Consider the following 141,865-nt stretch of genomic DNA (forward strand, 5'->3'; position numbering starts at 1 on the left):
ACAAACGTTTTATATTTGGTAAAATTGGAGTAAGCCAATGCAAGCCAAATCACGGAAAGATTCATGTCATCTAAAAGTTTGTTTCTAGCGTCTGTTTCATATTTTTCGAGGCTACAGGAGAAGCTCAAAATGATAATGATCCATTACAAAATGTACGTAGTCTAACAAATTAAAGATCTTTCTATGGTACACAAAATACGAAGGGAGCTTCCGTGACAATGTTACTGTGCAAGTCATCTGTTATCGTCTACATTCAGACACCTTTGTATACTGTCATTGTAACAGTTTGTTTAATTATTTCTGAAAAACACATACGAAAATTTCGACCAATGATTAAAATGTATTTTTTGATCGTACGTAAAAGTGGTTTCTTGGAGATTGTACAAGACACACAAGTCAATAGCACCCTTTAATAAAAAAAATGGAGTTACTATGAACTGTAACATTAAAGACACACCCATAAATCCTTATACTTATAGTTTAAAGTTAGATACGGTAGAGCCAAAAACTGAATTAAAAAAAAGACTTGTCAGTGATGCTAAGGCAATAAATGTTAAAGTCTGGGAGGCGACCGAGGAACGTCAAAGTTATCGAACAAAAAAGTATGTTAACGTTAAAAGTCTTTGAAGTTTGGAAGGCACAATACTTTAATATATCCAGTCATTTTCACATCTATGATAATTTTAGAACAACTTCAAGTGCAAGACGGAAACAGGAATCCGAGGATACACCAAAACAAACTGAACGACGGAAACAGGAATCCGAGGATACACCAAAACAAACTGAACGACGGAAACAGGAATCCGAGGATACACCAAAACAAACTGAACGACTGAAACAGGAATCCGAGGATATACCAAAACAAACTGAACGACGGAAACAGGAATCCGAGGATACACCAAAACAAACTGAACGACTGAAACAGGAATCCGAGGATATACCAAAACAAACTGAACGACGGAAACAGGAATCCGAGGATACACCAAAACAAACTGAACGACGGAAACAGGAATCCGAGGATACACCAAAACAAACTGAACGACGGAAACAGGAATCCGAGGATATACCAAAACAAACTGAACGACGGAAACAGGAACTTTTACAATACGAAACAATCTTTTAAATTGGACGATCTAACCATTAACGATCGTTCTTCTGTCTTTTCTACGCGTAAAAATACATTTCTCGTCCTTTTTGTACCATATATATATTCTTATCTCCATCCCCACCTCTTCACTGTAGATTAGGCCTATTGATATACACGGACCATGTTTGCTGGGCATAAGTGATAATTTTATCTTCAAAATGAAAGGAATTTTTTCTCCCTTTTAAATCAAATATCTCGATTTATTCTAACACAGCGAGAGAGAATTTTCCGTTTGGTTTCTAACGGAAGGAAGTCCGCCAAAATGACTACCCTTTGTCCCGGGTTACATCCATGGGCCTGGGCAGGTTGACAGTCTGCCAACGTATGTGCTAATATGTTTGTTAGATCGAAAAGGATATGACTAATTTGTCCTCTTTCTGAGATTGAATGATCTCAATAAAATCTTCAATACATTAATGTGCAGCAATTTAATTAAAGATATAGGTCCTTTTTGTTTCCCTTGTTTAGCATCTGCTTTTCTGAAGTAATAAGTGATTATGAAAATGACGTTCATTCATTCTGGTTCACGAAACGTGATGAAAAGTATCGAAATGCGACGACTTTTAGACATGAACAGAAATTGGAAACTTGAACACTAATAGTCAAACAGGAAAGCACTTGAGTGCGAAATGAATGCACACACTTGGCTTGTTAGTGCTATTATGGAAAATGCAAACAAGTTAGAGGTAGAACCCTGTCAGAACTTTGTACAAACTTAGCATGACAGCATTGTCAATATTAACAAAAACAAACAAATACATGGAGCAGACGACACGCGGTTGACTCCCAATAGTGGGAATACTTGTGGCTGGCACCGACGTAAAGGCACAACAACCCTATGTGATACAGTTCTAGACACAAACGTTGTCCCGACGTCAACAACTATGTGATCTCCGTCACCAAGACTCTTTGATGTCATTTCCGCAGGTACCCGCTATGTACACTATGTGGGCGACCAACATTTCACGTTTTCGACGATGAAGTGCTCGAATAAAATTTGGTCTTCACAATCAATTGCATGGTCCTTAGTTGGAGGAAATAGATACCGTATATGCTTGATCAAGGTTGTTTGCTCTCATGTCGGGGGTAATTACGGCGCATATTTAGCCTCCCTCACCACGTAAAATACAGCTAGTTAGAACATAGGGTGGGGACATTTATACATACTCTACCAGACACATATGTAAATAGGTTACCTTTGTTTGAATATAAAATTGGCACATATTTTACCCCAATTCTGAAAATCTAATACTGACTTTAACATATCTATCTAGTGACACGGAACTTTACACCAGTTTTCCGCCATTAGAAATTTGTTTGATTCTTCAGTTATAATTTCAAGACATATAATGCGTTATCGATTTTCTTAAATATGCCATTGTCTACGGTATGATTAAGTCTTGACATAAAACGCGATTTTGGCTAATTCCCGGCAAATGTTGTTTGGCATTTAAAGTCTGTTGAATGATGACGTCAGCATCTTTATCCGGTGAGAAAAGTTCGAGTGAGCATTTGCACGAGAAAACGTATCATTTACACAACTACCGGAAATGCTTACCAGAACTTATTGATGGAAGTGCTTGCCGATTTCCGATTCAGTTACTTTCAGTTTTAGATTAGACTTCAAACAATACGAGCGACAATTGCACGCAATAGAAAATAAAATGTCATGATTTCTAATTGAAAAACTTCGAATGAATAGTAGTTTTATTTGTTTATAAACAGACGGAATTACGCTTAATAAGTGACGTCATTCGTGTGACGCTATAGTGTTAGTCAGTGTTCTTGAGATCAAAGAGAATTTAAGGAGTTTCTGTTTGTTCTCATTTTCAAATCATCACGTGACCAACAACTGTAAAATTTCTGAAGTCATTTCATTATTGAAATGCTTTTCAATAATATAAAACTATCGATGCAAATTTGATGAATATGTCTTTCGAGAATGTTTTCCACCGACTTCTTGCATGAATTTAAGATAAATTTCATATAAGAATATACATATTTGATTTTGAAATTACATTTAATCTGTTGGTATGAGAATGATATACTTACAATTATATAGATCGGATGTACTTTTAACATTTGTAAATGGTAATTTTAAAAACAGAAAATGAATTTGGATCGATAAATTTCGTTGTTTTATTACGTCAATGTACAACTTCCCCATCTCAATTCCTCGCGTGCGTGTTATTGCTTAAGCTGTGTATTCACACTACACACTGAGAGGGTCGCATCACATAACGATGAATTATTTCCAAACAAGCCGATAAACGATCCACATCCTTTCAGAGGGCATTTAATTTCTTCTCGAGACAAAGCAACTCATGAAGTGTAAAGACAGAGCCGAGGAGATAAATATGTTTCAATCACTTAGAACTATAATTATGTATGATGTGAGGGTGTGTCACCTTTTCGACCCCCTCGCCCTGCCTGCTCACGACAGAATAGGCGCTCGCTCACCGGTCTTGTGCAGAATCAAAGATTATCTTACAGTAAGGCACGGCAAATTCGACATTAACGCTATGTTAGAATGAATTATTTCACTGGAACACTTGTCTTTCGCTGAACGGTTGTGATATCATTCAAAAAGTAATAAAATTCAGACCAAAACGAACTGTAATTTGCACAGCAGCCTGCATAAGGGAAGATGACACGGCGAGATTGTCTTATCGCCTCGGCGCACGTTCTCGCGAGAAGCCGCGCGCGCGCTAACTGACGCTAAAATGCCAATCGGCGTGTGTGTGAAAACATACATTGGTTGTTAGTCTATCTACTACTGGTCATATCAGACGGTGCCCAGACTTGCTGCCGAATGACCGACCTTTCATACCAAAAATTATTTGTAATAAAACGGAAGCAAAAGCATAATGAAATTAAGCACAAACGTGATAATATCACAAGGTCTGTACTGTGATAATCCATGCTAATTATTTATCATGGGACAGTTCTCTAGGTCATTTTTTCATAGCGAATGCTGAATGGGACACGTGACGTGGTCAAGCGGTCATCTAGACAATTTCAAGTGGAGCGAGAATTGATGAGGAGTGTATATAATTGGAAGAAACCCGTAATTAGGGGACAAAGCACGAGTCTGGCCACTTACACTACAGAGTGAGTATATCACTCACCACAGACAAAACTCATGTCTAAACACGTGACGGACATTTTCCATGTAAATATCGGATGAGTAAAAGTTGTTATCCTGCTAAAGTCGAAGGTGTTACAGACATTTACTTTGTTACGGACGTTTCTCTGTAAAGAAAACCTCAAGGTGTTACGGACGTTTCTCCGTCATTACCAAAGGTGTTACGGACGTTTCTCTGTAAAGAAAACCTCAAGGTGTTACGGACGTTTCTCTGTAAAGAAACCAAAAGGTGTTACGGACATTTCTCTGTAAATACCAAAGGTGTTACGGACGTTTCTCCGTAAATACCAAAGGTGATACGGACGTTTCTCTGTAAAAAACCTAAAGGTGTTACGGACGTCTCTGTAAAGAAAACCTCAAGGTGTTACGGACGTTTCTCTGTAAAAAAACCAAAGGTGTTACGGACGTTACTCTGCGGCAGTTGACGGTATGCATTGTATATGCCAACATGTTAAAACAGACACCGATTTCGATTCCATACTCATTAGCAACAAGATCGAGTTATTACAAGACTATGCTAGTCCTTTCCAAAATAACAATTATAGTGTTTGGGAAAACAAAGAGGGCATGGATCTATTATTCAAACAGAGACCGTGATAGACGCCGAAATCCGTCTGTGACCGACGTTACCCTCCCAAAAATAGAAAAGTGACAGATTTTAATATTCCCAAGGGACTGCGTGACGGACGTTCAGACGGAGTTCGGTGGGGACGTCATGTCTGAGGCTTAAAAAGGGAATTTCGCATGGAGCGATATACACTAAACAAAACCTTGTTTCTATGTAAAGAATTACCGTTCTACCTAATCTAAAATCCACACATCTACACATCATCAATGTTTATCATGATTTCCAATATAGAGCAATGGAAACATCGACAAAAATGAAGAACGTAAGAGACAGGATAAAACACTCCGTTACAGATACAAATGTATATATCTCTCGATTTTCTTTTACGTTCTCAATTAGCAATTCCTGGTTCAAACATTAATTGATTTTAATCCAATCATATTTACACGAAACCAAAATTAATTACATCAATTATCCTATAGTCATATCGATCTGTATCTACCACAGTTTGATATGGCAACTTTCTAATCGAAGAAAACAATATTCTCCCCAAACTTTTCCCATCAAGTTTCATTAATACTAACAAGTCTCTGTCTCGTTGTCATCTGTGTATTACTTGTGATATTTTTTATGATATCAAAGTGAAATAACGCCATTAAAAATACATAGAAAATATGCGTACGCGGAAACACGCACAAACACGCATAACAATGTAAAAAGAAAACAATAACATAAGTAAACAAAACCAATGAACAATAAATAAATAAATAAGTAAATAAATAAATTTTTAAAACAAAAGAGAACGGGACTAACTGAAAAACGTATAAAACATGAGAGGACAAAGAGGCCGTGATATCAAGGACTTTTATCAGCCTTTCAGCATCATTAGTGTACAAGATTTACTCCGTGGAAGATACGTTAAAGATACTGTAAGTGCATACTTCAGTCAGTCTGTTGACACGATTTGTAGTACTGTTTCCTATACAGTCAACTCAAATGATAAAATTAGCTTCCCACATGTTCACCGACTTGGCTTCTCACCGGAAATAAACTCACAAATCTGCGTCAAAGGAAAATATTATGTGTATTACTGGAAATAAATTATTTTACGCTGAATATTCAGGCATTTTGGCTTCTCAGAAATAAAAGCAATTGAAAATATGGAGGTCCGGACTTACGTAATTTAAAGTTTACGTAGGATGTCACCCGATATGACCTTACGTGGAATATCTAACTTATTGTTACGAATTAAGTGTAGTTACGTCAATAGACTGCTGGGAATCTGATTACATCTTACGATAATTTATGTCTACTGCTTGGTTTTACTGTACCAATCATCGTAATATTTAAAACATTTCCAAGAAAAAAACCCTTTTCGTATTGAAATGAGTTGAATTGAGCATTGAGGGGAGAGAGAGAGAGAGAGAGAGAGAGAGAGAGAGAGAGAGAGAGAGAGAGAGAGAGAGAGAGAGAGAGAGAGAGAGAGAGATTTACTAAGATGCTTCAATATTGTAACTAAAAGAATCACATATATACCGTATTTTTGGCACAGAAAATGAGGGTTAGCTTGGAATCACGGAGGGTTTCCAAATATTGTCTTCCGTCTTGATTTAGATATTTATTTAAGTACTGGACACTTGACCTGGACATTGTGTTCGAAGAGTCTTGTGTGACTTATTCTTAACGTGTCGCCTAATAAACTCAGGCTAACAGCTACACCCTGTGCATTATGACACGATGGACACACCTTTCGACCGTCAGGCCCAGGTACCCGGGGTGACTGGCCCCACCCCCACGGGTTTAACATAAGGCTAAAGACAGATGGCTTTGCTCTCGACTTCTTAACAAGAAGGTCAGATGAATTTAGAGTCATCCGCAAGGTGTAGCTGGACACCACGCGGAAACTGAGCAGCAGATGTTGACTACCGTGAAAGGCTGGTCTGGTCATGTCATGCTCCGAGGGAATGGCCACCAAGATCTGACTTATTCTATAGGATTTAAATAGCTACAGAACATTGACCACACGTAGATCTCGTCTCATATTGATCGTTATTAGCCAGCGTGACGTCACACAACCCGTGTAACACGTGAACAAAAGAGACTGAAATGTGAATTAGGATTAACACAAATAGAGATGCATTTTTAATCACTGGTTCCAGAAAACTCGATACCTTTTCCTATTTTCTGTACATATGTTTAAATTTAATATATTTTATTGGTTGGTATGGTCAGTGTCTTAAACTGAAAGACGAAAGTGATGATCTTTTGGCAAGCCATTTTTATCTTACTGTCCCGAACCAAAATGCACAGAAATGTAGTTCAAAACTTCAACGTAGCAATAAACCTCTTTATTACAATAAATAAAAAAAAAAAAAAAAAAAAAAAAATTAAAAGAATATATTCTTAAAAGTCGTATTCAAGTGAATCAGAAAAGAATTCTGACGAACTAATGCACGTGCTAAGATATCGTTATTTTTTCTTCACAACCGAATACAATAAATTTATCTATGGCAGGCGTTTTGAGACAATGAAAAGAGTCTGTTACAGAATTTAGTTACATAAATCTTTATAACAAACATCCTATCATGTATTGTAGTAACACGACACAAACATCATATAACACATTGTAGTAACACGACACAAACATCATATCACATATTGTAGTAAAACGACACAAACATCTTATTACATATTGTAGTAACACGACACAAACATCCTATCACATATTGTAGTAACACGACACAAACATCCTATCATGTATTGTAGTAACACGACACAAACATCCTATCACATATTGTAGTAACACGACACAAACATCCTATCACATATTGTAGTAACACGACACAAACATCCTATCACATATTGTAGTAACACGACACAAACATCCTATCACATATTGTAGTAACACGACACAAACATCCTATCACGTATTGTAGTAACACGACACAAACATCCTATCACATATTGTAGTAACACGACACAAACATCCTATCACATATTGTAGTAACACGACACAAACATCCTATCACATATTGTAGTAACACGACACAAACATCCTATCACATATTGTAGTAACACGACACAAACATCCTATCACATATTGTAGTAACACGACACAAACAACCTATCACATATTGCAGTAACACGACACAAACATCCTACCACATATTGTAGTAATACCTAATGCGATCGACAAGGTCCCTGATATATTTGGTGCATCATCTTGAAATACGTTTTTTCCGTAATTTTATGGACAGCTGGATGTTCATGACATCGCCAGACAGCATTTTAAAAATGAATTATTATACATACGATACAAGAATAACAGAAAATAAGTCTATACAATTTGTATGTCCCCATGCCACGTCAGGAAGTCTGACTGATTTTTATATCGGGAGATTCTATAGTAAACAGGAAGTCAGTCAAATTCTTATGCCAGGACTTCCCCAGGTAAACCGGAAGTAAGCCTGTTTTTTTACCGACGATTTCTATGTTAAACAGGAAGTAAGTGTAAATCTTATGCCAGGACTGGCCCTGATATACAGGAAGTCATGTTAAAAAGGAAGTCAACCTGATTCTTACACCGAGAGATTCCCTTGTAAACAGGAGGCCAGCCTGATTCTTACACCGAGAGATTCCATGTTAAACAGGAAGTCAGCCTGATTCTTACACCGAGAGATTCCCTTGTAAACAGGAGGCCAGCCTGATTCTTACACCGAGAGATTCCATGTTAAACAGGAGGCCAGCCTGATTCTTACACCGAGAGATTCCCTTGTAAACAGGAGGCCAGCCTGATTCTGTCACCGAGAGATTCCCTTGTAAACAGGAAGCCAGCCTGATTCTTACATCGAGAGATTCCCTTGTAAACAGGAAGCCAGCCTGATTCTTACACCGAGAGATTCTATGTTAAACAGGAAGTCAGCCTGATTCTGTCACCGAGAGATTCCCTTGTAAACAGGAAGCCAGCCTGATTCTTACACCGAGAGATTCCATGTTAAACAGGAAGTCAGCCTGATTCTTACACCGAGAGATTCCATGTTAAACAGGAAGTCAGCCTGATTCTTACACCGAGAGATTCTATGTTAAACAGGAAGCAAACTTGATTCTTACACCGAGAGATTCTATGTTAAACAGGAAGTCAGCCTGATTCTTACACCGAGAGATTCCCTGTTAAACAGGAAGTCAGCCTGATTCTTACATCGAGAGATTCCATGTTAAACAGGAAGTCAGCCTGATTCTTACACCGAGAGATTCTATGTTAAACAGGAAGTCAACCTGATTCTTACACCGAGAGATTCCTTTGTAAACAGGAAGTCAACCTGATTCTTACACCGAGAGATTCCATGTTAAACAGGAAGCCAGCTTGATTCTTACACCGAGAGATTCCCTTGTAAACAGGAAACCAGGCTGGTTCAAATACCGTGAGATTCTTTGGTAAACAGGAAGTCAGCTTGATTCTTATATCGAAGGTACAATGAATGACATCGCATGTTTTGTAACAATTTCTAGTGGCGAATGCAGCTGACGAGGAAGAGAATGCGAACGAACAATCTTGATGCTCATTTCTGGCGACGAATGAAGGTTGTTGATGAAGAGAGTTCTATAAGACAACGAAAAAAGTATTGGTGGTGAAAAAGGGCACAGCATGGCGACGAAGGACGAAGAGGGGGTAGTGGGCGGCTATAAACACCTTCTCTGTTTACAGAAGATAGCAAGAAGAAAGAAGAAAACAGTCATTGTTATGGGAGGCGTAATGGAAAGGCATCGATTTAACGACATTTCCGTGGTCGTCTTAATGTGCTGGTTCGGGACTTCTCGGCAATGAAATTGTGCGAACTTCTGTGGTTTGCCATTGACAAGTTTTTACCGCCTTTTAAATAGTCTGAGCATATTGAGAAAGTGAACAGAGCAATATAAACACTTCTACTCGGTCGAGTCTCCTGTAAGACTTGGAACATGCGGGTTATCATGACTATAACGAGGTGCCATTATGTGACCACTGGAGGCGTGCGGTTGGTCTCCCCTTACTCCCCGTGTCGTCAGTCTCGTCGTTGCTATAGCAATAGCAATGTCATATACTGGTATTCAAATAAAACATGAGTATGAAAATATACCGCACTCCTCAGCCAGTGATAAATACATATTAAAATTTGACGTGATGTTATTCTAACAAATATTTCATTGACAATAGACACAGACTGTCTAGTAGCTGATGCCAGAGATCGCGGCGTTCTGCGATTCATCGCTGAATATGCCTACTTTCATTGGTTACAATCGCCATTTTTATGGCGTATAAATCTAAATATTATGTTTCGCGTATGTTAATACAGAAACCAGGGCGGGCCACGACACTATCAATAGAGATGTCACTCTTTGGACATGTATATGAGCCATTCAATAGAAAATATCGAAACTAAAGAATCAATATTTATAAAACTTGCCACCACAGACGTAAAGGTGTAAAAAATGAGGGAAGTGGTGAATTAACGACATTTTCCTTTTTACCTGTACAGAAGGGTCTACATAAGACAGGACTTGACACATATTTAGTATGCGGAATCACCTCCATCTGATAAAAAAAAAAACTAGCTATTTTGGATACACCTCTACATACATCCCCAGACACACAGTTTTCTGGACGTATTTATGAAGTATATACACAATCACGTTGTAAAAGCTAAGGAACTATTTTTTCGCTTAATGTCAAGTTTTGATTACAAAAAATAATCACGTTTATAAATTGAAAAACAGATATACACCTGTTTATTCTTGAACTCCAGACTATTTTTGTTTTGTCTTGTCACCTTGAGTTTCGGCCTTCATTAACTACAATACAATTATGTAGTCTACGCTACTGTCAGGTCACGCTGATCATCGCGGATTACGAGATTTGTGGTCAATATTGAGCTTTAGTTGTACATTGACCAAAGAAAGCGGCGCTCGAAGCCGGGATTGATCAATTAGGCGTGTGATTATATGAAGTCTCTTAATCCAAATCTCTCCTTTATATGATCACACTTTAAGGCCCCATATCGTACAAATGGTTAACAATGTGATACCGTCCTCCGGCGCTCACGGAGTTTTACGTGTTTTTGATGGCTCTAAGTTAGTATGACCGACGCCCCTCCCTCCCCTCCTCGGTCATTAGCGAACACAATGACCCCCACACTTTATTGTTAAAGCGCTTTTGTCTGTATCATACACGAAACAGCGTTCAATTCAAACGTACCGAAGATGTGTTTTTCTGTTGTGTCGTAATTGCGGCGGCATTCTTTGACGGGATTGGTTGTTTTTGTTATGTGATAACAGATCCATTCGGAAGGTGGTAAGGAAATACAAACAGTAGATGTTAGACGGTCTTTAAGTACAGCTATGTAACGGAATCCCAACATTCAATGGTAGCTGAAGACGAATTTCATTACTTACAAATGATCACTACTTCATTTTTATTTGAGATAATTTGTTTGACAAATAAAGATCAATATTGACGAAGACCTCGATCTTTTTGTTGTTGTTGTTGTGTGTAACTCCATCAATAGAACACTTTTGGTTAAGTGGCACTAGACACCTTAAATAGAAGTATCCCCTAATAATGTAAAAGTGACTTATCTTTGAAGGATTGAGTTAAACACGCGACGCTTACATGTTTAAGTATAGAGCCCTGTAAATTAACTACCTCCCACCACCCCACTCAACCCCCGACATTTTTTAATTTTTGAAATGGTTTTTCAGTCGATTAATTCGTTTGCCTCGGTAAAGATTTGAGGTGGGTTGGCACGTCTACAATACAAGAGACTAAGAAAAGGTCGGTCTGTATTAATGTTGTAGTGTCCTAGAGCAAGATACTTTACCCAAATTGTTGTTGACGGCAGGCGGAGTGCTTCCCGTATGTTGTTCAGTGAAGTACTAACCAGCTTTTTGTTTGTTTTTTTTAAAAATTGCCTTTGAATTATTTCAAATTTCTAATTCTAGTAGCCAATCGAAAGCGACATAGCAAACGTCACTTTTAAGTTTGGAACGATCCAATAAAATATGGCTAATATGAAAACTGTTTAATACAAGCTGAATGAAAATGTTTCATCTGTTTATCATGAGACGAATTTATAAACAAATATCAATCATTGGGTTTTTAAACTGTCTTACACTTGACCTCAGATATTTCCGCGCCAAATTTGGAATTCGAACTCTAGCCACTCTAGTAAAAGTTCAGAGCGCTATCCAGTACGACAATCCTGTTCTAAACAAAAAACACAATAAAGATTTTACCTGTGACTGATTACTGTCTGGATTTCGTTAGTAACCTTTTTTCTTGTTTAAATTGTCATTTAAGGAACCCATCATTTTTGGCGGGTTTCAATCTGCTATTTAATTTCAAGTCAAAAACTCTTTGCGATTTTTTTCGAATAAAACATTAAAACGAGATTTAAATATTAAAACTGTATTGTATTTTTCATCATGTATTATAGAACTATAATTTTTGTATGGACATGTCACGTTTTAATACCGAGTTCCAGAATTTATGAACATAGCTGTCTGTTGTATTACAGATTAAAATCAAGTGAATTTGTTTTTTTATATACAGGTTAATGTCACTCTTACGATGTAAATACGGTTAAGTATAAAAGTGCCAAAATGACCTTGAGATGGTCTGCGCTGGTCAGCAGTGGACAGTCCATTGTGGACAGCCTACTGCGCTACATATTGTCCAGCAAAGTATCCCTAACTATATATTTGAGTCGGAGGTCACTCAACAATAGATCTGATGCAGCAATTTCTAAATAATTAGGAGTTCGACCAATATGTTCCTTAGGTAAGGGACCCCGGGGGTCGGGTTACGTCAGGTACACTGGTAGGTAGTCAAGCCCGTGGGGATGCCGAAGCAAAGTAGGACTAGGACAGACTCTTTGCAATACCTCATCCCATCATAACGATTGGATAATACGACAGTCCTTTTGTACAAGATGACCATCTATTCTCGACCTCCTGCCGGACAATTATAGAGTTGGACAGTGGTCAGTGTGGCTAAAGTGTACGGCACGAACACCAGAAGCAGCACTCCTTTGACTAAAGAGTATGTATACGTCCTTGCTTTGCCTAATTATGGCCCACGCCGAATTGACCACGAAGAAAAACAAGTAGGGTGTGACAGGACATCCCTGTACCATGGCACCTACATGTACCATCGAGATATGTGTAACGGAGCCTTCAACATAATACATACAATATGCTATAAATAAGTTCAGTGATGGTGTTTGGTTATTAAAGCTATAAGTTAAAAAAATTACCAAAATTTTAAAGTACAGCGATTTTATTGCTTGACCCACATAAAAATTAAGTATTTTCTTATCAAAGATCATTTCTCTTGTTATCTAAAAAGTAAATTTTTTGAGAGAAAAACAAAAATCTTGGAATTTTATGATTTAGAAAACAAAACTGACGCTCATATTTAAAAATAAATCTGCTTTGTGTTTTCATCGTTAACCGATGTGGAAGCACAGAGGGAGAAAATTGTATTTATCACAATGTAAAAAGCTTTGCTAACACATATTGAGAACCAGACTTTCAATCAAAATGGTCACTTAGTTCTAGAACTGTTTCATTAACTTTTTATTTTCGTTACTTTCTCATAAAATTGTGGAATTGTATAATTTTCTTTTTTTTTCATCTACTTAACGAAAACATATGACATACTTTTTATTTTAATTTTTGGGAGGATGTTGAATAACGACGCCAATAATCATGCTATAACCGTCATGGGGATATGAATGCAAAGTAAATTTATCAGGATTAAATCATTGTCATACATACAAATTGGTAAGGACAATGTTTTGACATCATACCATTTTTCTTCATTAATTTCACACGATTTTAAAGAATTCCGTCGTTACATTTCAGTAACGTTCAGCAGGGAGACGTAACAACATTTAAGACTGGTATGTCTAGGCCGTGGAAGCGAAACCAAAAACTTTCCACACAGGGGCGGACGCTCGACTTAAGGTCGAAATCGAGGCATTGTCAAGGGAGACGTTATATGTTGTTTAGAAGAAAAAGAACAGATGAGATCCAAAAGAATAGATCAGATTCAACATAATAGACAAGATCCAACAGAATAGACAACATCCAACAGAATAGATCAGATCCAACAGAATAGATCGGATAAGACAGAATAGATCAGGTCCAAAGAATAGATAAGATCCAACAGAATAGACAAGATCCAACAGAATAGATCAGATCTACAGAATAGACAAGATCCAACAGAATAAATAAGATCCAACAGAATAGACCAGATCCAACAGAATAGACAAGATCCAACAGAATAGATCAGATCTACAGAATAGACAAGATCCAACAGAATAAATAAGATCCAACAGAATAGACCAGATCCAACAGAATAGACAGGATCCAGAATAATAGACAAGATCCAACAGAATAGACCAGATCCAACAGAAAAGACAGGATCCAAAATAATAGACGAGATCCAACAGAATAGATAAGATACAACAGAACAGATCAGATCCAACAGAATAGATCAGATAAAACAGAATAGATCAGATCCAACAGAACAGATCAGATCCAACAGAATAGACCAGATCCAACAGAATAGACAAGATCCAAGAGAATAGACCAGATCTACAGAATAGACAAGATCCAACAGAATAAATAAGATCAAACAGAATAGACCAGATCCAACAGAATAGACAGGATCCAAAATAATAGACAAGATCCAACAGAATAGACCAGATCCAACAGAAAAGACAGGATCCAAAATAATAGACGAGATCCAACAGAATAGATAAGATCCAACAGAACAGATCAGATCCAACAGAATAGATCAGATAAAACAGAATAGATCAGATCCAACAGAACAGATCAGATCCAAGAGAATAGACAAGATCCAACAGAATAGACAAGATCCAAGAGAAAAGACAAGTTCCAACATAATAGACCAGATCCAACAGAATAGATCAGATCCAACAGAATAGATCACATCCAACAGAATAGATCAGATCAAACAAAATAGACCAGATCAAACAGAATAGACAAGATCTAAAAGAATAGATCAGATCCAACAGAATAGAACAAATCCAACAGAATAGAAAAGATCTAAAAGAATAGACAGGATCCAACAAAAAAGACAAGTTCCAACAGAATAGATCAGATCCAACAGAATAGACCAGATCCAGCAGAAAAGACAGGATCCAAAATAATAGACAAGATCCAACAGAATAGATCAGATCCAACAGAACAGATCAGATCCAACAGAATAGATCAGATCCAACAGAATAGACAGGATCCAAAATAATAGACAAGATCCAACAGAATAGATCAGATCCAACAGAATAGATCAGATAAAACAGAATAGATCAGATCCAACAGAAAAGACAGGATCCAAAATAAAAGACAAGATCCAACAGAATAGATCAGATCCAACAGAATAGATCAGATCCAACATAATAGATCAGATCCAACATAATAGATCAGATCCAACAGAATAGATCAGATAAAACAGAATAGATCAGATCCAACATAATAGATCAGATCCAACAGAATAGATCAGATCCAGCAGAATAGATCAGATAAAACATAATAGATCAGATCCAACAGAATAGACCAGATAAAACAGAATAGATCAGATCCAACAGAAAAGACAGGATCCAAAATAAAAGACAAGATCCAACAGAATAGATCAGATCCAACAGGATCCAACAGAATAGACCAGATCCAACAGAATAGATCAGATCCAACAGAATAGATCAGATCCAACAGTATAGATCAGATCCAACAGAATAGATCAGATCCAACAGAATAGACCAGATCCAAAAGAATAGATCAGATCCAACAGAATAGACCAGATCCAACAGAATAGACCAGATCCAACAGAATAGATCAGATCCAACAGATCCAACAGTATAGATCAGATCCAACAGTATAGATCAGATCCAACAGAATAGATCAGATCCAACAGAATAGATCAGATCCAACAGAATAGATCAGATCCAACAGTATAGATCAGATCCAACAGAATAGAGCAGATCCAACAGAATAGACCAGATCCAAAAGAATAGACCAGATCCAACAGAATAGACCAGATCCAACAGAATAGATCAGATCCAACAGAATAGATCAGATCCAACAGTATAGATCAGATCCAACAGAATAGATCAGATCCAACAGTATAGATCAGATCCAACAGTATAGATCAGATCCAACAGAATAGATCAGATCCAACAGTATAGACCAGATCCAACAGTATAGATCAGATCCAACAGAATAGATCAGATCCAACAGAATAGATCAGATGAAACATAATAGATCAGATCCAACAGAATAGACCAGATAAAACAGAATAGATCAGATCCAACAGAAAAGACAGGATCCAAAATAAAAGACAAGATCCAACAGAATAGATCAGATCCAACAGAATAGACAGGATCCAACAGAATAGACCAGATCCAACAGAATAGATCAGATCCAACAGAATAGATCAGATCCAACAGTATAGATCAGATCCAACAGAATAGATCAGATCCAACAGTATAGATCAGATCCAACAGTATAGATCAGATAAAACAGAATAGATCAGATCCAACAGAATAGACCAGATCCAACAGTATAGATCAGATCCAACAGAATAGATCAGATCCAACAGAATAGATCAGATAAAACATAATAGATCAGATCCAGCAGAATAGACCAGATAAAACAGAATAGATCAGATCCAACAGAAAAGACAGGATCCAAAATAAAAGACAAGATCCAACAGAATAGATCAGATCCAACAGAATAGACAGGATCCAACAGAATAGACCAGATCCAACAGAATAGATCAGATCCAACAGAATAGATCAGATCCAACAGTATAGATCAGATCCAACAAAATAGATCAGATCCAACAGTATAGATCAGATCCAACAGAATAGACCAGATCCAACAGAATAGACCAGATCCAACAGTATAGATCAGATCCAACAAAATAGATCAGATCCAACAGTATAGATCAGATCCAACAGAATAGATCAGATCCAACAGTATAGATCAGATCCAACAGAATAGATCAGATCCAACAGAATAGATCAGATCCAACAGTATAGATCAGATCCAACAGTATAGATCAGTCGCCCGAAACTCTTACGAATCATGCAATGGTTTAGTAGGTACAATTCTTACGCCTTATCTGCAGGGTAGATGATCCTGAGGCAAACACAAGGTCACGCATTCCTTTTCCTGTGTTGATATCTGGGATGAGCAAACCACTCACGACCTACAATCGTGATACTTTGTTACCCCAGTCCCGCTCCTTGTAAAGGGATGGTCAACCTAACATGAATGCACGACCTTCGATATTTCACATGAGCGGGTGCGGAATGGTATGGTGTAGTGCTTGATGATTCAGGAAAATAGGAAAATATTAACGTTTGGTATTTAACTATGATTTGTGTAAACTAAGTTAATTGTGAGCTGTGTTTAATAACGCGTTGAGTAACAGTATCATTGACTCATTTGAAATATGAAAACTATGCCGTAAGTAAAAAAGATACCATTTTTTCTGTGAACCTGCAAAGCAAGAGTGGCAACAGTGCAACAGAACAGCGCAAACCTTTGTGCACAATGATCAAGGTAAGAGGACAACATCGCGATGATTTGCGGGCAAAATCGCGATGATTAGTGGGCAACCGCGATAATTAGCGGACAACATCGCGATGATTAGCGGACAACATCGCGATGATTAGCCGGCAACATCGCGATGATTAGAGGGTAAAATCGTGATGATTAGTGGGCAACATCGTGATGATTACCGGGCAATATCGTGATGATTAGTGGGCAAAACATCTTGAATAGAACCAAATGTTGGTAACAAGTGAGGCTACATGACGATGATAAGCAATGCGAGATGACGACGATAAGCAGGAGAAATGACGAGGAGCGGTCATACTCACGATTATTTGAGAGGAAATTTCGTGTTTTGGGTATTTTTCGTAAAAGGTAACTAGTTATTTTGCCTCAATTTTACACATATAAGCTACCAAATAATTACTTGCTATAATGTTAACTTTGTATCAGATTTCATATCAATCCTTTGTGAGAAACAAGCGCTTTGTCATGCGAAATTGGGTGCATACTAGATATTAGGATGTCAGTCTTCTTGAAATCTTCCTCCAGGATATCGTGTAAATCTTCCACGAAGTACGGATATGTGTATGAAACACATATACTTGGCCAAAATAGCTAGGTCAGGACATTATGATGAATGAGAAACACTCACAAGCGATATTGTGTAACTTCCGCTGTATAGAAAGGGGAGGGACGAGGCGTCAAGTGTTCTTTCAACAAAACATCAACTTCTACGGGGCGTGTTTCAAATAATTCACAAACCAATTCGAGTTTAATAAACAAAACGCCCGAGGGTGACCATTACTGGTGTATTGTTAAGTACCTGTAACGTACCAGCTTTGTTGACCAACATTTCGTCCGTTTAATTCTAAAATTTGTTTGAAATATAAAAACAAAAAGCTTGCTTGACCAGGCAGTAGAAACAAGTGCCTTGGCGATGAAATAAACAGTCGTATTTCCCGTGTTCCAATTGTAGGGTTTTGCTCCGTCCTTTGTCCAGTTTCCTTTTAACCATTGTCCTCTGTATCAACACGTGGTCTGGCTATACAAAACTGTGTCCATAATTAACTTGTATCCCTTTCGAAGTGACGGGTTGGAGAGTTCTACACGGGCCTAAGGGCGTCAACAGACGGTCAGCGGGTTTTCGCAAGCAATATGGCTGACATTTTAGGTCTATATCACCTATTACAGGAACGATGTTTTGTCGATCAACGCACAGACAAGTGACACAAAAGATGGCGGCGAGCTACCACAACAGGTTGGCACTATCAGCTGGGGCTATCATCACTTGTACAATTCACGCTTCAACCTCAGACAATGACGAGGTGAAATAATCCGCCATTGAAGTGAATTGATGTAAATTTACGAATTACAGGTGTTTGAGTTTATTGGCCAGTTTCGCCTTAAGTCATTACCTGTCGAGCTGGATATTAGGTCAAGGGCATTTCGATTTCACTGCGTGCATACATGTGATATCACCGTCCTATTTATCACATATAAGCATAACTAGGTAGACTATGTCAAGATGTCGTCAAACTAGGACCAGCGCCGTGTAATAAAGATTATAATACAACGGAGTCGAATCTCTAGCTTACAGTTAAAAACGGAGACAAAGTTTACAGTCAAACGGAGTCAAACATCTAAAGTTTACAGTTAAACAGAGTCAAATTACTCAAATTTACAGTCAAACAGAGACAAATATCTAAAGTTTACAGTCAAACAGAGTCAAATATCTAAAGTTTACAGTCAAACAGAGTCAAATTACTCAAATTTACAGTCAAACAGAGACAAATATCTAAAGTTTACAGTCAAACAGAGTCAAATTACTCAAATTTACAGTCAAACAGAGACAAATATCTAAAGTTTACAGTCAAACAGAGACAAATATCTAAAGTTTACAGTCAAACAGAGTCAAATTACTCAAATTTACAGTCAGAGACAAACATCTCAAGTTTACAGTCAAACAGAGTTTACAGTCAAACAGAGTCAAATTACTCAAATTTACAGTCAAACAGAGACAAATATCTAAAGTTTACAGTCAAACAGAGTCAAATTACTCAAATTTACAGTCAAACAGAGACAAATCAAATTATCAAGTTTACAGTCAAAAAGTTTACAGTCAAACAGAGACAAATATCTAAAGTTTACAGTCAAACAGAGTCAAATTACTCAAATTTACAGTCAAACAGAGACAAATATCTAAAGTTTACAGTCAAACAGAGACAAATATCTAAAGTTTACAGTCAAACAGAGTCAAATTACTCAAATTTACAGTCAAACAGAGACAAATATCTAAAGTTTACAGTCAAACAGAGTCAAAACTCAAATTTTACAGTCAAACAGAAGTCAAACAGAGTCAAATTACTCAAATTTACAGTCAAACAGAGACAAATATCTAAAGTTTACAGTCAAACAGAGTCAAATTACTCAAATTTACAGTCAGAGACAAACATCTCAAGTTTACAGTCAAACAGAGTCAAATTACTCAAATTTACAGTCAAACAGAGACAAATATCTAAAGTTTACAGTCAAACAGAGACAAATATCTAAAGTTTACAGTCAAACAGAGTCAAATTACTCAAATTTACAGTCAAACAGAGTCAAATTACTCAAATTTACAGTCAAACAGAGACAAATATCTAAAGTTTACAGTCAAACAGAGTCAAATTACTCAAATTTACAGTCAAACAGAGTCAAATTACTCAAATTTACAGTCAAACATCTCAAGACAGTCAAACAATCAAATCTAAAGTTTACAGTCAAACAGAGTCAAATATCAAAGTTTACAGTCAAAAAGTTTACAGTACAGTCAAACAGAGTCAAATTTACAGTTATAAAAAAATTTACAGTCAAACAGAGACAAATATCTAAAGTTTACAGTCAAACAGAGACAAACATCGAAAGTTTACAGTAAAACAGAGTCAAATTACTCAAATTTACAGTCAAACAGAGACAAATATCTAAAGTTTACAGTCAAACAGAGACAAATATCTAAAGTTTACAGTCAAACAGAGTCAAATTACTCAAATTTACAGTCAAACAAGTTTACAGTCAAACAGAGTCAAATACTAAAGTTTACAGTCAAACAGAGACAAATATCTAAAGTTTACAGTCAAACAGAGTCAAATTACTCACAGAGACAAATATCAAATCACTCAAATTTACAGTCAGAGACAAACATCTTAAGTTTACAGTCAAACAGAGTCAAAGTTTACAGTCAAACAGAGTCAAATATACTCAAGTTTACAGTCAAACAGACTCAAATTTACAGTCAAACAGAGACAAATATCTAAAGTTTACAGTCAAACAGAGTCAAATTACTCAAATTTACAGTGAAACAGAGTCAAATTACTCAAATTTACAGTCAAACAGAGTCAAATCACTCAAATTTACAGTCAAACAGAGACAAATATCTAAAGTTTACAGTCAAACAGAGTCAAATCACTCAAATTTACAGTCAAACAGAGTCAAATTTTTAATCAAACAGAGTCAAATTACTCAAAGTTTACAGTCAAACAGAGTCAAATTACAAAGTTTACAGTCAAACAGAGTCAAATTTACAGTCAAACAGAGACAAATATCTCAAAGTTTACAGTCAAACAGAGACAAATTATCTCAAGTTTACAGTCAAACAGAGTCAAATATCTAAAGTTTACAGTACTCAAATTTACAGTCAAACAGAGACAAATATCTAAAGTTTACAGTCAAACAGAGTCAAATATCTAAAGTTTACAGTCAAACAGAGACAAATTATCAAATTTACAGTCAAACAGAGACAAATATACTAAAGTTTACAGTCAAACAGAGACAAATATCAAATTTACAGTCAAACAGAGACAAATATCTAACGTTGACAGTCAAACAGAGTCAAATTACTCAAATTTACAGTCAAACAGAGACAAATATCTAAAGTTTACAGTCAAACAGAGTCAAATTACTCAAATTTACAGTCAAACAGAGACAAATATCTAAAGTTTACAGTCAAACAGAGTCAAATTACTCAAATTTACAGTCAAACAGAGACAAATATCTAAAGATTACAGTTAAACAGAGTCAACTTACTCAAATTTACAGTCAAACAGAGACAAACATCTTAAGTTTACAGTCAAACAGAGACAAATATCTAAAGTTTACAGTCAAACAGAGTCAAATTCAAATTACTCAAATTTACAGTCAAACAGAGACAAATATCTAAAGTTTACAGTCAAACAGAGACAAATATCTCAAAGTTTACAGTCAAACTCAAATTTACAGTCTCAAAACAGAGACAAATACTCAAATTTACAGTCAAACAGAGTTTACAGTCAAACAGAGACAAATATCTAAAGTTTACAGTCAAACAGAGACAAATATCTAAAGTTTACAGTCAAACAGAGACAAATATCTAAAGTTTACAGTCAAACAGATTTACAGTCAAACAGTTTACAGAGTCAAATATCTCAAAGTTTAACAAATACTAAAGTTTACAGTCAGAGTCAAATATCTAAAGTTTACAGTCAAACAGAGTCAAATCACTCAAATTTACAGTCAAACAGAGACAAATATCTAAAGTTTACAGTCAAACAGAGTCAAATTACTCAAATTTACAGTCAAACAGAGACAAATATCTAAAGTTTACAGTCAAACAGAGTCAAATCACTCAAATTTACAGTCAAACAGAGACAAATATCTAAAGTTTACAGTCAAACAGAGTCAAATCACTCAAATTTACAGTCAAACGGAGCCAATATCTCAAACGTTACAGTTAAAACAGAGACAAATATCTCAAGTTTACAGTCAAACAGAGACAAATCTAAAGTTTACAGTCAAACAGAGACAAATATCTAAAGTTTCAGTCAAACAGAGTTAAAGTTTACAGTCAAACAGAGTCAAATATCTAAAGTTTACAGTCAATCTCTCACGCTTACAGTTAACTGGAGTCGAATCTCTCACGCTTACAATTAACTGGAGTCAAATCTCTCACGTTTACAGTTAACTGGAGTCGAATCTCTCACGCTTACAATTAACTGGAATCGAATCTCTCACGCTTACAGTTAACTGGAGTCGAATCTCTCACGCTTAGAATTAACTGGAGTCGAATCTCTCACGCTTACAGTTAACTGGAGTCAAATCTCTCACGCTTACAGTTAACTGGAGTCGAATCTCTCACGCTTACAGTTAACTGGAGTCAAATCTCTCACGCTTACAGTTAACTGGAGTCAAATCTCTCACGCTTACAGTTAACGGGAGTCAAATCTCTCACGCTTACAGTTAACTGGAGTCAAATCTCAACCCAATTGTCGGAAACAAATATCTCAAGCTTACAGTCGACTGGAATCAAATATCTTAAGCTTACAGTCGACTGGAATAAAATATCTTAAGCTTACAGAAAAAGTGAATAAAATTTCTCAGATTAACAGCACATATCTCATACTTTCAGTTAACCGGCATAAGATCCCCCCATCCCCCCTCCCTCCCCCACAGCTTCAACGGTGTTAATTTTTTCAATGTTTTCATATACGTTACTGAGGTAATGTCGTCCACGCTATTCTCAGGTTTACTTACCTATTTCTTACCGTCATCACAAAAAACACACCTGTCTTGTCCAAGTCTGAATCCAGTTGTAGACAGTGGAAAGTTCTCTATAGACAGAAAGTACAAGACGTCCTGTGACACAGAATATATACCTGGTAAAGTGTTTGATGAAAATTTGAGTTCGTGTTCGAGTGAAAAACTGAAATTCTGGAACGATATATTTATGACCGTTATCATCTTTTTGTACGACGCCAAGTAGATGTTAGAACACCTGTGTGTATTTCAAAATTTTACCTGGTGTTAGTAGCATGCACGTGCATTCTGCAATAAATTGGTGTACAAACCCGCTGCATAGGTACTCATTACCAAATATATACACGAAAAACATGGTCACGTCTAAATACAAAAAAACGTGAAGAGTGAAACGAAAGTTGACTGAACATTTCTTGTCTTACCATAGAGACGATGGCTAGGTCTGTTAGGTAAAGTTTCTTACTATGGTTTTGGCGGGGTACGGATTTTAATGGGATAAAGGGTGGCGTGGGGTGGGGAAAGTTGTAGGGTTGGGAGATGGAGGGAGGGGGAGGTGGTTCGGCCGAATATATACCGCTATATCCAGTCTGTATATAGTTGTAGGGGTGGGAGATGGAGGGAGGGGGAGGTGGTTCGGCCGAATATATACCGCTATATACAGACTGTATATAGTTGTAGGGATGGGGGTGGGAGATGGAGGGAGGGGGAGGTGGCTCGGCCGAATATATACCGCTATATACAGTCTATATATAGTTGTAAGGGTGGGAGATGGAGGGAGGGGGAGGTGGTTCGGCCGAATATATACCGCTATATACAGTCTATATATAGTTGTAGGGGTGGGGGTGGGAGATGGAGGGAGGGGGTTCGGCTGAATATATACCGCTATATACAGTCTGTATATAGTTGTAGTGGTGGGGGTGCGAGATGGAGGGAGGGGGAGGTGGATCGGCCGAATATATACCGCTATATACAGTCTATATATAGTTGTAGGGGTGGGGGTGGGAGATGGAGGGAGGGGGTTCGGCTGAATATATACCGCTATATACAGTCTGTATATAGTTGTAGTGGTGGGGGTGCGAGATGGAGGGAGGGGGAGGTGGCTCGGCCGAATATATACCGCTATATACAGTCTATATATTGTAGTGGTGGGGGTGCGAGATGGAGGGAGGGGGAGGTGGCTCGGCCGAATATATACCGCTATATACAGTCTATATATAGTTGTAGGGGTGGGAGATGGAGGGAGGGGGAGGGGGTTCGGCCGAATATATACCGCTATATACAGTCTGTATATAGTTGTAGGGGTGGGGGTGGGAGATGGAGGGAGGGGGAGTGGGTTCGGCTGAATATAAACCGTTATATACAGTCTATATATAGTTGTAGGGGTGCGAGATGGAGGGAGGGGGAGGTGATTCGGCCGAATAGATACCGCTATATACAGTCTGTATATAGTTGTAGGGGTGGGGATGTGAGATGGAGGGAGGGGGTTCGGCTGAATGTATACCGCTATATACAATCTATATATAGTTGTAGGGGTGGGGGTGGGAGATGGAGGGAGGGGGAGGTGGTTCGGCCGAATATATACCGCTATATACAGTCTGTGTATAGTTGTAGGGGTGGGGGTGGGAAATGGAGGGAGGGGGAAGGGGTTCGGCTGAATATAAACCGCTATATACAGTCTGTATATAGTTGTAGTGGTGGGGGTGGGAGATGGAGGGAGGGGGAGGTTACTCGATCGAATATATACCGCTATATATAGTCTGTATATAGTTGTAGGGGTGAGGGTGGGAGTTGGAGGGAGGGAGAGGTGGTTCGGCCGAATATATACCGCTATATACAGTCTATATAAAGCTGTAGAGGTGGGGGTGGGAGTTGGAGTGAGGGGGGGGGGGTAGCGCCAGAAAAAATCACAAAAAAAAAAAAATATTGGAATGTGTAGGGGTGGGGGTGGGAGTTGGATTGAGGGGGAAGGGGTTCGGCTGAATATAAACCGCTATATACAGTCTATATATAGTTGTCGGGGTGGAGGTGGGAGATGGAGGAAGTGGGAGGTGGTTCGGCCGAATATATACCGCTATATACAGTCTGTATATAGTTGTAGGGGTGGGGGTGGGAGATGGAGGGAGGGGGAGGGGGTTCGGCTGAATATAAACCGCTATATACAGTCTGTATAAAGTTGTCGGGGTGGGGGTGGGAGTTGGAGGGAGGGGGAGGTGGTTCGGCCGAATATATACTGCTATATACAGTCTATATATAGTTGTAGGGGTGGGGGTGGGAGTTAGATTGAGGGGGAGGGGGTTCGGCTGAATATATACCGCTATATACAGTCTATATATAGCTGTAGGGATGGGGGTGGGAGTTGCATTGAGGGGGAGGTGGTTCGGCCGAATACATACCGCTATATACAGTCTATATATAGTTGAAGGGGTAAGAATGCGAGACGGAGGAAATGTTATTTTCTGTTGTTTTTTTTTTTTTGCATAAGTTTAAAATCTGATCATCACAACATAGGTATTTTGGCGCAATTTCAGATATGTTCTACATGTGACCACAAGTTTGTTGCTCTGGGGTGAGGAGTAATTCCACTGATCATCGGGTCTTCAGATCTCAGCTGGACATAGATCTTGTTAAGAACTTGAAACATGTACTTCCTAAACCTTTCAATAGTAGCCGTACTGACCAACATGATTAAACAAACTGACCCCTGTCCGCGCCGCTGAATGATCCTACTTATGTGTCAATACACCCGTTTATAGTATGTAATGATTAAGTTACCTTTTACACGGACTACAGTACCGTCAGTACAGCTAATTAGGTCCTAAATTCACGCCTCATTGCCACCTTAATGGTTGGTGGCGAACCACCCTCGGGCGAGTTCGACTCGCTCCACTACTGGAGATTATGTAAGTTTGGCCTTATTATCATACTCCGAAAAAAAATTTCAAATTTCAAATACTTTATCGAACACACCTTACTTAAAAACTGTCTTTATTACATTATGCACATTATATGTGTATAGTTTTTTCCCTCTCTAATGCCAAGAAACAGAAGCTGCTGACTGATGTCTCTGTCTTTGTGACGGTTGAATGACGTGATTTCATTAATTAAACGCGTCCCCATCGTTAAGAAGCTTACCCCAGTAATAGCATTAGCGGTAAATACAGAAAGAGTAATCGTGAACGAGATCTTCCAACCGACCAACGTTGTGGCTTCTAACGGAAAGCAGTGGTCGCTCTCTTTGTGAAGTTTTGCCGCGTATAAAACCGCCATTAGATTACAGGACGTTCGTGCAGGTGACGTCATTATGACGTCACCTTATCAAAGTGGTACGGCTGTAAGTAGGAAAGGTAACAAATTACAATTTTGACTTTTATTTTCCACATAGAAATTGTTGTCGATGAAGGAAAGAAGTGCGCCATATTTACACTGTGCAGAGTACTAACGTGCGGGTCTCGAATGAGTGTCGTCCTTAGTGACCTCTGGTGGTGATCTAAAGTGTGGATGTCGGCTGTCCCTTTTCAGGAAGGTTTGTGTTTTTCAAGAAACTGAGAAACAGATTTGTCTGTGCTGAACTTGTGTCCTTAAGAAAGAAACTTTACACAAATGGCTTTAGATGGCTTGCGACGGACCTCTTGTATGTTGTTCAGGAAGGCATCCACCAGATGCTACAACGAAACCCCCCTTCGAAATGATATCTGACTTTTGACTGAGAGATAAACCAATTAAACGAACAAACAAATGAATTCAATTCTAACTCTTCAGTTTCGTCATATTGAGAAAAATGACGTCATGTAATGAAGAATGACGTCATATCGAGAAGAATGAAGTCAGTTTTAAGCGTTATGTAGCGGCACTTGATTTTGATCGCGTCATTATACAATATGCGGAGTGTATCATGAATAAAATAAGACAAAATTAAGATTTAAACCGACTATTATAAATTAAATACATCTAATGCTTGATGTGAACGTAAAGTAAAGTACGAGATGATTCACAACATCAAAGTGAAAACTGACATTGTAAACATTGATACCAAAGAGAATATTCAACATGGTACTTTGTGAATGAGACCAAATTCGTTTAGAATTTGTTTTGTGATGTTATTAAAATTAGAAATATTTAATGGATTATTGATACTTAGGTGAATGTTAAATCCCAAAGTTCAACTTTCTTGTAATTTTGGAAATAAGTTACATCACTGAATGTGTCGTTATACGACAATGACCAATAATAATGACACGGTATACTCTGATCCGTGAAAAAAATACGTTCAAATAAAACTTTGAAACAAGTTGTGGCTGTGTATGTTAAGGGGTCAAGGTAAGAGCCCTTACTAGTACTGGAGTGTCCTTGTGATACACGCCTTCCCCTCTGTTTACAGGTGGTAAAATAACACCTGGGTACAAGTATGGGTTCTATTATACCTGTACGGTAGCTATACTGGGAATGGTTACATTTCTATAACAGAGACGATACAAGTACTCACAACAAGTACACAATATCTTATGGTGCTATACTTTATCACACAAAACAAATTCGAAAGTGCAAATAAATTGTTTCACTTAATTCTTTAAAAAAGAACCCAAGTAGGGTAATTTATTTTAGTAATTCATTCATGTTTTCTGATACATTTCAAATTAAATTCAAATTCTATTACTTAGACAATATCGCTCTCTTCTCACATTGGTAGTTTCCACTTTATAAAATAACATAAATATATAATTAAAATATATAAAGATTTTGTTTGTTTGTTTTTGTCTTTGTATTGTTTATTTAGTTTTTTTCATTTCTTTATCTACAATTTAACGATTTCACGGATTTCTTTACTTTTTCATTAAGAACTTGTTCTGAAGATTAGAGTTAATTGCATACCCTAATCACCCGTGGTTGATGCTCGTGTCCAGCTCTGGACGTGTGGGAGATGGTTCCAGGTGTCACCCGTGCCGTCTCAAACAGGTCACGTGTCGAAATGAACTCTTTCAGACAAAAAATACTTCAATAATTTGTACGTCTTTCTTATCACCTGAACACACCTCAGTAATACCTTAAAAACCCGGAGATGAATTAGATTGGGATTACAATTAGACCAGACTAATAATTTCGATAAAATTGATTAATTTTCTATATCTAGATATCCGGGATCGCAAGTGTCACGACAGAACAGGTCTGATGTTTAAATCTTAATTGAAGCGTGAACGTAGGTGTTGTCAGAGACACATCTTTTCTCTGGTGAATCTTTTTATCATAGCTATTTTTTTGTCAATTTTACCCGCCCACGAGAGTGTCGAGTAATCACGTGCCCTCAGACAACCCTCGGTTATCCACGTATATGTGAAGATTTTGACGCGATATGATGTATATGAGATTGTTCCGTTGATAAAATACCGCGGCATATGTCGGCTTAACATGTCTTTCCCGTGAAGGCACGTGCATAATGTTTTAAATAGCGATAACTGTTTGCCATTCTTCCTCGGGTAGCCTAAGGACACACGTGCAAGCGTGTGATAGCAAATCGATTTCATGATAAGAGATAAGAATGTATTGTTCTTGAACTATTCTTTTTAACTTTTTGAACGTACAAAAATCAAAGCTAATTGATGATAAGGACTTTCATCGAAGGCACTTTCCTAGATTGGGTTGCCGAAGCGTTTGGCAATTTTTCCTAAGTGCGATTACTAACTCCGTCTTTATGTGAATGAATACATGCACCACTTGCTTGCCAATACTACCAAAAGGACCACACGCCCCGAACGCGCCCGACCTATGGACCAGTGGCGCGACCTACAGGCAGTGTCTTGTTTCAAACTTACCAAAACGAGGTTCTTCCATCTGCCCGTCTTTGTACTGTTTTGTTGTCCCGTGTTATCATTTGGCATTAAGTGTTTAAAATATAATTGAACCATCTTGACCTGATGTACTGAATTCAAGCACGATACTGATGTTTCGGGGAAAATTGTAGAAAGAGAAATGGTTTACCATCAGATCCACCGTTCCGAACTAAAACCATATCTTGACATCTTCGTCCATTTTACATGCTTCGGGTCTGACACTTAGTTGAACTAAGCCTAATTTCGCACATTCCATTTTTCATTTGCAGTCTCTAATCTCACAGTAGGAATTATGTTTTTCCTTTCCGTCCGCCCTATTCTCTGTTTATCTCTCCACCACTCCCCCACCATCCCCACTACCACCTCTTGAGTACCACTCCGTCGCCAAAGTTTTGTATTTACCGCCGCTTGAAGTTTGATATGCTTATTCCCGCAACGTATCCACTAACTTTTCGGAAAAAATAAAGATAAAAAAAAAAATATATATATATTTGTTTCCGCTTTTATTATCTAGACCAGCTATCAGATATTCATTGTCTTACTTCCGTCAGTATTCCGAGCTCACTTCCGCCCAAATTTCTCATTATCTAGAATTTTTACATTTCTTTCAATCACATAGAATTTACCTTGTCGCCTCCTTGACTTCAAAATTTAGGACCTTAGCTTATGACTTCTAGAAGGACGAAACAGCTGTATGATGGAATGAAATTCATCATTTGTGATAAAAGGTGCTGGAAAAAATTCGTCAGTATCAAGTGCATAATTTTGCCCTAATTTTATGTTTACCTCCGTTAATATTGATTGCCAACTTGCACCCGATGTAATCCCACCGGAAGAACGGGGTGGGGGTGAGTGTGGGTGTGTGGGTGTGGTGTGGCTGTAAGTTCTAATAACAGCTGCAATTTGACGCCCAACACGATTACGTAAAACAATTGCGACGTTACCAAAGAAAGGCTTGAAGTGCATTTTGGGAACAAAACTGTTTGTGAGTGTTTACTGTGCGAATAGTTTGTGTATAACGAGGATAAACATTATTCAAGATGGAGAAATGTTGACCTTACAGAAGTTCAAGCAGTTAAGGCTCCATGCTATTGAAACATCCTCATATCTTTTTATAGTCTACGGTATTTAATGTTTTTTTTTAAAAAACATTATTGCACAAGAATGCTGTTTTGTTTTTTATTTGTTATTTTACAATTCACATTAATTTTGAAAAAAATCCGATTGTATTGATTCTCTGCTGGCAACTCTTAATAAAATAATTGTCACAAAGAAATATTCAGATCGCTCGACAGCTTTCGCTGGACAATGGCTGTGCGCGTGGGTGAGAGAGACTTTTCGATCTGTCATGATGATCAACCAGCGGTCAGTCTCCGCCCAAATGCGGCCGTCCAAGGGATGGGTGTTGTTGGCTGACGTGTGTCAGGGTCTGGTGTCGCACAACAGCGTAACGAAATGCGACAAACCTCTCAATTTGCCGCAACATGTAGGTTGAAACATGTCAGCACAAGACAACGGATTAAAATCACACACATGTTTCTGGATTAATTATTTACAATTAATACATGTCATTAGTAGTTATGTTTACTAAGAGCTAATATTCATTTTTTAAATTAACGTGTTATCGCCATATATATCATATCTAAGGAATTAACTTTATAATCTTAATTACTCACACAAAGCAGGGAGCTTATATACAAATGAAATCAAAATTTATTGTACTGTTCTACTATACTGTTTTACTATACTCTTTTACTATACTGTTTTACTCTACTGTTCTACTATACTGTTTTACTATACTGTTTTACTATACTGTTTAACTATACTGTTTCACTATACTGTTTAACTATACTCTTTTACTATACTGTTTCAATATACTGTTCTACTATACTGTTCTACTATACTGTTTCACTATACTCTTTTACTATACTGTTTTACTCTACTGTTCTACTATACTGTTTTACTATACTGTTTTACTATACTGTTTAACTATACTGTTTCACTATACTGTTTAACTATACTCTTTTACTATACTGTTTCAATATACTGTTCTACTATACTGTTCTACTATACTGTTTCACTATACTGTTTTACTATACTGTTTTACTATACTGTTTCACTATACTGTTCTACTATACTGTTTTACTATACTGTTTCACTATACTGTTTCATTATACTGTTTTACTATACTCTTTTACTATACTGTTTTACTATACTGTTTTACTATACTGTTTAACTATACTGTTTCACTATACTCTTTTACTCTACTGTTTTACTCTACTGTTTCACTATACTGTTTCAATATACTGTTCTACTATACTGTTTTACCCTACTGTTTTACTCTACTGTTCTACTATATTGTTTTACTATACTATTTTACTATACTGTTTTACTATACTATTTTACTATACTGTTTAACTATACTGTTTTTCTATACTGTTTTACTCTACTGTTTTACTATACTGTTCTACTATACTGTTTTTACTGTTTTCCTATACTGTTTTACTACACTGTTTTACTATACTGTTTTTCTATACTGTTTTACTCTACTGTTTTACTCTACTGTTTTACTATACTGTTTTTACTGTTTTCCTATACTGTTTTACTACACTGTTTTACTATACTGTTTTTCTATACTGTTTTACTCTACTGTTTTACTATACTGTTCTACTTTACTGTTTTTACTGTTTTACTATACTGTTTAACTATACTGTTTCACTATACTGTTTAACTATACTCTTTTACTCTACTGTTTTACTATACTGTTCTACTTTACTGTTTTTATTGTTTTACTATACTATTTTACTATACTGTTTTACTATACTGTTTAACTATACTGTTTCACTATACTCTTTTACACTACTGTTTTACTCTACTGTTTCACTATACTGTTTCAATATACTGTTCTACTATACTGTTTTACTATACTGTTTAACTATACTGTTTCAATATACTGTTCTACTATACTGTTTTACTATACTGTTCTACTATACTGTTTTTACTGTTTTCCTATACTGTTTTACTACACTGTTTACTATACTGTTTTTCTATACTGTTTTACTCTACTGTTTTACTCTACTGTTTAACTATACTGTTTTACTATACTGTTTAACTATACTGTTTTACTCTACTGTTTTTCTATACTGTTTTACTCTACTGTTTTACTATACTGTTTAACTATACTGTTTTACTCTACTGTTTTTTATACTGTTTTACTCTACTGTTTTACTCTACTGTTTAACTATACTGTTTTACTATACTGTTTTACTATACTGTTTTACTATACTATTTTACTATAATATTTTACTCTACTGTTTAACTATACTGTTTTACTATACTATTTTACTATACTGTTTTACTATACTGTTTAACTATACTGTTTTACTATACTGTTTCACTATACTGTTTCACTATACTGTTTAACTATACTCTTTTACTATACTGTTTCAATATACTGTTCTACTATACTGTTCTACTATACTGTTTCACTATACTGTTTTACTATACTGTTTTACTATACTGTTTCACTATACTGTTCTACTATACTGTTTTACTATACTGTTTTACTATACTGTTTCAATATACTGTTCTACTATACTGTTTTACTCTACTGTTTCACTATACTGTTTCAATATACTGTTCTACTATACTGTTTTACTATACTGTTCTACTATACTGTTTTTACTGTTTTCCTATACTGTTTTACTACACTGTTTTACTATACTGTTTTTCTATACTGTTTTACTCTACTGTTTTACTCTACTGTTTTAATATACTGTTCTACTTTACTGTTTTTACTGTTTTACTATACTGTTTAACTATACTGTTTCACTATACTGTTTAACTATACTCTTTTACTCTACTGTTTTACTATACTGTTCTACTTTACTGTTTTTATTGTTTTACTATACTATTTTACTATACTGTTTTACTATACTGTTTAACTATACTGTTTCACTATACTCTTTTACTCTACTGTTTTACTCTACTGTTTCACTATACTGTTTCAATATACTGTTCTACTATACTGTTTTACTATACTGTTTAACTATACTGTTTTACTATACTGTTTTTCTATACTGTTTTACTCTACTGTTTAACTATACTGTTTTACTATACTATTTTACTATACTATACTGTTCTACTATACTGTTTAACTATACTATTTTACTATACTGTTCTACTATACTGTTTACTATACTGTTTAACTATACTATTTTACTCTACTGTTCTACTATACTGTTTATACTATTTTACTATTTTACTACTACTGTTCTACTATACTGTTCTACTATACTGTTTAACTATACTGTTTTACTATACTATTTTACTATACTGTTCTACTATACTGTTTAACTATACTATTTTACTATTTTACTATACTGTTCTACTATACTGTTTAACTATACTGTTTTACTATACTGTTTTACTATACTGTTTTACTCTACTGTTTTACTCTACTGTTTAACTATACTGTTTTACTATACTGTTTAACTATACTGTTTTACTATATACTGTTTTACTATACTGTTTTACTCTACTACTATACTGTTTTACTATACTGTTTTACTATACTGTTTTACTATACTATTTTACTATAATATTTTACTACTGTTTAACTATACTGTTTTACTATACTCTTTTACTATACTGTTTTCTATAATATACTGTTCTACTATACTGTTTTACTATACTGTTTCACTATACTGTTTCACTATACTGTTTTACTATACTGTTTTACTATACTGTTTCAACTATACTGTTTTACTATACTGTTTCTACTATACTGTTTCACTATACTGTTTTACTATACTCTTTTACTATACTGTTTCACTATACTGTTTTACTATACTGTTTCTATACTATACTCTATACTCTTTTATATACTGTTTCAATATACTGTTCTACTATACTGTTTTACTATACTGTTTCAATATACTGTTTTACTATACTGTTTTACTATACTGTTTCACTATACTGTTCTACTATACTGTTTTACTATACTGTTTCACTATACTGTTCTACTATACTGTTTTACTATACTGTTTCACTATACTGTTTCATTATACTGTTTTACTATACTCTTTTACTATACTGTTTCACTATACTGTGTTACTATACTGTTCTACTATACTCTTTTACTATATTGTTTCACTATACTGTTTCACTATACTCTTTTACTCTACTGTTTTACTCTACTGTTTCACTATACTGTTTCAATATACTGTTCTACTATACTGTTTTACTCTACTGTTCTACTATACTGTTTCAATATACTGTTTTTCCATACTGTTTTACTCTACTGTTTTACTCTACTGTTCTAGTATATTGTTTTACTATACTATTTTACTATACTGTTTAACTATACTGTTTTTCTATACTGTTTTACTCTACTGTTTTACTATACTGTTCTACTATACTGTTTTTACTGTTTTCCTATACTGTTTAACTATACTGTTTTACTATACTATTTTTCTATACTGTTTTACTCTACTGTTTTACTACACTGTTTTACTATACTGTTTTTCTATACTGTTTTACTCTACTGTTTTACTCTACTGTTTTACTATACTGTTCTACTGTTTATACTGTTTTACTATACTGTTTAACTATACTGTTTTACTATACTATTTTTCTATACTGTTTTACTCTACTGTTTAACTATACTGTTTTACTATACTATTTTACTATACAGGTCTACTATACTGTTCTACTATACTGTTCAACTATACTATTTTACTATACTGTTCTACTATACTGTTCTACTATACTGTTTTACTATACTGTTTTACTATACTATTTTACTATACTGTTCTACTATACTGTTTAACTATACTATTTTACTATACTGTTCTACTATACTGTTTACTATACTGTTTTACTCTACTATACTGTTTTACTATACTGTTTTACTACTGTTTAACTATACTGTTTTACTATACTGTTCTACTATACTGTTTAACTATACTCTTTTACTATACAATATAGTTCTACTATACTGTTCTACTATACTGTTTAACTATACTATTTTACTCTACTGTTCTACTATACTGTTCTACTATACTGTTTAACTATACTATTTTACTATACTGTTCTACTATACTGTTCTACTATACTGTTCTACTATACTGTTCTACTATACTGTTCTACTATACTGTTTAACTATACTATTTTACTATACTGTTTTACTATACTGTTCTACTTTACTGTTCTACTATACTGTTCTACTATACTGTTTTACTATACTGTTTTACTATACTGTTCTACTATACTGTTTAACTATACTCTTTTACTCTACTGTTTTTACTGTTCTACTATACTGTTTAACTATACTGTTTTACTCTACTGTTTTACTATACTGTTTTACTATACTGTTTTACTATACTATATTTTACTATACTGTTTTACTCTACTGTTTTACTATACTGTTTTACTATACTGTTTTTACTATACTGTTTTACTATACTGTTTATACTATACTCTTTTACTCTACTGTTTTTACTGTTCTACTATACTGTTTAACTATACTGTTTTACTCTACTGTTTTACTATACTGTTTTACTCTACTGTTTTACTATACTGTTTTACTATAGTGTTTTACTATACTCTTTTACTCTACTGTTTTTACTGTTCTACTATACTGTTTAACTATACTGTTTTACTCTACTGTTTTACTATACTGTTTTACTATACTGTTTTTACTGTTTTACTATACTGTTCTACTATACTGTTTAACTATACTGTTTTACTCTACTGTTTTACTATACTGTTTCACTATACTGTTTTACTATACTGTTTTACTATACTGTTTTACTATACTGTCTACTATACTGTTTAACTATACTGTTTCACTATACTGTTTTACTATACTGTTTTACTATACTGTTTAACTATACTGTTTTACTATACTGTTTTACTATACTGTTCTACTATACTGTTTAACTATACTGTTTTACTATACTGTTTTACTATACTGTTTTTACTGTTTTACTATACTGTTTTACTATACTGTTCTACTCTATTGTTTTACTATAGTGTGATATCACAGTGGCTAATATGTGTTATTCCTTACGAATCAACATTTTCAGATGCTGACTTGAAAACTTAAATGGTATTATATCGATTCCGATAGTCTTTTAGATGTTTTCTATCATAGATTGTGGCATTAACAAGGGAGGTAATAGTTCATATCTTTATGGACTAACTTCTTTTAATATTTTTTAAATACAGGAACTTTCAGTGGAAATGTGAATATATAGCACAATTCATGGGTTTATAATTTAGATAGATTAGTCATATAGTATCACCTCATTATCGATGTACTAAAACAGCGGAAGGGATATTAGAGGGAGTGAAGGTTACGTCATCAACAGGTTTTCATATTTCTATGTTTCTTCTATTGAGATATGATACGACATCCTCACTACCAAACAACAACAACAACAACAACAACAGCAGCAGTAGCAACAACAACATTGAAGATAAACTATATTATTTACATACAGATAAATTACAATATACCTGTACCATTTTCTTACATTTTAATGTTTCCACATGTGTGTGATTTTGTAAAATTCGATATCTTACAGAAAAAATAACTTGTTTTTCCAACAGATTTTCTTTTAAGAAAAAGTCTCTATGGGACTAATACAGGGAATTAATTTTTCATTTGTATTTTACAGACATGTTATATGTATTTTGTTCTACAAACGCTCTCACAAAGAGGGGGATAACCTTCGATACGTAAAGACTGAGCGAGGTATATTTAAGCCTATTACTTGGATGAGAGCAGTGCTCTGTCTGACCTTATGATTCAACTTTGTGTAGGTTTCTTTACGTCACACACACCACCGCGCCACCTATAGGACATCACACAGAAATGTCATCAGCTGGGCACGATATCGGCATGATACGACAGCTGGTCGAATTACACTCTGACAAGTCTTTCTGGCAATGATCGGTGTGAATTTGAAAGAAGATATTTTCTGTTTGAAATTATATCTGCTTGTAGTATGACGTTATTCCTGGTTATAAATACACGTAATTGTTGAAAATATGAATTTTTGTTAGTATGAGACTAAAAGCGGTATTTCAGTGGGCAGAGATCGATCGCTGAAAAACGGATACTTAGGTCCGGAGATTAGTTAATGATGATGTCAACCTTAAACAAAATATTAACGAGCGAAATTATTTTTATCGGTGTCTCTATTTCGTGATTAACTGGTTACGATTGAAAGGGAAACGATATGTACAATTAAAGTAAATTAGAAAAGCTAGAGCACCATGACAATAGCAAAAGACCCCCCCCCAAAAAAAAAAAACAAACAAAAAAACAACAACAACAAACCCAGAACACAGCAACTAGATGCCCCACAAAAACCATAGCAACAGAAACACTGACTAATTTACTTATCTATTTATGAAGGATTCTTGCCTATTTCTGAAATGTCCATGACTTCAGGATATTCGTTAAGAATTAGGTGATGCTCGTTAGTTTGGTTTCGTTGTTGTTTACCTTGTACTCATTTGAGAGCGTGACATTATTTACTTGGATTGACCACGATCAACATGACGGGTGTCGTCGATGAAGAAGACGCTTACTCTTCCGGAACACCCGGTCTTATTCTCCTTGTCCTTTTTCATGAGTCTCCTTGTAAATCTTTCTTTTGTTCATATTTGCCTAGGTTTTATTGAATTTGAGTTTGGGCGAGTCCTAAAAGGACGAGATTGATGCAAATTGAAGGTACAGTAACTTATCCTTTTGTTGTGTAATTCATTGGCAAGTGCTAACCACTTGTATGTATCTTTGGCAAACTTCGTTGGAGAATTTCATCTATCGTTGGAATATACAACTGTTTAAATACTCCATTAAAAAAAAGAAACCTGTCCACTACTAAAATGAATTTTCTTTTAGCTTTTTTAAGTATCCTTTACTGTTTTGAAGTATTTTATTACGGCTGTTCAAACATCCTTAACTGCTACTGAATCGTCACTTTTATCGCTAAAGCATTTTGTATAGTTCAAGTATGATTAGCTGTCAGTCCAAGTTTTGAACTTTTCTGATTTTGAATTCCACTTGGAATCGCGATATAATTCAGATATACTGCCCAATGCTGAGGCTTATTCAATATTGACCTACAGTATGTATTCGAATCAAATGCAAAGTTTTATCCGATGAACGCATTTATACTGATACATTTGGACAACATTTATTTTTATTCTGTATCAAATTCGAAACTGGGACCATGAAATTATCAACACATTAATATCGGTCATTTATGAACTCTCCTTCTGTGGTATTAAGTTGGGCATATTTGGTGATCATTAGTTTGGTTGTTCGTTCCGTTGTTGTGAGCTTTGAATTTGGGAACGTGGCATTGCTGGGTGTCATCGACGAAGCAGAAAACACTTATTCTTCCAGAACACATGGACTTATTCTTGAATCTTCACGAATCTTTCCTTTATTTATAGTTTGCCCTGGTTTCATAGAATATGAGTTGGAATTAAGATTATGTTAAAATGTCGATATTTTCTTTGTTGTCTTGGTAAATCTCGTGCCCTTGCAGGATGTAACATTGTGTATTTTGACCAGGGATGACATTCCTTGTGATGGCCGGTAATCATGATCAGTCGGCGGTTGGAAACGCTTCATCAGTCTCATTTCGACGCTTCATTACGTCGCACAAGCTTGACTTGTCTGTGGCAGTCTGCTTCATTGGGCACTACCAAATTACATATTGTAGATTAGCTAACAGTCTAAATACAACAGATGAACAAACAAAATGTAATTAATTACAATGTGAAATGATTAAACAAGTTCACTTTGCCCCATGGAGCAGGTGTTCGTCGTCGTTTTTACTGATAATTGGACTTTAATACAGAAACTCGGATCACTCTTGAAAAAAGCTTTTGCTAACTGAAAAAAAAAAAAAAACAAAAACAAAAACATCACTCGAGACAGGAATTAATCGTATTGTTTTAAGAATAGGCAAACACAAATAGCCAGCGCTGAAATAATCCTAACACACTGTCAGGCCTACCAGACTTGTACCGATAATGAGATTCCCAATACATCAGGTTTACCTTAGTCAGAGTAATTTGACGACGGGTTTCGATACATGAAAAAAAAATACATAAAGAAAGGAAAGAAAGGGATTTTAAAAAATGTTTCTTTGGTAATCAAGACACGGAAAAAAACGTTTCCATAGACCCCGAGTCTGTTCTTGGGCTCTCCGATGTCCCCTACACAGAAGGCATCGGACCCCCACCCCATTCGCGCAGCAAACAATCGCAAACGATCTTGCTCCCAAAATGAACTTCATGCCTTTCTTTGATAACGTCACAATTGTTTTACGTAATAGTTAGTGTTTGGTTTCAAATTGGAACTGTTATCAGAATTTACAGCCACACTCCCAACACCCACCGCCACCCCTACCTCCGCCCCAAACTAGATCTTCAATGGGTACATAATATTTTGTATATATCATCATTGTTATATTATAAACATATTCGTAAGACAATTACACGTTTTACTGGGAAAGCCTTGGCGTGGTAATCGAGGGATAAGCTAATATTTTTGACCGAATTCTAACAGTCGATACCGTGGAAAGTATAGAATATCAAAATATAAAATTCCGCCATGCTTTCAGCAACCTGAAACTTGATATTCAAAATAAAACTCACACATGGTGAGATTATGATATAATTTCACCTAAAATAAATGATCCATTAGCCACTTCGGGAAATAAAAAGTCTTTGTCACTGGACGAATGCGACATGAAGATCTCATCGTTCACGTGACAGGGAGTCGAACGGGAGGGGCCTTTCCTGGTGGGCTGTTCCGTGTGTGGTCCGGGGTGGGAGGTCAAAGGTCAATCAACTGTATCACAAATGATATCAGCATCATTTCACGGCGACACTTTTGAAACAGCCGCATTTTCTTAACTGCCAAGTACACATCAAGCCGTGGCCGGCAGAACTTTATTAATTTTAATAAACGATTTTCTTCTGACTGAAAAGTTAAAAAGGGACCCCTTGAATTTCTCAATAGGTCCATTGAGGCCAAGAAATAGTCCCGGAGTGTCCCCACAATGGGCTGCGCTGACTTGCTCTCTTGGGTCTAGCTGAAAACTCTTCTCGGGGACAAATTTTAATTTGTTTCGTGTGGAAGTATTTCAGTAGTAAAACACACATGCCGTGTTACTATGAGTTGATTTTTGTATTTTCCATTGCAAAGGCCTGTCAAGTGTAGTTTGTATCACTGGAACTTCAGCTCGCGGTGAAGTGTTATGTGACCCCTACAGGTATTTATTAAGGCTGTATGTCACCCTGTCGTCCTGTACCGAGACGAGTTTCAGATGTCATTAAGTGCAGATAAACAGAAAACTTGTTAAATGTATATAATGATACTGGAAGATCAGAAAGTCCAAATCTATGATGACTAAGGTAAGACATCGTTCATAAAAGTCTCAATATTTGATTCTGAATGTTAAATATATTTAAATTATGAAGTACATCCACAAGTTTTTTAACTGTTATTAATCATTAAAGTTTCCGTGGGAGACGGATGACCCCTGAATTCACATTCACGCCGTTGTGTATATATTTAAACACATTATCATCAACCTAGACTAATATTCATAAGGTAAAGGTATATGTTATATACAATTTTTCAATATCTACTAATCATCAATACAACACAAAATTTTACAAAAACCTACAAAGCACAGAACAATAACTGCAAACCAAATTCAACACTCTTACTTGTCACGTCCATGTCGTCAATAGATGTGTTATATATCTGTAAATATTGGGTCTGGAGGGGTTGATGATGAGACGGGACGTATTCACAGGGGTTGAAATCTTATGTAATTATATACCATTCGTAAAGATCACATGAATATCTTTGGATGACGTCACAATGGTTTTACATAAAAGCGCCGGGCCACAGCTAACCAGTGAACAATGTAATACAGCTAACCAGTGTACAATGTGATACAGCAAACCAGTGTACAATGTGATACAGCCAACCGGTGTACAATGTGATACAGCCAACCGGTGTACAATGTGATATAGCTAACCAGTGTGCAATGTGATACAGCTAACCAGTGTACAATGTAATACAGTCAACCAGTGTACAATGTGATACAGCCAACCAGTGTACAATGTGATACAGCCAACCAGTGTACAATGTGATACAGCCAACCGGTGTACAATGTGATATAGCTAACCAGTGTGCAATGTGATACAGCTAACCAGTGTACAATGTAATACAGTCAACCAGTGTACAATGTGATACAGCCAACCAGTGTACAATGTGATACAGCCAACCAGTGTACAATGTAATACAGCCAACCAGTGTACAATGTGATACAGCCAACCAGTGTACAATGTAATACAGCTAACCAGTGTACAATGTGATACAGCCAACCAGTGTACAATGTGATACAGCTAACCAGTGTACAATGTAATACAGCCAACCAGTGTACAATGTGATACAGCTAACCAGTGTACAATGTGATACAGCCAACCAGTGTACAATGTGATACAGCCAACCAGTGTACAATGTAATACAGCCAACCAGTGTACAATGTCATACAGCCAACCAGTGTACAATGTGATACAGCCAACCAGTGTACAATGTAATACAGCCAACCAGTGTACAATGTGATATAGCCAACCAGTGTACAATGTGATACAGCTAACCAGTGTACAATGTAATACAGCCAACCAGTGTACAATGTGATACAGCTAACCAGTGTACAATGTGATACAGCTAACCAGTGTACAATGTGATACAGCTAACCAGTGTACAATGAGAGACAACTAGTTTAATATTTACATATACTTAAAATCCATAATAAAAAACACAATAAAAAGTGAAATAAAAATCAACTTGGAAAAAATATTTCAAATTTTAATATTTCATGATTAACTTTAAACAAATACAGACAACAGTACAAATATAAATACATCATGAGTGAGATAAACCATGAACTTTGACCCTTAAGGTCAAATCTTAAAAGAAACTCATGTCTGAAGAAGTCTGTTTCTGTGTAATGGATTATGGGAGAGGAAATATTGACCTCTGACCTCCAAAGCCTATAATTAATAAGCAAATTTTTCATAGGATGTTTATTCTCTGGTTTTTCTTGTTATTTTTTAATTCTGTCAAACTTATGACTTAAAAAAATGAAAATTCAAACCTAGTGAACTTCTTGCCCCTCAGAGTATAGATGATATTATATGTAGTACAGGATTAAAAAACATAATTGCAAAATTAAAGCACCATTATATATACACACAGCTAGCACAGTGATATTGTTCACCTCTGTGGTTCAACTCTATCTATAGATAAAAGTGTAAAGCTCTCATGAAATATCTACTTCAAAAGATTTTTAGATGAATTCAAAATATTGATAACTTAAAATGAAAATTTTGCAATAACAGTTTTAATGAATGTTCCAATTTCCTTCCTTTGATGAAACATTGATTATTTACATGACTTACAGACTTAATAAAACAATTTTATAAACATTAACAATCTTGTGTATATCTCTCAGATGAAAATGAAACTCTTCAGTGAAGAAGGTATGTTTTGTCATTGTAAGATAGCATGCACCCTTAACTCAAAGGTTAGAAAAAGCAAATGTTTATTGACAATGAACCTTGTAAATATAACATGAAACATATCTTAGATCTAAATAAAGCATGGCCCAACACTTACAGTACATAAAAGTTTATGCATCCTTATCCCAGTAAGTTTGGTTTACTGATGAAAAAAGAGCTATTTTCTTATTATATCATAATCAAATCCATTGCGTATAGTAATCCATAAAATCAAATAAGAAAACTGAGTACAAGGTTTGACTGAATCCAGAGACCCCTATTTATACTGTGATAAGTCTAGGGGGCTACACTAAGTCTGACGCAAGGTAAGGGGTGGACTTATTACCGGGCACTGGCTCATTACTGAATAAATATTTCTGATTACCGGTACACAAATATCAAACACTGCACATATCTATTATATAGGTCAGTGATAATTGACTAAAAACATGAAATAGATAAATACTGACTGGAGTGTGGAAGGCATTTTTAATATAAAGTATTTTCAGTCTCACCAAATGACTTTAGAGAATTATGAAGATAAATATGGAAGTTATTGATATGCCACAAACCAAGTTGTTTTCCAATAAATTGATTTAAACAAGTGTTTTATACAGTAAAAGTTAGCTATATATAACATTACTGTACAAACATCAGGTAACACCTGGAACAAACACCTGTATGTAATTACAGGTAAAGGTAATTTACACAGGTAAGCAAATCAAAGTAAATACTATGTATAACTGCCATGTATTTATGATCATTATACAAAATAAAAAGCACCAACATTGAAAACGGGATAAAATATTACAAACACAGAGAAAAAACTCAATATCAACAACTACACTGCTACAAGCAAAACAAGACTGTGTCAGTTCATTTATGATATCTTGCGTTACTAAATGCACATACACTCTTAAAAAAATCTCATTTTTGTACTACTTACAAAAACAAAAAAAAAAAAAAAACAAAACAAAAACACATGAAATAAAATGACCCTGAAAAAGTAACAAAAAGTTAATGATCAAATCCTTGATTCAGACGAAACCTTTTTTTCTATACCTGAGCTCAAATGTCAGGAAAAATTTGATTTGTTAATATGTTAACTTGATTTTAGTTGAACACTGTAGAGGGTGTAGTAAAGGTTAATAAAATCAATTTATCACTTTATCATGTAAAAAGTGACTTATTTCCGTTGTTTTTTTATAACGGTATTCAGAGAGTGATGTCAATCCTCTTAATTTAATCACGTTTTTTTTAACGGAGTAAGTGATGCTAATCTCTTAAATCATTGTTAGTCACTGTTATTAAGTCATTCACCTTTGTTTAGTACGTTGTTAATATTAATGATTAAATCAGGTGATTTAATGTATTAGTCAGTCCCAGGATAAATATTGTACTAAGTTTAGCCAGGTCCTAGGATAAATATTATACTAAGTTCAGTCAGGTCCCAGATAAATATTGTACTAAGTTTAGTCAGGTCCCAGGATAAATATTGTACTAAGTTTAGCCAGGTCCCAGGATAAATATTGTACTAAGTTTAGTCTGTCCCAAGATAAATATTGTACTAAGTTTAGCCAGGTCCCAGGATAAATATTGTACTAAGTTTAGCCAGGTCCCAGGATAAATATTGTACTCTGCCATTACAAACACGTCTATATGTAACAATTGAGCAAGAAAATCACGCAAATGACAGGACATAAAATCAACATAAATCAATTATCTTATTTTTATTAACATAAAATAATTATTTTACTTTTCAAAAACAATTAGTAACCTTAAGATGTGATTAAATACTAACTCATATAAGTAAATATATACTGGAGGGAGTGAGGGGATAGCAGCTGATAGATTGGTACACTTTCTCACCAACACAGATTTAAAAGTAAAACTCCTATGGGAATAGGAGAGAACCAACATCCTGATTGTCTTTCGTCGAAGATCGAGTGTCGCAGGAATCAGAGATAGATTCCTGACAGTATTTAATAGAGTCCCATCAAGGCAGATAGATACTGATGACATAGAAAATGGGGAATCAACATCTGGATTCCCAAGTTTAGTTACTTAATGGTGAGTGGAAGGTTAAATCTTAACAGACTGATCGCAAAAACCTTAAAGGAAGTTTGATGGTAATAATAGAGTAGAGTTTACTCAAAGGTGCTGCTTGGCTGTTAGGATAAATATGTTGTAGTTTAAGATAGAATGATATTTTATGCCATGTGAATAGTGACTACCTCAGATAACATAAGTAACAGACAGAAGGTTTATGTAGGACAATCCCTCATTCGTGTGTTTTAAAAAAAAAAATCCACAAAAAAAAAACAAAACAAAAAAGGTCAAGACAATATCAAAAGATTTCTTCAAAACAATCTAATGATCAGAACAGGAAGCCTTTTTATAAATTTATTACAAAATTTTATCACAATACCAGGCATAATTTATATCAACACAAGCAAAAAAAGCTTCATAAATTCGTATAAATATCAAACATGATTTTGATGGTATTGTTAATGACTGTGTTGACTTCTCCATTACTTCAATGTAAACGATGTACATCACACTTTGTACAAGTCTTAGAATTCACACCTGATAGCTATAATGATCATCAGGTATATTAAAAGACTGTCAGATCAAAGACAATGATGAATTACAAAGAGATTCTTGTTAATAATCCATAACATATATCACAAATGTAAGCAATACATGCCAAATAGCATACGAATGGCAACTTGGATCATAAAATACAAGGATATCCTTATAATAATGATGTTGAGCAATATTCTCCCTGATTTATGGGAGAAAGATTCTAATGCTAATAAGCTTTTCAGAGGCACAACATCATCAAAAAGCAAAGTCAATGTTTATCTCAAAATACAGTGCAGCCAAACACCTCATAATACAGCACAGCCAAATGTTTATCTTGTAATACAGTGCAGCCAAATGCTTATCTTGTAATACAGTGCAGCCAAATGTTTATCTTGTAATACAGTGCAGCCAAATGCTTATCTTGTAATACAGTGCAGCCAAATGTTTATCTTGTAGTACAGTGTAGCCAAATGCTTATCTTGTAGTACAGTGTAGCCAAATGCTTATCTTGTAATAAAGTGTTTATCTTGTAATACAGTGCAGTCAAATGTTTATCTTGTAGTACAGTGTAGCCAAATGTTTATCTTGTAATACAGTGTTTATCTTGTAGTACATTGTAGCCAAATGTTTATCTTGTAATACAGCACAGCCAAATGTTTATCTTGTAATACAGTGCAGTCAAATGATCATCTAGTAATACAGTGTTTATCTTGTAGTACATTGTAGCCAAATGTTTATCTTGTAATACAGCACAGCCAAATGTTTATCTTGTAATACAGTGCAGCCAAATGTTTATCTTGTAATACAGTACAGCCAAATGTTTATCTTGTAATACAGTACAGCCAAATGTTTATCTTGTAATACAGTGCAGCCAAATGTTTATCTTGTAATACAGTGCAGCCAAATGCTTATCTTGTAATACAGTACAGCCAAATGCTTATCTTGTAATACAGTGTTTATCTTGTAATACAGTGTAGCCAAATGTTTATTTTGTAATACAGTGCAGCCAAATGTTTATCTTGAAATACAGTACAGCCAAATGCTTATCTAGTAATACAGTGCAGCCAAATATTTATCTCATAATATAGCGGAGCCAAATGTTTATCTCAAAATAAAGTGTAGCCAAACACCTTGTCATACAGTGCAGTCAAAAGTTTATCGCATATTACAGTACAGCAAAATGTTCTTCATCTCATAATACAGTGCAGTCAAACATCTCGCACTGCAGCACAGCCATTATCTCATAATACAGTGTAGCAAAATGTTATTTCCTTATACAGCACAGTCAAACATTTATTTCATAATAGAGTGCAGCCAAATGTTTATCTCGCAATACTGTACAGCCAAACGTTTATCTCGCAATACTGTACAGCCAAATGTTTATATCACAATACTTTACAGCCAAATGTTTATCTTGCAATACTTTACAGCCAAATGTTTATCTTGCAATACTTTACAGCCAAATGTTTACAATACTGTACAGCCCAATGTTTATCTCACAATACTGTACCGCCAAATGTTTATCTTGCAATACTGTACAGCCAAATGTATGTTTATCTTGCAATACTTTACAGCCAAATGTTTATCTTGCAATACTTTACAGCCAAATGTTTACCTCACAATACTTTACAGCCAAATATTTATCTTGCAATACTTTACAGCCAAATGTTTATCTCACAATACTGTACAGCCAAATATTTATCTTGCAATACTGTACAGCCAAATGTTTACCTCACAATACTTTACAGCCAAATGTTTACCTCACAATACTTTACAGCCAAATGTTTATCTTGCAATACTTTACAGCCAAATATTTATCTCACAATACTGTACAGCCAAATGTTTATCTCGCAATATAGTGCAGCCAAATGTTTATCTTGCAATACATTGCAGCCAAACTATAATCTTATGGTACAATGCTGGCAAACATTTCTCTCATAGTACAGTGCAGTCCTTACATGATTTATAAAACAGTGAAGCCAAATGTTTATCTCACAATACTGTACAGCCAAATGTTTATCTCGCAATACTTTACAGCCAAATGTTTATCTCAAAAAGAGTAGTAAGTTAAAGTCTGAGTATTTTCTTTTTTTCATTTTAGTTTCAGGAAGCGGAAATTTTGAAATAAAATCCCAAACTTCCTGCAATTTTTATTACTGAGGTTTTTTTGGAAACAGATATACAGATTTGTGACAGATGTTACACATATATAAACATATATATATACCCAGTATCTCTCTAAATACCAGTTCTGTACAATGAGAGATTAAAAAACTCCCATACTTTATAACAGTTTAATACAAGCAGTCTGTAGATGATAACTAATCCTCACTGTGTCAAATTTTTGTCTGAATTAATCTTTTCCAACACGGCAAATATGAAATATAAAATGTACAAATTACTGCACAATTGTCCTTGTAGAGTTAAAATGATACAGAACGTAGAGTTAAGACAACATTACATGATAAAACAGACTTTAAGATTTAAACAATTTTCATATTACACATGGTTTAGAGAGGTATGTTCTAATATATGTCCTTATACAAATCACAGTTACTTCTAAAGATTATAATTATGGCACCATACAAACAACACTTTAATACTTAAGTTCCACTATCAGTTAAGGCTATATGATACATGTTGTATAGAAATCTTTAGTAAAGAAGATATATTACAATCAGCTAGCATTCATCATTAAGTCAATTTACTTATATCATTTACAGGTTTCATACTTTGTATACATAGAACACATAATGCAGGAGACAGTAGGTTTCTTAGGATCTCTTAAAAGGTATCAATACCTGGTCTTCTAAATAAATCAAAGTAAAATGAAAAATGGTAATCCACTTTTCTCCATGAAAATTTTCATAAAATCATTGAGAGACAGGTAAGAAAATTATTTGGAGGGAAAATTCCTCAAACAGGTTTATACTACCCTGAAAAAATATTCAAAATAACAAAGAAGCACAGGAAAGAGTGAAAATAGACAAGAATTTTACTCTGATAAAAAAAAAAGAAGAAAAACACAGACACATTGATGTTATTTTTGTTATTTAGAAGAAGGAAATATTAAGACAAAATATATCAGTAATTGACAGATTTATAATTTTGCTGGTACTTCACAAAAGATGAGAACAGCAAGGAGAGAACATGTTGACCACTTGGTGGGGCAAGCTCGCCTCTCACTTGGTCGGCCAAACTTGCCTCTCACCTGTCCGCGATGTTTGAACCAGTTGATCCAGGACATATCCAACACATACCTTCCAGTAGAAGCTGTCAGGCCCAATTTTCATGAAAATGTCTCATAAAAAGATGTTTTCTATTTATATCTATACATGTATTCATAATAACATAACAACATTATATGCCTCTTGTGTTACAGTCCGTACAGATTTATCACATCACCATGGTAACAGGATTTCATTCTATTTATAGATTGTAATTACGTTCTGAACTGTTTGTTATTGTTAAAAAATTTTAAAGAGGTAAATTTTCATTGATTATCATTCAATGCATGCTATAAATTATATTGCCACTTCTAATACCGGGTTTTAATGATATATCAATTTATGTTAAGTTTGTGAACATTTCATAAAAGTCAAAGTTAAAGTCTCTTCAAAACATGAATATTTATAGAGTTGAAATGGAATATGATGTATGTTTTAATGTAATATCACAGATGATGGAGCTTGACACAAGTGGTATATCAGCAAAACTGTCCACAGAGACAGAACCAGATATTACATATGGATCATGGGTTGGTATATAGCACTATAAATAAGGCTTGTTTTTCTATTGTAACATTTTTCTGTCCAATAATCCTGCTGGTTCATAATCTAGGTTAAACTAGACTGAAGAATGACAATAATTCATTACTATTGGTTGCAAATATTGTCAAGATCTGGGGTAGGAGTAAAAAGATAATTTCTGAACAAATTAGATCAGAGGATAAAACAACAGGATGATAGCAGTATGATGAGGATCTAGAAAAGTCTTAGCATAATCCTGATCTCAATTCTGACCTTTTTAATTATCAAAGTGATAGAATTATGTGTCCTTGTTACTTAAAATCAGGGGGTGGGCTTATTAAAGAACAATGATAAGTTTTGTTTTTTCTTGTTTTACATCCGATAAACAGCCTGGATCATTTAAGGACATGCCATATTAGGGTGGTAGAGGAAAGCTAGAGTTCCGGGAGAAAACCTCCAACCTATGGCCAGTACCTGGTGACTGAACCATGAAGGCATCGAACCCGTTACCCAGAGGTTGAGCACTAGAGATAAAGACAATATGGCACCTTAACCACTCAAAAACTACCGTCCCCTTATTACAGGACAAAGATGTAACACTGGTATACTGTTGGGTTTATTGATGGACAGTAATGTACATCATTATTATTGGAGTCAAGGTTGTGACTGTGTTGACTATATAACCTTGAGTACATCTAACTTGGATTTCCTGCACAATAATCTTAAAACACAAATTTAGCAATATAACAAGTTTTCCAATTCACATCCTAATGACTCCTACTTCATTACCCCAAAATCAAATTACCGTAAATTAGGCTGTCATTTTTTGAGGAATTCTATATTTCATTGATTTTGAAGCTGGAATAATATTGTGAAAAAACAATGCTTGTACTTTTTTCTAAGATGACTGTTTGAACTTTTTTTTTGTCCAATAAAAGACCATGTTTCCTGACATCCATGAAAAATATATTGTTTTGTTTCAAACTTTTGATATAAAATCACAAAAAGATAAACCATCATTAAAAAGTCTGCAGTTCTACAGTATCAGTTACAACTTGTAAATTTCTAATCTACAGGTAAAATCTATATTAAATAGATACTGTAAAAACATACATTTTTGTGGGGGATTTATTTTCAGTGTTTTCAGAGGTACTCTTAATCCATGGATGCATAAGTCCATCAACCTTCAAAACAAGTACAGGTAGATTAATTCAGCTTTGCTTATACACAAAATTAAATGTTGATAGAATATTAAAAAAAAAAATAAAAAAAAAATTTAAACACGAAAATTCCAGCCCCAGGAAAAATCTATGATTTTACAATAGATATGATAAGCTACCTTTAATACATTGTAACAAATCTCAGTTATACATGTATGATAAACCATCACTGTAATGTCGACAAAATATATTTCTCAAACAATAACACTATGGAATGATAGTTCACAACCGTTCATAGAGGCCAAATTTCTATCTAATAGCGATGAAAGAAAATCCAAGGAGCAAACTATCCCAGTGGAAAGTAAAATTAAAGTTCTTTATACTGTTCTAATTTTTTTAAATGATAAAAGAAATGAGACCATATTCTAATTATCTGGCTTTGCTGAAAATAAATAAAACGAAACAAGTATAAAGAATCAATGTATTTTCATCATAAAAACCCTAAAACATTTTCTACAAAGCAAAATAGGTATTACGTTATATATAAGAAGCAGATGGATAATACTGATAATGTGTTAAACATTTAAGGCGTATTTTGTAAAACTATTCATACGAAGACTAAGCTGAAACCATAGCTACGTCTCTCCCAGAGTTCTACACAGGAAGTTCCAGTGTCTGGTCATACTTTCAACAAACAAGTGTTCAGTGATTATTGTAAATCCAGAGACAAATATTCCTTGTTTTTATATTTATCAGACAATACAAGTTAATTTGTAACAAGTCCTGAACATGAAAAATTGTAATTCATCAAAGCCTAACAGAAAATTAAATTGAATTTATTTCTGAAATCCCAGATTGTTGTTGTGACATAATTCTGATACAGACACAACACATCCAGATAACTCAAACATGCTGGCACATTTAGTCTGACTAGAAGAATTGGTTTAGCAGAACTTATGTACAGCCATTAACTTTAGGGGTTTTTCTGATGGTAAACATTTAGTATGGATTAACGTGCTTCACCAACACATTCTCTTTCAAACCATCCAAAACATACCACAAATTGGTAACATTAAAAAGAAGAATTTGGGTTATTATTTCTTTAGGCCAAAATATTTGCAATCCTTCAGTAATTGAACAAGATTTTTTTCAGCGGAGTCAATTACACTATTTCCAAAATTTTAAAGAGTCCCAATACCAAGAAATGTAAAGGATCCTCAAAACTTTAAGAAAATCCTGAGTCCAAGACTCAAAATATCTTCATCTCAAAAATCACTTTCTTTGTTTCCTGCCTTTTAGATGTACAAATTCTAATTATAATAATATATCATTGTTACAGCATGAGAAAGGACAAGAAGCCATTTAATATATTATTATTTTTACTGGTCATAAACTTCCTCTATTTTTAGCCAACACAATCATAAGATTTGACACTGACATGACAGAATTGTAAAGTAGAGAAGACAAAGAGGAAATGCAAGTTATGATGCTAAGTTTTTACCCAGATTAATAGTAACCTCACCAAAGTAATTAACCAGTAATAAACACGTCATTGGCCGTTATTAATAGTTGAAAATCTTTTGACAATCGCATCTGATCTTTGAGTGATTTTGAAATTTCATTTTTCTCCCAAACTGAAATACCTGAAGATACATTTCAATACATGGTTTTATTTCTTCTCTAAATCTTTTCTTACAATGTATTTTATATGCAATGCCCAGTTGGACACTTATCTTAAAAAAATGATTTTCAAATAATTTTTCATATAATGTAATAAAATTTCCTTATTTACAACACAGAAAGATACACCATTATCTAGGAATTATAATCAAGGGAGATAATCCAGGGGCAGACAACTGTTGGTAACTGATGGTTTGGGGATCACAACATTCAATACAAAAGATGTGGTACTTTTATGTCACATTACAACTGCAAACTTCTTTCTATTCCAGCAGTTTTTACTGTTTTCTCCTTTGATCAAATGATGATTTCTATACGAGATATTTTGGACTTTTCAGAAATCTGAAGCAATAATAATGGAACAAAAGGACAATGTATCAGCATTTTTCCTTGTGATGGTGCAAATCTTTCAATGGTTCATCTTCTTAAATCACACAAAAAGTACATCACCTGTTTTACATACACTTATAACAGCTCTATATAAACCCCACTTGAACAAATAATGGCCGATGTTATCTTTTAATCCTGACAAAATTGATTTTTTTAAAAAAATATTTAACTGGTATCATTAAATAATTTCTTGTAACTATTCTTAGGATAAACATCCATCTACATGAAAACTTGACGTTATAATAAGAAATTCTCATTAAGATATTGTGTGGTCTTCCTGTAACTTATACACAAATATACATCCTGTTGGTGATATACACTTAACACATCCAACCAATGTCCCTATGACATGATAAATGTCTCCCTAATCTATTCAGACACCACTCTTTCTGCTGCACTTCTTTTTTTTCCCAGTAAGTTTGTCTAATCTATATTTCTTCAATTACATTTCTCCTTCATAGAATGGTAGTGCTCAACTTCCTGTATAAGTGGTGCCACATTCTAATACTTCCTATATAGGTGGTGCCACATTCTGAATCTTCCTGTGTAGGTGATACCACATTCTGAAACTTCCTGTATTGGTGATGCCACATTCTGAATCTTTCTGTATTGGTGATGCCACATTCTGAAACTTCCTGTGTAGCTGGTGCCACATTCTGAATTAACAGTGATCCATATCTAAGTGTGTTGACACCACATTTCGGATCACCGCTTCTTCCAATGGTGTCACACTTTTGATTAGTGTTGCTTCCTGTCTGGTTTGTGCAGGATTTACAAACCTTTTACTGCAGGAAATTTCACATGGGTAGCCAACAGATTCCTCATTTAATATGAAGGACATCCTTTCAAGGTGGTTCCAGCCTACTGAACACAGCATTGCTTTTCTTGTTGTAGAAACTTCCCCTCGGACACCACCTGGTCCAACTTCTCTTCATCCTCAATCCTGTTAACAAAAGGTTAAAGGTATTTATTTCTTCCTAACAGGATAATTTTTTTTTAAATTTGTGTACAAATTAGGTCTCAAGAAAATCAAACAATATTTCACTGCATTCATTTGTCCATTCTCGCCTGGTTGTACAGAAAATACCTTGTTTTTACCTGTATAATGTGTGTCAGGTATAGGTTATACACCAAAATGTTTGTAGACCCCAGTGACACCGTTGTTGCTCCAATGCTGAATATCAGACATGGTAGTGTTAAGCCATTATATACAAGTATTGAGAATATTTAATGAGGATGTTTCGTAGTCAAATCAGCTTCTTAGCCATGTAAGTAACTTGTCCTGGTGTTAGTAATAGCATTAGGGCAATCCGTTTGTGGAATTTTAAAGCTGTTTTGTAAATATTGCATGTACCAAGAACCAGGACTATATTTGAGTAGTGTGTGTTGTTAGAATCGATGGTTCTTTTTGTTGAAAATTTAAATATGTTAGAATTTCAGTTGAAGAAACATGGAATTCAATCACACTGGTGAATAATGCTGCATGATTTTTAGGCTGTTTCTGGCATAGTACCTTGCAAAACAGAGTGACACTGAATTTTGATACTGTAATTCTGTTTTAGTTTGAAGTTTATATATTCACCTGTAGGAATATAATTATCTAAATATCAGGAATAGATGGTGAAAATACTGAAGAAAATTTGATAAAAGCTGAGAAATTCATTTGATGTTACATGTTTTAATTGCTGGGTTCATTTAACTCTGTGTAATAACATGGATGTGTTAAATATGTGGAAAGTGAAAGTAAGAATTGGGCTAATTTGACAACAGCAGCAGGAGATAAATTGGCAATAAGGCCTAAGACCAGATGTCACAGAGCTGTGATCCAGTGTCACTGTTCGGTGAGGCAGACATACACAAATAGGACCAATGCTTGCCTGCTTCTGTATCCTCATTCACAGGTAATGAAGCGAAGCCTTACACCAACCCAGCCAGTTTAGAAGTCAAGAAACATTGAGACAGCCAGCAAAATACAAGGATGTGGAAATAACGAGAGAAAGGACAATTTTCCAGTCGTAGCTCTGGCAACATTACCTGTTTAGCTTTAGTATAGAACTGACCTATTACTTCCACCTGAATGACCGACGACTCTTACCTCTGATGCAGAGGACAAGTTAATGGAAGAATGAAAAGATGTGCAGAAAATTGCTTCAGTAACTGGTGAAACCATCAACTTAGAGTTTCAGATGAATGAGTTTGAATGGACGCCCAACATGAAGAAATTATCTTTTCATCACCGAACCATTACGCCTGTGCCAATACGCATTCAGATGTATGGACACTAGGGAAAACAGAAAGCCATTTACATTATCAAATATGGAAACACCAGTCTTATATAGAAGGCCAATTTGATGACTTCATCTAAAGACCATTAGCATACTTATTACCTGAAATTTGTGTAAATAGATAGATTATTGAAGCCGCAAGGCATGCACCAACTATCTACAACAGGTAGAACCAAGCCACTGAAGAAAGGTGGCACAAATTCAGAGTGGCATCAAAAGCATATCAGAACAAACCATAAATTACAATTCTTTCACCGATACACAGTGGTGGCCATTGTTCTCAGAGACAGGGACCTGTGGCCAATGTTCTCAGAGACAAGGACTGGTGGCAAATGTTTCCAGAGACAGGGACTAGTGGCTGTTGTTCTCAGAGACAGGAACTAGTAGCTGTTGGTCTTCAAGATGAATACCAGGGTCATTGTTTTTTGAGATACAGATTGGCAGCCATTTTCCTCTGAGATACAGGTTGGCAGCCATTTTCCTCTGAGATACAGATTGGCAGCCATTTTCCTCTGATATATAGATTGGCAGCCATTTTCCTCCGAGATATAGACTTGTGGCTTTTATTCTTTAGGTACATACTAGTAGTCATTCGTGTTAGAGATACAAACATGTGTGGTTCTTTGAGTTAGACTGGTGGCAATTGTTAGTCGAGTTACAGACTGGTGGCCTTTGTATTAAGGTACACACTGGTAGCCATTGTTTTAAGGTACACACTGGTGGCCTTTGTTTAAAGGTACACACTGGTGGCCTTTGTATTAAGGTACACACTGGTGACCATTGTTTAAGGTACACACTGGTAGCCATTGTTTAAAGGTACACTCTGGTGGCCATTGTTTTAAGGTACACACTGGTGACCATTGTTTAAGGTACACACTGGTGACCATTGTTTTAAGGTACACACTGGTGACCATTGTTTAAAGGTACACACTGGTGACCATTGTTTAAGGTACACACTGGTGACCATTGTTTTAAGGTACACACTGGTGACCATTGTTTAAAGGTACACACTGGTGACCATTGTTTAAAGGTACACACTGGTGACCATTGTTTAAGGTACACACTGGTGACCATTGTTTAAGGTACACACTGGTGACCATTGTTTAAAGGTACACTCTGGTGGCCATTGTTTTAAGGTACACACTGGTGGCCATTGTTTTAAGGTACACACTGGTGGTCTTTGTTTTAAGGTACATACTGGTGGCCATTGTTTTAAGGTACACACTGGTGACCATTGTTTTAAGGTACACACTGGTGGCCATTGTTTTAAGGTACACACTGGTGACCATTGTTTTAAGGTACACACTGGTGACCATTGTTTTAAGGTACACACTGGTGACCATTGTTTTAAGGTACACACTGGTGACCATTGTTTAAGGTACATACTGGTGACCATTGTTTTAAGGTACACACTGTACAATGAATAAATATCCACCATCAGGTGCCTGATCAATGTTTTGTTGTCTCTCACTATCCAAACTGTTCTTACCTACTCAAACAGAGAAGTACTTTTATTTACTTTATTCAGTAAATTCAGGAGAAAAAAGTATCAATCTCACTAAACAGCATCATGAATCCATTCTTATTTTAGTTTAAAGGCATTTCATATTCTTCTCATAAATAATTTCTAAATCAATTAAATATGATCTTGACTTCATCAGTAAGGAAAATTCTGGATTTCATAAGTAGAAATTCTTCAAAAATCTAGTGTATTTTTTCATTATAAGCTGCAATTTTTTTCAAATGAGTTAGGTTTTTTCTGTCTAATCGTATTTTGAATGATCAGAATAACTCTCAATAAATAAATGATTATATGCGCATAAATCATTTCCAAACGTTATTAAATGATTGACTGACGATTTTGATAAATGCCTTCCATTGTCTGTTATATCAACAAACTTTCGTCAACATGATGGTAGCCATATGGTAAGATAGGGTGCAGCTTATATTCCGGCACAGCTAATTTGTGAATCAATTAACCAAAAAATTGCTAAAAATTGGCCCTGTGGCCTCTTTACCTGTGCGACTTATAACCTAGAAAATACCGTACAACATTACATGTTCTAAACAAATCTAAACCAGACTGCTTTCTGGAACAAATAATTTTGGTAACGTAAACAATAATATTTAAAACAAATGTTTACTTTGTATTGAATAAACAAACAAATAAATAAATGAATTAATGAAGACTAGAATTGTGAGATACCTTCCTGAACTAAATCATGCACTTTCCTCGTTTATACAAGCCGCTCTCACTTTGCACTTAATGCTAAACTATAGCTTCCATCTGAATCCATAGTAGTACATGTAATGTACTTTGTAAAGAGTGCAATACAACCCAAAAGTCCAGCATCAAAATAAAAAAGTTTTTAATTGGCAATTTACATTTGAACAATCCCAATTACATGTATTTTGATGAAGATGCGAATTTGCTTTAAAATCAAATTGACAAATCTTTTAATCGATAACTAGTAAAAAAATTGTCAGATTAACAATTAAACACACAAATGTTCTCATACAGAAAACGTCTTTTTTCTTTTATTAATGTGATGATGATTTTGGCTATGAATTAACGTGATTTTGAGCTGTCATCTACAACAGCAGCTAACCATAATTATATTGTCATCAGGCCTGCCTTGAAGACAGGAGTTGAGTCCCTGGTGACTTCAAACTTGCCTGTTAAATCTAAGAAGTCTCTGATTCTCTATGACAGGCCTGTACAATGTTATTGGGTACCTAGCTGCGCATAAGAAGATTACATATTTAATTAGTCTCCCTTGAAAGGACAATAGAAGATTAGGTATTAAGCTTTAAAAAGGATTAAATATCAGAAAATTTACAGTTACTGAAAAGCTAGGCTTAAGTTTGATCATAAACCATACAATCTTGTTCGTTTATTTTCAGTTAAAGTAATAAACTTTTAAGAATTTATTTTCCCCATCATGTTAGCAGATAAGATAAATGTAAAAAACAAATTAACTAAATGGTTTTTCTCTTTAAAACAATGTAAAAAAATTCATTATTTTTTCTGTGTTTTTTTTTTGTTTTTGTTAAACAGAAACGAAGTGTTTACATTTGGAGTTGATGTTTGGTGGAATATGTTTAGGTCTGTTGGATGTTTGGTGTGCAATATTTATATCTTTTATGTGTCAGGTTCAACATATCTCTGACCTTTCTTATTCAACATCTTTGTTTAGTACATACAATCTAGGTCTGTTTGAGGTTTAAAACAAAACATCTTTTTTCTGTTAGATTTTTGGTACATAACATCAAGTTCTGTTGGAGGTTTGATACACATCATCTTTGTCTCTTTGATGTTTTGCACACAACATCTATCTGTTTGATGTTTGATGTTAAAAGCTATGTCTTAGATGTTTGGTACACAACATCAAGGTCTATTGGATGTTATAGAAACATTTGGACAAAGAACTTGACCAAGATGAGTCCACTTCCTCATCAACATAAACAATTTTCCCATTTTTTTCTAAAGGAAATATTCTTCAGAAAAGTTAATTTTTTTTTAAAAACTTTTGATTTTCTTAAGCAATATTTGGTAACTCCCTTGCAAAATAAAAGTGAACATCCCAAGGACCAACCCCGGACCAGTTGATCCAACCCCCGACCAGTTGATCCAAGTCTCCCATTTTGTTTTGTTCTTTTTATGGCCATTTTCCATTGAGATACAAAATGGATTCCACTTAGTGTGGTGATAGATTACAGATAGCTGAAACACGAACCAGGTATTTCATTTGTAAAGGAGCTTAGTGCAGTAATTACATAGAGGAAACTTGTGGTATGAAAATGAGCCGGGCAGCACGAGACTTAACTCGCACGGAAGCATCAATGGACAATATCACGAAACCCTGGCAGAAGTAACAAGATCACCTTGTCAGGCTGATAAGGTATGAGTGCACTGGAGCATACCAAGATTAAACAAAACAAAAAATAAAAAATGTTCTTCAAAATTAATCTTGTAAAAAACTTTTTTAAATATGAATCTTACACATGTAGAGAAGAAGAAAGGAAAGAGAAATGAAACTCAGATGGGAGTCAATAAATGACAAAGGTATGCATTAGCGAGTAAATAAATGATAAAGTTATGCATGACCGAGTCAATAAATGATAAAGTTATGCATGACCGAGTCAATAAATGATAAAGGTATGAATCAGTGAGTCAATAAATGATAAAGGTATGAATTAGTGAGTCAATAAATGATAGAGGTACATATTTAGTATTATTATAAATTGAGATATTTTGGATGTGGGTAAGTTTTCGCTTAATTTGCACCTGACTTGAGAGCGCCAAAATTAAACTCAATTTAATTAAAACAATTTTAGAACATTAATAGCACATTTTTCACATGGAATGTTCTCTGACTGAATGTTTAACTCCTAGGAGCTAAACAGCCCGTATCATAGATATGACATCAATGTTTTACTCCTAGGAGCTAAACAGCCTGTATCACAGATATAATATCAATATTTAACTCCTAGGAGTTAAACAGTCTGTATCATAGATATAATATCAATGTTTTACTCCTAGGAGCTAAACAGCCTGTATCATAGATATGACATCAATGTTTAACTCCTAGGAGCTAAACAGCCTGTATCATAGATATAACATCAATGTTTAACTCCTAGGAGTTAAACAGTCTGTATCATAGATATAATATCAATGTTTTACTCCTCAGAGTTAAACTGTCTGTATCATTGTTATAACAAAGTGGTTACTTTCTGTTATCAAAATGTGTTGTTTTGTTTAAATATCCTTCAATTAAGGTACAACTTTCTGCTTGAATGATTCCTACAAATGATATTTATTTTAGATATGAATGTACAAACAAGAACAACAATCATCACCTATGTGTGTAAGTCCACAAGACTTTGATCAATTCTATGACCAATCAGTCGATATGGTCAAAACACAGAATTGAACAAAATTGGTGATACCTTCTACAGGCATTAAAATATTCAATAGGGATTGCAAATTTTAAAACAGAATCATACTTGCAGTTGAAATAAATCAAGTTGTAGAAGGGGCTATCAATAAAATATGTATATATAAATTATATTCCGAAATCTGACATAAAGAAAAACATCATTTCCGAGGTCCCAAATTTGGACAAAAAAAAGCAAACAATTTTCCTGACCCCAAAATATCAACTTACAGTAGAGAAAGAGAGATAGGAAATAGACCTGCATAGGAAGTGGAGGAAATAGGTGACAGAAAAAGTGACAAAATTATAAAGATTTGGTGAAGAGAAAAGACAAGGAGAAAAAAAGATGACAGGAATGTGATTCTGTATTGGGAAAAAAAGAGAAGTAAGGAGGTAGAAAGAAAATGGCTGAGAGGAAGAAACAGACGACAGTAAGGTGAAAGAGTGAGGAGGGAGGTATAAGGATAGAAGACAGTAATGTGGAGGAGTGAGGAGGGAGGTATAAGGAGGATAATAGGGAAACTTACGCTCTTTCTTGTGTGTCAAGATGCTGAACAAGTTCATCCCGTTTGTTAACAATGGCGACCAGTTCCTCTAACAGTAACTTTTCTCTGTGTTTCTGTGCCTGGGTCTTCTGCCAATCTGAAATCACACAATAATATTCTGCTGATACCAACAAACTCCTTATCATGATATAAGTAGTATCATCAGTTTACGATTAAATGAAAATGATGATCAGATTTTAACTTACTGCCAGACAGCGTTACACAGATGTCTTTATCCCAACAAAATGAAATACAGAGATCATCATTAATCAGGATTGAAACAGTATCTGATAGAAGGGTCCGATAACCCTTTTTTATATAATATTGAGACAATAATGAATTATCAATGAATGAGAAATTTTACAGATGAGAGACAGATGAGAGACCAATATATTTTCCATAGTTATAATATCTATCAGCAGAGATATGTGTAATCATAATATTGTTTACATGTAATGTGCTTTTGCTAAGAAGAACCATTTTCTGCCTCAAAACTTAACTTCATACCAACACTTTAACATAGACATTCTTCATTATAGAGACCCTTTATCATAGTGACTCTTTATCATACTGACTCCTTATCATTGTGACTCTTTATCATACTGACTCTTAACCATACTGACCCTTTATCATACTGACTCCTTATCATTGTGACTCTTTATCATACTGACTCTTTACCATACTGACCCTTTATCATACTGACTCCTTATCATTGTGACTCTTTATCATACTGACTCTTTACCATACTGACCCTTTATCATAGTGACTCTTTATCATTGTGACTCTTTATAATAGAGACCCTTTATCATAGTGACCCTTTATCATAGTGACTCTTTATCATTGTGACTCTTTATAATAGAGACCCTTTATCATAGTGACTCTTTATCATACTGACTCTTTATAATAGAGACCCTTTATCATAGTGACTCTTTATCATTGTGACTCTTTATAATAGAGACCCTTTATCATAGTGACATAGTGACTCTTTATCATAGTGACTCTTTATCATTGTGACTCTTTATCATACTGACTCTTTATCATACTGACTCTTTATCATAGTGACTCTTAATAATAGAGACTCTTTATCACAGTGACTCTTTATAATAGAGACTTTTTATCATAGTGACTCTTTATCATAACCTCTCTTTAACATAGTGACAGTTTATCATAGTGACTCTTTTAACTCCATGTAGGTCGCCTTAACAAAAGGAAGGACATTTTTTTTATTGATTCATCATTAAAATTTAGGAATGTATATCAAATAGTGTTTTTAGAAGTCTAAGGAATAGAAATCTAAGATTGTACAAACTGACCACTCCACACAAAAGGACTGACCATAATGACCATAATGATTATTTTGGCCAAGAGAGAGACAACAGTAAATAGAGGTGGGTCAATTATAGGTGTAAGTTTAACACCACGTCAGTGTAGTGGGGAACTCTTACAAAAACATAAACAAATAACCCAGGTACCTACTCAAATACCTGTACAAATAACCGGATCAACACCAAAAACACCTGCTCTAATATAAATAGATAAACCAGGAAAAATATATCACCTTTCTCTGTCAAATAAATATTTATTTAACACCTCTAATTTATTTTTATCTTATTTACAAACAAAAACAAACTTGGCTTGACTAGGAGGGGTGATTAACACAGGCAGTGTCTTAGTACACAAACAATGGCCGTCGTCAAACACGACTCACAATACCCTTATACCATCAATATCAATTTAGGCAGCTAATAGTCTCATTAAACTCTCACCAAAACACATTTACACATGTCCTAAGTCCATAATCATACAATTTAGTTACGTCTAAAGAATCTGTCACATGGTCATGCATGAATGATTTTGAGTCCCGGAAACGTTTATTCCATCTTGATTTTTTTTCTGCTTTTATTTGTGCAATTTGTTTTGGAGACAATCACTGGATTGCCTTTTAGCAACCTCACCATCATAATGTTTTGTATCTCTAATACGTACATCAAATTAACTTCTTGTGTGTTTAAAGGCGAATAATACTTAATTGGATTTGTGGTACTTTCTGTGTAAGACGGTTTTAAGATGTCCACACATGGAAAGCGACAATTAAATAAGCTAGAAAGCCACACAGCCTATCAATCACACCCTAAATCTTGTAGATTATGTAAATACAGACTGATATCAATTCTATGTCGTCAGAATTCCCAACCCACCCAACCATACTGCCTCGTTCACATTTGACAGGGGGCAAAGACAAAAAAATGCACGTCCATTTCATAAACAGGCGTACAGTTTTTTAAGCATAAAATTTATTCAATAACATTCTAAATGAAACAACCATCGTCTTGGTATGAAACATTTCATATCCTGGATCTAACAATCCCCTAACAATAAACCGATGGTTGACGTGTCACATTGCAGTTTAATCAGTTAGAAAAAATAGCTTTTCATCTCTTGACAATAGAACTTTGGAGTACAGCCCTTTATACCCTTGCTGATTCTCCTCCCTCAAAGAAAATAAACTGGAATAAAATTGGATAAAAGAATAGATGTTTTCTCCTTTTAACTATTGGCATATCTGAATAATATGTAACAAGGGAACATCAATGAACAACACGTTCCCAGACATTGATACCGTCACCACAAAAGTTAGTGGTAACATGTTCCCTTAGAGAACAGGAACATTGAAGAGTAGCGCTAATTTTACAACACCAACCCAGACATTGATACCGTCACCACAAAAGTTAGTGGTAACATGTTCCCTTAGAGAACAGGAACATTGAAGAGTAGCGCTAATTTTACAACACCAACCCAGACATTGATACCGTCACCACACAAGTTAGTGGTAACATGTTCCCTTAGAGAACAGGAACATTGAAGAGTAGCGCTAATTTTACAACACCAACCCAGACATTGATACCGTCACCACAAAAGTTAGTGGTAACATGTTCCCTTAGAGAACAGGAACATTGAAGAGTAGCGCTAATTTTACAACACCAACCCAGACATTGATACCGTCACCACACAAGTTAGTGGTAACATGTTCCCTTAGAGAACAGGAACATTGAAGAGTAGCGCTAATTTTACAACACCAACCCAGACATTGATACCGTCACCACAAAAGTTAGTGGTAATATGTTCCCTTAGAGAACAGGAACATTGAAGAGTAGCACTAATTTTACCACACAAGTTCACCACACAAGTTAGTGGTAACATGTTCCCTTAGAGAACAGGAACATTGGCTAATTTTACAACACCAACCCAGACATTGATACCGTCACCACAAAAGTTAGTGGTAATATGTTCCCTTAGAGAACAGGAACATTGAAGAGTAGCGCTAATTTTACAACACCAACCCAGATATTGATACCATCACCACACAAGTTAGTGGTAACATGTTCCCTTTGAGAACAAGATTCTTGGTAAAAGTTGTTTATAAGCGACAAGGTTGATAGATATGATACACTGGTGTTGGTGATCAGATCCTTACAGTAAGTCTATTGAAATCACAATATTTTGATGTCTATTTCTAGCCATTCTGTAATACCAGAATGTTCAATGATGAATTTTTCTAAACTTGATTTTTTCTTTCCATGGAGTACATTAACAGAACTTCTTTTGATAATTAAATATTTGATTTAAATGTCTGTAATTGATTTTTTTTGTAGATCTCATAATTATCACTTGTTGCATGTAGAATGTTTTCAGCAAGTATAATTCATAATAATGTTTTTTTTAATTATTGTATTTCACTGTTGAAATAAATACTTATTTAGAGTTGATACTAATATCACATGTGAAAACCCAATACTTTTAAAACTGAATCTGTCCAGACAATTAGACCAAGAAAAAACATTACACAAAGACTTGTGATTTTATGGTCTAACAGAGCTATAAGTCTCTAACACAACACCACAAGTTGTATCATTTCAATTATAATCTATTAAATGTGTTTCTCGTTGTTCATTCAGCTTGAGGAGGTATCAACTAATTGATTTTCATAAAGAAAAATTGATATCAGTATGTCTTCGATTAATTTGTTGAAATTAACTTTGATGTAACATATCATTGTAAACCTGGGTCAATACTCATATTCTCTCTTTGGTAGTTTTAAAGTAAAAAAAAAAAAAAAGGAAAGAAAATTAAACATTTTTTTTCTTACTCAATGGAATTACAATTGAAGGAGCAGTATTGAATTTCGCTCTTCCTAAATCTGAAATAACTTTCTCATTTTTATTTATGATTGATAAAAATAGATATTTTCTAAATAAGGATGAAATGTTGATTTTTGCTCACTAAAAAATATAAAAGACACCAACATCGCATGTATACATGTGACAACTAAGTAATGAATATAAAGAACAAAATTGTGCTAATTTTCTCCGAATTCTTATCAAGGTATTTGATATTTGGCGTAAAATTAAATCAATTCTCAAATACCATGAATCATTAAAAAGATATAAACAAAAAGCTAGTTTATCGTGTCAGTATCCTCGACATCAGCAGGGAATACTACCAGTAATTTACAAAGTAAAATTTACTTTTATTTAAGGACTTAAAATCACATTTTGTAAACAATCAATTTAAGTTCAACGACTCTGTATGAATACATTATGTCTTCAGAACAGCTATCCATGGATCTGTGTTTCCTGAACGAGAAATTGAATGATTGGGTGTTTTGAGTTAGAGTTTCCTTGAATTAATAGGCGTTTAACCTCAGTGATAATTGCGGCAGAGGAGGGAACATGAAGTGTTGGACATTTCCGCAGTAACCAAACAGTGATGTGTGATCAGATGATGGATTAGTGTTAAGATTGTCACCTCTCTCCCTGCAGGTGTTAGACTCGGCATTAATCTGTGTACATATCCCCGGTGACAATTCCCCGAGAGAGGAGGTCTAGGAAGGGCTTGGTAGGCGGAACCATCCCTTGTTAATGGGCAAACACGTGCCATACTATCACGCCTCCCCTTCCCATTGTCTGATCAAAACTTTCCAGTGGATAGGTTTTCATGTTGATGGGTAAAGATGTAACTTGACTCGGTGGCTCACTGAGGTGGCCATTGTGATCAGGTGGCTGTGCCGCTCGTCGGACGGGTGGCGAGCACTCTCACACCTCATAATATCATGTCAATGCTGACTTCAGATATTTGAAGATTTGACTGTAAATCCTAAGAAGGCAAACAAAAAAGACATCAGGGAGGACTGGGACACACACCAAGACACATCACTAGTTCATGAACCGAGTTAAAGTCCATCAATTTGAATAATCCTTTTCAGTTATAAATGACCATACAATGGTACGGCGATGATAGCTACAATTATAGAGATATTTGTTTGGATTCTGACGTCCTTCATCTCTGATGGAGATGATCCCAGTTTCAGTACATACAGACACGAATATTATGTCCTGTCCTCGTTTGTGTGGGTCTCAGAACGTAACCTGATGCCACTGTCACATGTACATACTTCTCATGGGAGTTGTAAAAATGGTTTTAATGGTCAGCAGTAAAAGCTTTGGCTTCTCCCGAGACAAACTTTCACTTTATAGGCATTGTTTTTTATGGGCTTCCTTTAATTTTATTTGCTCATTTTTTACAAAGAAGATGTAAAAAAGCAGCAAATAAAACAGATGATATTGTACACAGAAATGACTTATGATGCGAGGAGTACACTCTAGTTTTTACTTTCATGATAAAAAACTCCTGGACCATTAGGTAATGACAGGACTGGTGAGGAAAGCAACGGAAGATTGACAGCCCCAACATGTCTCCGAATGTGTGATCTTCCCCCAAAGATATACCCCCTCAACTCTACATATTTATTAGGGTTTCCATTTCAAGCCACAGACATAACCACTTTTTCTGGAGAGTATAGACACCAGAATATATAATGCTGGCCATGAATATTTACATATAAACACTATTACATGTACAGGACTGTAGTAAGATACATCCATCCATTACCTAGTTATAAAATATAGCTATAAAAAAACTGATATCAGCCTTGAAAATATTTGGAAAGCATTGTTACCTAAAAAACAAGACCCACCATTAATACAAAACTGATTTCCCTTCAGCCAAGCATGCGTATGACTAATTTTAGACAAAATCCTGCAATTCCATAAGAACACGATAGATTTTAAAGAAATTGATAGATTTTCCCTATGGGGCCCTGCCCCTCTGGCCCCAGGGGACAGAGACCCAACATTAATAAAAAACTTATTTCCCTTCACCCAAATTTGCTTAACACCAATTTTGGACAAAAATACCTAGCAATTCTTAAAGACCAAGATTTTAAAGAAATTGATAGATTTTCCCTATTGAGCCTGCTCAGTCATTCATATCTAGTTGCAATTTATAGGAAAAGTTGACAGAAGACGGACCCTGTGGTATCCCTTTAGCTCACTTGGCCATCCGGCTTGTAGATATTTTATAGGGTAATTTTGCCGTAACTTGTGTACCTACAATGCACAAGAGAACAGCAAATGTCTGTACCCACAATGCACTACAGTACAGCAAATGTCTGTACCCACAATGCACTGCAATAAAGCAAATGTCTGTATCTACAATGCACCACAGTACAGCAAATGTCTGTACCCACAATGCACTGCAGTACAGCAAATGTATGTACCCACAATGCACCGCAGTACTGCAAATGTCTGTACCCACAATGCACTGCAGTACTGCAAATGTCTGTACCCACGATGCACCGCAGTACAGCAAATGTTTGTACCCACAATGCACCACAGTACAGCAATGTCTGTACCTACAATGTACCTCAGTACTGCAAATGTCTGTATCTACAATACACTGCACTATAGTAAATTTCTAAATCTAAAGTATAAACCTGTGCCACTTTATTGTTAGTTTTCAGCAATGATGTGGAAAAGAAAAGCTGTTTCACCTTGGTATCAATCCATTGCTTTTAAATATAGAGAGGCCGACGTTGGTTTTAATCGGTCAATGTGTAGCACCTCGAAGAGTCAGTGGTCATTTCACGGTCAATTTATCAACATATTGTCCACAGCTCCATATGGTCCCTTCATTCTTATACAATATTTCATATTCATGATAATTTTCTATTGAAACACAAATTGTTTGGGATTGTGCATGTACGATAATGGTGCTCCCCTAACAGGTAAGGCCGTAAAAATGTTTGCACACAGGCTGTTTCCATCAACAGCTGGGACGAGGGGACGTATGATTGATAGTATGGGATGAGGCCGAATGTTCCTACAATACCATACGTACACCAAGTTTTCCTGGAGACACTGGAGGGGCCACAACAGCATGACTATCAACTGGCCATTTACTTTTATTTTTACTGCAGGACATTGATTTTTACCAAGCTGAAATGTCTTAAGGTGTCACACCGCCATTGTGTAGAAATTTTATTGTTGTCTTGTGTTACAATAAACGTTTACCGAACTGTCTACACACATGGTGCTGGTGAGGCAGACTGCCAGCAATCTACAGCTTTACGTAATACAGTGCTTACCAATACCAAACAAAATGTCTCATTAAATTATGGTTAGTTTGTTGGAGACCACAACATAAAATTTCATTTCTATAGTTGATAGCTGATAGAGTGTAAAATAAAATTTATATTTTATTATGGGCTGTTTATGTATTCTTATAAAATCACCTCTTATGTAAACTTGATGTTAATACAACATGACATTAAACTTTAGAATCTCACTGTAATATCATTTTGTTACAGACGTTACCAATAGTGTCCATCAAATTATTTCATACTAGGATATATTTATAAGGCTTAATTCATATAATAAAATACATTACTCTGTGTAAAGAAAATGTTAAAACTCTGATTATCTTAAATTCTGTTCCAACATCAATCATAAAATTTGTCTTTGTTTATTACAAACAAAAAGATATTTGAAAAAAAAAGAAATAATAATCCAAGCTTTTTTTAACAAAAAAAAAAAAACATGTTTATTCTCTATAATCCCAAATCTTACTTTTGGAATTAGGTACTCGAACGAGTTTAACTTTCATAGAAATATTTAAGAATTTTTATTGTTTGTCATAACAAATTTGTGTGATAAAATCCCCATTATTAACAGTTTTGTTTCCCCATCCTTAAGGCACTGACATCCCGCTCTGAACCAGCAGCAGCGTTTATTCAGCTCCAGGGAGCCATCGGCTCTAACACCACCATGGCACCTGTACCCCTTCCCTACTAATCCTACAGGAAATTGTTTGTCTTTTCCTTGTAGACAAAGCAGGATTTTTTTTCTCATTCATGTAGAAATAATATATTTCTGGACATTCTCAAGCCAAAAGAGAATTGTTTATGTTGTTAGAATTTATGTATCATGGAACAGAATAATGCCTTTTTAGTTTCCATATAAATTAAATGATGAACATAAACCAGGTAGATTTAGGATATAAAGATGCCTAAAGCTACAGAAAATACTGCACATTTCACCTTTATTTAGGTATTAACAGCCAGCTCAACAAGAAATGTTACCAGGGTCTTAGAACCCAACAAAGTACAGTTTGCTTCCTGTTGGATCTTTTCCTTTCTTATGTTCATCTTATTTTCCCTTATTTCTTCTTATTTATGGCAACAAACATTTATTATTTAAATCTATTATTTTTCTTTGTTATCTATAAGTTGGATATATTCCCTTCTCTCCTCTTACTTGTTTTGAATTTTGACAGGGAACATTTCTCATCTAAATTTCAGTATTTTCTTTGTTATATATAAGTTGGATATTTTCCTTTCATTTCTCTTCTTTCCCTTCATTTGTTCTTATTTTTGGCAACAAACATTTATTATTTAAATTTACGATTTTCTTTGTTATTTAAAAGTTTTCGTTTGTGTTTTCCTCTTATCTGTCCTGAACTTGACATTGACAGGTGAATTAAATATGGGATCAATATTAAGGAGAAAGTGACTAACAAAATCATAAATCTGATTGGTCAAAATCTAAGATGGTCAACTTTCTGCCATTTTGTGTAAGCACAGCAAAATCTGGTAGAGATCTACATGTGAAAATTGATAATAATTCTTCTTTTACTTTAAAATGTCAATATGATTTTTTCTATGAATCTTAAAATTAACTAAAGGTAGCAAGGGTTCTAAGGAAACCTACACTTGAAATCTGACAAAAGTTCATTTAGTATGTCTCCTTAATCTGTTACAAGTACAATCAAAATCCAAGATGGTTGCCTGTTGGCCATTTTCCTTGTCACATCAGTCCCAAAATTGACCATGCACAATTACAAACCAAAGGAAACTTATGAAAATTTGAGAATGATCATCCAATGTTTCTATAGAAAATGTGTGCTATAATTACAAGATTTGTTAAGTGACGGACAACGAACCAGACACAAAGAGCAATTTGAATAAAACCTATTCCTGTTACTTCATTTATATGTTATTATTCATGTGATGTTGTTAGTGAGCAGGTAGCATTTAGGAATATTGAATTTACATTGAAAGTCAATGTACAAAATACATTTAGAAATGTCTGTTATTTAAAACCTTTACAATCTGCATGATACCCAGAAAAAAGTATGATATTGAGGAACAATAAAGATATTGAATAAAGTCTTGATTTTCAGAAATAGTCAGCAATGTTTACATGCTATTCAGAAACAAGACTTTTAATTTGAAAAATTATGTTTAGAATGTTGACTATCGATAAAATGTAGCTGACAATAACCAAGTTAATGCATGCTGGCCTGTTTGTGAGACTGACTAATTATCCATCTACCCTAGTGTACCTGTTGACGAATGTCAGATTACACAGTGACACTAACAGGTAAATCCTCAGCTTCCTACCTAAGAGGGCTCATTTACCTGGATAGATCTGTGACAGAAAAAAAAACCTTCAGAGAAACCTATCGCAGGTTGTTAACAGATGAGTATAGCCATTGGACAAAAGCTCCCTATCTTCAGATTAATATTGTCAATTAGGAAATAGGATAAAAATTTGTTCTTCACTGAGACAGGTAGCAAAGAACCTTAATGTCAGACCTCCATCTTTTATCTTGATGGATATACCGCTCAAGTGTAGCTGGCCTCTGATTGGCCAATCATGGGATGAATCCGTATTAAGTTTTCCAGTCTGATCAGTACCAATTAATTATCGCGCCCACTTGATTCTCTCTGATGCAGTGATTTGGGGCACTCGTGTACCCTTCAAATTCCTGCCCCGGGTTAAGTCTTAGTAACAGCACGCAAGACTGTTGTTCTCGGAATGTCAGCTAATGTGTCTTCAAGATGTCAATATCATTTTAATATTATGAATCGATTTTGCTTCCATATTTGGTCTCACCACTTTTACAGAAGGACTCTAGTGCTGGTGTCTACAGGGTTTCAGTATGGCTGACCGACTCTCACTTCACTCTGTCTCCTGTTTTTACTCACATTCTTAAAGCGGTTAATGCCAAAAGTTTTAAACTTTTAACAAAAGATTGAAATAAAACATTTTAATACATTTATTTCAAAAACAAAAATTCCTCTTTATGTTAAATATATTATTTTGGAAAAGTAGGGAAATATTGTAACATATAGTTATCAAGGCAAACTTATACAACAGTAATATGATCAAATGCAAGATAAATGCATTGAGAAAATGAATTATGAGCTTACGATTCTTTTTTTGCTTTTATTACCTTTTTTAAAATTCATTCTAAAATAAACTTTATCAACAATGAAGCCATGTAATTCCTCATCATAGAAAAATTATTACTTCATTATAAATGTTACCAAATATATCATAGATTTACATATAATCAAAATCAAATTTTACAGAAACTTTGTAATCAAAATTTAAAATTTTTCCCAATTTCCTGAACAACCTGAGCTTGTCTTCGTCTAATTAATTGTGTTTAAACCTTAGCAATCAGAGCAGATTCACAACCACTTCCTGTAAAATTCATTAAGTGAAAATTTCAAATTTCCAAACAGAGTTTTCTGATAAATTCATATCTGGTTTCAAAAAAAAAATTATTACAAAAATTGCTGATTCTGATGTTTTCAGATTGCCTCCCACAATTCAGCCTCAAAACAGACAAGTACTTTTTCCCCTTTTTGACAAACTCAAACATTTTTATTTTCTAGTTACTCAAAACAATTAATGAAGTAGACAAAAGCATACACCAGGTACCAGTTTTTCCCCAATATCTAAAACCATACTTAAATTTGATTTTTCATAATTATCAACAAATTTTTTGTTTAATCTTTTCCAATTTTGAGAAATCTTTCAACACATTGAATGATAATGTAAACATGACTTGCATCCCATTACAGAACATACACTTCAATATGTTGGTTTGGACGCTTGTAAGGCCGTTATTTACCGACAACATTCGTGTCTAAATACTGGCAATCTGCTTCTCATTGACGTTTAAATGAACAAATTCGTCAAAAAAGTGTAAAATACACAAGCACAACATATGTCCCTAGTATGTTTTCTGTGACAACCATTTGGATATGACCGGGGATCTTGTTGAATAAACATGGGTTCAAACCCTTAAAAGAATTGTAAGCTTGACATGAAAGGTATCACTGTATCTTAACTTTGTTTTACAAATCTAAAAGGAATGATTAATAGTATTAATTAAAAGTAAAAGTTTGGTAAACACAAACAAGTGTTTATATTATACAATTATTGAAGGTGGCTGGTGTCTATATATAGTGATAAACAAGTGTTTATATTTTATATGTGTTTCTGTCTGCTCAGAGCAGATCATACTTTACTGTGTGTTAGGTACATTAGCAGAGGAAGCATTGGAGAGAGAGAGTGTCAGCACTGTTTGATGACAAAATAGATTTTAGTAGACAGACAGAGAAATCGTGCAAGTCAGTGTTCCAATCTGAGTGTCTACCTGCTCGAAGATCGATCAATGATGAAAAATGAGACATATGGACTATGACAGACAGACGGGAAAGCAGGATCACCACGAGAAACCAGAACACACATCACAAATGAACACTTAATGCATGTATCACCTCAGTATGACAGTGTGGTCCAACTTAAAACAATCACGCTGTCACTCTGTCACACCATCAAAAACAGCCAATTTCTACATCCTGATGGATTGGCTGCCTTTGTAGCTCAGGTGCAGCAGCTGACAAGATACAGGTAACAATGGCCAGGTGAGAGGTCATGTGACCCCCGTCCAGTCTGATGGACAAGCAGTCTGTCCACCCAAACATACAGTCAAACAAAAAGCTGGGGAAGCTGCCATATGTTTCACCAGGTCGTCTGTCTCTCGTTACTGTACATAAGAAATTGGTTTTCACTTTGTTCAATAATTGTTTCTTCACAACTGAATACAATAATCTTTGGATAATTACAGTGGCATCATCATTTTCTGGACAATGCCTGGTAAAAGCATTCAATCAAATTTCCCAGGGTAAATCTATATATAAAAATACCTTAAAACAAATTTATCTTATTTCTTAAACAAGAAAAAAACAAAAAAGAAAAACCAGAGGAATCTTTTATCTTAGTGTTTGTTATTCATCAAGAAACAAATATGTGCTTGTTTTTTTTTTTTAACTTTATATAACATTTATTGTACATGATGGATTTTATGTATGAAAATAAAACCTGTCTTTTTCAGATATTTCGAAATTTCCATGATTAATAAAAATGGATAACATTTAAAAGAAGGAAAAAAAATCTTGCAAAATATTTATTGCACTGATTTCTTCAGAACCCGTTTTTTATTTTGTAATTTTAATTATTTGTCTTTGGATTTTTTGTTTAATTATTTTGAAATATATGATTCTCTAGTAATTCCACAGCCTCATATTTCTAAAGCAATTCTACAGATAAATTTGCTGTGTTAGTGAGTTGCCAGTAACGAGGATTTCAATGAGGCTCCTGAGACTTTCTACATTATCTGTTATTATCTTCCACACTCACAATCCTGTTATCTATTGGAGACCGGCGGTGGAAAATTAACCTGAACAGGTAGCACAGGTGTTCACAGGTGAGCGTCGTAATTTCAGGTTAATTATAATGCTGCTACGACCAATCATTAGTCCCTATCCCTTACATAAACAGACCATAAACGTCGGAACAAATCAAGCATGCAGGCCTTCATCCACATCTTATTTCTCTCGCTATCAATTACCATATTTAGTGACATGAAAAGACAACTGTCTTTCTTGAATTTTGATTTAAAAAGAAATTTTTTTTTTTTTCAGTTTGTTTCTGAAATGATATATCTTCAGTTATTTCCAGTTTATTGTAGAAATATTAACATAATGCTGTATAAACAACAAATTTGGCACAAGTTTCATCTCACTATCTACATATCAACAAATTGTTTCATTATTATCCTATATTTGATCAATTACCAGTATCAATGAATCTAATTAACCATAATTCAATGTCTCTCAAGATTTTAAATCTCTATTTTTTTCCAAAATCAATGTACACATTTTCACAGTCTTATCTAATTTTGCTGAATTAGAATGGTGAAATTTCTATATATCTATGGCTGTGTATAGGTTCACCTCACAATATTGAATTCAGGTTTAGTGAATAAACATGTGTATGAATCAAGAACAAAGCAAAGGTGACAAATAAATGGCCACTAACCGGTATTGTCCACTCTGATTGACCAGGAGAAATTGACAACATAAACTTTGACCTGTATTGAGAAATACCAAACTAATGTTTTGGCCATTTGACCATTACAGATTGTTGTTATATGGCGGAGTACTTTTAGTCACACAGGTGTCAGAGACAAAACACATGAACAGGTCAACTATCCTGGAGAATGGTCATAATTCCAGTACCTTGGTGGACAAACCCGCGTGGTCAGTCTTGGCCACCGAAGTGTCAACACCACACAAGTAAATACTGACCAGTCAATTACAAACTAATTACAGCCAGGCACGAAACAACTATAATAACATTTATCTAAACAACAAGTAAGGATATTCAGCCTAGCATAACAAACTGCCAGTAATTGACCCAACAATTCAAACTGACCATTCAATGGCCAGAGATTATAGTGGACACTGTTGTCCAAGTATAATGAAGTTATGATAACATCATTACAGATACAGGTACAAACGCATGGCTAATACTGACAGCTTGTCAGTCACCTGAAACATTCCTAGTAAATTATAACACAATATCAGTGTTAAATGTATCATGATGTTGTAATCTTCACTAAACAAGATGATGTGTTTAAAGTCAACACTGCTGGGTAAAGTTTGAAAAAAATATCTTTTTTGGTAATATATACATGCAAGAAATGAACTAGGACAAGATTTAGAAATGATGCCTTTCCCTGTCCTACCAAGTAATTTATTGCTGGAAGTAGTTATGTTCATATCATTCTGATTTTCCAACATAACATTTTCTGTTCCTGAGATTGTATACAATACTTAACCTGATCAGTAGAGATCAAACTTAGTCCTCCACTCAATAATTACAGCAGGTTTTTTTTATGCAAAATAAAGCACACTTTTAAACAGTTTACTGAAACTCAGCCTACAGCATTAAGTAAAGTAAAATATTCATGATCAAAACCACTCATAACATAATGAAAATTTCTGATTTTTTTCCCGATGCCAGTATTGTTTTCATTTTTTCTCAATATTAAATTACTTCATTGAAAAATATTCACATCACATTTTCGAAAGATTTCCTATCCATATACAACATCCTTTTTGTGATTATGTTTTCGATGTTATAGACGATAACACTGTGAAGGTATAACTAGTAAATAACAATATTTTACCAACTTCAAAGGAACCCAGAAATTCCCCAGAGTTTTCATGACGTACATGTCTATAATATTGACCGGTTTTTCCACAATACAATATTTAAATATACACTGATCTCGTATTCAACATTAGGCGGTCTGTGAAATATTGTAATTTCATATATTGCATTCACAGGGACATATGGCACACAATCTTTATAAACAGAAATGTTTGTTACCGCCATTTAATGCAGATCAATATTTCCAGTGGTTCATACCAAGAGACCAACTTAAGTCAAACTTTATAATTTACTGCTTCTAGATATTTCTCACAGATATCTTTAGTTCTCTTGTCTTTTTTTGCTCTGTATAAATCCTCTCTTTTACAAAACACTAACGTTCTTATCTTACACAACTTATTTTAGCTTTTTGTTTTCAGCAATTAAATATTTATTTTAGATATTCCATGAAATGGGATAATTTACTGTAAAAGGGTAATTACGAAGACTTCAACTTGTATTTTCTCAAACCGAATTATTTTTCTGATTTTTTTTTTATGATAATATATATTTGCTATTGACAGGACCATTATAATACTGTCCTATTGTCATACATTGGAACTTGATCTCACTAATTCAATAATTCATAAATTACTCAAATCAATCAGCAAATTCATGTCCTTTTCGACCAAAGGCGTTGTGTTAATTCAGTCTTGAACAAACATCAGGTTAAACAATTCCTAGATATTGTGGAAGTTCTACTGGTTCTTTCACAGCCACATGCACTGTATACCACATTCACTGATCCGTGACCATTTCCTGTCCTAGCCTGCATTAGATTGAAGCTCACATTCACTTTTAACACTTAGACCTTTTGAAAATACCAACCTTCAATCGCCATCATAGCACGTAGCTCCCGATTCAACAACTCGAAACGTCTTTCCAAATCATCCTCTTTTTCTCTGTAGAAGAAGAAAACAAAATTTTACTCCTGTTTAGTTTGAGGAAACAAGCGAGACTAATAGTTCCTGCATGCTACTTATATAGCCCGAGAAACTTTACAGAAAAGCTGATTTCTTAACCAGCATTACTGTAATGGGTTTATGTCTAAAGATGATAATATTTTCACAATATACTTACAAGACTTAGAAGTTTTCTCTTGGGATAGCAAGGTAACTGATCCCTTCTAAACCTTTATTTCAGTAAACGAGAAAAACTACTAAAACTTCTGATCTGTCAAGCACATTTTGGGAGAAATCGCACATTTGGGCAGATTATGGGACGGGGAAGGCTAAAGGGAAGAAACAGCTGGCAGAAAAGGGTGAAATTAAGATAAAGAATAAAGAAGCTAAAGAGATTGTGGGCTTGGATTGATGTTCAGTGTGAGCCAGCTAAGACTACGTAAGACCGGCAAACAGCAGAAAGCTGCTTATACTCTTAATATTTTTCTAGTAAGGAGCTTGGCTTGAATGTTTCAGATAAAGTCTTAAATGGTCTTTGAAAAATTCATTCCACCAGCTACATTTGGTCGTGTGGGGTTTCCTTGTTGGTCTTCTCGCTTGTCAAGGAAGGAAATGAAACGGAGTCCTTGGAGGATTTTAAGCCCTGTATTTATTAGGTGATAGAAGTTATAAACAGCCTCTGTAGCCAGTCAACAAGAATGTGGAGACTGACAAATCGGAACACTGGCACATTTCTCCAGCGACATCGTAAAACAAGAGTCCCAATCTGCCAACCCTGTGACAACACTGAGACATGGGGTCGCATATCTTCACTAATTGTGATATTAAACTAACAAATGATTACCACTTCGCTGTTTAATTTCCTGGAACTCGTCCAAGTGCTCATATTTCTACAGAAATTTGTTTATTTCCAGATTGGCTAATTTTGTTTTGTGGAGGTTTTGTACTGGCATGTGATTGGGGAAATGATGACGTCTTCTGTAAGGCTTCTGTGTGTATAACCAGTTGGTTTTTTCCTTGTCGTGACGAAGTGACGAGCTTGACGGGATTCTATGTCTAACTTTTTTCCCCTTTTCCCTTCCTCCATATTGAAATCATACTGAATCATTGATGTAAAATTAAGAGAAAACTTTTCTTTTTAAATTTGTAAATGAATCATAAACTTTGAACTAAAAAGATAACAGTAGATGACTTTACAACACTTCACTAATGAACTTGAACATAATGATTTGTTGAGAATTTAACATTAAACTATAATTTAAAATCATAAAGCTTACATATGGTTTACAATGGAATTTAAAGTATTTTAATTTATAATTTTATTTTTATGAATATCTAAAACAATCTTTCTTAAATTTCAAGTATAATCTGCTCCAACAGATGCCAAGAAGAGATTAAACATTGAAGATATCTTTCAAATCCTCATCAGATATGAAATCTTCCAGACAGTGTTGTGATGATAGTTTATCTGTAGTGACACTAAGAAACAAGTATTAATAGAAAGATAGTCTTGATGATACAAGATATCAAACAAAAACACAAATATATCATTGTCTAAAAACTTAATACTTCAAACAAATTTCGTTTGACTTAAGTGACCTCTTTTTATATACAGTTGTATGTATTTTATCTTCAATTCAAAATTTACACAAGGAAAAAAAAGTTACCACTTAAAAATTCATCATCGTTATCATCTTATCCACCTTTCTTTAAAAAGATCAAGTTTTTTTTACAATGAATGGACTGAAACAGATAAATACCCATTGGGATAACTGCTAAATCATATATTTTTGTGGTGCTAAATTTTCATGTTTTTTTTTTATTTATTTCATGGATACATAGAGCTCAATACATGTCTAACCCTGATTATATCAGTTTGTTTACATATGTACTCACAGCGTAAAAATGTACTCGCAGAGTAAAAATGTACTCATAGAGTAAAAATGTACTCACGGCGTAAAAATGTACTCATAGAGTAAAAATGTACTCACAGCGTAAAAATGTACTCACGGCGTAAAAATGTACTCATGGAGTAAAATGTACTCATGGCGTAAAAATGTACTCACGGCGTAAAAATGTACTCATAGAGTAAAAATGTACTCATGGAGTAAAAATGCACTCATAGAGTAAAATGTACTCATGGAGTAAAAATGTACTCACGGCGTAAAAATGTACTCATGGAGTAAAAACGTAGTCATGGAGAAAAAACGTACTCATGAAATAAAGGAAAATTTATCCCCCCAAAAAAATGATGATTTTACAGTACTTGATGACCTCAATGTAAATAGGCAAATATCAATATATGCTAACAATTCAGAAATTCTATGTATGAGATTATTTATATTTAAAACTTCAATCCATGAAAAAGTACATAAACAGACCTTGATTTTACCTGTAAATATCTTCAAACAATTGAGTATACCTTAAAACAACAGAGTTTACCTTAAAACAACAGAGTAAACCTTTTCACAACAGAGTAAACCTTATAACAACAGAGTTTAAACTTTTCCTTCTTGTTAGCCCATTATGTTACTGAAATTATGACCAATTTACAGGATATAATGATAATTTATGCCTCTGAGAAATTTGAGCCAAAAATTGTTAGCATATTTCCTAATGTGAGAAATTGTCGAGTATAAGTCACATATTTGGCTTAAAATGTTTCATATCAAAATTTAGCTGAAAATATTTTCGTCATTAAAATTTGCCTTGAAATATTTTGCTATCAAAATTTGACTTTAAATATTTTGACATCAAAATTTGGCTTAAAATGTATTCACATCAAAACCAATATCATATCTGTCTTTACATGTTCATTCTAAGCTACACATCAAACAAATGGTTCCACTAATGGTTTGAAGATTTAAGATATCAAATAAATATCTTTGAAACATTTTTACTGATTTAACTTTTAATCTGACGACAGAACCACTGCATGAGACTAATCATTACAATGGCATTATGCTTCCATCAAGGGGCATGTTTGGCGAGAAGATATCAACTCGAAAAAATGATGTAGTGAGCCAACAAATCATGTCCATTTTTTTTAGTAATTACTAGCTACACACTTCAGTCTTTAATCAAATAAAAACAAAATCTGAGGAATCGACATCTAGATCTGTGATTGATCAAATGTCCCTTAAATTATTTGTTTAACGGTAAAAGTGAAGAGAAAAAATAAAGGTTCAAGTCCTACCATATGTGAGATGGTGAAATCGATAGAGGACAGATTTGTAATGTTGTCAGCACTGTGTCATCTATCAAACATTGAAAGTTTTACCAGTCTTTTGTGAAAAAACAAACTTTTCAACACATTTTTTTTAATTAAACATATGTTTAGCAACCTTTTTTGTAAGCAAATTTAATGCATTTTTTTCACTCCATTTCAGATCACATTTTTTTTCAAACTCAATCTCTTTATTTTGCTTTTTTTTTGTTTTTTGTTTTTATTTTTTATTTTTTTCCAGATAATTATCTTTTTCGCTTCTCCTTTTAATTGATTATATTACATATTTGTACTTCAGGATTTAGTTCCATTTTTTAGATCAATTTTAATTTAAAATTCTTTGAAACAATTTAAAAAGATTCTTTACAAGAGAAAATATTGTTGTAATAAGAATCATTAAAGTGATTTACAAATTTTGTGAAACCTACTTTTGATTTGTTTTCCATTCTACAAATTAAACAATTGATCAACCTATATCCCCATATGACTTTTTATCAAAATATTTTCCAGATCAGTGATACCTTGGAAAGTTTGCTTTCACTATTTCTTTCATACAAGTTATATAGAAATGACTCAGTCTATGGTCACCATTTTTTAAAAACATATTTCAATTCAACATTCTTATCATATTTTTATTTCATTTTTTTCGGTTCAATATAATTAACACATGATAAATTGAAAAACAATGTTTTCAAACGTAATAAAGCCAGTGGAGGTATATATGTGTTGTAGAGAAATTTTGAAATAACCAATATTGTGACTATAATACAAAACAGGATATTAGTAGCTGAGGACAAAACAAACTTGACATTTTTGGTCTGAGAATGGCACTTGTCTTTGATACAAACCTGGAGGTGTTTAATAATCTCCAAAATTCTCCGACGCTCTGGAGAATTAGGAGACCACGTTGGTCTCAGGATATGGCATTTTGCCAGCAATGAAATAATACTAGATTTAATCTTTTATGACAAAATATGAATTCCATAATGACATGGACTCATTAGTTCAAGTCCCTGCGGCTGTGGTTATAATCTCCCCGAAAACCAGGCGAAGTTACTCAATGCGTCCAAAAGACCCCGGCCCTGGAATGTCTATGCTAGCAAGGGATTACAAGAAGATTTACGCAGGTGCCAACACAACACTACTACATATAAATACTATTTTCTTTAATCATTATCCCTCTTTCTAGATCTCTAATGATCTTATCATAGTCAATATTGTTTCTGAACATTTTCAAAATAACATCAATTTCTATAGAATATTACTCTACACCATACAAATTTATCACCAGAATAACATTTGACTTGCTTTTAGAGTTCCAAAATAATTTTTTTTCTTACTTATTTGAAATATTCAACATTTAAATATCGAATTTTAAGACATGTCCATTCCTGTTGGGATAAGCATAGTAAAAGTGACAGGTGTCTGGGTGTTTTTAAACCCTAATTATGACAATAATGTTATTCAGCTATGAACAATAATTAAATATCAGGTGAGATATTATGTCATATTAATGATACTGATGTAATACCAGACACTAAGAGTGTAGCTCATTCACGGTAACAAGGTGATCTAAACCTTTAGTGATAAAATATCTCATAACCGTCCACTGTTAACAAGAGTGAAAGGAGATTTAAACGGTCACAAAGTAAGATATGACATCACCATAAATATCTGAAATGACTTTTTGTATAGGGTAAGGGTTAGATGATGTTTTGTTATTTTAAACATTATCACCATCTCCATCACGAAGACAGAATCACTGGAACATCTCCAGGTACAATATCATGTTCTGTGTCAATATTTTTCTGTTATCATTTTGATTATCTTAACTTCCAAAATTTTAATTAGAATTTTTCAATAAGAAATTAATGGCATCTCAAACAATTTTTCATTTCTTAACATTTGAGGTGCCAATAAATCCCTAAATCGAAATAAAAACCAGAAAAACCACTGAACATACTGACAATATTTACCATCAAACCATGTTTACCATTTACATTATACATCTAAAATACATAAATAACCAGTAGTAATTCACAATCAAATAATGTTCATTCCAGACACAACCATCAAGGTCACTCAACTGACCAGATATCAGTGTGACAAGGTCATTTAACTGACCAGATATCAGTGTGACAAGGTCATTTAACTGACCAGATATCAGTGTGACAAGGTCATTTAACTGACCAGATATCAGTGTGACAAGGTCACTCAACAGACCCGATATCAGTGTGACAAGGTCATTTAACTGACCAGATATCAGTGTGACAAGGTCACTCAACAGACCCGATATCAGTGTGACAAGGTCACTCAACTGACCAGATATAAGTATGACAAGGTCATTTAACTGACCAGATATCAGTGTGACAAGGTCACTCAACTGACCAGATATCAGTGTGACAAGGTCACGCAACTGACCAGATATCAGTATGACAAGGTTACTCAACTGACCAGATATCAGTATGACAAGGTCATTTAACTGACCAGATATCAGTATGACAAGGTCACTCAACTGACCAGATATCAGTGTGACAAGGTCATTTAACTGACCAGATATCAAAGTGTGTAACTAGGTCAATCAACAAACCAAATATCAGTATGACAAGGGCACTCAACTGACCAGATATCAGTATGACAAGGTCATTTAACTGACCAGATATCAGTGTGACAAGGTCACTCAACTGACCAGATATCAGTGTGACAAGGTCACTCAACTGACCAGATATCAGTATGACAAGGTCACTCAACTGACCAGATATCAGTGTGACAAGTCACTCAACTGACCAGATATCAGTATGACAAGGTCATTTAACTGACCAGATATCAAAGTGTGTAACTAGGTCAATCAACAGACCAAATATCAGTATGACAAGGGCACTCAACTGACCAGATATCAGTATGAGAAGGTCACTTAACTGACCAGATATCAAACAGTGTGACAAGGTCACTCAACTGACCAGATATCAAACAGTGTGACAAGGTCACTCAACTGACCAGATATCAAACAGTGTGACAAGGTCACTCAACTAACCAGATATCAAGAAGTGTGACAAGATCGTTCAGACTTTCACACATCAAACTGTGAAACAAACATCAGAAGTATCACCTTGAGATTTAATCCAGCTTTCATTTTTATGATCTTGACCTTAAATCCAGGAAATTTCTGTTATGATGATAAAACAACTATACATTGTGTAATATCTACAACATTTCAGATAGGAATGATGAACACCAGGACTCTTTATCCTCAACATCCTGTTTATCTCCTACTAAGTAAAGCACTCTTCCTGATTACGATATCTTCAACCAGGAACTCGCGCATCAAGGATCCAGAGAAGCAATTCTCAAGTGTACTTTTACAACCAGTTGTGGTTTTAGGTACTTCTAGTTTAAACCTCTCCTTCATCTGTCTCCTTCATTATCACAATAGTTAAAAAGAATTAAAGATCTTCAGGCCTACACTGATTTGACTAATTTTATTTTTTTTAAATCCTGTACATATTTCTTGAAGATTTCTTTGATCTCAATGTTTCTACGATACTGAACCTGACAAAATTTCCAGTCCCATACCTAATTTTGTTGCCTTCATCCAGAGGCTGGGTGTATACTGTCCCTGCTGATCCTTTACCTAAAATCTCAACCATACCTTGTCCAATACATGTGGTACACATCCTCCAACAAGTTTCTATCAAATTCTGTTTCATTTGTTCCTAAAACTGCCGTAAAAACCTCATAACATCTGCACCTATGTAATTTGTGCAGGTTACTTTCTGGGGTTAAAAATGCTGACAATATGGGTCTACTTGCATAATTTGTTCTATAATTCAGTCGAAATCTATTTCCTGGAGATAAGAACTAGATCTCAGAATATTCTCATTTTACCTTTTTGGTACAATACAACTAAAGAGGAAATATATCTGCCTAATTTGTGCACCTCTTGTTTGTTTTCTTTGACATCAAACACAAGTCACTGTACACTCACCTATCCAATCAACCTAGCTTTATTTATCCTGAGTACACAAATGTTTGTCTACATACTAATCAACAGTGTTTAGTGTCACTATTACAGGTACAAGTAATTATCTACCTATCAATGACCAAGTCAGGTAATTACCATCTCTGTCAGTCAAATGTTCTTTTGTGTCTTGATGCAACATCTTAAGTGTGCCATTTGACACATATTAATGCCCTAATTCCGTATTTCAAGCGATTGGTGTATGGAACATGAATTGTAGGCCTCTGTACTGTCAAACAGTTACTGGTGTTCCCCAACGCATTTTCTCAAGACAATTGCACCAAGGCTGTCCCTATTTATTATAATGAATAACCAAATGTAAGACACATAGATATGTTTTGTAAAAATCACTGAGATCAATTAATAAATCTGAAGTAACTTAATGTTTTTTAATGTTAAGAATATGTAGAAAGTCTAGATACTGCCAGGAACTGTTGAGGACAGTCCCTCTGTGACCATTAAGGGGGTAATGGATGTTTTGTCAGGAAGACAGGATGTTAAAGAGAGCTGTATAGCTGCCAGTTCAAGCCAAAGTAAAAATATTAAGGGTAGAAACCTTTTCTAATTTACTTTGAAAAACAACACCTTTTCTAATGGCACAATCAAAATGGCAAGTTGTTTTAAAACACATATGGGATTATCATGGTTAATCCTCTTAAGATAATCCTGCCCTCGAAGTTTTTTTTTGTGTTCTAGTTGATTGATGATAACAAGCGCAGGTTTCTGACGGCGTTTGGACAACACGAGACCTAGTAGACTTGAATCTGAGGAATGCTGGACATTTCACTGTATAGCTATGTGTCTCTAATCCTTTGTGGAGTGTTCTAACAAACATCGCCTCAATTAAATTTAAAATGTAAACAAATATTCCCTGTCAGTGTGTACTCTGTCAGAGTTTTACTAGACAAACTGCGGTGCACCTATTATCAAAATGATTTACCAGAAATTTCTTATAAATTTACAGGTGATTACGAAAGCCACTACTGAATGGTTGTCAAACAATTTAACTCTGTATATCTGTTTTGTACATACACTTAGCTCATGTAGGACTTCGATGATAGGACTGATCGGGTTAGGGTGTTACAATCACGCCTTAAGCTCATCATATTGTGGCTTTCGTAGCGTTAGGTCAACGATGATCAAGATTACAAGAAAAAAACCATCCACAGTGTACATAATAAATCTACACTGTAGTACACTCTATCAACGATTACATGTGTGATTCAGTATAGACATAAAGTACTAATTCATTCATTACACATTAAAGTCTTCCTCGACACAGATCTTCCCCTCCTTATCTTATCGATAAACCAATAAACTGATTAACTTTTATACTGACAAATCATTGTAGATTACCCAACAGCAGTATAAATCTCACTGAAATTATAAATATTATTGTAAGATCATTTGTTTAAAAACAGATAACACTTTATAAATTTTTTCTCTCCCATTAATATATAATTATTTTGTAAAATGTTTCACTTATAAAATAGCTAATATTTAATACAAAATGATTTTGTCCAACAGTTAATACAAGGACAGCTCTGTATGTGTTGTCAATATTGAATAGTTTAAAGAAAATGAAATACCTACATAAAACAGACTTACATGAAGAAAATTTGATATGCAATAATAATAAAGAAGAATCATTACAAAATAAAGTTATAAAATAAAGTTATATATAATCTGTACTAAACTTCATATAATTGTACAATAGTGTGGTAATTACTAATACATGTACTAAACTTCATATAATAGTACAATACTGTGGTAATTACTAATACTTGTACTAAACTTGATATAATAGTACAATACTGTGGTAATTACTAATACTTGTAATTACTAAACTTAAACTTGATATAATAGTACAATACTGTGGTAATTACTAATACTTGTACTAAACTTGATATAATAGTACAATACTGTGGTAATTACTAATACTTGTACTAAACTACAATACTGTGGTAAACTTGTACTAAACTTCATATAATAGTACAATACTGTGGTAATTACTAATACATGTACTAAACTTGATATAATAGTACAATACTGTGGTAATTACTAATACTTGATATAATAGTACAATACTAAGTACAATACTGTGGTAATTTGTACTAAACTTGATATAATAGTACAATACTGTGGTAATTACTAATACTTGTACTTGATATAATAGTACAATACTGTGGTAATTACTAATATATAACTTGATATAAGTAGTACAATACTGTGGTAATTACTAATATGTACTAAACTTGATATAATAGTACAATACTGTTGTACTAATACTTGTTAAACTTGATATAATAGTACAATACTGTGGTAATTACTAATACTTGTACTAAACTTAAACATATAATAGTACAATACTGTGGTAATTACTAATACTTGTACTAAACTTGATATAATAGTACAATACTGTGGTAATTACTAATACTATGTACTAAACTTGATATAATAGTACTTGTACTAAACTTGATATAATAGTACAATACTGTGGTAATTACTAATACTTGTACTAAACTTCATATAATAGTACAATACTGTGGTAATTACTAATACTTGTACTAAACTTGATATAATAGTACAATACTGTGGTAATTACTAATACTTGTACTAAACTTGATATAATAGTACAATACTGTGGTAATTACTAACACTGATTTTTGAAATATTTTGTAGCATATCTATGTAAGTACATAGTGTTAAATATATTCTGCAATTTGTTTTCTGTATAAAAATTTATTTTACATACAAACTCGACATGTAGGTTTGTATAATAACAATCTACATATTTGAACAAATAAATCTAAATAATTTTTTTTCTCTCTTTGATTAATGAAATAAAACTTTAATTATCTTCATTTAAACATGAAAATTAGTACCTATTTGGAACAATAATGCATGATTATTTACTTCAAAACAATTTAAAAAAAAAAAAGGTAAAAAGAAAATAAAAGTAAATACCATTGACTGGAACAATAATTAAATTATCTCCAGCATTATTGAGTATCCACACTGATAGCTATTATTAAGTCCTTTTAAACCATCAATTATTCACCAACACCGATAAATAAATATAATATTGCCCGCCCCTTGTAAACACCTGTTTTAATTGAGGTCTTCTTAGCCAGAAAAATCCCGGTAAAGATTCTAATCAACTCTCACATTGGTAAACCTATTGAACATCAGTGTTTACTTGGCATCAATAAATTAAAACTTTTAATTTCATTACCTCCATGATTACTACGCAAATTGTTTTTAATTCATTGAAGGGAGAAATGATTTTCTAAAATTCAAATTCAGAAGAAAACAAAAAAGCATAGCAGTTAATTAAGATATTTGTTAATTGTAATTGTCTAAGATAGGAGTTGGGTGGAGGGAAGAAAAAGAGAAAAACACTCACAGGAAAACTAACGGAACTCGGACCGAGTAAGCTGGACAATACAGGAAAGCAGTGTATTGTTAGCTAGGCTTTCATTATACACAAACATACCAGTGTCAATATTTCCTCAACTAAGAGAAATTTGATGTTGACATAAACAAGCGGGTTTGTTTGCTCACTACAATGGTCGATCTAATTAGTTACCAAAACTGGCCCTACCCCAAGTGATATGTAGATTCAGTGTGAAGAGGTAAGAGTGAGACCACACCGCACCACAAACATGCATTACACAACACGACTCAGTATTTCTCCACTGCGGGGCCATGTTTGCCTTGTTCCCAATCTCATTTTCTCCTCTACCACTTAGTTTTGTTCACTAATAAAAGTTTCTCCACCCTCTGTATGGAGCCATGCTATGGAAGTGGTTCATTAAATAATTCAATTTGTGAAAACATCCCCAGCTGTATTGACCTTCAGGTTGGAGTGGACACACACCTGAAATGACCATTCAAAACTAGACGATGGTCAGAACACAAACGAGAAAACTCTGTCCACAGGAATTCTAAAGTAAGATTCTGAACAGTCAATAATCGAAACACAAGTATCGAATGTTTTTAATGAGCCATGGGACGCTAATATTTGGATAATTTTCGCACAATCGTGTCTGATAAAAAGTTGATCTAAACCAATGTATGGCTGGATACTTCAGTTTCTATGCTTACTAAATTAGAAAATTTACACAGGTTTATTACATATAACTTTTAATGTACAGTAGGGGCACTTGATGGTGTGACCCATCCTATCTAAATATATATATGTCCTTATTAGTATGGTCAGTTTCTAAGTTGTTCCATTATATCTGCTGACCATTGGTAATTATACACTTTACATTCTCTAAATTCCATGCCTAATACATACCAGGGATTGGGTGAAAACACTTGAATTCTTTATCAGTTACACAGTATGTTAAATTCTTCTCTCATTACATGGAATATCAAATAGTAAATATTGATGAATCTTTGGTAAGCTAGAAACTAAAGCCTTATAAAAAATAATAGCAAAGCAAAAGAAAAATTTAATATTTTCCATCATGTTATAGAAATTCAAGTAAAATAGAACATTTAAGTTCTCAACAGAAATTCATAAAAAATTACAATGAAGTATAGATGACAGTGTGGATTTCTATTTATAGTAACTTTTATATCATTTTAAAAATATTGTGATTCATTTTGAGTATAAAGTATTAAGGCCCTCACCACACAAAGTATAGACTGCCTTCCATATTAGATAATAAGGGGATTGGAAGAAGGGTATTACCCTACTTTATAGGGGATCAGAAGTTTGGTCATAATATAAGATTGATTGTACATTTCTTTATGGATAGCACAAAAGGAAGGTAATTTACTAGAGAGTTACCTTCCCTTTATATAGACCAAATGAAAAGGTAATTTACAAGAGAGTTACCTGCCCTTAATATAGACCAAATGAAAAGGTAATTTACTACAGTTACCTGCCTTTTATATAGACCAAATGAAAAGATAATTTACTAGAGAGTTACCTGCCCTTTATATAGACCAAATGAAAAGGTAATTTACTAGAGTTACCTATACTTTACATTGACCAAATAAAAATGTAACTTTACTAGAGTTATCTGCCCTTTACATCGACAAAATGAAAAGGTAATTTACTACAGAGTTACCTGCCCTTCACATTGACCAAATAAAAATGTAACTTTACTAGAGTTACCTGCCCTTTACATTGACCAAATGAAAAGGTAATTTACTACAGAGTTACCTGCCCTTTACATCGACCAAAAAAAAGGTAATTTACTACAGAGTTACCTGCCCTTTACATCGACCAAATGAAAGGTAATTTACATGAGAGTTACCTGCCCTTTACATAGACCAAATAAAGATGTAACTTTATTAGAGAGTTACCTGCCCTCCCCATCGACCACATTGTAGTGACACAACTTGATATTGACAAGTTGTGAATTTTACAGCTGATCACTCTCACACCTTTTTTAACCTGTGAAACAGGTGACAACTTTCTAATTGAAAGTGAGATGTAATTGTTGATTGCTTTTGGCAATCAGCCAATTACAAACAGAAGCAGAGAATGTGTTACACTGACAAGATTTATATACATAAATATAACGCAGCAATACGATAAGATCCTACTTAATCAAACATCTGATCGATATGCAGTATTTCCTATCCACTTACACATGACAGAAGCTATTGTACATAAATTCACTATCAAACTGTTTGGCTACCATGATGGTGTACCCTGGCATATGTGTCACATTTAAAGTATCATTAGGGACACCTGTTGCTGCGGTGATAATCCCAAGCATTTGTGTAAATTCATGCGGTATCAATCATGTGACATCATATGAAATCATCTGTTATTCATTAGTCACTCTACGAATGCCTCCAGTCAGCCAACAACAAAAAAACGGACCTTCACGGTAATTGTTTGTTTTGTTGATGCATATAAGAATCACAATGTTGTACTTATATATACGATCAATACACTGCCAAATGTCACGCTCATAAAATAACTCCAGCTAAGTATAACAACTCACCTGCCTCCATTGAAATTGACACAGAAAAGTTATTCATAAAATATCACAAAAATTTTTTTAAACGGAGACAAGTTTAAAATGTTAATATTTTGTTACTAAAATTCCTGAAAACTAAAACTTTTTTTATAGTATTATTTTAATTTCCAATATTGCTTTAATTTCCATTACATGACAACATCTGCCATTTCTTAACTGCTAAGGCACTGAAGCAAATATCCTGAACAGATCAAGCAGATCAAGGCACAGGGGTGTGACCGAGATACTATTTACAGAGATACACAGTCTCTATAGCACAAATGACTGTACCCATATCAATTCCGCAATCACACTTAACCATTTTTAAAGTCAGGGGTGGGCTTATTACCAGACATAGCGGTATCATTCGATAAATATAGTAATTATTCTACTGAAGTGTACTAGATGGGCTTATTACAAGACATGGACATAAATACAATTCTTGGTATCCCACACCTATTAAACAAAACTTAACAAGTACTTTTTAACACTATCATGTTTCCCCTTCAATACTTAAGCATTCCTGTGATGTGTTTCTATCCAATAATAAGTTAAGGTAAAATTAAATTTTTATTTCAAACTAATCTTTTATTAAAGCATAAGTTGTTTATTTTGATTTAAGCTCTTGAATTAGCTCTTCATTTTGAGTTAATTTATTTGTGTAGAATGAACTAGTTAATTTGTTTGTGTAGAATGAACTAGTTAATTTGTTTGTGTAGAATGAACTAGTTAATTTGTATGTGTAGAATGAGCTGTTTGTTTATTTTTTGTTAATTTGTTTGTGTAGAATGAACTAGTTAATTTGTTTGTGTAGAATGAACTAGTTAATTTGTTTGTGTAGAATGAACTAGTTAATTTGTTTGTGTAGAATGAGCTAGTTAATTTGTATGTGTAGAATGAAGCTGTTTGTTTATTTTTTGTTAATTTGTTTGTGTAGAATGAACTAGTTAATTTGTTTGTGTAGAATGAACTAGTTAATTTGTTTGTGTAGAATGAACTAGTTAATTTGTTTGTGTAGAATGAACTAGTTAATTTGTTTGTGTAGAATGAACTAGTTAATTTGTTTGTGTAGAATGAACTAGTTAATTTGTTTGTGTAGAATGAACTAGTTAATTTGTTTGTGTAGAATGAACTAGTTAATTTGTTTGTGTAGAATGAACTAGTTAATTTGTTTGTGTAGAATGAACTAGTTAATTTGTTTGTGTAGAATGATTTTTTGTTAATTTGTTTCTGTAGAATGAGCTGTTTATTTTTTGTTAATTTGTTTCTGTAGAATGAGCTGTTTGTTTATTTTTTGTTAATTTGTTTCTGTAGAATGAGCTGTTTGTTTATTTTTTGTTAATTTGTTTCTGTAGAATGAGTTGTTTGTTTATTTGTTTGTGTAGAATGAGCTGTTTGTTTATTTTTTGTTAATTTGTTTCTGTAGAATGAGCTATTTGTTTATTTTTTGTTAATTTGTTTCTGTAGAATGAGCTGTTTGTTTATTTTTTGTTAATTTGTTTCTGTAGAATGAGCTATTTGTTTATTTTTTGTTAATTTGTTTCTGTAGAATGAGCTGTTTGTTTATTTTTTGTTAATTTGTTTCTGTAGAATGAGCTGTTTGTTTATTTTTTGTTAATTTGTTTCTGTAGAATGAGATGTTTGTTTATTTTGAGTTAATTTGTTGCTATAAATCAAAGTTTATTTTGAAATAAGTATGATTCTTACTGAGTATTCCAGGAATTTGAAGTTTTTCTAGCATTCAAAATATAACAAAACCAAATTCTAGATATGCTTCCCATCAAATCAATCACTTGTATTGGCAGTTAACATTTCTTAGAAACTTCTCCAAATTTTCAAAACTTTTATATCATCAGAACATTTATAATTATCCATATTCTATATATAAATCTTATTCAGATGTATCAAATCAATTACGTATGAATCTATTTTTTTTTTTGCAAAGAACAATCACAGATGTGGATGTTCTTAGTTTCTAAATTTTTCCAGAAAATCATTGATGAAAATTCCAAATTTTTCTAACCTGTCCTTGCCCTTTGCAATTAAATATTACATGAAAAGATTTTCTCGAAACTCGCAATCCCTTGTTGAATAAATGAATATTATGTAAAAAAAAAATCACACAAATCTACAAACTAAATTTAAAACACATAAACCAATATACTGATGTGTTGGGAGCAAAGAGAGTGTTAAAGTTGGGGACAGTGACAGAAATATCATGTGTACAGAGGCAGGAGCACTACAGACGAAGCAAGATGGCAAAAAAGTCTGAGAAATGTAGCTAGAACATAGCAGGCATTTAATGACAGCGAGATTGTAACAAGGAAACAGGGGCTTAGTGAGAAAATCATTACTTGGCAGGCAGTGAATCTGTACGTAGTGGTTAATGAGCTGACAGTACAAGGAAATCATCTCCAATAGCCTAAGTAGTCTGAGTAAACACACAATTTATTGGAGGTAACTCTAATCCCTTGTCATCCCAACATGCCAGTTGCCCACAATTTCAATTTTTTCTCTGATTCCCCGCCTGTCTAAGTCTTTGTTTTAACCCAAAGAAATTTTGCCTGATTTTATTTTGCTGTGTCTTTTGTTCCTTGTCAGACAATATTATTATCTGTTTGATATCTTAGGTAGCCATTTTTATATACTATGTCATTAAACCAATTAATTTCATGTGGAATTTATTTTTATTGATCAATTGGTTACTCTAAATTCACAAATTTCTTAAAGTAGATACTCTTAATCCATGAAATTCTTATGTCCAGAAAATGTTCAAACTAAAGTAGATTTATACAGCTTTTATTAATCTACAAAATCATGTCCACAAAACAGTGATTTAAAAAAAAAAATTGAACTCCACAAAAATATAAGATTTCTTACTATTTTGCTAATATTGATAATTTGTTCCTTGGCAAGGATTCCAAGCACTACAAGAAATTAGCCTCATTAAGCAGCACTAGGTTATTTTACAGCAGCCATTTTCAACTGAAATTTAAAGGTTGCAGCATACAGAGAAATTGATCATCATGTTTAGTCAAAGATTCAATTTTAAATTCTGGTGTAACATACATTTATCTTGAAAACCAAGGAATCAATCCAAACAAACTACATATCTTCACAGAATTTTTTATTTCAGTTGGAAATATTTGGCTTTTACATCTGCAGGTCTACTTTCTGTAGGTTGGAAAACGTTTCACAATAAATCACATACGCCACTTTTATTTTTAAGTGCTCCATTATCTTACTTTTTAATTAAGTCTCACTGTGAGCTGAATATAAAAACAAGAACATCTTAAAATTCCTGCTGTTTCTAAAGTAAGTCAATAATCCTTAAAAGGCCTAAAACACGTTTTAACAATAATCGCGAGAAGTCATGACAACAATGTGTCATTTATATTGATTTTCTACAATGCATTATCTAAACTCTTCAATGCTTTTATAACAAGGTATCGTTAGCCTACACACTTATCCAATAAGATAAAATCATGGAGTCATAAAGTTATATTATTAGTACGCCATCACTAACAAGATTATCTTCTCAACAGGATTCTCTCCTTAATGTCACTTTTCATGTAACTACTCCCACAACATTAACGACTATGAAAATTGTAGATAATCATAAATATTAAATTTTTCCCATGTCTTTACTGATGGTGACTTAAACAACTTTTTAGTATATTTTTCTTCAGACATCTTTGATGTACTTTATATCAGAATTGTTTTTTTTTTGTCACTGAGTAAGAATCAAACAAACTATTTCTAAATTGAATTCAATTTATTTTTAAATTTCATATCATTATTGTGTAAATGTTCTGAAATCAATCATATTTTTTCATTCACTATTTTTTATATATTTTTTTTTCAAATAAAAGTAAACAAAAATCATAAATAATTGAAAATTTACATAAAAAATTTGTTTTTATTACACAGAGCTACTGGAAAGTTTGCAATAAAATAATGTTTGTTTAGAAACTTATATATTTACAACACTTCAAAAAATCCCAAATCAACTTTAAGGTGCAATATCTTTGACCAACTTGACAACTTAGTATCAGTACAATGAGAGTTTCCACTACATTCTTTCATTTTCATAAAAAATTATGTTCTAAGTGAAGTTGGTTCACCTCACATAACCATATCAGTGAAGGAAAAAAATGCACAGGATAAAAGAACGGACCTACTTCATTTTTCTCCCGGTCTAAATTTCCTGGATACTTTAGATACATAATGGTATTGCTAGACTCACATGTTATGAAGTAGAATAGAACTGAGAGTGTTCATGAATGAGGGAAGGGAGGCAACCCATTCAACATAACAAAAACACAAATCAGAAAGGACTTTGGATATGGTAATTGTTTCTAAATTTGTATTTTTTTGTCTCTGGACAGGTAACACCTCAACATTAAGCCTTGTGCATTCAATTTGTTCATCACCTGATTATCCATAATAAAAATGAGGTCAATTTAAGAGGCAGAACACGATGGATTGAAAACTAGGAAAGACTTGTATAGAATGTTCAAGAATGACTAAAGAACTTCATCAAGTGTCAAAATAGCTTATCGTCCTCTACCTGAAAATGTACAAGGAAAAGGTATTTTCTGTCATGGAGAGCATTGTGCCATCATCATTCTGACCTGTCTGGTACTGCAAACTTGCATAAAATTTTGTGAAGAATCAGGACCATTACAGTTATGACAAAATTTAGACAAAGGCTGCCATTTCAGTCACAGTGACCTTGAACAGATTACAAATATAACAGAAAACATCATTTGTTAACTCTGATGGCAAGAATAAAGTCTATATCACTCAATAGTAAACATTGGTCTTTCAGTAGGGACATAATTCAAGTCTATATCACTCAATAGTAAACATTGGTCTTTCAGTAGGGTAATAATTCAAGTCTATATCACTCAATAGTAAACATTGGTCTTTCAGTAGGGAAATAATTCAAGACTATATCACTCAATAGTAAACATTGGTCTTTCAGTGGGGACATCACTCAATAGTAAACATTGGTCTTTCAGTAGGGAAATAATTCAAGACTATATCACTCAATAGTAAACATTGGTCTTTCAGTAGGGAAATAATTCAAGACTATATCACTCAATAGTAAACATTGGTCTTTCAGTAGGGTAATAATTCAAGTCTACATCACTCAATAGTAAACATTGGTCTTTCAGTAGGGTAATAATTCAAGTCTACATCACTCAATAGTAAACATTGGTCTTTCAGTAGGGTAATAATTCAAGTCTACATCACTCAATAGTAAACATTGGTCTTTCAGTAGGGTAATAATTCTAAACATTGGTCTTTCAGTAGGGTAATAATAGTCTACATCACTATAGTAAACATTGGTCTTTCAGTAGGGTAATAATTCAAGTCTAATCACTCAATAGTAAACAGGAGAAATAATTCTATATCACTCAATAGTAAACATTGGTCTTTCATGGTAGTCACAACTCATAGTAAACAAGGGTAATAATTCAAGTCTACATCACTCAAAGTAAACATTGGTCTTTCAGTAGGGTAATAATTCAAGTCTATATCACTCAATAGTTTGGTCTTTCAGTAGGGTAATAATTACATCACTTTATATGTAAACATTGGTCTTTCAGTAGGGTAATAATTCAAGTCTACATCACTGTAAACATTGGTCTTTAACTTTAGTAAACATTGGTCTTTCAGTAGGGTAATAATTCAAGTCTACATCACTCAATAGTAAACATTGGTCTTTCTGATCAATATATAACAAGTAAACATTGGTCTTTAGGTAATAATTCAAGTATCACTCAATAGTAAACATTGGTCTTTCAGTAGGGTAATAATTCAAGACATCACTCAGTGTCACTCAATAGTAAACATTGGTCTTTGTAGGTTCAATAAGTTCTAAGAGTAAACATTGGTCTTTCAGTGGGGTAATAATTCAAGTCTATATCACTCAATAGTAAACATTGGTCTTTCAGTGGGGTAATAATTCAAGTCTATATCACTCAATAGTAAACATTGGTCTTTCAGTAGGGTAATAATTCAAGTCTACATCACTCAATAGTAAACATTGGTCTTTCAGTAGGGTAATAATTCAAGTCTATATCACTCAATAGTAAACATTGGTCTTTCAGTAGGGTAATAATTCAAGTCTATATCACTCAATAGTAAACAATAGGGTAATAATTCAAGTCTATATCACTCAATAGTAAACATTGGTCTTTCAGGGTAATAATTGCACAGTAAACAAATAGGGTAATAATTCAAGTATCAAATAGTAAACATTGGTCTTTCAGTAGGGTAATAATTCAAGTCTATATCACTCAATAGTAAACATTGGTCTTTCAGTAGGGTAATAATTCAAGTCTATATCACTCAATAGTAAACATTGGTCTTTCAGTAGGGTAATAATTCAATCAATAGTAAACATTGGTCTTTCAATAGTAAACATGTAATAATTCAAGACTATATCTTTAAACATTGACAGGGTAATAATTCAAGTCTATATCACTATAGTAAACATTGGTCTTTCAGTAGGGTACATCAATTTCACTCAATAGTAAAACAAGTCTACATCACTCAATAGTAAACATTGGTCTTTCAGTAGGGTAATAATTCAAGTCTACATCACTCAATAGTAAACATTGGTCTTTCAGTAGGGTAATAATTCAAGTCTATATCACTCAATAGTAAACATTGGTCTTTCAGTAGGGTAATAATTCAAGTCTATATCACTCAATAGTAAACATTGGTCTTTCAGCAGGGTAATAATTCAAGAGTCTGTGACTCTTACTTTTTTAATCCTGAGAGGAGAATTTAAATCATGGTAGTCACAACATGAATAAAATTGAAGGATCAAAATTTCACTACAATACAAATTTGATTCATAATTTTCCTTTATATGTGTTGGTTTGTAAATGAATTAACTTTGTTCCATTTCAAACTGATCAATATATGACACAATGTATTGGGAAATTTTTAGTGTAAAACGACTACTCAGTGTATCATATGTAGGTTCTGAAGTGAAGACACTATACTCCTGCGTTTTACTATGGGGTAAAACCCCAATTACCCTTATATCCCTTTAACTTTCAAATCATGGATAGAAAGTGACACGAAAAGGAGACAGAATGAGCCAAATAAAATGGATTAGAATCAGCAATGCACAGAAATGATGAAGTACAAAACTTTAGTATGACAAGATCATGTATAAAGGGAAGTAACTCCCATTTATATCGTCAAGTCATGGATTGACATAGATCACAGTTAAGTTATATAATTTTCTGTACATCAATTTAACAAAACAATAAGCAGATGAAAACATCAAAGATAAAACAATTACAAGAGTTCCTAGGAACCGTATGTGTCGCCTGCATAAAGTGTCACGGTCACCAAGAAATTGAACTGGATGTGCAACGATCAACCATAAAGTTGTAATACCAAATTTCATTTCTATAACTTGAAGCATAAAAGGGAAAACTGCACAAAGCAATATTCCTGAGAAATTTTCCAAGTTCAAAGGGACATAACTCAGCCAAGAAGGGTCACAGACAGCCAGGAATCAAACTTAATCTGTACCCTTACAACAAAATGCCATATGCCAAAATTCATTTTGATAACTCAAAGCATTACCAAAAAAAGTCCGGAAAACTTTCGTACGGACGCCGCCGCGTGACGACGGACAAAGTGATCCCTAAATGTCCATCAGCTCTGCAGGCAACACAATAAATCTAGAATAAGTATAGAATCAACAAAATCATTTTGTTATGTATAAACAACATCATTGTAAAATTACTCACAGTATATTGAGCTGCATTTGACGGCGGATGAGAGCATTGCGTTTGTTGACAAGTAAAAACCACTCCTGCATCAGTTTTTCTTCTAAGGCTTTATTTTTACCTAATACAAAATAATTCAATGTGAAAATGACATATATAGACCTGATTGAGGGATCTAAATTTCATTCTTCATTTAATTTGCTAACACTGATCTGTCTCCAAATGTTATAAGTGTAGATAAACTTGAGATGACCTTGACCTTAATGACCTTCAGTAGAACCCTATCTACAGGTGATAAAAATCTGACATCAGAGTGAGAATTACAAATGTGAAACTCCATTGTTTAGGACAGATATTAACTGATGACCACAAATGATTAGTCATGACAATCTTTCATAATACATTCTGACCTACCTTTTGCCATGACGACCCTAAGCTGACTTTCTAGACCTTGAGCTTCATCGTCAATCTGTTTTTGTTCTCGCTCTAGAGCCTCCATCTCACTGTGTACATACTGATTTGTGTCCTGTAAGTTCTGATGGATATAATTTGTATTCATTAAAATAAAATACCTAAAGGGAGATAATTTGTAACCATTAAAATACAATACCTACAGGGAGATAGTTTGTAACCATTAAAATACAATACCTAAAGGGAGATAATTTGTACTCATTAAAATACAATACCTACAGGGAGATAGTTTGTAACCATTAAAATACAATATCTAAAAGGAGATAATTTGTACTCATTAAAATACAATACCTACAGGGAGATAGTTTGTAACCATTAAAATACAATATCTAAAAGGAGATAATTTGTACTCATTAAAATACAATACCTACAGGGAGATAGTTTGTAACCATTAAAATACAATATCTAAAAGGAGATAATTTGTACTCATTAAAATACAAAACCTAAAAGGAGATAATTTGTATCCATTAAAAAACATGTCATGTCATGTTTTATAACAATGTGAAACATTCTTAAAAGTGACCAGATTAAATATATATGTCTATTCCTAACACATATAGTCTGAGGTCAGGAAATCCTACCAGTTTTGTATCTGATGTATAATGTTATATACACTGTTGAGTGATAACCTGAAATAGTATGATACAGTTGTGAAATAAAGGGTTCAGCCATGCAATAAAGGAAGTAAAATAAAGGGGATGAACAGGACACAACTGATATAGCATCAGAAATATCTCCTGTAGGAAATTACCTGTAGATGTGTCAATATATTATTGTATAATTAATTAACTTTTATTGGCATTTATGTAGAAGTGAAATAGATATGAGTGGACATATTAGCTGTCAGATAAAAAGATTTAAATACATTTAAAGTAAAATCACTGGTCAATAAATATTGGAGAAAGGGCAATAACTCTGTCAATTATCATTGAATATTAACTTATTGTCCTTAATGACTATATGCAGAGTTAATTATATAAAGTACAAATTGTACATACACCTGACCTTGTTTGCTTAAAAGTTTTTTTTTTCTTTTTGCAAAGAATAAAAATTGTTGATATTGTATAAGTGCAAAAATCTTAGTTTTAAATAATGAAGTGATTTAAAAAAAAAAAAAAAAAAAAGAGTGTTTTAAGAAAGATAAAGCAACAATTATGAACACTTGGCAAAATAGGTCAAACCATCGAGCTGTATAGAGTTATCACATGACCATGAGGGAGTCAGAGAAAGGTAAATGGTAATAAAAGTATCATACATTCCAAGTTTGTAAGATCTTCATTAAAACGTGCTCATTATCCTTACCAGTATGTGGATATGTTGTTGGTAGCATGCATAGGACAAAGATACGAGAAATAGAATCTCATAGTTGTATGACAATCAGATATATCATGATAAATACTTTCAACACAATTTGTCAACTGTTTATAAAATGATTAACTAAAAAGGTTTAATAACCTTATAAAATAAATCTTGTGATTGAATACATCACATAAACATGTAATACATGATGATCAAGGTAAATGTGGGAAGTGTTAACACTGATAAAGACAAAACAGTCACATGGGTATTGTTTACAGAACCGGTCCTACGTCGATTACCAGAAGTGAGGTGATGTGGTTAGAGGGTTTTCCTGCTGTTACCAACATATAACATGATCCCCTGATACAGTGTCAAAGTGTGGGGAGCTAATGACTATTTAAGTGGTGTGAAATCATCAGCAAAATAATGATACACAGAAAATTGTGATATCAATGTTTCCGAGTTCTATTCAGGGATGTGATATCATCACGGAAAAATTGTGATATCAATGTTTCCGAGTTCTATTCAGGGATGTGATATCATCACGGAAAAATTGTGATATCAATGTTTCCGAGTATCAATGTTTATTCAGGGATGTGATATCATCACGGAAAAATTGTGATACCTTACAGGTATCAATGTTTCCGAGTTCTATTCAGGGATGTGATATCATCACGGAAAAATTGTGATACCTTACAGGTATCAATGTTTCCGAGTTCTATTCAGGGATGTGATATCATCACGGAAAAATTGTGATATCAATGTTTCCGAGTTCTATTCAGGGATGTGATATCATCACGGAAAAATTGTGATACCTTACAGGTATCAATGTTTCCGAGTTCTATTCAGGGATGTGATATCATCACGGAAAAATTGTGATATCAATGTTTCCGAGTTCTATTCAGGGATGTGATATCATCACGGAAAAATTGTGATATCAATGTTTCCGAGTTCTATTCAGGGATGTGATATCATCACGGAAAAATTGTGATACCTTACAGGTATCAATGTTTCCGAGTTCTATTCAGGGATGTGATATCATCACGGAAAAATTGTGATATCAATGTTTCCGAGTTCTATTCAGGGATGTGATATCATCACGGAAAAATTGTGATATCAATGTTTCCGAGTTCTATTCAGGGATGTGATATCATCACGGAAAAATTGTGATATCAACCGAGTTCTATTCAGGGATGTGATATCATCACGGAAAAATTGTGATATCAATGTTTCCGAGTTCTATTCAGGGATGTGATATCATCACGGAAAAATTGTGATACCTTACAGGTATCAATGTTTCCGAGTTCTATTCAGGGATGTGATATCATCACGGAAAAATTGTGATACCTTACAGGTATCAATGTTTCCGAGTTCTATTCAGGGATGTGATATCATCACGGAAAAATTGTGATATCAATGTTTCCGAGTTCTATTCAGGGATGTGATATCATCACGGAAAAATTGTGATACCTTACAGGTATCAATGTTTCCGAGTTCTATTCAGGGATGTGATATCATCACGGAAAAATTGTGATATCAAAAATTCAGGGATGTGATATCATCACGGAAAAATTGTGATATCAATGTTTCTGAGTTCTATTCAGGGATGTGATATCATCACGGAAAAATTGTGATACCTTACAGGTATCAATGTTTCCGAGTTCTATTCAGGGATGTGATATCATCACGGAAAAATTGTGATACCTTACAGGTATCAATGTTTCCGAGTTCTACCTTACAGGTATCAATGTTTCCGAGTTCTATTCAGGGATGTGATATCATCACGGAAAAATTGTGATATCAATGTTTCCGAGTTCTATTCAGGGATGTGGGATGTGATATCATCACGGAAAAATTGTGATACCTTACAGGTATCAATGTTTCCGAGTTCTATTCAGGGATGTGATATCATCAGGGAAAAATTGTGATATCAATCATCATTCAGGGATGTGATATCATCACGGAAAAATTGTGATACCTTACAGGTATCAATGTTTCCGAGTTCTATTCAGGGATGTGATATCATCACGGAAAAATTGTGATACCTTACAGGTATCAATGTTTCCGAGTTCTATTCAGGGATGTGATATCATCACGGAAAAATTGTGATATCTTACAGGTATCAATGTTTCCGAGTTCTATTCAGGGATGTGATATCATCACGGAAAAATTGTGATATCAATGTTTCCGAGTTCTATTCAGGGATGTGATATCATCACGGAAAAATTGTGATATCAATGTTTCCGAGTTCTATTCAGGGATGTGATATCATCACGGAAAAATTGTGATATCTTACAGGTATCAATGTTTCCGAGTTCTATTCAGGGATGTGATATCATCACGGAAAAATTGTGATATCTTACAGGTATCAATGTTTCCGAGTTCTATTCAGGGATGTGATATCATCACGGAAAAATTGTGATACCTTACAGGCATCAATCTTTCTGAGTTCTGGTTTGCTGTGTTGTGAAATTATCACAAATAATGTGACACAATTCAGGTACCAAATTTGAATGTTTCAGAGTGCTGTTCAGCAATGTGACATCATTGCTGTAAATTGAGATACCTTACAGGTATCAATGTTTCTGAGTTCTGGTTTGCTGTGTTGTGAAATCATCACAGAAATTGAGATACCTTACAGGTATCAATGCTTGGCAGTGTTCCTAAATACAACATCCATCCATACAGCCAGCTATACCACAGAAATATAACATTCCTGATTGGGCAGTAATGACACCTGATTCAAACACTTGGGGGACCTTATTGGGAATGAACAGGACAGTATTATGACTTAAGCTTCAACACTGACCGAAATGCAAGGTCTTCACCAGGATTGGCAGGGGATATACTGACATTAACATTGACACTGACCAAAATGCATGGTCTTAATCAGAAATGCTTGGGAATAGCTACGTTCAGAAATCATGGCAAGCATTTCAGACATCACTGTACATAGGCATGCTAGTGACTTGTGTAATTTAACAGATTTACATTCAAATGTAAAATGGTATATTTTGGAATTATCTTGGTTATATTGTCAGGGGTTGGTGAATTTTGAACATTTACCTTCTGGGTATAGTGGCAGGGGTTGGTGAATTTCATCATGATTATCAGGAAAAAATTACTTAAATAACCAGTTTAGCAAACTCAAGAATCTGCCTTTTCACCTGGAGGTAAAGCTTTCCATGACTAATTTAGATTACAACTGATTGTGGTGATGCACGGACACATCCTAAATTTAATCAACAAGTTTCTAAAAGAGTTCAAAAATAAGGAAACATCAACATTTCATCACAAGTGGAAGAAGAACTAACACAAGATATCAATTTTTCTTCTTTCCACACAGAATTCCATTTATCTTTCAATCATTTAGATTCTATATTTGGGAAAGTTTTGATACAGGAATCTGAAACTTGGTAGGTAATTATAATGAAGCAGGAATTATCAATGCATTGGCTTGCAATTTTCATGTAGAAACATGGTTGCATTCATTTTCAAAGCAGAGGATTCAAATTGAATCCGAGATTTTTTTCTTCATTCTGAGGATTGTGAAGGGTAATGCTAATATTACCAGATAAACTTCATTGTCAGACTGGACCTAGAATGTATCGACAGTAATCAAACATCATTATTTCACTTACAATCTTCAGTTCTGAAAATGATAGGAAAACAGTTTTCTCCAAGCTTCCAGCTTGTATCTAAGATGAGTGATGTCCTTTCATGTCAGGAATCTCACAAATAATGAGACAAGTGCCGATACCATAAACAAAACCAATTCAACATAACCTGATTCACACACTGAATAAGTTATAGGGCTTCACAAGTGACTATCACTGATTACAGAAAAGATTCAGAAAATTATATTTTAAAAGTTATTATTTTTTAATGTGATGAACAGATTCTTATATTTGTGTCCATTTAAGATTTATGAAACTCATCATACATATTTCATTTTACTGTGAGGTAAAAAGAAAAAAATTCTTAATTTTGTATGCATGGTCATAAAAAATAAAAAGTCATACCAGACAGTTTAAGGAGAAGAATGGTTACTTATCACTGTTAAGGGACAAGAGAGATAACTCTTGTTAACATTACTCACTTCATCACGTTTACTCATCAGCTCGTCCAAGTCTAGTGAGTCATGTGTATCACCAGAGCCTTCACTCCCTAAAAACAAACAGCATAATCAATAATATAAATTCATAATGTAAGTGGGGACTTCCTTGGAAATTAACATGAATGAATTCTTCTCGATAACTTTGTCCTTTTCTGCTGGTTTGAACTATCTACACCTGATTAAACCTATTCACTAACTGGTAACTTTTAACAACTGATCTAGTAAAACAAAAATAAGAGGGTTTATATTTAAAGTGGTTTTGTTAAAAGTGTTAAAAGAGTTGAAAGTTGAAAGGAGGGCACGGTAAAATATTGGATTAAAGATTATGTTGTCTCGATCTGGTAGTGAAAGCTTTTGAAAAATGGTTTTAAACAGTTTGTCCAAAGGCATGCCATAACTTCCCAATCTACTACATCAAGTACATCACCAAAGTGCACTACGTTCATTCTTTCATCACAAAAGTGTCTAAAAAACCATAAACTTACCATCAATAGAGATTTCTCCACTGAAGGAGAGAGGTGACACCGGTGTGATGACTTTTCTTCCATTGACTGGTTTTATCTCCTCCTGTAATCAACACAGAAAATGTAAACAACTACATCCAAATCTAAACTACAAATCTAAACTATATCTTAACTGAATGATGACGTAATGAAAAATGTTTTCCACTGACAGTCAGACCTACATTCAACACAGATTTTAATAAGTAATGCTGTGTAGAGTATGCAGACAATTTCTTTAAATCTATTTGGGAGTTGGCTTTATGTGGTGTTTATAACATGTTTTATCTGTTGTGGGGATGGTGTTCTACCTGTTGTGGGGATGGTGTTTTTACCTGTTGTGGGGGATGGTGTTTTACCTGTTGTGGGGGATGGTGTTTTACCTGTTGTGGGGGATGGTGTTTTACCTGTTGTGGGGGATGGTGTTCTACCTGTTGTGGGGATGGTGTTTTTACCTGTTGTGGGGGATGGTGTTTTACCTGTTGTGGGGGATGGTGTTCTACCTGTTGTGGGGATGGTGTTTTACCTGTTGTGGGGATGGTGTTTTACCTGTTGTTGGGATGGTGTTTTACCTGTTGTGGGGATGGTGTTTTACCTGTTGTTGGGATGGTGTTCTACCTGTTGTTGGGATGGTGTTTTACCTGTTGTGGGGATGGTGTTTTACCTGTTGTGGGGATGGTGTTTTACCTGTTGTTGGGATGGTGTTTTACCTGTTGTGGGGATGGTGTTTTACCTGTTGTGGGGATGGTGTTTTACCTGTTGTGGGGATGGTGTTTTACCTGTTGTGGGGATGGTGTTTTACCTGTTGTGGGGATGGTGTTTTACCTGTTGTGGGGGATGGTGTTCTACCTGTTGTGGGGATGGTGTTTTACCTGTTGTGGGGATGGTGTTTTACCTGTTGTTGGGATGGTGTTTTACCTGTTGTGGGGATGGTGTTTTACCTGTTGTTGGGATGGTGTTCTACCTGTTGTTGGGATGGTGTTTTACCTGTTGTGGGGATGGTGTTTTACCTGTTGTGGGGATGGTGTTTTACCTGTTGTTGGGATGGTGTTTTACCTGTTGTGGGGATGGTGTTTTACCTGTTGTGGGGATGGTATTTTACCCGGTTGTGGGGATGGTATTTTACCTGTTGTTGGGATGGTGTTTTATCCGTTGTGGGGATGGTGTTTTACCTGTTGTGGGGATGGTGTTCTACCTGTTGTGGGGATGGTGTTTTACCTGTTGTGGGGATGGTGTTTTTTCCTGTGACAGCTGTGATACCAGGTCAGTTCTTTTCACACTGAACTTCTTCAATTTTAGATCAAGTTTTTTTGGAACTTCTCGGTTAGTTGCATCCAATGTCACTGAAAATAAATGTTGAGATTCTAGAATGTACACAAAAAACATTGAGTTAAATCTAAATCATACTTACATTTACATTAAAGAGTGAGATAAGGAATACATTTCTGATTTAAATGTTAAAACTTTCATTCATGTGTAGACAATAATCTGATTTTTAATTGCTTGATTTTCTCATTCACTGACATATAAGAATGTTCATCAGATATGCAATGTTTATTGAAAAGAATAAAAATATGATACAATAGGGATGCTTGGATCAGGTCAGTGATGCTTGCAAGGGGGGGGGGGGAAGGCTGGATACAGCAATATATATCTAACTTTGTCATATATATGTAGTAACATTCCCTGAAGTAAAAAAAGACACAATAGGGATGCTTGGATCAGGTCAGTGATGCTTATGGGGGGAAGCCTGTATACAGCAATATATATCTTTGTCATATATATGTAGTAACATGTAGTGATCTGACACTATACCGTACAACTCAGGGTCTCATATAAAATATACATCTAACATTTAACATTACCAACACTTTTAGATAGACCGTATCAGGTTGTCAAGTGAGGAACACTTTTATTGTAGTCAGATAAAAAGGCAATGATTGCTGTATTAAACATATCATAGCAGTCATGTGACTGGATATATAAATTATGGATAACCATATAATGGTCTAGGGGAGGTAACTCCAGCTAGTTTACAGACTGCCTGGTAAAATTTTCAGTCATCAAGTCATCTCACAAATAAGTCACTTCTTTTATCAATAGAAAAGATGGATTTTCCAAACTCCACTTTACCTGATTTTACATTGAAATATGTGTTAATTGGGTAATTATATCAGTAATGATTAGTCTGAGATATAAATATATCTTCTCAGAAAATAAAAATAACACTAAAAAGTGCACTGTAAGAAATATATATACAGACGTATCAAGAATCAAAATGACCACAGATTTTTCTCCAGGTTAGGTTTTAAGTACATGACATAAGTAAACCACCACAAACCAGAAATAATGTACAGACTTTTAACACTCGTAGTTAATGTTAGTTTAACAAATCAGTAACAGGGATGCCGTCACACTAAATATTCCTACAATCTGATACAACCGCTGAGTCCTAGTTTATTTTCTATGTGTGTGGAGCATTATTTACATATCTTTTAAAAATGTTTGTATCTTACTTAAGCCATTTTCACAAAGACAGTACACAAAAATGAAAAATTATAAAAATTTATCCAGTATCCACCTGTCAAATGAAATAATTTTTATCATATTATCATTCTTTTCCAATATGTCAGCACTTGGTGAACTATACATGTCAAGCAGAAGCCCTGATAGATATGTAAATACATAGTATTTATCGACATCAGAGAAAAAAAGTAAAGTAGCTCACAACACTGAGAGGAATTTGATGAAAATTAAACTCAAGAGAGATAATTAAATGCCATAAAATTACAATATTCTGAAAGAAAAAAAAATTAAAATGATTTTTAGGATCTTGATGGACAGATGACCATTGTGCTATGGCCTGCTACATTTTGAGAAGAGGCGCGAGTAGTTCCTCAGAAGTGAACAGTCATGATGAAATGAGTTTATCTGTGTCAAAAGAGTGAACAACTATACGTTTTTTCTCAAATATTTTTTGTGGTCAGATTGAAGTTTCATTAAATATTGATAAATCTGTACAAGTATCAATCTTTCTCAGACAATATTGGTTATCAATCACAAATTTCCTTCACAGTTTTCATCACAATCTACAAATGGCAGCCAATCAGCTTGCAGCAGCCTCATTCAATATGTGACAAATCGTGTAACTTGTGTGAAAGGAAGCAAGTGTAAAAAGGAATTCTATGTATCTGAAAGTCCATAAACTTATTAAAAACAAACCATCTGTAAGAGATATTCGACCAAACTTTTGGTTTACACTCATATTGAACTACACAATACTATTAGGCATTTGCCAGAAATTTTGTTTGAAGAAAATTACACCATTTTTACATAAATATAAAGAAAGTCAATAAAGCCACTACGTCGTCTCAATGAAATTTTGTAGTACGAAGGTGCATCAGGAGAGTTATAAAATCATTCATTTTCATTTTATGACGGAAATTCGAATTTTACATCAATCATGAGATCTTTATATTTTGTCACAGAGAGTCACACACTACTGCATGTGATATGACTACAGAATTGATCTCTTTCATGGTGCTTTCCTGTAATTTTCCACTAGCAATGGCTTTGTTTTTACATCATGTAATTCTATCAAATTAAGGGATAAATCTAAATATTTATTTTTAAAATTATTTTTTTAAAACATCAGGTATACTATACAAATATGTAATTTAAGTGAAGAATTAATAAGAATGAATGAGAAATGTGAAATTTATGGATTAGAAGAACTAATGAGTGTTGTTTGTTCTTTAACTGGAAGCATGCTGTGAGCGTTTTAATGTAAGCAGGGTTAACATGCTGTGTCCACCACCCCATGCTTATATGGGGGAGTCAGCTGTCATCCATACAAAGGGAGACAATTATCGATCTGCCAAAGGGAGATTATTCTAATCCTCCATCTTATCAAACCCAATAATTATCAACCTATGAAGGATGACAACTGTCAACTTTACAAGGCAGAATATCACCCCTCTTGTAAGATGACAATCCTCCATTTGAAAGAGGAGACAATTATCAATCTTACAACGGGTTTATCTGAGCTTACCAATATAAGGGGAGATAATCCTCCACCTGATAAGGGAAGATAATCTTACCACTTTTCATCACAAATAGTTGTGAAGATGTAATTCTCTTCGCTTTAGGCCTCCTTAAAACTGTGGTGCCCAAAATGTCACAAAAATCAAGTTACATACATAACATAGAGTCAAGCAAACATAAAACAAAAACAGTAGACATATAATGATAAAATAACACACTCTTCAAATGTAAAACAAAACATTTCAATTAACTGTGTAGAATAAGAAACAGATGATAGAAAATAGCATCACAAGCTTTTACAGCCAATGATTGACAAAAATAACATTTCAAGCCCACAAGCATGCACAAGTTTTCAATACATGAAATATTGCTGATGCATAAGTGATGTGCATTTGAGGAATCTATGTCAAAAACCTAAAATCTTTCTGTCATCCCTAAAAATGAACTTTCCATAATTCCATTAAAAACCAGAACCCTTTTTCAAATATTACCTTGTAAATAAAGGTTGTTTCTCTGAAACAATGCCTGGTAAACTAATAATTAGCACTGAATCATCTCACTTAATATTTTCTTTTTTAATTTTTGAAATCAATCTGGTGAACTTTTAGTGCAGCAAATCAAAGAAATGAAAATGTGAATAAACTTGTGAAACAAGCCATTATACATGCAAAATCACTACTCCTAATCTTAACAACACTTAATCAGTTACCATGACAACAACAAAACAAGACAACTTTAAAGTCATACCTGATGCTTTATCACTGTCCAATGACCCATCAGATGTTGTACTGGATTGTCGTTCTATAGACTTGGTTTGGTCCAGACTGGCTCGAGCCTCTTCTATTAATAACTTTGCTCGCTCTCTTAACCGCTTCTGTTTTTCTTCACTACTCTACAAGCAGATATTAGATTGATAAGTTAAGGATATATGCTACCTTCCTCAGATTTTTACATTACATACTTAGAGATAATTCAATACCTGTTTGTGAATCATCTCAGCATCTCAGAAGAACTGATTTCTATTTGAATCATTGCAGATTGTTAAGCAAACAAAATCAAGGGAAATAACTCTTGTATAATCTGCAAGACTAAGAGTGATACTTTCATGGTGGCCTTTAAAAAGGTACCTGTGTAGGACTGGAAGGTGAAGGTGTAGATTGTGTGGATTCTTTTTCTGGAGATCTTGGAGCTTCCTTTGTTGTTTCTAATCCTTGTGACTTTTGAACGGGTCGTATAGGGAGATCAAGGCCTACATCCTTCCGTGCCTGTTCAAGTAATAGCTTGGCCCTCTCCTTGAGCTCTTCATGACGGGACTTTCGATTTGCTAACTAAAACCGATGCCAAGAGTTTTTGTTAAATTACCAGTCATTCATGTTTACAGCACAGCAACTAACCAAAGAATACAAGTTTAAGGCACAAATAGAAATATTAATTAACAAATAGCAAGTCACAACTTATAATGTTAATTTATCTACAAATTACTTTTCAAATGCCTATGGAAATAACGATATTACTGTCTGCTACAACTGAGTTCATATATCACCACAATTCAAATTATCTGAACATCAGCCAAGTTTATCCAAAAGATAACCAATGTAATTAGGAATCATTCATTACTTACCACCTCAAGTTCATCAGGTTATGGAATTCGTTTGTTACTATTGATAAACAATATGCCAGTTCAAATAAATGATTCCCAGTCTATATTTCAGGGTTCATCAGCCTATGAATGACAGTGACTAACCTTATCAGGAGTACTTGTAGCCACCGGTTTATCAACAATACTTTTATGTCTGAAATATAGATTGTTCATCAACATCCCCAACAAGAATAATGTATAAATTCTATCATACACTTCTATGTACAAATGTATGCTTAAATATTCACAAATTAATATACAAAATGTTCAGATTGAACAAGCTGATCAATTTCATTTGAAATGACCCTTTACTGAGTTTTGTAAAATAATAAATTAAGAATACAAATATTATACTGAATATTACATTAACAGGAATATAAGATTCTATTCATCATATAACTATAGATGCATGCTTACAAATGTGTTTTTCTTATTTAATGCTTTTCTTCCAAAGTGATGACTGATAAAAGACATATTTCATGGTACAGTATGTATCACAACAGTAAGGTATGTATGGTTTGTACTTATAGAAAGCAAATAGGTATTATATCCCTGAAAGCAGACTCTGTCTAAAGTACCAACATCATACAGTAAATTTAAGTACATTGGTAATCTATACTACCATTACAGTGAGTAAACCTCATATTTACAACAGCAATTATTTATATAGCTTAAAACTTATATCTGATTATATCAACCTTGTAAACTACATCACTCATCATTTTTGTTTTAAATATTCAGACATATGTATAATATATCTTACTCATCTGAAAACACCACCACCAAATTTCATGATAATAGTGTTGAATAAAATCATTGTCAATTTATAATCACTTTAAAAACTAACCACCAGACATCCTTTACCCACGTTAACTTTACCTAAGGGGAGATAATTGATTGAGGTACTTACGACTCAGCAGGTGTGCCCCCTCGAGAGGAGTGTGCACTCACTGAAGGACTAGTTGAGTTACTTGTGGGTATGGAGGACCCAGCAAGGGATGCAGCATCAGGTCCTTCGCTACTCATCTCCTCATCATCTGTGTCAGAATCAAAAGGATTATAGAGCTGTTTTCGTGTCATCACAGGTTTCTTGTTTGTGGAAGAATCTTCTTTAGATGTATTAGAATCACGTTCCTTAGAACTGTGTTTAGAACCAGGAGGAGAACTGTGTTTAGTCACTTTTATCTCTGTGGCAGAGACTTTTTTCCGTCCTGTTTTGTTGACAACTTTTTCAGAGTCACTTGAAGGATCAGTCCCTGGTGTGCTGTCTCTACTGTTTTTTAACTGGGAAGCACTAGATTCAGTGTCCGGAGTTTTCTCCTTACTTATTCTTCTCCGTCTTCCACCATCAACTGTGTCACCTTTATTGTCTGTTTCTTCCCCAATAGGGATATTCTCCTTGCATGGAGAACGTTGTTTAGCAACCTTCGGCTGGGTTCGGTCACCATACATTTCATTGGAGATCTCGGCTTCAACTTGCCGATCCATCTCACCAAGAGTGTATGTACTCTCAGCAGTGTTCACACCGATTTGTTGGATCTCGAGAGTTTGTCCGGTGAAATAGACACGTAACTGGTGAAGGTAAGTCATCACAGCAAGCTTGTCGGGGACCTGGAGTAGCACCATGTCTGAGGGTTCTATCACACGTGGAATTCCAAGTTTGGCAGTAGCATCAAATGCCTGTGATGAAAGACAAACACCTGATGAAATCTTACACATTATACTTACTACCATGCAGAGTTGATGCTTATTACTGAGACAGAGATCAATCAGTATAACACATGTAATACACACTGCTAATTAAAATTGTCCAGAAATGAGAAACAGAAACAGAAATTTTCTGAAACTCCTGTATCTAAATTATTTCTTTAAATTATTAAAACTTTTGTGGTTATCTTTCCTAATTAACTTACATGTAAATCACACCCTTCGAAAGATTTAAAGAATGTCATGCATCAATAATCCTGTCTGAAAATTTGAATGTATATTTTTCTGTTTTTTTTTCGTTCTTAAATATGTTGGAGTTATATGTATTAAAGCTGAACAAGATTTAGAATACTTACAATCTTATTGTTGCCTTTGATGTCATGAGAGGCCAAAGACTTGAAGTTCCTGTAAAAATTTTAAATGTAAATAATTACCATCAATATAAAAATCAACCTTGTGTCTACACTCTAACCAGACTGTAACTGATGGATGGTATAGAGACTGTTAGTTAAGGTTTTTTCATTATAGTTTAAAAACTTCAGGAAGTCATAGATGATGGAAACACTAAAACACTGAATGTTTGACACAAAAAAGGACATTTTGGTAGAATTTAAAAGGGCTGGATCACAAAATATATTTGACACTAACCCAGTATTCAACTCATCTGTGTTTAATTTACTAAGATAAAGAAGAGGGAAAATTGGGACAGAACGAAACATTTGACATATTCGATGTGTTTGATTCAAGTGCGTTTGACACAAGATTTACAGTATTGTGAGTTTTACTGTATTGTGAGTTTTACTGTAATGTGTGTTTTACTGTATTGTGAGTTTTACTGTATTGTGTGTTTTACTGTATTGTTTTACTGTATTGTGTGTTTGTATTGTGTGTTTGTATTGTGTGTTTTATTGTATTGTGTGTTTTACTGTATTGTATGTTTTACTGTATTGTGTGTTTGTATTGTGTGTTTTATTGTATTGTGTGTTTTACTGTATTGTATGTTTTACTGTATTGTTTTACTGTATTGTGTGTTTTACTGTATTGTGAGTTTTACTGTATTGTGTGTTTTACTGTAATGTGTGTTTTACTGTATTGTGAGTTTTACTGTATTGTATGTTTTACTGTATTGTGTGTTTGTATTGTGAGTTTTACTGTATTGTGTGTTTGTATTGTGAGTTTTACTGTATTGTGTGTTTTACTGTATTGTATGTTTTACTGTATTGTGTGTTTTACTGTATTGTGAGTTTTACTGTATTGTGAGTTTTACTGTATTGTGTGTTTTACTGTATTGTGAGTTTTACTGTATTGTGTGTTTTACTGTATTGTTTTACTGTATTGTGTGTTTGTATTGTGTGTTTTATTGTATTGTGTGTTTTACTGTATTGTATGTTTTACTGTATGTTTTACTGTATTGTGTGTTTTACTGTATTGTGTGTTTTACTGTATTGTTTGTTTTACTGTATTGTTTTACTGTATTGTGTGTTTTACTGTATTGTGAGTTTTACTGTATTGTATGTTTTACTGTATTGTTTTACTGTATTGTGTGTTTGTATTGTGAGTTTTACTGTATTGTGAGTTTTACTGTAATGTGTGTTTTACTGTATTGTTTTACTGTATTGTGTGTTTGTATTGTGAGTTTTACTGTATTGTGTGTTTTACTGTATTGTTTTACTGTATTGTGTGTTTGTATTGTGAGTTTTACTGTATTGTGTGTTTTACTGTATTGTGACTTTTATAATGACAAACATTTTGAAGCTTTTATGTTCTTGTAGGTATAGGATTATAGGTCCAATATTTGAGAGTTTTAGACCTTAGAAAGGATTTGAGGTCATGAAAACATGGTGTTTAGTTCAAGAATTATATTAAATCACTGTACTCAAAATCATATATGAATACAATACAGTACCTTATACAGACATTTTTTCACCAGGCAAAAATTTCACAATTTGGTGAAATATGTTTTTTTCTTTTCCAACATTGAAGAGCAAGAGCTAAATGCATTTCATGTAAATCTTCCTCAATTAAGATTTACTATTTAATCTCATGGCGAAAATAGTGAAAATGAGAAACTAATGAAAAACAAGAATTCAATGGCAGATTTTTGTGATACACTCACACAAGATCAGGTCTAAAATGATGAACTATTGCACAGAAAGCCATCCCATTCCTCCAGGATGTTGTTAAGTTGGTGACCTTGACCCCCTTGTAACCTTTAGTGACCTCTTTACACCAGTCCAGTAGATTCTGACTTGAGCTATTACTGTTGTGTGTTGGAGATTCATTCTAAAAATAGATAATTCATCTTTAATTCAACTCCAATAGAAGTTAAGCACATCAAACAAAATTTTGGAAAAAGTTTAATATCAGCGAAAATTAAAAAAATATCAACCTTTAGATTAAGATTTTTGAATGTCAGATTCTGGTCAAGCCTTAGATTTACTGAGTAAATACAAACTTTGTGATTCCTTGTTAATCAGAAATCTGATCATAGGTAATGGAATTAGAACCAATGATACATTTGTATCAGTAAGATAATTGGATAACTTGACTTCAAAAACATCACACAATTTCAAGATATGAAATGTTATTATTAAATGTTATCTATCGTCTGTTATTCATTTCTAGATTTCTAGATTAAATATAATTATTTATCAAGAACAAAGCCCAAGCCTGGTAATAAGCCCACAAATATCATAAAATAACAAACAAATGATTTTTTCAGGTAAACAATATCTTGTCTCATGGTTAACTTTTTTTTGTGACAAAATATATAAAAATGTTTAATGTATTTATGTAGCAGTGAAAGAATGGCCATCAATAAGCCTATCTACATCCATTGATGTAGTGATGTAGAGAAACAACTACAGTAGTCTGTTGACCTGGATAAATATAGGTAACTCAGAAAGCCAGCTGGACACTAACCATACTAGATGTGTTGAGTAGTTTTACCTGATTGAGGTCCAAGGCTTCCAATACATTTCTGTTTTCACCTTTTACTGGAGAACATTCAGAAGACAACCTATATATAAAAACAATAAAAATGTAAAATTGAAAACTTTTGTTGTAAGATTTTATGATCCTACAATAGTCACTTTTCCTAACTGATTCAATATTTTATTCCGCTGTCGTGGACCAGTATTTAAGAGACAGCATGATTGATGCTGAACACCTAACTACAGAAAAAATTCTCTGCATTTTTGGCCAGTTAAATTTCAATAAATTAAAACAGGCCTCACTCCAAAGAATCAAAAGAAAAAATAATAATAAAACCTGCAATCCCTAACATGAACCGCTTGGCTCTTAATTGGGTTTAAAGTGAAGTAGTATTTAAGACAGTATGACTTATGGTGAACACCACACCACAATATAAATTAAAAATTCACAGCACTTTTGACAAATCAAATTAAAAAAAATGTATGTCTTGCTGCAAAGAACCTATTTAAAAATTAAAAAAAAAAGTTAAAAAAAAAAAAAAAAAAACCCAACTGCAATCCCTGACATGAATTGCTTGGTATTGGAGTTGGTTTTAAAGAGTTTAAGTAAAATTTTACCGTTTACTAGGGCTTGATGCTGTGGAGGAGAATTCTGTGGAAGTCTCCATGGAATCTTGTTGACCTTCAGGAGGCGGGGTTATAGGTCGCAGGAGTTTGCGCTTTGTTTCCGGTGTAGATGGTGGTGTACCTTCGTATATTGGTCTCTCTATAGCTGAGTGTTCCGACCTGGAAGTCTTTAACTTTGCCTGAGGTTTGTGTTTTGGGGAGGAGTCACCATTATGTGGAACAGGTGGAGCGGGGGCTCTCTGTTTTGTTTTTGATGGCAGTGTATTGAATTTCTGTGGTGTACTTTGTTGACTGTGTTTCTGTGCATCGTTTACAAGCCTCTCTGAGAGTGGGCTGGTCATGGCTCTATCAGGAGGGGTAGGTTCATCAAATGGATTGTAATCTAAACTGCTAGATTTACTTGGAGCAGTACTACTGCCCAATTTACTGCTGCTGCTTTGATCTACTCCCTCTGTACTGCCAGCCTTACTGTCTACACCTTCTGAACTGCCGCTATCCTCAAACGGATTCAGACTCTCCTTCTTCGCAGGCTTTTTCTTTACAGGTTCTAAAAAAGGGATACGACAGGTACACATTAATTCAATGCTGTCTACAATTACTGCAGTTTGTAAAACTTCACTAATATTTTCTCTAATCCTGATAACGCACTCGCCTTTCACCTAGCCGTCCGGGGTTCGATTCCCGGAACAGATGTGAAAAGGTAAGGGGTCACCTGCCCGACCATATGGGTCTTCCCCAGGTACTCCAGTTTCCTCTCACAATAAGACCTCTTGCGTGATTCCATCCGGGCCAACAAGAGTGATTAGTATAAGATGAAATTACTTGTTTGGCAATTGTTGTAAAATAAATAAAGTTTATATTTATATTTATTATGGAAAACAAAGGAAGATAAAAAGAGATCAGCATTCGTCTATACAGGTAAGGACAATAACTCTATTATAACTTATATTTTTCTAGTTTGTTGGTGAAGGGAGATAACTAAGTTAATCTTCAAAGTAGGCTGTAGAAATTACAATATACCTCATACCAGCACAGACATTGATGGCAGTCTTGTACGTAAGGTTGTATAAGGACAGTTCAACATAAATTTTTTATTTGATGGTAGTGTAATTGAGGTGGAGTTTCAGCTTCAACTTTATTTTTTAATTAATTCTGTTTCCTTTTTTTTCTGTGTTCTAGGTGACATGAGTCTGGTATAGTATAAACATAAAACAAACAAACTCTGGAAATATTTAAAATGAACACATGCATGAAATAAAAAAAAATATATATATATATAATGGGAGAAGGTTAAACTAACCACAATACACATTCCTTCCCTTGTCTGCATCAAGAGGGCATTTCTTGAGAAAATCAGGACAGAAAAATAATTATTGTATAGTACCTTAATACAAATTTCTGCATTATTTTCAGAATCAATTCACACAAAGTAAATCAATTACAAAATCTTTTTCTACTTATTCCCTATTCTTCAATCGCCCCACATACAGGTTGGTATCCATGGAGGTAATAAGCTGTAATAAGCCTCACATTGCCAGAACACTGATATTTGTTGTTGAGACAATGCCTTGAGATTGGAGCAGTCAGTGAGATGGAACATCTGTAACCAGCCAACCAGAACACTGATATTTGTTGTTGAGACAATGCCTTGAGATTGGAGCAGTCAGTGAGATGGAACATCTGTAACCAGCCAACCAGAACACTGATATTTGTTGTTGAGACAATACCTAGAAATTGGAGGAGTCACTGAGACGGAACATGTGTAACCAGCCAACAAGACCACTGATATTTGTGGTTGAGATAATGCCTAGTGATAGGAGAGGTCACTAGGACGGAACATCTGTAACCAGCCAACCAGAACACTGATATTTGTTGTTGAGACAATACCTAGAAATTGGAGGAGTCACTGAGACGGAACATGTGTAACCAGCCAACAAGACCACTGATATTTGTGGTTGAGACAATGCCTAGAGATTGGAGGAGTCAATGAGACGGAACATCTGTAACCAGCCAACCAGAACACTGATATTTGTTGTTGAGATAATGCCTAGAGATTGGAGGAGTCACTGAGACAGAACATCTGTAACCAGCCAACCAGAACACTGATATTTGTTGTTAAGACAATGCCTAGAGATTGGAGGAGTCAATGAGACGGAACATCTGTAACCAGCCAACCAGAACACTGATATTTGTTGTTAAGACAATGCCTAGAGATTGGAGGAGTCACTGAGACAGAACACCTGTAACCAGCCAACCAGAACACTGATATTTGTTGTTAAAACAATGCATAGAGGAGGAGTCACTGAGACGGAACATCTGTAACCAGCCAACCAGAACACTGATATTTGTTGTTAAGACAATGCCTAGAGATTGGAGGAGTCACTGAGACGGAACATCTGTAACCAGCCAACCATTCTCTGATGACCATCACATACTACTTATCAATCTTGGATGCTAGTGTGGAAGCTGGACATCACAAATATAATGTTGATTTAAACAAAAACTTAATCAAAACAAAGTTAACATTGGGAAGAAAACAAAATGCAATCTTCTTAATATTAAAATAATAATAAAATGTTTTGACCATTAAAACCCGACAGTTCCAGAAAGAATTCACCAATACTTTTAGTATAGCAAACAAATTATACCTGTCACTTGTAAATACATGAAAACAATTGTTTCAACAGACATGACCAAATTGGATAACATTACATTTCCACACCAATTAAGTTTAGTGTTTACATAAAACCTTTTTTTATATAGAAGTATTCAAGATAGTTACAAGGACATCACAATACACACTTCTTTGAAGTGGGCATGCACAGCTGTTGTAATAAATTGACATAAGCTGTTTCTGATAGTGAAGTCCTACTGTCAGTATATGGTTATAGCAGACTTTAAACGTTTCGGACCTGTCACATTTGACTAGAACTGTCAAGTATTAATGGATAAACAAAAACAAACAAAAAAAGAAACTGAAGAAATACCAAACCATGCTTCATGATCACCAGTACACTCCAGATCAGGGTCACCAAAAGGATTGGAGTCGGAGTAAAAGGGATTACTATATTCCTCATCAAACGGATTACCGTCATCCATGTCGTCGAGTTTAGACAATTCTGACGTTATCTCCGATATTTTTGAGGAGAAGCTTTTCTCTTCGACATCTTCATCTTCAAGTTCCTCCAGATTACCAATATCTGATCGACCAATACTCAGCATACTGGCCACACTCTGCATGTCCTCGTCTCTGAATGGGGAAAAATTATCGCAAACATGTCAACATATGTTGATGTCTACTTGGTGAATGCAGATTGTTTTCTTACAACCAATTATTTAACAAAGCATAAACCTTCAAATCAATATATATCATTGTATATTGTGTTTTATTTTTAGATATTTGGACACAGAAACACAAAAGAGTAAGGACCAGCAACTTTTTTACTTGTGCCCTGACTAGCACATCAGAATCAAAATCTATGGCAAACAATCTTGTAATAACTGACAAGACAAGGAGCTCTTCACTTACATCACTTCCGTAACTTTCCCCTCCTGTAGAAACACACAAGACAGTGAACTCTACATTACGAATTTTTCCCCTCCTGTAGAAACACACAAGACAGTGAACTCTACACTTACGTTCCCCTCCCGTAGAAACACACAAGACAATGAGCTCTTCACTTACATCACTTACGTGGCTTTCCCCTCCTGTAGAAACACAAAAGACAGTGAACTCTACGCTTACACAACTTTCCCCTCCTGTAGAAACCCACAAGACAATTAACTCTACGCTTACGTAATTTTCCTCTCCCGTAGAAACACACAAGACAATGAGCTCTTCACTTACATCACTTATGTGGCTTTCCCCTCCTGTAGAAACACAAAAGACAGTGAACTCTACGCTTACGTAATTTTCCCCTTCCGTAGAAACACACAAGACAGTGAACTCTACGCTTACGTAATTTTCCCCTCCTGTAGAAACACACAAGACAGTGAACTCTATGCTTACGTAATTTTCCCCTCCCATAGAAACACACAAGACAATGAGCTCTTCACTTACATCACTTACGTGGCTTTCCCCTCCTGTAGAAACACACCAGACAATGAGCTCTTTACTTACGTGGCTTTCCCCTCATGTACAAACACACAAGACAGTGAACTCTACGCTTACGTAACTTTCCCCTCCTGTAGAAACACGAAACAGTGAACTCTATGCTTACATAACTTTCCCCTCCTGTAGAAACACACAAGACAGTGAACTCTACACTTACATAACTTTCCCCTCCCATAGAAACACACAAGACAGTGAACTCTACGCTTACGTAATTTTCCCCTCCTGTAGAAACACGAAACAGTGAACTCTATGCTTACATAACTTTCCCCTCCTGTAGAAACACGAAACAGTGAACTCTATGCTTACATAACTTTCCCCTCCTGTAGAAACACACAAGACAGTGAACTCTACACTTACATAACTTTCCCCTCCCATAGAAACACACAAGACAGTGAACTCTACGCTTACGTAATTTTCCCCTCCTGTAGAAACACGAAACAGTGAACTCTATGCTTACATAACTTTCCCCTCCTGTAGAAACACGAAACAGTGAACTCTATGCTTACCTAACTTTCCCCTCCTGTAGAAACACGAAACAGTGAACTCTATGCTTACATAACTTTCCCCTCCTGTAGAAACACACAAGACAGTGAACTCTACACTTACATAACTTTCCCCTCCCATAGAAACACACAAGACAGTGAACTCTACGCTTACGTAATTTTCCCCTCCCGTAGAAACACACAAGACAATGAGCTCTTCACTTACATCACTTACGTGGATTTCCCCTCCTGTAGAAACACACAAGACAATGAGCTCTTCACTTACGTGGCTTTCCCCTCCTGTAGAAACACACAAGACAATGAACTCTACATTACGTGGATTTCCCCTCCTGTAGAAACACACAAGACAATGAACTCTACATTACGTGAATTTCCCCTCCTGTAGAAACACACAAGACAGTGAACTCTACGCTTACGTAATTTTCCTCTCCCGTAGAAACACACAAGACAATGAGCTCTTCACTTACATCATTTACGTGGATTTCCCTCCCCATAGAAACACACAAGACAGTGAACTCTACGCTTACGAAACTTTCTCCTCCCGTAGAAACACACAAGACAATGAACTCTACATTACATGGATTTCCCTTCCAATAGAAACACACAGGACAGTGAACTCTACACTTACATATTTTTTCCCGCCTGTAGAAACACACGAGACAGTGAACTCTACACTTACATGGATTTCCCCTCCTGTAGAAACGCACAAGACAGTGAACTCTACACTTACATAACTTTCACCTCCTGTAGAAACACACAAGACAGTGAACTCTACGCTTACGTAATTTCCCTTCCCGTAGAAACACACAAGACAATGAGCTCTTTACTTACATCACTTATGTGGCTTTCCCCTCCTGTAGAAACACACAAGACAATGAACTCTACATTACGTGGATTTCCCCTCCTGTAGAAACACACAAGACAGTGAACTCTACGCTTACGTAACTTTCCCCTCCTGTAGAAACACACAAGACAATGAACTCTACATTACGTGGCTTTCCCCTCCCATAGAAACACACAAGACAGTGAACTCTACACTTACGTGGATTTCCCTTCCTGTAAAAACACACAAGACAGTGAACTCTACACTTACGTGGATTTCCCCTCCTGTAGAAACGCACAAGACAGTGAACTCTACACTTATGTGGCCTTCCCCTCCTGCAGAAACACACAAGACAGTGAACTCTACACTTACGTGGCTTTCCTCTCCCGTAGAAACATGAGACAGTGAACTCTACACTTACGTGGCTTTCCCCTCACGTAGAAACACACAAGACAGTGAACTCTACACTTACGTGGCTTTCCCCTCCCGTAGAAACACACAAGACAGAGTAAACTGTATGGAAGCTGATACAATCTTTCTTGTGATGGGCTTCAGCTTGAGTTTCATCGTATGCTGGGTTGGAACTTGAGTCGCAAAGTCCTTCATATTGATTGGTGCAGTGGCAAGTATCTTCCTTCTACCTCCGCGTGAGTACTGACAACATCAAAATATGAAAAGTTCTATTTGGTCAATCAAACAATCTGGTAACATATAAAAAAATATCTACCTTTACAAAATGTTCAGGAGTACAAGTAAAATTATATACATGTATGAAAAATCCTACCTTAAAACAATTTAATTAAAATGTATCCAGATATCACCTGTATCACACAGTAAATAAACTCCTACTTACTGGACATAGGACTGTGTAGAATACCCATGAGGTCAATTATATAGTATAACTCATTAAATACAGGAGGGATACCGTTAGATAATGAAGTTTTGTTGATTTGATGGTACTCTTAATCCACCTTTTCATACATCCACAAAACGTTAAAATGAAGATAAGATTCATGAAATCAAACGTCCACAAACCCCAATGAAAATAAATTTCTTTTTTTAGTAAAATTAGATTTGTTAACATGAAGATCTAGACATGGTTTAGGTTTGCAGTTCTTGAAATATTTCTCCCTTAAAGTCAATAAATATACGATATTCTCACATCTTCCCTCAAAGTCAATAAATATACGATATTCTCACATCTTCAATAGCAAACACCCATTCCTTGTCCTCAAAGTCTGGATGATTGTGATCACGAAACAGTGTGACCTGTATCTCCACATTTTCTGGCACTGTCCATGTTACCAGGCCTCTGTATGGGTTCTGAATCGTTGGTTCCCAGGTGTGAGGCTAAAAAAAGGTGTACGAGTTTATAATGACAAGTTCTAATTCCAGAGAGTATTAGGTGGTGTGATATAGGATAAGTGAACAAAAGTTTTCAGTTTTCTGTTAAATGAAATATTCAATAATATAGGGAAATAATAATTAATAGTATTTAATTCTGAAATGAAATTAATGGATTCTCCTGCTGAAAAAGAGAAGCATTTGTTCAGGGCTATTTTTATCATATTATGCACAAAACTGTTCATTTTTGCATAGTGATTTTTAGGACTCTGGGGTTCCACAAGGTAAAATTCAAGTATCTCCAGAAATTCTATATAAGTACAGGACTCCCACATAGATCAGTGTGGTTGATGATTTTTTTGACCAACATACCTGTGTAGATTTCCGTCGACTCCTCCTCGTCCACACCACACACAATTTGTTGGGTTGCCTGAACACAAAATATTGCAATGATGTCCAGAATATTTATACAGGAATAAATCCAGCATTTTTAATCAATTAATCATCCAACTTACTTACCCAACATTCTTCATAAAGAAAATAGGGGAAAAATAAAAATTTGAGTTGGAATATAATTATTTTTATAGGTTTCCTTCAAGAATTATCATGTCTTTATATACTTTTTACAATTCCACCATTCCAGTATGACTGTTTTCATTTTTCTGAATTATATGTAATTTTTGCTGTTTTGCTTAAAAGGAAGAAAAATTCATCTTTCATAACAGAAGTGACCTGATCAAGTCTTACACATGTACAGATAGTAGATAGCCAAAGATCATTGATCAGACTAGCCCTAATCTGATTTCTTTTTACCAAAAATCTCAGTATAACCTGTTGAACATATTGGTATAACACACCGGTCAAGTACTAACCATTTTTTGGTACACTCAACCTCCAGTTCCTGGTAGGAAGTTGTGAACTGGTATTTTGATGCGGATTTCCCGACCCGCTGCAGTCTCTTCCACACACTCATATTTATAGTAGTCAGTCTAGTTCTGGACAGAGGTCAGTCTCGCTCATCCTGGTCAACACACCAGCCTGCAGAAAATAAAAAATTCTAGACTTCAGTCCAAATTTAAAAATGTGTATGAATACAGCTGATCAGTCTCACTCATCCTGGTCAACACATTAGCCTGTAGAAAAAAAAAATCTAGATTTAACTCTACATTTATAAAATATGTATGAATAAAGATGGTATTAATGACATATGGACTAGTAAAATTAACAATCAATAATACATCTAAATGTATAAAAAAAAACCCAGTAAATTTCGGTCAGAGTTGGAGTACAGCTGTACCACATAGCTGTCAACAGAAAATGGTGATGTTTTAAGCTGGCACAATTTATAAATAGCATTCAGACTTCATCAATCAACATCCGCAATCTGTACAAATACACTGTAACATAAGTCAGATACTGTAGTAAAAATAATGATCATTTTGATACATGTACAGGTATAAATGTATTTGAAAAAACTAAAAAAAACATCAATTTAAAATTGTAAATTTCAGCTCTGTATACATACCAGTATGTACATTATATCATAGTCTAAAGACACATACCTTCATATATAAGTTTTAATTCAATGTAAGTACAACTATTTCCCTATATATAAGTCACGGATGTGGTTAGCTTAAACACTTGAAATAAACCCAAAACACATCTTTTTCAGGCCACATCAAATCATTTTGTTTGTCAAGATATTTTTATGTAAAACACATGACTGATATAAAAGAATATATATTCATTTCTTGTGTATATCTTCTAATAATTTGCACAGAATCAAAATAGCTTTTTTCTCTGAAACAAAAAAAAAAAATGAAATTATGTAAGATAATATATTTTTAGAATTATTATTAATCAGGAAACAAAACAAAAGTAAAATCATCTGAAATAATTGAAACACTGTTTCTCTTTGAAAAAAAAGGGAATTTTCATGTTCAGATCAATCAGTTTTACTGAATATTAACAAATTAACTTTGTGTGGCCTCAACTAAACGTATATACCTCACATATTCCTCAGTCTGTAACATCATATATATACACATATAAAATTTACATACACTTCGTACAAATATTTCATTAGTGCTAACACTTATTCTTAAACTGGCGATTACATTTGCACATAGAAAATTAAAGTCATGCATAAAAGATAATTATATATATATCGGTATATAAGACATTCTTCACATATCTATTTCAAATTTCTAACCTTGCAATTTTTTTATTCCAAAAAATTTGCTACAAATTTCTGTGAGTTTATCAATTAACATACATATCTTGAATTTTCATTAAATTGACAATAAAACTTATTTTTTAGTTATAATTGCATTCTGTTTGAAACCTTTTGATTGACTTTTAATTTGGAATGACACCAACAGTAAACTGTGAAGGACAACTTGAGTCTTTGTTTTCTACATAATTTATCAAAGCTATATAAACATACATGTATTTTTGTTGAATATATAAGGTTTATCTTCAAATTAACTGATTTGTAACTTTTCCATCTATCATGGAGATTTTTCAGTTTTTTGTTTAAACCATATGATTTGATTAATTTAACTAGGGAAATGAAACGTATTTGTTGCAAGAAACTCTGGATGGCATGCAATGGGCCTTCTGAATGTTGTTCAGTCAGGTAGCCACCATTAACTACAAAGGAGACTCTAAATTTAACATGATCTTGGCTGTTAACCTGGGACGATAAAGTTACCAAACTAACACCCACATTTAGATTCCTTTGCTACAAGAAGACATAACTGAAAATATCATGGAAGTTATTGATTTTATTGTGAAATATGTAAATCATGTCTTTCCTATTTTATCACCAATGAACAGGAAAACAATTTACAGGGAAAAAATCCTGTTTATTAATCCTTTGGAATTTTCTGTTTTAAGAGCCAGAGAAAGTATTAAGTGATATGGCACAATATTATTATATATTATCATATTATTATAGGAGTGCGTTGTACACATTCATAACATAACACACTTGACATATCTTGAATCTACTGAAATAATCAAGTGCAAGGCAAATGTGCACTTCAGTTGTGTGAATCATTTAGAGTTGGGGAATATCAATTACTTTTCACAATTGTTACACAAAGAATTTTTAGAATATTAACAAGGAACTTGAACAACACAGTGTTTTATATTTTTGTATTTATTCTCAAGTTATTATTCTTCTAATAGTCGTTTGATAGGTAAATTAATACAATTTGACCAATCAAGTAATGAACATTTTTCCTACTTATTGTGAAATATTTCCAGAGTCAGATCCAACTCATTGAAAGGAAAAACAGTAGTTAATAAGATGAATTTAATAAGAACTCTTTTGAAATGGTGGCAAATTTAGATGTAACAATGGGGACAGTCATGCATGGCCACGACTTTCAGACACTACTGGTTGGTAAAGCTTTATGATCTCAACTTTACAATATTTTCTTCAAATGTACTGTAGTTTAGAAGGAAAAGTTTCTATAACTGGATATTTAAATTGAAGATCAGATAACTTATCAAGGAAGACTTTAGAAAAACAACAAAGTGATGAACATTTGATAAAGTTTTTCTCCAAGATGAGTTAGTATTATACATAGTTTGAACTTTACAGTCTTACTGTAATAAGATATTGTTCATTATGAGAACATATATTGAAGTTGGAAAAGATAGATAAAAAGTAATATTTTTCCTCATTTAGACACAACTGCAACTGTTACACTAAACTGTTTTTCCTTCAAATTTTGTGGTATATTGTAGAGATATATGCCTTTTTTACTCTGGCACAAAATGAAAGATTCATAGAAGGGAAATAACTCCTCTGCAACAGTGATAATTCCTATTAAAATGATATTAAGCATTAGCTTGTAATTTACTTAACAACATAGAATACATATTTTATTAATATTTCTACAATGTCTGATAGTAAGCCCATGCCTTGCAATAGCTAAGGCCAATCCACATCTATTATTGTTCAGTACAATCACAAGCAAATGCAATTTCAATGTCTTGCAATAAGCCACTCCTTAGAGTCATCTTTTATGTTCTATTTTATAAAAGATCGGAAATGGCAACATTGGTTGGATAATTATATCAAATTTCACGAAAGTAATTATGTTTAGAACACAATTAGTCATCTATATTTGGTTTTTTGATGATTGTTGTTGTTTCATACCATTTCAATAGATTTTAATTGTGCATAGACATGGTCACTTGAAAGCTTTGTGCTAGAGTGAAGTTCCCTTGAGTTCATTCTGAGTAGATTGGCGGACTTGTAACCCTAGGGTTGCTGGTTTGATCTCTGGCTAAGCATTACTTTCTTGTGACATTTTAGTGTCGCAAACCACTTCAAGCACAAGCTAGAAGGGAATGAGAGGCTTCATCAGAGCTATTGAACCTGGCTCTGAGTTGATGATGTGAGTTTATGGGGACAAACATATTAGAAATGAGGAAATGTACTAGTGTGGCAGGTTTTAACTGAACATAGACACAACTGTTTTATTGCTTTAGGCTAAAGGGAATTCCCCTTTAGTTTGATCAGCAGAGTAGCGGATTATGAAGCCAGGCCCGACAGATGTACATAACTCCATTTCTGTTACATTGTAAATTGTTGTTTTAAACTTTAGTCATTGTTGTCTATACTTTGTCTATTATGCTTTTGCTTTAAGCAGTGCATATTCACCTATTTGTTTTCTTTTTTTTTTTTACTTTTTATCAAAAGAATATGAGCACGTGAATATGGACACGGAGTGAAATCTCAGTATTTAGATAGGTACACAACACAAAATAGGAATAAAAACTCTAAGGATTGGATCCTTGTAGTGTTAAAGCAGCATCTGTAACTTGAAGAAAAGTTATTAAAAAATAATCCAATCCATTTGAGTTTGACAATTTCTTCATTTCTAATTATTTCAATGTAAAGACATCGAAGTAAGACCATATAGTCATCCTTAATGTCATCTTTGTAATCCGGCTGCAGAGCACACACTGGCTGCTGATCATAGTGATGAGCAGACATGCTAAACTGAAAAGATTCTTTTAACAAATGATAAATTCAAATTTGATACAAAAAAGACAATGATATACACCAGTTCAAATGAACACACAGGAAATGTGTACTTACTATTTAACTGAACGTAAGCTCTCCTCTCTTCGTCTGCTACTATTTTTATCAGACTACTTGGAACTATTCTTGTTTTGTCGCCATTTTGACATTAAGAGAAATAAAAGGTTATCACGTGACTTCATGCAGACGAATTTTTCAAAATAATAATATTAAGTCAAAATTTCAATATTACATGGTATTGTAACTTAAGCAATTCAGTATTGAGTTTTGTATAATCAGAATAAAATTTAAACGTAAGGTTTTTCTCGCATTTAAACAATATGTGTAGTTTCTACCTTGTTATCAATAACCCATGTGAATATCGTGGTTATTGAAAACAAAAACCTAAGTCACTTCATGAAGGGAAATATAATCGACTTACATATAAAGTTTCATAGAGTGTTCCAGCTATTTCTTAATATTCAAAACGAAATAAAAGGACGGAATAATTTAAAGAGTAAACTGAGCGGACAGTTGGGAATGCGGTAAATAAATATGATAGCAGACGAGTAGCAAGGTGCTCGAAAATGGCGACAGCCCGACAGCATTTACAAACTTCGAAAAAAGAGTCGAAGGAGAAAGTAACGAAAGGTATTTAACATATTGTGTCGGAATCGATATTGAAATGTTTCTGGATATGTGGAAGGCAATGTTGTTGATCATTCAGATAGGTACTTATCAATGATTGGTCTGCGTCGGCTGCTAAATCTGTAAACATTTTCATACATTGTTGCAAATTGTAACTTTTTGTACGTTAGCGAGAACATAACGCTTCATTTCAACATTGTATTTCATTGTAAGGATAGTTAATATAATCAATTACAGTGGTTAGACTGAAATTCGAAATGACATTTTTAGAAATCCACGTTTTAAAACCAGTTTGCCAGACGAAAATGCATGGCAGACGCTACCAATATGGCGGCAAAGAAACTCGGCAATGTTGTCTGCTTTCAGATTTCGACTTTCCGTGGTTCTTTTAAAGCCAATGTGAAAAGATATTTATTTAATTATGAACTGTTAAATATGTTACTGATTTTTTATAAGCTTAATCATGCGTTATATGTGGTTTTAATTGACTTGATAATTCGTCGCACATTTGCAGCTCTTATTTTTGTAAACTGTAAACCGGTCGATGTCCTATAAATATCGCACCTTTACGTTTGAAAGGTTCGCGGGAAATAGATAATCAGAATCAGTATTTACATAATGATTTCACTGTATTGTCTTTGCTTAAAAGGTTGAATATTTTACCTGAAATGCCGTGATTTCTGTCTATATTTTTCATTATCATTTTTGAGTACTTTTTGATTAAAATTCATATATTGATGACATTTTTTCCCCACAAAATTCCGGAATTAGTTTGAATCAGGAAGGGAAATTTAGAACAAAACAAATGATTCTTAAATTTTCTTTGTGTATGTGTCAGGTTGAATAGTCAGTGATTTTTTTAGACTGGTATTTGAGTCCTGGACTCGTGATATTCCTGTGGTATACTTACTTTAATTTTCAGAACCCACTACATCTTTTACTAATGGGATTCATCAAAACTTTGGAAACGATGTTCTGAAGTCACATGGAAAAAAAATCTTCGAAACTTACTGTAAAATGCATGAATTGAACTTTGAATAATTTTGATCAGATTAGTAGCATTAGGATTAAATATTGTGACATTAAACAGATTTTCAGTTGTCTGACATGAAAAGATGTCAACTTTTCTTTTTTGTACTCAGGGTCACCTCATGGTTTAAGAACTAGACGATCATCACTTAGAACAGATGAAGATGAGGATGCGAGTGACCCCTCCGGGTGCATGTCTTTGGATGTCCTTGCACAAGTTGCTTCTGCAACACTACAGAAAGAACCCAAGAAAAAGAAGGTAAGAATTGGAAAGATTTTAAAATTTATCTCCTATTTAATCAGATTTTAGATTTTTAGATTTATTGATCAATTATATGGGTGATAAAGTGTAAAAGCAGTGGCATTCTTAGTGGACTTCAATTCAATCTTGTTTGTGTAACCCTGGTAAAATACTAGCCGCAATATACCACTCGGCTAGAGAGAACTTCCCTTTAGCTCAATTGGTTGAGAGTAACTAGTAAGCCAGGGGTCCTGGGTTTGATTCCTAGCGGTGGCATTGAAATAAATAATGATCTCTGTTACACTGGCGCCCATTAGGGACCCGGAAATAGTTCTTAGCCATGCCCCACCAGCATCACTGTAACCCCAGGAATTAAAGATGAGTCGAATCTTAATTTTGTGATGTTTTATCAATATTCGAAATTTTCGGAAATTGTCATTTTTACAAAATTCTAGCCCAGATTTTTTTACTGAGGAAGCAAACTTTACAATCCTCACTATTTATATGAAATTCATAGATGTTTCATGATATTCTTAGACAAGTTTTCATAGAAAGCACCATAACTCTTAGCCTTTGAATTTATTTTAATTAAACTTTATCAAGTGCTACAGCTAATTATAGTCTATAAGTTGACATAAAAAGTGTTCCTAAACTGTTGCGATACATTGAGGACTTCTGATTGGTCAAAATTAAGTTATCAGATTACCATATTTTCTGGATTATAAACAGCAACTGCGGTCAGGCGTGTTGATGGAAAAAAATTGACAGAATGAAAAAAGTGTATCGTCTGGATATCAGTTCCTGAAGGTTATATTTTTCGGAACAGCTATTTCGTTGAGGCATTTCACATACACTATTGACCTGCGTGACCTGACATCCTGATAATTTGGGTTACTGTAACATGTCACGCTTCCAGAAAGAATAAAAAATAGTGATTTAAACCATGGATACCAGTACGAGATGTCAGTTTTTGATGAGCACCTGTCTATCACTTGTTTGTGACTGAAACAGATTGTCTAGAACATTTGCAACTGTATACAGGATTAATTTTAGATAAAAAATAACATTAATCAATAATATCTTTTGAACTTTGTGGTTGCATTGGATTATCTGTATAATTAATTTGCAATTTTATATTAAATGTTTAACTGAAGATTTTGATAAATTGCCTTCGTTGTCTGTTAAATCAACAAACATAACAGTTACCACATTGTTAGAAAGGGTGCAACTTATATTCCTATGAAGCTAATATGTGGATCAAATTGAAAAAAATTGGCTCTGCGGCTTACATACCAGTGTGGTTTATGGCCTGGAAAATATAGTATGTTGAAAAGTGGTATAAAAAGGTTTAGGGGAATGAAAAATACAACGATACTATTTTTTGGGTGAAAAAATGGTTGCCATTTGGTTACCATGATGACCAGATGAAGTCCTCTTGGAGGAATCTTGTTGGGACAACGCCTCCGAAATTATTGTTGATTTGGGAATTAAGGTGGTATTAGTCAGCCATCCTGGTGACAGTTCTAGTGTTTTGATTTGTTTATAAGTTGATAGACCTAGTATATGTTAATGTTTTATATTTTAGCTGAGAAAGCGGAGTCTTCAGACTTTGGAGTTGTTGGACTTGGATCAGATTCAAAGCTTGTCGGACAAAGCACTTCTCAGTTTCTTCTCAGAAATGAAATCCAATGAAATAACACGCAACTTCACGTACACTTGCTACCTAATGCCCAAGAAATGCCAGGAACAATACAAGAGTTTTGGAAATGAAACTCAAGCTAGGATGAGGATGAGGACCCACCTACACAAACACATAGAGAAACTTAATGATGAGTTTAATGGTAAATATCTTTTGGAATGTTTTCATTTGCTGATGCTTTTTTCTGGTGCATGACCAATTAATTCTGATAACTTGAAAAATGTGTCTTATACTCTGATATGATGCTAATGGCGTCAACCCCCAGTCATCTTTTATCTGATCATTTCTGATAATAAAATACTAGGTAATAAAGGTACAGTATTTTAGGTCAAATTTACACAAAAAAAATAATAAAAATTAATTCTGCAACAGAGAATGTTTTCTATGAATATCGAACACATAGCCGACTGATCGTGTGATTGATTAACTTCATCAAAAAAGTTGTCATGATACATTGGCCTCCTTGGCTTACTAACCACATGTCAGGATATTAATTAATATACTGTTAAAGTTTACAATGTGTAATTATTTATTTTAGATCCAAACATTAAAGCAAAGTATGTGTTTCAAGCAGAACCCATCCATGTCAGGAACAAGCGGATATCAGGTTGGGAATTTATTTTCTTTTATGCCAAAAATCTGTGTGACTCTTACATAGATTCACATGTATCTGTACACAATGAAGATTTTTAAAACTTATACTGCTAAATGTGAGGTATCAGGTATTCATTTTCAGGTTTTTGAGCCGCAATGCCATGCTGACATATTGCCATCACAAAGGGTAATGTGCCTAACAAAAAGAAAAATCATAATAATTTAATTCATTTTCATTTGCATTGTTAAGTTTGATTATATTTGTTACATTTCTCCAAACTGAATTAGTAATTGTGGCAATTTTTTTGTCCTCTTGGGAAGGGGGTAAAGTTTGCTCTAGTTTTTATAAGAAAATTACATTTTGAGCAAAAAGTTGTTTATTTTCCATTGGAAACAACTTGGTTAAGTGGTTAAAATATATCACTTAGTTTTTTCTATCATTAATGTTGCTATGTCTTTTTGTGACACTTGAAATCTACTTACCCTATAATCTTTGCATTCAGCCTTTCTCAGGTGAACATGAAGGCCGCTTGGCTTCATGCTTTGAAAGCAACTAAAACCAAAGTTGTACCACTAAAAAGAATTTGACTAATTTTCTGAGTTTATGTTGTTCTAATTTGATAAATAATATTTCAGTGTTGGCAAGCAAAAAGAAATCCGGAGGCAAACGAACAAAATTTACAGCATTAAAGCAAAGAGGTGACAATAGTTCTGATACAGAGGAACAAATCTCAAAAGGAACGCTGGTGGGCGAGGACAAATCAATGGATCTGGAGTGTGAGGAAATGGCGGAGTTCTCAGATGATGATGAATATGAAAATATTAGATCATCTCCAAGTAAAAGAAGCAGACTTTCACAAAAGCAGGTTAATTTTGCACATCAAAAGTTCCCAGTGCGTTCCAGTTCAAGAGTGAAATCATTTGGTAAAAGATCTGGAGACGATGGTCATGATTCGGACCAAGATGATACTGAACGCCGAATGGAGGAGAACGAACAATTCATCATCGACCTGCTTAGTCGTACTCAGCCTCACCATGACCACTGCTACACTACCATATTTGGTAAAAAGAGAGGAATTGATGATATGTTGCACGACACATCTGATGAGGAAACGGAAGAAGATGACATTGGGGACCATATTCGAGCATATGGAAAAAAGATCATTCGACCGGAAAAATTGGTGGAGCCTATACTTTGTCTCGGCAATGTGTCGGTTATGGATGAATTAACGGGAACAGGAACAGACGAAGCATCGAAAACAATTATTGTGTGTGCAGAGGAAATCATTGATGATCTACTGCCTGATGACTATGAAGGCCACAATGGTCAAAGTTAGTATTAAGTTTTAATGTTATGCAGTTTACAAGATTTTTAGCATTCGTCTTTTACCTTTTGGTTTGTTTGATGTTATTTCCTTTTTTGGATCGCTGTGTGTTTCAATGGTTGATGGCCGTAATGACCTCTTATGTGTTGACAGGCCGTTAAGAATGTCATAATAATAATATACAGTGAAAAAATGATTAAGATCAAGAATTGGATTATATCAAATTGTAATTTCTTAAATCACTGCTTTTAACATTATATAAAATGAGGAGGTAATATAAAATACAGTTTTTTAAATGGTGAGAGATATATGATAAAGTAATAATAACTTCCTATGTCTAATAATTGACATCCTTATCTTAATAGAGTTTATGTATCATGTGTTATCAATAAGGATGTCAATTATAAGACAACTGTATTTTATTTTACCTCTTTATTTTGTATTTTTGTGCATTTTATTATTTTATTTTATTATGGGAGAGCATATAGTTGCCTCTTTGTGTGTCCATCTGTTCATTCGTCATAACTTTGTCAAGAACATATCACAAAAATCCATAATAGGTATCAACATGAAACCTCATAGGTAGATAGATCTCGATAAGGAGAAGTGCAGTGTTCAAGAACCATAACTCTCTTTGCAAAATTTAGGAGTTATTGACCATTGATATTTTTTCATACTTAAATTTTGTCCAGAGCATAACACAAAACTATAAGAGGTAGCAACATGAAACTTCTAGCGTTTTTATATGGGGAGTGTTCATTGGTTCTACCGTTTCTGTTGAAATTAAGACACACAATTTACTAAAAGAGATCTGTGTTGATGCTTGTACTGGGAATACACTGATACAAAATTTGGTATTCAAGTTTGGTTAATGAAACAGAGGTCATTATTTATTCCAATGCCTCTGGTAGAACTTGAACCTTGGCCCTTTGGCTTACATGTCTGATGCTCAACTGATCAAGCTGAAGTGAAGTTCTTGTTAGCAGAGTGGTTTATTGCGGCTAGTATTTACCAGGGATACCTATGTATACTCTCACTCCAGGAAATAACTTGTCCTCATTGCCTCTGCTAGGACTCAAACTGGGGCTCCCTGGCTTATAATTACTAGTTTGACACTCAATTAATTGTGTTAAAGAGAAGGTCTCGCTATCTGAGGGGTAAGTAAAAATGATGTAATAAGGGGGAATGCTTTTGTCCGCTTTCACTTTTATCTTTATTTGCATCTAGATTAAGTCAAAGACCCTACAGTACAAAGAATAAATACATAAGCACATATATTTCCTAGTGTTAAAAACATGAATTCTTCTCATAGTATCCTAGTAGACAGATACAATATTTAATGTATAATTTATAGTAACGCCACATATGTAAATCTTATTGAAACAATAGCTACCTACCCTGACAATGGGTCAAGAGTCCCTATGGTCTTGTACCAATATTTTTCCGTCCGTACCATGAAAGGTCTCTTGTCCACTAAATCCCCGCCAATGACAAACAAAGACCACCAAACAAGACAATACCTGGACACACATATACGTATAACGTCACATAGGTAGCCTGGACATGCGTACACAACATTTATACATGCACAAGTGGTTAAGAAGATGATGCGGAAAAAACCAAAGACGCAACGCATCAATAATGGCAGCACAGAATTAATAAAAACGACCCTATTACAGGTATATCGTGGCTAGTATTTAACAGCGTTACATTAATGACTAGTGTTGACATATGGTTACATATCTGATCATTGCTCTTTCCGTAGGGCCCTACCCACCCATGCCAAAGTATGCAATCGCCAAACGAGGTCGTATGCATGTCCCGGAGGAGTATGACCCAATCAGTGAGGAGGAGGAACCTCTGATGCTCAACCCCAAGAGGAGGAAAAAGGGTGTAGTCACCACCCATGTGGACCGGGAGATAAATGTGGAATGGGAAAGAGTAAGATCTTCATTTAATATCAGGACCATTATACTGTTTATTTCTCCAGGGTCAAATTTTTGCCATAAGATTGCATGGTAAATATTGAAGTCAAGTTTTAATTGAAATATAATAAAATTATTGTAGTACCAGCTCCTCGGTGACAAATGTATGACATCGCTAAATTGAGAAATTATGGTATCAATACCAAACTTTGCATCTATTTGACAGTCAATATGATCAGTATTTTGTGCTGCACTAAAATATAAAATGGAAAGATGCAGTTTTGTATAAACTTTGATCAGGATTTGGATGGTGTCAGAACCAATTATTGATCGATATTCAGGGCTCTCACACCCCATTTTGGGACTGGGGCACAGGGTCCTTAGAATTGGGAAAAATAGCAGCGTTTTCCTTAAAATCGAGGAAAAAAAGATACTATTTTGCATTGGGAATGGGGCCGAATATTGGCCCCAAATCTGACATATCGAGAGCCCTGACATTAGATAACATTGTTAATGATATGTAATGACACTGACATGCAGCCTCGAAAGATTAGATACCATAGGAACTGATATAGAATTGTTTTCACAGAAATTAGCATTGAAATGTATCCGAGAGCTGAAGCTGAAGAAGAAGGAGGATCGATCTCCTTTGCACTGTCGGATCTGTAAAGACAAGAAGTTTACTGCAAGTGCAACATTGATGTACCACTACAGAAGCCATGCAGGTAAATACAAGATCCCAGCATATTAGATCAATCAGGTCTTCTTTCAGGGGCTCTGTTAGGCCAAATATGGGCCCATTCCCAATTCAATTTACTTCGTAATATGGCCAAATTTTCTGAGGAGCATATAGTTTTCTCTTTGTTTGTCCATCTTTCCACCCATCCTTTTGTGTCCAGAGTATAACTTTACCCACATTTAAACTTGGATAATAAACTTGGGATACGAATTGGTGGTGTATAAGACGATGTACTTTGCGAGAGTGTTAGGTCCATCAACCCCTTAATTATGGAGTTATTGCCTTTTGTTAAAATTTCATGTCCAAAGCAGAATTTAATTTGGAGACATGTTGCACTGCATACCAATGTTAGGGCCAGGAGCTATTGCCCTTAAGTTAAAATTATTCTTGTCCAGAGCATAGCTTAATCTAGGAAATATTGAAACTTAATGTATACTCTGGTCACACATTGCGCAGTGTTACCAAATTCAGGTCCTGAAACTTCTCAGTTATGGAGTTATTGTCCTTTGTTAAAACTTTTCAGTCAAGAGTGCAACCTTGCTTTCATTTAAGCTAGGACAATGAAACTTGGTGTATACATGTTTTACTAAAAGGATGTGCAGTGTAATAAATTCAGGGCCTGAAACCCTTTAATTAAAGAATTATTGACACAGAATTTTGTGTCCAAAAAAATTGTTTTTGGGGTGTTTCATCAGTTTCACTGATATTCTTGTTATGGTACAGTGAAACCATATCAGTGATGAATTAATCAGCAGTTAAATAATCAGAATTTGTAGGTCATAAGCAAGAATTAAATGACTAACTACCACTTAAATTGATAAACAGAATATTTAAATATCTATTACAGGTATCAAGCCATTTGTGTGCCTTATATGTAATACGACCTTCACCCGCCAACACAGCCTTAACTACCACATGTTGATCCATAACAACCAGAGCAGGTTCACCTGTAAAGACTGTGGCAGGAAGTTCAGACATCCAAGTCACTTCAAGGTTTGGATTTTATCTTTTATCAGCTAGATCAGCATATACATATTTTTCTTGGAAAGTTTTTCGATGGATCCGAAAAATGGAAGTTTTATGAAATAAATGTACAGAAATACATTAAATATTCATTCTATATGAATGTACAGAAATGACTTGAATATTCACTATATATGTATGAACGTAAATACCTTAAATATTCACTCTGTATATGTATGTACAGAAATACTTAAAATATTCATTCTATATGAAAGTACAAAAATACCTTAAATAGTCACTCTATATGTATACCTATGCATAAAAATCTTAATTTGGAAACATCTAAAGGAAAGGGAGTTATATTTAATTGCAAAGTATTAAAACAAGGATAATTTTCAAAATTCCTTTACATGCAGTTTATCTTGGATCTACATGTATCATATGTGCAATTGTAATGCATCTGATGAATCTGTTATTTATTTCAGTTTCCAGAGAAATTTATTTGCTTGTTTATTTGATTCTAAGTTGGACATAATCTGAATCACTTGTGATAAGATAGGGTTTATAGGGCACCTATTACAATTTCAAAACAATGAACTATGTAAAAGGGCACCTGTCACAAGTTTAAAACTCTAAACTTTATTACAGGGCACCCGTCACAAGTTTAAAACTATAAACTATATTACAAGGCACCTGTCACAAGTTTAAAACTATAAACTTTATTTTATTACAATTGCTTATATTAATTACTCTTGTTGGCCAAAATAAAAGGGCTCGAGGGGTCTTACTGTGGCAGGAAACTGGAGTACCAGACGAAAACCCATGTGGATGGGCAGGTGATGGCCATACCCAGTCATTGTCACAGTGGTGGATTGTAACGCACCAACAAAACACTGTCTAGAATTCTTCTGATTTATTTCGCTGACAATTACCAAGTACATAGTACAATGGATTACCATCACAATTAAAATGAAAGTAGAATGTGCTAAAACCACATACACATACAGAACATTACTAGTACTATATATATATTGATTCCTAGTTTGTATCCTTGAAACCTGCATCAAGACATGCTGTATATGTATTCTGTTTACTTTCAGGAACACTTAAGGAGACATACTGGAGAAACACCATTTGTTTGTACAGATTGTCCTCAGAAATTCAAAACCAGAAATACATACAAGAGACATCTGAAGACAAGACACGGTAAACTGCTAACGGCGGCAGGGATCCGTGTTCTCAGTGTAGAGGAATTCGCAAAAATACGGACAAAACCTTACAGAAGGAATGCTTCAGAGAAAAAGTCAAAAATACTTTGCCGTAATCTTGACGCTCGTGTGAAATCCGAGCCCGTAGAGGCTGGTGCCGGTAAGGGTAAAGTTGTAGTGAAATCAGAAACAGTCGCACAGCAATCAACAGACAGTACTGACAACGATCGGATCGATGACGGAGAAGAGGATGATACGGACAGTGATGATGGTCAATTGGATCATGAGGAGAATTCTAGTCTGGAGCAGGAACCGTACTTTGTACCTATCAGTATTGTTGTTAACACTTGATCTTCAGCTGACGCAGCATTTTTACACTTCAGTACTGCATCATGCTGCAACAGATTCACAGTTGTTATAAATATGCAAGTTAATGGTCTCATGCTCTGATGAAGTTGCAATAATCACCATTTAGCATAAGTCATGACACTTTCCATGTAGGAATCTATACTGTGGTAAAGCCTGTTATCAGAAAACAGATACAGTTTGCTTTTTATATAGAATATTTTTCAAGGGCAAAAAATTCAAATGGTTTGCAGGTTTTGGTTGCAGTGGTACAAACATGAAAAATAGTGGAGAAACACTTTAATCTTATGCTTGTCCATGAAGGCCAAAGATTAGCCATGAAAAGATAACTCTGTCTGCATAAGAAAAAAAACATCTTGTGCATCCCTAACTGTGAAACAAGCTGATATACAGTGCTATTAATCTGTGTCACAAATAGTTTTTTTTAGAGGTTTTACCTTAGTTATATACGGATATTGATTGTAACACTACATACTTCATCATTTGTATTTTGTGCACTCAAATTTTTTTGAAGAAACCTTTTGTGATCAAGGATGTGTGCTGCCATTTAAGTGTATGTCCTGCATTATCTAAGATATTCTTCTTACAAGTTTCCACACATTGCTTTAAGCAAACCTGAACAAAGGAATAATATCAAACTAGATTGAAGGTATCTACCATTTATGACTGATTTAGTATGAAAGTGAACAAGTTTTTATGCCCTGTAGAAAAGGTCACAAGCATTCTGTGATTATAATAATAGAATTTGAGTAAAATTGTGTTTAAAAATTCCTCCATTTAAATCACTGCAATTGAAAAAAAATGAAAAATTGATAATTTGGCAATATGCTTGTATATGTTTTGGTATTATGGTCTAGAATAAAGAATAATGTTCTCATACCAAAACTGCCAAATGAGAATCGTTTTTGGCAATTTTGATATGAGAACATTACATTGTTTATTAAAGGCAGTACTGAGAGAAAAGCATTGTCTAGTCTTATGCAGTGAAATCTGGCCTTACTGTCACCCTTCATTTATTGAGGTTTTCGTGTTATGAAATTTTCCAGTAGTAAATGCTTGAACTTTCAAAGATGTACGGTGATGAAATTAAGAGTAAATACGGTCCCCCTGTTCAGTATCAAACTTATTTCGTATAATTTTGTTTATGTTGGTTATGTCTATAGAATATGCGTCCTTATAATACAACCAGTAGAGTTATATCAACCTTATGTCTGGCTGAACAAATCTGAAAAGCTAAAATTGTATTGATTTTAATAAATTTTATAAAAAAAAGATGTCACAAGGCATAGACTATGTACAGTCAAATCTTGTTATCTTAAACTCATATTACTCAGACCCTGTTTAATTTGAAGTGTTTTGATGGTCCCAGTCAAATTTATCATTAAATATTTCATTTCACTGGAATAAAATATTGATAGCTCAAGATTTTCACACATCCCACCTATATCGAGACAAAGAGGTTTGACTGTAGTTCCATTAAATTAGCTTTTCTTTAAAACATTAGATAGATTTATGAAAATTTGAGAGAAAGATTTGCAGAGTGAAATTTAAGTTTCCATTCACATGAAAGGTTTATAAGATTGTGATTGGAAATGTAGAAAGTTTGATAATATTTATAAATTAGCTTTTATCTACCTACATGTGATTGTTCATGCTGAAAATGTACTGTGAAAAAAGCAATATGGGAATAACTACATTCTGAGTTGGTAACAAAGCAGATGTCTGACTTATTTTGGTCACACTGGTCTGTTAATAGAATTTATAGCAACAGTAAACTTAATACATTAGTTGCATAATTTTCATAAGTTGTTGGTTCTTCATGTTCCAATCTATAAATTACAAAATTTTCAGTTAAAAGCTAAGAAATGTTAATTTTCAATTGATAAGATGACATTTTGTAAGAAAACTATTAACACCTATCTAATACAACTTCTTTTCCCCCCACTCCCCACCTACCTTCCAAAAAAAAAAACCAAAAACAAAACTAAAACTAAAACAAAATAAGCTTCATGGTTGGCACTGTCTCAATATTTAGTGGTGTTTCAAACCAGGCCAGCAACATTGGTAAGGCACAATTCCATTTCAAACCCATGTGACAGAGTAATCCTTCAAGATGCTGATATTGAAAGAACTGAAACTGTTTGGGAAAGAAATCTTGTATTGTAATTTGAAAATAAGTCATAATAATGGAGGTGATGAAAATAATTGAAGAGGGAGAGACAAATAACATAATCCATTCCAGAATAGCTAAAATATTCAGCTAATAGAGTGCTGTTGACAATTTGGATTATATATGTGTTTTCAAAAATTAGTGACTTAAATGATACTTTTTGTTTTTGTTTACAGAAATCTCTATTTGAAACATTTAAAAATAAATATTTGACTTAAATTGTGTGCAATAACAGTTATTCAAATGTGTCATCTTCTAGAAAGTAAATAATGGGAGTCATTTTACCCTCATGAAAAAATTTTTTTTTTACTTCCTTTGAAAAATGGGAGATTCAAAACATTTGGGTACTTTTAATTAAAATGGTCTATCACATTATTATATCTATTTGTATTTGACGACCATTGTTAACATATTTAATATTGTGTATCATTATTCCTACATGTAATTGTTCAAAATGACTTGTTTCGTTATAATTGCATTGACATTGTATTTTCTTTGTCTTGTATCATTTCGAACAACATTGTGTATATACAATTGTACAGTCATGATATTCCAAGTCAGAAGTGCTATTCATTTACCTGACAGGTTTTATATATACATGTGTATATATATATATATATATGTATTGTTATACAAAATCGTCATAAACAACACCAATGTCATTGTGTAAATATTTATAGAAAACAACAAAATCATAAAATTTTTCTTGATTTTATTTATGTTCATCCAGAAATTTTTATTCATCCATGAATTACTGAACTTAAACATTGGCCAAGAAAATTTTGACATGTTTTTATACATTTACGAGTTTAAGTGGAATTCATGAATATCTTTAATCCATAAAATCATTAATACTTAGATATGATGCTCTGAAAATCTACACAGGTGGAGCCAAATAAAAGTTAATTCAATACATGTTTTATGTTTAAAAATCCTGGTTCATTTTAAGATGAACAGTATTAATTAGAAATAGCCGAAAGATTAGTTCACTTCTTTGTGTATTGACAGCCTCATTAGATCTTAACATATATATATATATACTTAAATAAGTCCTATTTTCATTGAAGATGGAGTTTATTTATGTCTGGGAATTTTCATCCAGCAATGATAATGCACACAAATGTAAAATTATTCAGTGTCGTTTACTTAAGAACTTGAATTGTTTGATGGATGACTTTGTCTCCCAGCACATTGCAAAGATTTATTTCTATTTACTCAAAGTCATGGATTGGTTTATTCCAGGACCCCAGGTGTCCAACGCATAACCTCTACTCAAAGTCATGGACGGGCTTATTCCAGGACCGAAGGGGTCAGACACAAAATCTCTACTCAAAGGCATGGATTAGCTTATACATCACATAAACCGTACTCAAAGTCAGTCTGGCTTTATAACAGGATCTCAGGGATCCAACACCTTATCTGGGACATGAATTGACATATTACAGGAACTTAGGGGATCAATACATAGCCTTTGACTAAATGTGAGAACATGTGTTTATTTAATAAAGGACAGCAGAATAACATTGCATAATGAATTTACTGAACTGCTATGTAAATGGCTGGAGTTATTTCCAGGGGACATGGGCTTATTACTTGAAAAATAAGCCTATTTCCAGACATGTGCCTGTTATCTGGAATAGGTACCTGAAAAATAAGCTTATAAGACATGGGTCTTTTACATGGAATGGGCTTATTGTCAAGCTTTTTGCCAGGAATGGGCTTCCTGCTGGTAGGTACTGTAATACAAATATACTAATTCTTCATTCTGTGCTTAGAGATGCAGTTTACTTTGTCATTACACTACACCAATAATCTTATGTCTTAGTGAAGGCTGGCATCTCTAGCTTACACAGTATTCAAGGTTGTTTGATGTGTAGTACACCAATATTTTAAAGGATGAAGTATATTTTTTTTATTTTGATTATCAAACATTTGTTGAAATAGAAAGTGAAATCATGACTGTTTTGTATGCAAACATTGCACACTGGAGTTTTCTCTTGAATTTTTGGAATCCATTGTCAAGATGGTAAAATTGATAATGTCAATTGTAATATTAGTAGAATTTTTCGAAATTCTTTACCACAAAGAATAATTTTTTAGGATAAATATTTCAATATTTTCTATTTTCTTGATATATATCTCATCTCATGGAAAACATTCACATTCTTATACTGATCACACCGCAATGATAAGGATTGGATGGAAACTTTGACCTGATAAATTAAGAGAAAACTGTCTGATTAGCAGTCAAAATTGGACCAAATATGTGACATTGTTCTTTCTTTGAATCCATGACATGTAACTCCTATCTAGGTTTTAACTCTGAATAATTTAAAACGTTTATAATTACAAAGGTTGTATCTGTTGAATTTATACATAGATCTGTTGTTTTATTTTATTTTCTGTTAAATTATGTCATTAATTTTCTCTCAAGCATTTTGATTCAACTGTTAAGTAGGGAAGTCCTGTTTTATTTTTGTTATAAATGAATTCTGGTGTCTTAAGATTTTGTGAAATAGGGATAAAATTCTGTGATAATTTATTAGATTAGACGCCAGGCGTATTCAATCCTAAAAATGATATAATGTCCATGCAGACAGGAAATTCATGTTTTGTATTCTTATCAGAACTTTTTGTACCTGAATTTTTTCTCTCTAATCATGCAGTCTTGTAGATCAAGTTGAGCTGTGATTTATTGTTAAAGTTTGTTGACCATTTTTTACTACAATAAGTAGATATATTTGTAAACCAGATAAATATGGTTGACCCCTAGTTTCACTTTTATGACCTAATTTTGAAAACTGGTTTCTTTACACATGTAATTGTAATCTTGACAGTTTTAATGTGTATTGTTAAAAATTTTGAACACATGCAACTGCCTCTTTTGATCAGACTGGTTCTGATCTTGAATCAATTATGAATCTCTAATTGAACTCTTAAAATGAGTCACAATTAAATTGTAGTGCTGTAAAGTATTAAACCTTGCTTTTTATTGTCAAACAAGATGGTATAATCAGCTACCAATTATTTGTTAAAAAGAAGTTTGATAAATGCAAATATTGAAATTGATGAGGATATGAAGTTGATGGCATGTTGAAATGAAAAATGAAATGAGTTTTCTTTCTTCATTGTTTTTGCTTTAGATTTATTTCCTTTTAGAAAACAATGATTGAATTTAATGAGATTAACATTATGGCAGTTTCTTAAAGTAGATAAAAAATTACTTATAATGATAAAACATGAATGTTATTGGGAACAAGATCTTTCAAACGATTGGTTATGTTCTTGAAGTGTAATGGTCCGATCATCTATACAGAGTATCTCAGTAACACTTTGTTTCTTTGTCGTGGTAAGGAGCTAAGTTTA

The 141,865-nt window shown here is 34.2% G+C and overlaps 2 protein-coding genes across 2 annotated transcripts; one reads left to right on the forward strand and one right to left on the reverse strand.

Annotated features, from left to right (window-relative positions):
- Positions 1 to 52,878: 52,878 nt before the first annotated feature.
- On the reverse strand, positions 52,879 to 121,524 carry LOC132543218 (EH domain-binding protein 1-like). Its single transcript, XM_060206699.1, has 23 exons — positions 121,424 to 121,524; positions 120,924 to 120,981; positions 120,408 to 120,557; positions 119,680 to 119,861; positions 116,755 to 117,017; positions 113,759 to 114,314; positions 113,157 to 113,226; positions 112,324 to 112,490; positions 110,564 to 110,612; positions 109,411 to 110,180; positions 108,602 to 108,654; positions 107,989 to 108,185; positions 107,609 to 107,753; positions 106,918 to 106,977; positions 104,036 to 104,160; positions 102,803 to 102,884; positions 102,291 to 102,367; positions 101,772 to 101,792; positions 96,845 to 96,965; positions 96,452 to 96,551; positions 75,363 to 75,436; positions 59,767 to 59,881; positions 52,879 to 52,960 (listed from the first exon to the last, which is right to left on the reverse strand). The coding sequence occupies exons 1-23, from the start codon at positions 121,522 to 121,524 to the stop codon at positions 52,879 to 52,881; spliced, it is 3,618 nt and encodes a 1,205-aa protein (XP_060062682.1).
- Positions 121,525 to 126,176: 4,652 nt separating this feature from the next.
- On the forward strand, positions 126,177 to 136,776 carry LOC132543217 (uncharacterized). Its single transcript, XM_060206698.1, has 9 exons — positions 126,177 to 126,243; positions 127,383 to 127,528; positions 129,096 to 129,351; positions 129,748 to 129,816; positions 130,440 to 131,135; positions 132,894 to 133,069; positions 133,643 to 133,778; positions 134,640 to 134,785; positions 135,856 to 136,776. Exons 1-9 carry the CDS (start codon positions 126,180 to 126,182, stop codon positions 136,312 to 136,314), a joined length of 2,148 nt encoding a protein of 715 aa, XP_060062681.1. The 5' UTR covers positions 126,177 to 126,179; the 3' UTR covers positions 136,315 to 136,776.
- Positions 136,777 to 141,865: the final 5,089 nt, after the last annotated feature.

The sequence above is a fragment of the Ylistrum balloti genome, unplaced genomic scaffold (assembly GCF_031769215.1).
Source record: "Ylistrum balloti isolate Yb309-2 unplaced genomic scaffold, AGI_CSIRO_Ybal_v1 Utg369744, whole genome shotgun sequence".
Taxonomy (NCBI): domain Eukaryota; kingdom Metazoa; phylum Mollusca; class Bivalvia; order Pectinida; family Pectinidae; genus Ylistrum; species Ylistrum balloti.

Coding starts and splice junctions, on each gene's coding strand:
- LOC132543217 (XM_060206698.1), top strand. CDS start 126,180: ATGGCGACAGCCCGACAGCATTTACAAACTTCGAAAAAAGAGTCGAAG. Junction 127,529..129,095: donor AAGAACCCAAGAAAAAGAAG/GTAAGAATTGGA, acceptor TTTATATTTTAG/CTGAGAAAGCGGAGTCTTCA. Junction 129,817..130,439: donor CAGGAACAAGCGGATATCAG/GTTGGGAATTTA, acceptor ATAATATTTCAG/TGTTGGCAAGCAAAAAGAAA.
- LOC132543218 (XM_060206699.1), bottom strand. CDS start 121,524: ATGAGTGTGTGGAAGAGACTGCAGCGGGTCGGGAAATCCGCATCAAAA. Junction 102,368..102,802: donor TGGAGAAATCTCTATTGATG/GTAAGTTTATGG, acceptor GTTTGTTTTTAG/GGAGTGAAGGCTCTGGTGAT. Junction 96,552..96,844: donor TAGGGTCGTCATGGCAAAAG/GTAGGTCAGAAT, acceptor ATTTTGTATTAG/GTAAAAATAAAGCCTTAGAA.